The sequence below is a fragment of the Myxine glutinosa genome, chromosome 5 (assembly GCF_964187855.1).
Source record: "Myxine glutinosa chromosome 5, kmMyxGlut1.1, whole genome shotgun sequence".
Taxonomy (NCBI): Eukaryota; Metazoa; Chordata; class Myxini; order Myxiniformes; family Myxinidae; genus Myxine; species Myxine glutinosa.
This window is the reverse complement of record NC_136265.1, coordinates 202,109,900-202,254,078: the sequence shown is the minus strand read 5'-3', so window position 1 is coordinate 202,254,078 and position 144,179 is coordinate 202,109,900. Positions and strand designations below refer to the sequence as shown.

Sequence of the window (144,179 nt, the reverse complement as noted above, 5' to 3'; positions counted from 1 at the left end):
CCTTCGTGGTAACCCCGTGGAGCGCATGGGCAATGGCGGCTAACGACGCCGGTGTGAGGACGCACACTCCCCGCACGCCGCGCCGCGCCCCTCTGTTGTTGTAGTTGTTGTTGTAGTTGTTGTTGTAGTTGTTGTTGTAGTTGTTGTTTGGGGAAGAAGATGGGAGGAGGTTTGGGAAGGTCCTAAACTCACTACTGGTGCCATATAATCACATTCTGGTGCAACGAAGAGTCAGAATTAATGGAAACGAGTCCTTAACTGACATAGACTAAGAATAACTAGCAAGATGTCCGAAAGTTGTCTACGTGAGATGCGGTGGACCTGGGCACGACATTTAATGGGGGAAAAAGGGGAAGGTCGGTTCTACAGAGTGTTATTTACAGGCAATGGGACTAGGGAATGGGGGATTGGGGATAGTTGGGGAGTATTGGGGAAATAGGGGAATATTTACAAGCGGATATGGAGGCCAAATGCCATATCCGCAACAGTATTAAGGAAAGCTTTCTTTTCTTTCAGTCTCAGTTCTTGTTGGGGAGAAGAGTGAGTTTTTTAATTTGTTTGAATTTGTAGAATTCCCTTTTCTAAACTAGCCTTTATTCTACGTTCCTCTTGTGTTCTTAAGAAACAAAATTGTTGGCAAAATCCTCTACATTGGGCCTTTATGTTGTCCCACCACAAACGCTGATCTGTAAACTGGTGTTTTTGATTTAATAAAACAGACCATACGTCTTCAAAAGCAGCCCGAAAGGAGGGGTTTTCTAAGATGGTGACATTAAGCTTCCAGAAAGAATGGCGATTCAAAGACAGATGTGAATGGTAAATCACAGTAATTAAATGGTGATCTGAAAAACCAGAGGGCAAAATTCCAGTGGTAGGGGAGAGATTAAAAAATGGTGAATTTATATAGATCTGGTCGAGCCTAGCTAGGGATACTTGGTTGTTTGTGATCTTGCTCCAGGTGAATTGATGCGTCGTGGGATTTTGTTGCCGCCAAAGATCCTGAAGCTTAAAATCCCTTATTATCTCTGCTAATAATTTAGCTGGTCCGGGATGGGGTTCCGCACCGTTCCTGTCTAGGTTTGGTTGCAGAGTGCAGTTAAAATCACCTGCTATTATAATACACCTGTGCAGGTCTATTTGCCTCATATAAGGCCCTAATCTAGCGTAGAAGCGTTGCCGCTCCGTGGTATTTGAAGGGGCATAAACGTTCAACAAAGTAAAATTTATGTTATTAATAACAAATTCTAGGGAGGCTAGGTGCCCTGGGATTATGTTTTTAAAGGAATGTTTTGATGGATGGAAATGGGGATTCAAAAGAAAAGCCACTCCCGCAGTTCGGGAATTGGAATCACTAAAAAAATTGGTCGTTTTCATCATCCGGTTCCATTCTGCATGGGATGCTGGCGTAGTGTGGGTTTCCTGTAGGAAAAGTACGTCTAATGTTTTCTGTAGTGCAAGGTTCACCACTTGGAGTTTGCGCAGCTGACTCGTGCCACCATTTATATTTAAGCTTCCAAAACTCATTTTTTTAGTTCATCTTTTGCTCTCACAATGTACTTTTTTAGCCTGCTACATTGGGCTTCTGTGAAATGGTGGTTAATAGGCCGGCGGATGATGTTCCTTGCCGTGTCGATAAACCCGTGCAGGTCAGAAAAGTGATCTTTAATGTCTACGTGTCTCTTTCTAAAAGTGTGGTTGAGGAATTTCAATATTTGGGTTGGTAAGACATTGGATTCACTTGTTGTAGGGAACTCCTCAATTTCGTAAGATTCCTCATCGGACATGTCGGAACCACTGTCTGGGAAACTTTCAATTCCTGGTTATTGGGGCTCTGAGGTAACTTGTGGTGTGCAGGTGTCATCCTGCTCCATATTAATAGGAGCAGGAGGGGGTAGTGGAATTAAAGGAGCCTCGGGTAGTGGGGGGGGGGGGGGGGACCGTAACCGGTTTGACAGTTTGAGGTTCTCCGTCAGTTTTACCAATGTGCTCAGGCATGTTATGTAAGACCGCCGGCACAGGTACTGTTGAGGTTAGAATATTTTCATTGTGCTCAGAAATTGGGGGCACTGGAGGTACGATCGGGGTTTCTGCTATCACGTTTCCTCCAATTTTACGATCGGGTCTTGATGCACTTCCGCATCATTCACAGAAGGAGGACACGGAACAGTTTTACTTTTCCCTCGAGGAGGGATGTAATTTTCCTCCTTTGCATTGTGGGGAAAGCCTCAGGTAAGGGCTGGGGATCTACATTCTCATGCATGAGCAGTTCGTACCGGTTGCTGGTAGTAGTTTGGTCGGACAGAGGCATTCCCGCAGTGTTTGACTGAAAAACTACCACCTTTTCGTTACGAGGTGTAACTGAATCCTGGGGTGTTTTTCTCTTCCTTAATGAGGAAACAAGTGTAAACCCATGCCAGATGTTCATGTTTGTATTATCAGCGGTCGTTAAATTTGGTACGATGTCATCTGAGACAGTAGTTGGGGTAGTTTGTCCGTCAGTGTTGGGAGGTAGTGGGGGGTCTGAGACAGTAGTTGGGGTAGTTTGTCCATCAGTGTTGGGAGGTAGTGGGGGGTCTGAGACAGTAGTTGGGGTAGTTTGTCCGTCAGTGTTGAGAGGTAGAGGGGGCACAGTATTGTCCAGAGAGCCTGTCTGCTCGGTCACAGAGGATGAAGTTTGAGGACAGAAACGTTTTAAATGTCCGAACTTTCCACAAGTGAAGCATTTTAATGTCTCAGTTGACGCATATACTTGGTAGTCGTGATCTTTTATACTGAATTTAATTACCACGTTTAATACTTTATCCACGTTGGATGTGGGAAGTACAATGTATGCCTGGCGTCGGGAAGACATGACGTGCTTCGCCTGTTCACTCCGACAGCCCAGCGGCGCCATCTTGATCTGGGACACGACTGAACCATAGCGCGATAGTTCCGCTAACAGCGACTCATTTTTTACAAACGGGGGGGGACGTTGGATAGGAGTATAATGACAGCTGGGGTATCGAGTGGGGAGACCAGCCGCGACAACCTCATGCACGAGGCTTTCCTCGGCTAAAAAAAACACGATACGTTTATTCATCCGTGACGCTGCACGGCTCTTCTCCATCCCAATGATATTTCCAATAGCAAAAACAATGTGTTCCACACTAACCTCATCGGGAGGAACACACACCACGCCATGCTTCCGTGTGAGAGCTTCGAAAGCCGCATACGGGGAACGTGTCGACATTTTACTAATTCAAACTACCCGGACTAAGCCAAGTTGGGCCTGGGGAAAGGGGAGGGGTCGGGTACAGTTTTCTGTAAAAGCAGGGGGAAAAAAAACCGCAAAGAAAGCGCCACTCGGCATGTACCAGCACGAGAAAACGAACGCGGTAAAACACACCTCTTAATGAGGAAGAGGGCGAAAACCCATCGCAACTCCTTAGAATGTCGATAGGAATACTACTCACCCGTCGACCTCACCAAAAGGCGTGGGCTCTCTCTCTCTCTCTCTGTATCTCAGAGGAAAAAGTATAAGAAGCTGGAAGAAAAAGAATCGAGACAGCAACACCAAGCGAGGAACGTAATGGGGGGGGAAGGGTGTGGGGGGGGGAGGGGTGTGGGGGGGGGGAAGGGTGTGGGGGGGGGGGAAGGGTGTGGGGGGGGGGAAGGGTGTGGGGGGGGGAGGGTGTGGGGGGGGGAGGGTGTGGGTGGGGGGAAGGGTGTGGGTGGGGGGAAGGGTGTGGGGGGGAGGGTGTGGGGGGGAGGGTGTGGGGGGGGGAAGGTGTGGGGGGGGAAGGTGTGGGGGGGGAAGGGTGTGGGGGGGAAGGGTGTGGGGGGGGGAGGGTGTGGGGGGGGAAGGGTGTGGGGGGGGGAAGGGTGGGGGGGGAGCGGGCAGAGGAAAGGTAGAACGGGCGGGGAGCTGGGGGGGGATGAGGAATTGTAGTAGCGGGTTTGTTGAAATGGAGTGGTGGAGGCAGACAGAGAGTAGACAACGTGAGGGAAAAACAGAAGGTAAGACCAACGAGAAGGGGGGGGGGGGGGTTGAAAGATCGAAGGTTGGAGCAGCTCACACCTCACCACACATGCACAGCTGCCATCTTGCCACGCCCAACAACAAACGGCCAGCAGGGGGTGAGAGAGAGAGAGACAGAGACTTTTGAAGCTCTTTTATTATAAAGGTAAGAAAACCATACAAGTCATGCAGATAATAAAGTCACCACAATTCAAAACATGTGCAGCCAAACAACAACAATAAAAACACCAAGCACTAAAATAAAAAACTTAACAAACCATGATCAAGTTTACAAAACCCACCCTTTGCACACCATTTTTCCACAAAGGTTTGTAAATCATCTTTCATTTGGCAAAAAGAAAATTCCAAGCGTAACCTTGCCATGACTAGAGCCTTAAACACAATTACCACATCACATAAAATATCAGCATTTGCCAGGAGCTTTGCTTTTCTTGTTTTGTAGATTGCTAATTTTCCAATAGAAATTAAGAAATTAGCAAGAGCAGTCTCAGAGCGTTTTTTATAACTAAGTGGTGTTCCAAAGATAAAAACACGTGTAGAAAAAGAAAAGTTCATACGATTAAAAAAGTTGATAAAAAACCAAAGAAGGGAGAGAGTCTTGCACAATCTACGTAAGCATGGAAAAGGTCTTCAGAAATCATACAAAAGGGGCATTCCACTGAATTATCCTCATTAAAACGATGTAATAAAACATTGGAGGGCAACACCATATGGGCGAGTCTCCAAGCAATATCACCAGTCCTTTTAACAATCGGTGAAACATACATTGCAGACCATTGCGGATGGGAGGGAGACCCAGAAGGCAGTTTCTCTTTCCATCGAGCCCCAAAAGAAAGAGGCTGTAACGAGGGAAACCGAACTGAGATACACAAACGATACAGTCTCTTTTTATCCTTGCTGGAAAGTGGCGATGAGGATAGCAAGATAGATGTTGTGGTGCTATCAGCTGGCAGGCTAGAGCTAGCACAGATCTGTGGTGGTGTATGGTGGTCACCAATGTTGGCGGTTGAGCTCAGGCCCAGGTGCCTAAAAACACACAGGATTTCCTGTAGGACCTTGGCTACGCTCCTCAAAGATCTGATGCCAGTTCTTACTTGAAGATGTCCTGCGGAGAACCAACTGTTCCTGTTACAGTCACGAAGGTCCCGAGTCGTTTTCATGCCAGCACTCACAAAACGTTGCACAAAGGCACGTGAGCGAGGAATAGCAGGAAAGAGGGCATTGTAGAAAAGGGGTTCCCGGAGGAACCTTTCACTGTTGTATGTCCCCATTTGGCGAGGAATTGAAATGGACCGCCAGACGTTCAAGACATCTTGGTAAAAGTCAGGGAGCAGCGAAGCATCGACATGTTGCAGCTCCATGAAGAAGAGTTCACAATTGTACCCAAGCATGCCGGCTTGTTTTAGTATACAGTTTGCAGTCGATTTCCAGGGCAAGGCCTCCAGAAATATAAAACGACGAGCTGTAGAGACTCGGAAGGCCATCACCCGACAAAGAATGTCCACAAGCCCATGACCTCCTTCTGCCAGTGGGAGGCAAATAGTCTCTGGCTTTAGCCAGTGTTTGCCATCCCAAAAGAAGTCAAGTAAACATTTTTGGATTGACGACACCAACGTTGCAGGTGGCTGCAAGGCAATCATTTTATGCCATAAGAGAGGGGCCACCAGGTTGTTAATGACCAGGGCATGACCTCGGAAAGACAAGGTCGACAAAATTCCTCTCCATCTGTTTAATTTGTTGCTGATTTTGTGGAGCAAACCATCCCAATTCCTTTTGACAAAGCCTGGGGTTCCAAGGTAAACACCGAGGTATTTCACACCTTCTTTTTCCCATGTCAAATTCATAGGGAGAATTGGAAGGGCAGAAGGTGGCGTACCGCCGACCCAAACTGCTTTGCATTTCGACCAATTAATTTGCGTTGTACATGCTTGAGAGTATACCCGTAGGCACTCAAATAGCAGAGCAATGTCATTACTGCTGCGAACAGCAACACATACATCATCAGCATAGGCCGAAATGATAACGGGATTTTCTGATGGAGTCACTGAAAATCCCATAAGAGAAGATCGTAAACGAATCAAAAGGGACTCAATGCAAAGAGAGTACAAGATTCCAGATAAGGGACAGCCTTGCCGAATTCCCCTCCCAATCCGCAAAGGTGAACAGAGACCATCATTGATTTTGATCAAGCTAAAAATGTGATTATACAATAAGGATACATATGAAATAAAGGATGCCCCAAAATCAAATTGCTTTAAAATGTGAAACAAAAATACTCATGATTAACAGAGTCAAAAGCCTTTTCTTGGTCAATAAAAAAGAGACCGGTATGTTGTTGTTGAAATGCACACACATCCCACAGGTCTCGTACCAAAAAAATGTTATCGTGCATAGATCTGTGCATAACACAGTACGATTGATCCTGATGTATAACTGTGCTTAGAACAGTCTTTACATGGTTAGCTAGCGTTTTGGCAAAAATCTTGTAATCTGTGCAGAGAAGAGAGATTGGACGCCAGTTCTGTATCAATTGCAGGTCGTTTTTCTTAGGGATAAGGCAAACAACTGCACGCCGACAACTAAGGGGTAACAATCCCTCACGCAGACTGTATAAAAACACTGAGTGCAAAGCAGGACCAAGCATGTCCCAAAAGGTTTTATAAAATTCAGCTGGTAACCCATCAAAACCAGGAGCCTTATGATCAGCAAGGCCATCGAGCGCAGTTTTAAGTTCACCGAGAGTAATGTTCTCATCCAAGACATGCCGTTGATGCTCATCTATCTGCGGTAAATTGGTCGTAATATTCTGCATTGCAGGCACATCATTGGGCTTAAAAGAAAACACATTCTCAAAATAAGACCGAACAAAATGAACAATCTCCGTATTATCACTAAGAATATGCCCATCACTAGCCCGAAGACTAAGCATTTGCTGGCTCGCCTTCGTCGTCTTCTCAAACTTGAAGAAATCTTTACAACATGTGTCTGACGACAGTAAACCGTTCACTCTCAGCCTGACTAAGGCAGCAATACCATTTTCTTGAATTAATTCCTTAAGCAGAGTTTGTTTTTCAAAGAGGAGTTGACACCGTCTTTCATCACTGAGGACCTCAGCACCTTCCTGCAATCGTAGAATTTCTTGTTTCAAGGCATCAATACATAATTGTTTACTTTGAGAGCAATTGGTTTTGTATTGCTGACAGAAAACACGGATCTGCACTTTAGCATAGTCCCACCACTGACAGAGATTTAGGAAACGATGTTGGAAATCCACAACCTTGTCCCAAAAAACCACAAAGGATGATTTAAAGAAAGGATCGCTCAGAAGTGAGGTGTTAAAAGACCAATACAGGGTGCGGCGTTTGAAACGAGGAAAAGAAAAGCACAGTTTTACCAAAGAATGATCAGAGAAGCCTGAAGGGACAATAGCCGTATATGTCACAAGGTTGACAGCAGAGTTAGGAATATAAAATGTATCAAGACGAGCAAGTGAAAGATGATTTAGTAAAACCCGACACCAGCTAAATTGCTGCAGGTTTGGGTGTTGTTGCCGCCATACATCGTTGAGGTCATGCCGCGAAATTATACTGGAAAGAGGCCTACTTGAAGCTGGATGTGGCTCTGCACTGTTCCTATCTAAAGTTGGGTTTAAAGTACAGTTAAAGTCACCCCCTAAGCACAACAACGTATCAGAAGAGAGGTGTCTCAGGAAATTCAAGGACTGATTAAAAAAAGTTCCTCTATCTGTACTATCGCTTGGAGCATAGACGTTAACAAACATAAATCTTTGCTGATTGTATTCAAGCTCTACAGAGGCTAGATAGCCTGGTACGATTTCCTTAAAGATGGGGGGGGGGGGGGAGACAGACAAACGTGAACTGACAAAAAAGCAATACCCGCACTCACAGAATCTGTATTACTAAAAAACCAAGTGCCAATCAGCTGTTGCTGCCAATCAGCCATGCAGTCTGCAGTGGCACGAGTTTCTTGCAATAAAAGTACATCAATCTTTTCCCTCCTGGCTAATTGCACAGTTTGGGACCTACGTAGCTGACTGCGCCCACCATTAATGTTCAAGCTTGCTATGTTCATAGAAACATAGGCAGCAACACCGGCATTACAGGTTTAATTCTTTCCTTGCTGTGACAAGGTACCTCTTCAGTCTTTTCAGTGATTGATCAGAAATATGAAGGGCCGCAGATTGTTGTACAACTTCCTGAGCCCCACTAATGAAGGCGTGAGTATCAACGAAGAAATCGCAGATTTTCACGTGCTTTTTACGGTAAGGAAATCCACGATTTCAGCAGGAGGGACAGAGCCTCCAGAGACATGCTCCGATGAGGTCGGCCTCACCATCACTCGGTGAGGCAACGGAAGAACCCCCATCAGAGTCACAATCATTGCATTGAGAGTCCATTGCCGAGGCAACGGGCTCATCGACGCGAAAATCTGAGACTTCAGCACTATCACCCTGTTGACCATGAGCTTGACAAGGCTCAGCTGCCTCAATGGAGGATTCCACAGACAGATCACTAGTTCCAACACACTCACCACTTCCCACAGAGGGAGGGGTGGCACAATCAACACAAGCTTCAGCAGGGGACACACATGGAGGCTCAACCTCACATGGAGGTTTACCCTCAGAACACTGTAGAGACTCAGGTGCTGTCTGGCCAACACATACATTTTCAGCATTTATCACATTACCCTCAGAGTATTCTGAAGGCGGGGGAGGTTGAGGAATTTCCTCAACTGGAGGAAACTGCTGAGGAGGAGGTCGCGCTCCACCATAACCTTCACTAACCACTTGAGCGAAGGTTGGAGGACCGGCCAAGACCTTATTATCAGGCTCGTTGAGGTCGCTAGAAGGTGGGAGGGTTCTTTTCCTGGTTCTCTGTTTGTCTACAATGGGGTTTGCATCAGCACCACCCATATTGTTTACATCATCGACAACGATCTCAGTAGAGCCCTGCTGTTCATCACCATTCAGGCTAGTGACTCTATCTGTGGACTTTTTCGGGCACGAGTCTTTTAAATGACCATATTGACCACACTCAAAACAAACTGGAGACTCTGTGGAGACAAAGACCCGATAAGTGTGACCTTCGACCTTGAAGGGCAATACCGCATTTAAAGAGGTTACACCACGTGGTAAGATCATATAAACAAAACGACGAAAGGACATGACGTGTTTTAAACGGTTATTTTTTCCTCGTACAGGAACCATTGTAACTGAAGAGACGACAGAACCAAGTTTGTTTAGTTCAGTAACCAGGTCTTTGTTCTTAAGGAACGGAGGAGCGTTAGAGAGAGAAACCCGAACTGCCGGCGTGTACGAGTGGACAAACCTGAACAAACGTCGGGAGCAAAGAAAAGCCCGTGCTCGACTATTTGAGCAACCATGGGCACTGTGGAAACAAAGATTACCACGCGTTTATTCATGCGAGAAGCCGCTTTTACATTATCCAAACCGATTATCTCTCCGACCGCAAGGATAATGGCTGTAACGAACTCAAGCAGGCTCCATCGTGCCGGAAGCGGAAAAACGCGTTTATTGACGCGGTGATGATTCACTCGTGTCTGACGAATAAGCGCGTCCGATAAACCACAACAACAATGCAAATACAAGTCAGAATAATACGTTACATCCTCCTTTCTTTCAAGGAAGCCACTTTAAAGGAAACCAGCAAAGCAAATAACTCTATAAAGTAAAACTTACAATGAATTAATTAACAAACAGCATCACATTCAGATCACGTGAATCAATTGATTTAAATTTAAAGATCCAGACGTCTGGGAGGGTTAACCGCTCTGCCGCTCCTTGTGATGAACTTGGTATTTCTGGGAGATGCAGTGGCTCGAGGCGATGACACTGTTGGGAGACTTTGGGATTCAGATGCTTGCTCACTTGGACTTGGGGACTTGCAGCAGTTCCCCACTGGGGTGTCCTGTTGAGTGGTGGGATCAGGGAAGTCCCTCATGTCCTGGGAAGAGTAAAAGCGAGAGAGTGGCTGACTTCCCACCGGGCCAACATGGGCTGAATGAGGCACTCTGCGGAGATGGAGCCTGTTACGCCGGTACACATTGTTTGGGGTCCTCAGCAAATATGACCGGGGGCTGTTGTGGCGCGCCTCAACTACAGCCGGAATCCAATGCCTGGCCTCCGGGTTTGGCAACATCCTAACACTGTCGCCCGGCTGGAGCGGTGGCAAATCTGACATAGATGGCTTGTCATGATAGTATTTTTGTTTCTCCTTCTGTGTGTCAAGGCGTGATCTCACAAGGTGATGGTCATACCGCGCAGGCATGAGAAGAGTGCGGTTGCAAGGCAGTGTGTTTCTGGGGCGTCTTCCCATTAGGAGCTGAGCCGGGGACAAGTTTATTCCTTCAAGTGGAGTGGTGCGGTAGTCTAGCAGGGCTAAGTACTTATCTGCTGACTTCTTCCAGAGCCTTTTCACTGTCTGGATCGCTCTTTCTGCCTCTCCATTGGCACGTTGGTGCTTGGGGGACACAATGTCGTGAGTTATGCCATATTCTTTGCAAAACTGAGAAAATTCCTCTGACGTGTACTGACTTCCGGAATCGCTTCACAGCTTCTCTGGAATACCATGTCGACAAAACTGCTGCTTGAGAGCTTCGATTACAGAGCGAGCTGTAATGTCCTTGAGGCAATCCACCTCCACAAACTTGGAGTAATAATCGACCGTGAGCAAATACTGCTTTGATTCGAAGTCAAAAACGTCGCTTCCAACTTCGATGAATGGAAGATCAGGCGTGTAAGTCGGCAAGAGAGGCTCCCGTTGCTGAGCGCTTTGATACTCTGCACACTTGCAACAATTCCGTACAGTTTCTTCGATGTCAGAGTTCATTGAGGGCCAATACATGACCTCGCGAGCACGCTGCTTACACTTGTTCACTCCAAGGTGCGATTCATGAATCAAGCTCAGCATTCTGGGTCTGAGGCTTGGCGGGATGACAAGGCGCATGCCTTTGTAGACAACACTGTCTGAGACTGCCAATTGCGTTCTGGAGTCAAAGTACGGACGGACCTGTGCTGGGACTTCCTTTCGGGAGTCAGGCCATCCACTTGCAATGACACCGCAGAGAAGGCTCATTTGACTCAGAGTAGCTTCCTGGATTTCGAGGTATTTCCCACTCGTGATCGCAAGGAACTGGAACATGTTCACAGGCTCAAGGTCTTTCCCAGCTTCTGAGTCGGTGTCCGGTAGAGGTGCACGGGACAATGTGTCGGGGAGCACCATCTCAGAACCACGGCAGTAGTTAACCTCCAAGTCATACCGTTGAAGCTTGAGCAACATACGCTGTAAACGCATGGGAGAAGATAGGAGAGGCTTCTTGAAGATTTCCTCAAGGGGTTTATGGTCATTATATACCACTACTGATTTTCCAAAGATATAGTAGTGAAATGCTTCTGTTGCATGGACGATTGAGAGCATTTCCTTCTCAATCATAGCGTAGCGACACTCAGTATCGGTCATACTGCGTGATGTGAACGCTATAGGGTTGCCATTCTGGAGCAAACAGGCTCCTACAGCGTTTTGGCTGGCATCGGCTTGTATTTCAACTGGCTGACTTACATCGTAGTACTGAAGGACCGGGGCCGAAATACATGCTTGCTTCAGCTTCTTGAAGGACAGCTCCTGAGCTGACTGCCAGGAGAACTCCACGTCCGCCTTGCAGAGATCACGGAGAGGCTTGCTTGTGTCACTTAGGTTGGGAATAAACTTCCCTAAATACTGAACGAATCCAAGGAAACACTTGACGCCTTGTTTGTCTGTTGGACGTGGCATTTTCTCAACTGCCTTCGTCTTGAATGGATCTGGTAGCACTCCTTCTGCAGTAAGCAGGTGGCCTACATAAGGGACTGAGGTTTGCCGGATGAGGCATTTTCGGAAGTTTAGTTGCAGGTTATAACTTGTAGCTCGTTGCATAACTCGCTTCAGTACACAGTCGTGGTGGGTGATGTCACGACCAGCAACTAAAATGTCATCCATTACCGCTGTTGCCCATTCTATCCCTTCTAGCATCTGGTCCATGATTCGCTGGAATATCTCCGGCGAGCACCTCAATCCATAAGGGAGACGCAGCCAGCGGTATCTCCCTACAGGTGTATTGAACGTGGTCAAGAATGAAGAAGGCTCGTCAAGGCGAATTTGCATGAACCCACTGCGGGCGTCAAGCACAGAAAATACTTTGGCTCCAGGGATTTGAGCTAAAACTTCCTGAACAGTTCTCATTGGGTAGTGCTCACGTTTTGTGCACTTGTTTAAGTCTTTGGGGTCTATACAGATGCGGACTTTGCCGTTGTGAAGAGCTACTACCATGGAACTCACCCACTCAGTCGGTCGTTCTACCTTCGCGATGTGACCTTCGGTGACCATCTCTTGTAGCTTGTCAACTATTTGCTCTCTCAATGCTGCAGGCTGTCTGCGAGGAGCGTGAACTACTCCCTGTGACCCTTCTACAAGCTTGATCCGATAAGTCCCGGGAAGAGTTCCAGTTGTCTTGGCAACTTCTGGAAACTCAGAGATTACTGCTTCCTGAGACACATTGACTAGAGGCTGAACAAGAGACAACTTATCGAGCTTGACAATGAGGCCTAGGGCTTCCGAGGTAGCGCCTGACATTACATTCTCCTGATCGAGGTCAATGACCTCAAAACTGGCTCTAACGGTCTTGTTTTTGTGAGAGAGAGGGAGTGTCACGGTACCGACAGGATGGATAGTATGGTTCGAGTATGTTTTAAGAACTTTATGCGACGATTGTAGATCGCCTGCGAGGTGCTGGACTAACTGGTAGTCGTTGAGTGTTAGTGTGTTGCACCTTGCACCCGTGTCAATCCGGAACCGAGTCGGCTGACCCAGCAACGTGACGGTCTGTGCCCACTTGTCATGAGTAGCCGTATTGATGCTTGGTTGTAGAGCGGAGATCCTTAAAATTTCAGATTCCTTGACGAGTTCTTGAGGAAGATCTACATGATCTAGACTGGTCTCCTCATCAAGGGACTTTAGGTCGCGCAGTCTCTTCCGACACGCCGCAAACCAGTGACCAGGCTTCTTGCAGTAGGAGCAGCTAGAATTAATTGCTGGACACTTGGCTTGCCTGTGCACTGACTGGCCACATTTGCTGCAGGGACCGTCATTCCGAAACCGATTCTCAGCTTTGAACAGCTCGGTGGCTTGTGTATGCCTATCAGGCTTGCTCTTACAACGTTGAGTCTGGTGCTGAGTTCGTTCGTTTTCAGATCTGAGGGCTGAGATGAGAGCATCTTCATCTCGGACTATTCTCATATGTTTCTGCGAGAGCTCTAGCTGTTGGCCAATTTCTATAGCTTTAGCTAGTGAGAGCTCCTCACCCCTATCGAGTAATTTCTCTTGGACCCTCTTATCATGGCTGCCATCAATGATGCAATCGACGATTATGTCGTCTGGGTCTTGGTAATCGCAATCCATGAGAATTATCCTCAGATCTTTTATGAAATGATCAAAAGACTCACCACTCCGCTGGCGCCTTTGTTTCAGTCGGTGTCTGGCAACTCTTTTGTTCTTTCTGGGCTGCACATAGTTCTGGAATTTGTTCAGCACTTCCTGCGGGTCGTCTTTCTCTCCTTCCTCCCAAGATAGAGTTTGGTAGATTTGACGACCTTGTTCGCCGATCCACGTTCCGAGCCATCCTGCTTGACGAGGCTTCGTTATGTCTGCGAGCGGCCCTGACAAGACAAAACTGACGTGATTTCTGAACCGGCAAAACTCCTGGTAGAGATCCAGACTCTCCCAGTCGATCGAGGGATGATCAAAGTTCGGAGATGCCATATTTATGGAGACGAATGGCGGCTTATGGCGTGAATATCAACGAACTTCTGACACCATGTAACGAACTCAAGCAGGCTCCATCGTGCCGGAAGCGGAAAAACGCGTTTATTGACGCGGTGATGATTCACTCGTGTCTGACGAATAAGCGCGTCCGATAAACCACAACAACAATGCAAATACAAGTCAGAATAATACGTTACAATGGCCTCGACGTCGATTCCCGACGGAGGTGAGCAAACTAACCCGTGCTTCCGGGTTAGCGCTTCAAGAGACGTGTAACGAGAGCTATCCGCCAACGTTTGCACGTTTAAACAAAGGGTAAATGTATAAAGGATTAATGAAGCCAAAAAGCTCCAGTAAACAAACGAAAAATAAAAATATTTACAAAAAAAGAAACGGAAAAAGTATTATGATTTGTAACACGAAGCGAAAAAAAACCCGAAGAGGGAACCGCCCTAAGGGGGAACCTTTACCGGTCTCACCACGTGTGCGCTCTCACTTTCTCACTCTCAAGAGGGGGGGGGAGGGATGATAACGTAGAAGGGTGACACACAAAAGACGGAACCAAGGTGAGAAAAGGTAAGGGGAGGGTAAAGATACAAACCACGAGCACGGAGCTACAATGCCAAGACACGAACAGACGCCATGACACCGCACCCAGCGCACCGACAGCCGATAGGTGGAGAGAGAGACAGAGACAGAGAGACAGAGAGACAGAGAGACAGAGAGAGAGAGAGAGAGAGAGAGAGAGAGAGAGAGAGAGAGAGAGACAGAGACAGAGACAGACTCGTGAAAGAGCTAACATTTACTTCACAAACAAATCAACCAGACAAACAAAATATATAAAAAGAGGGAGCGGAAAACAAGATGGGGAGAGAAGGGGAAGCACACAAACACAACATTTGAGAGCAGCACAGGGAGATTTTTTTTTTTTTTTTTTTTTTTTTTTTGTATACTGAATCAAGGCTCGTGAAAGAGCTAAAAGAAATGAAAATTCTTCTTAGAAAGAGCTAAATGTGTGGAAGGGAGAGGGCTTGGGGGGAGGATGTGTGGGAAGAGGGGGAGGAGGAGGTGTGGGAAGAGGGGGGGGCGAGGAGGTGTGGGAAGAGGGGGGGAGGGATAAAGTACCTACATAAAGAGAGTAGCGACAACTTCCGCATTGACGCCATTTTGTTTCACTCGCCAGCGCGTGGTGCGAGCGCTTGCCGCACCGCCAGTGAACTAATATCTACATGGTCCAAGTGCATTAGCAACAAGACAGTTCTAGTGGGGGTTTCATAATATTGAAATAAGTATTTGCAAATAATAATTTGGTGGCTGGACATTCTGAGTTAAGGACGTCTTACCGTTACGCATGTTCAAAATGTAAAACTTTTGTCAGTTGTTTTGTAAATTGAAAATTGTCTGACCGTTTTGTTATTTATGGCCAACAGGGGCCGACTATTGTGGTCCACCTGTTGGGCATAGGTGCCAAGTTACCGTGGTCCGTGAGCAAGGCCCTTGGCCCCTCCCAACAAAGGGGTCATGCCCCAAAACATTGGGGTCCATGGTGGTGCTCGGCCACAAACAAGTGGTCCATAAGGTGGTGCCCCAAGTTCGTTTGCTCGAGAAAAGTAAAATTCTTAGTCGAGGCAATGGTAGATCACATATTGTCATGGCAAAATCATTTTATGACTGAGGGTAATATGATTACAAATAGGGCTTTTGGAAATAATGTACTATTATATCGAGTATGTCCTATTGAGTTTTATAAGCAAAATGAAGGAAAAAAAAGATATTGTCTTCTTGGTAAATAATTAAATAATACAAATACACACATATACACATACACACATATACACACACACATATATACACATACACACACACCGACATATATATACACACACACACACATATATGCACGCACACACACACACACACACACATATATATATATATGCACGTGCACACACACACACACACATACATACACCCACACACATATACACATACACACACATATACACACACATACACCCCTGGAACTGTATGGAGATTCCGCTCTTGTTCTGCGAGGCTGCGTTATCGCGTTTTTTCATGACGTCATACGATTAAGCTCCTCCCTTTTCGTGCGAACCGATACATACGCCAATATTAATACATGGGACCGATATCACCACTGCTTACCTCGCACAAACACGATGACGAAGTTGGTTTCCATCCCACTCTGCTCACTTTGTTCTCCCATACTTTCCGTCTTTGTGGATTTGCAGGGAACCTAGACATCTTGTACCAATTCTCCGATTTATTGCTGCATCCAAAGGCGCAACATCCCGTCATTTTGTCAGATTTTTTGATCACCGAACTTTCAGTACTAATTCGTTTTAAGCTGCGTACGGCGTTGATTGATACGCGATCGCGTGTGAAACAAAATGGCACCTGGAGTCACGTGACCCTAAATTTCTGGTCCCCCTATGTCGCTACTCTCTTTATGTAGGTACTCAAGGGAGGGAGAAGTATAAAACACAAGGACACCAAGGACTTCCAGGACAGAAGTTGGTATTTCAAAAAAGTGGAATTGGGGTGAAATTAGCGGGGGTAGAAAAGATCAAGGTTTTGGATGGGGGAAGATTAGAGATGGTGGTGAACAGCTGTTTTAAAGACCTGGAGGGTGGAGTGGGATTGAAGAGAGTGAGGGAGTTTGTTCCAGAGGCGGGAGAAAAGAGGAATGAAGGAGTGAAGGTGAGCAGAGAGTCTTGATTTTGGCAGTTTAACCTTGCAAGGGTTGCAGGCAGATCTTGTGCGACCTGTAGGAATATTTGCGGGACAGAGCCCAGAGAGAGCTGGGGGGGGGGGGGCAAGGCCAGAGAGGAGTCGGTAGAAGACGGAAAGACCACCAACCTGCCTGCCGTGAGTGAGTGAGAGGCCCTTGGAGTTAGCTTCATCGCGGGAGATTCCAATGATTCTGAATGCTTTGGTTTCAACAGCGTGAAGACGAGCTAGGTGTGAGGCAGGAGCACCAGCCCAGAGGGGAGAGCAGTATTCCATTGAGCTGTAGATGAAAGCCTTGTATGTGGTGAGGAGCTCAGGTGTGCCAAGGAAGGACTTCGCACGACGGAGGATGCCCAGTCGGCGACTGGATTTGGAGGCCAGATTTGAAATGTGGTTTTCCCAGGAAAGATCATGGCAGATAGTGAGACCCAAAAGCTTGAGTGACAGAACTTCTTGGAGAGGATTATTCATAAAGTGGATGGGAGGGTTGTCCAGTCAGTCTTTTCGGAGAGACATCGTAAGAGTGTGAGATTTGTCAGGATTGAAAGACATGTTCCACTTGTTTGCCCAGTCTGTGATTTTGTCCAGGTCTGCAGAGAGTGAGGAGGCTGCAGACTGCCGATCTGAGGGATGAAGAATGGAGCGACAGAGAGTAGAGTCATCAGCAAAGAGATAGAGAGGATTTTCAAGAGAGTCAGAGAGATCATTGATGAAGACCAGAAAAAGCACAGGGCCCAGAACACTGCCTTGGGGAACTCCAGCCTGAACAGGAAGAGGAGACAGGAAGAGAAACCCATTCAGGGCCACACGTTGACTACGACGAGAGAGGAAGTCCGCCAGCCATGCATGGAGATTTCCATGGATACCAAAAGAGGAGAGTTTGGTGAGCAGAGCGGGGTGCCATACCATATCGAAGGCACGTAATATGTCAAGGGAGACTGCTCTAATTTCCTGTTTGGCATTGAGGACCTCCATCCATTGTTGAGAAAGCAGAAGCAGCATGTCCAGAGTAGAGTGACCAGGTCTGAAACCAAATTGATGATCAGAGATCAAGCCATTGGAGAAGAGGAAAGATTTCATATCTGAAGCAATGATGGATTCCATGACTTTGCTGATAATTGGGAGAAGGCTGATTGGTCTGTAGTTGCTGGGATCTGTTTTTGCACCTTTTTGTGCAAAGCGGTGATGTTGGCAGATTTCCAAGCAGATGGAAGATTACCTTGAGCAAAAGAGAGGGTGAAGAGAACAGAGAGAGGCAGTGAAAGAGCGGAAGAACAGGATTTTAGGACCCGTGGGCTGATGCCGTCAGGTCCAGTTGCAGAATCAGTCGAGGGTTGACAGAAACTTTTCCACCTTGTCAGGAGGAAAGGACACAGAGTCCAGGAGCAGCTGTGTACGACTGGGTACGGTGGGTACAGCGAGGGATGGGTTTGGGACACAAGATTTCGAGGCAAACACAGAGTTGAGGCATTCAGCTTTTTCATGTGCGGAGTCAGCCGTGTGGCCATTTGAGGTGAGGGAGGGGATGGAAGGGGAACAAACACCAGAAACAGATTTGACCAGATGCCACCAGGATTTGGAAGAGGGAGACAGATAAGAGAGTTCGGTCCTGAGAATGGAGAGATATTGTTTCCTGGCTCTCCTGAGGGTGGACACACACTTGTTTCGGGCTTTGTGAAAGGAAATGAGATTTCGCTCCATTGGATTTGCTTTCCAGGAGACGAAAGCAAGTTGTTTCTGGGCAATAGCCTCACCACAAGATTCCGTGTACCATGGACGGGAGGAAGGGTATGACAACTGAAGACGAGATGGGATAAATCTGTGCATGAGAGAGAGCAATTTACTTTGGAAGAATTCCCAGGATGAGTTGATGTCAGAGGCGGTAGAGATGGGAGACCAGTCCAGATGATTGATGGCTGCTTGAAGACCGTGCCAGTTGGCCTGAGTGAAATGCCAGACCCAGAGATGTCAGAGACATCAACCAAGGCAGAGAAGACATAAAGGATATAGACAGAAAGATACATCAACCGAGGTAGAGATATAGACAGAAAGAGATGGGCAGAAATAGAGACATAAAAATATAAATATAGACAAAAATAGAGACAGAAAGAGATATAGGCAGAGTTACAGACATAAAGAGATATGGATAGAAAGAGGGAAGCAGAGATATAGACATAAAGAGAGAGGCAGAGATGGAGACTGAAAGAGATAGGCAGAAATATAGACATAAAGAGATGTCAGAGACATCAACCAAGGCAGAGAAGACATAAAGGATATAGACAGAAAGAGAGAGGCAGAGATGGAGACAGAGAGATAGGCAGAAATATAGACATAAAGAGATGTCAGAGACATCAACCAAGGCAGAGAAGACATAAAGCATATAGGCAGAAAGATACATCAACCGAGGTAGAGATATAGACAGAAAGAGATGGGCAGAAATAGAGACGTAAAAATATAAATATAGACATAAATATAGACAGAAAGAGAGATAGGCAGAGACCTAGACATAAAGAGATATAGACAGAAAGAGAGATGCGGAGATATAGAGATAAAGAGATATATACAGAAAGAGAGATGCGGAGATATAGAGATATATACAGAAAGAGAGAGGCAGAAATATAGACATAAAGAGATACAGACAGAAAGAGAGAGGCAGAGATACAGACAGAAAGAGATATAGACAGAAAGAGAGAGGCAGAGATATAGACAGAAAGAGATATCGACAGAAAGAGATACAGACAGAAAGAGATATAGACAGAAAGAGATAGGCATAAATCTAGAGATAAAGAGATATAGACAGAAAGAGAGAGGAAGAGATACAGACAGAAAGAGATATAGACAGAAAGAGAGAGGCAGAGATATAGACAGAAAGAGATATTGACAGAAAGAGATATCGACAGAAAGAGATATAGACAGAAAGAGATATAGACAGAAAGAGATATAGACAGAAAGAGAGAGAAAAATAAAGAGACATTAGTAGACAACGGACAATTGAGCGGAGCTGGAGTAACGTGGTGCAAAATGTTGTTTTCATACGTTTCGTTCAGTAAGCTGAGCATTTTTCATTTGAAATCGCTCTTGTACACTCAGGCAGAAAGGCCTCTAATGCAGACGTTCAGTACACCGAGCACATAGCGAGCATCAAAGGAGCTTAACCCCACATTGCTCGCTGGAGGATTTTTCACCTGGGATCCCAGCATCAAGAGGTGTGTGCTCGGAGAAGAATGCCAACAGGCCAACCCAGGCAGACGGTCAGACACGTCATGTAACTCGCATGCAGGAGGAGGCCATATTAGGTCCATCATGCCTGCACATCCATGGAAAGCTCTAAGGAATATGTAAATGTCGCTCTTGAACTTGAGCCAAGGCATTAATTGTGCTATAAAATGCTCAAATAGGCGTATACACTGCCAGGAAAGATCATTCTGTGTCGGGTGGACTTTGGTCCGGAAATGGTGTCAGTCAAGGAGGAACAGAGCGGGGGGCGGTCGGATATAATCTCTGCGCAGCAGCAACCCTTGAGGGACCTCCCGCCTACAAGCAGAAAGAAACATCTCTGCGGCGTCTCAGACATATTGCCCTCGCTGTCTGTCGTTTGCTTCCAGCAGAGCACGGAGCGTTCAATTCTCCCAAGGGTCTCTTCCAACAAATTCCTGGACAGAGTGATCTTTCCTGGCGTAAGATCTGCGTTTGAAAATCATTCTAAAGGCCTGATACCGTTTCCATAAATATCCCGAATTTAATTGGGGGCAATTTAAGGGGCGAAAGTCATAGATAAGCTCAGCAATCATTGTCCATCAAAACGTTGAAAAACAGACAAGTCTAATGGCCGACAGACTGTCCGGCAAAAGGATGCGACATATTGACACCGATGATGGCTGCTCCCGCTAAAGTCTCAAGCGTACATTTGTCGGTGTTGAAGAATTGCAAGAAGCAAGATGGTCGCGAAAGCCTTAAGAAGACGCTTGGGTTATTCAACTGAAGCTGTACAATGACAACTGATCGGTTTCAGCTAAAAGATGCAATAGCATCTCATTTCTGAAGCCAAGAGTTCTTGTGAGAGGATTTTACAAAAGACTAATTTTCTCAGTGTTCATGACTAAGTGGTGCATCATTCCGTCCTTGGCGATGGGGCCACAAGATGGCTCAGGGGTAACTTTAGTGTGTCTGTGTGTCATTGGTTGTTATCTCCAAAATGCAGGTTTCAGAAGGTGGAGCAGAACCTTCCCAGATCTCAAAGTATCCACCTTCATACGTGTGTGTCTTCATATGTGTAAAGTTCCTTTTTACTTATGTACCATGAACCAGAATCGCTAATCGGTGCAAGATTTCCATGGTCAAAATCTTGTGCTGATCAGCGAGGCTGGTTCATGGTGTAGTGTTATGCAGGAAATGCTTTCATAAGGGGATGACTTGGTGTGATACGGAAACCTTAGGCAGTTGTTGGTGCTTCTGGTTATTTGGTGGCTTTTCTTATTAAACCTCTCAGAGACTCTCTTCTGCCCTTGTCTATGATTCATCCATACGCATATATATATATATATATATATATATATATATATATATATATATATATATATATATACATATATATATATATATATATATATATATATATATATATATATATATATATATATATATATATCTACAGTCACATGAAAAAGTAAGTACACCCCATGTAAAGTTTTGACTCTTTCAACATATTTCAACATACAGCTATTTTATCTTCATTTCAACAATATTGAGAGATAAAGGTGATATAATATAACAAATATCAGGAAACATTTACATTTTGTAGTCCATTGTATAATTTAAATAAACATAAATGCAAATTTCGCATGTGGAAAAAGTAAGTACACCCCTACACTTATCACTACTTCAAATACCTAAAATTAGAATCAGGTGCACCAGCTCAGGTGCAAATGATGAAAACATCGTTAGAGAGGATCTTGGAGGAACCTGTCTTATTTAAACCTCAGACATTTAGTTTGGTTTGCTCTTTGCTGTTGAAGTGTGCGGCATCACCATGCCTAGATCAAAAGAGCTCTCTGAGGCCTTCAGAAAGAAGTTTATAGATGCCTACAAGTCTGGGAAGGGATTTTAAAAGATCTCCAAACAATTTGAAATCAATCATTCGACTGTCCGGAAGATCATCGACAAGTGGAGAATATTCCAAACAACTGCCAACTTGTTCAGGCCAGGCCGCCCCAGCAAGTTCAGCCCGAGAGCAGACCGCAACATGCTGAAAGAAGTCTCTAAGAACCCCAGAATGTCATCACGGGACCTACAGGTAGCTCTTGCCACTGTTGATGTCAAAGTGCACGAGTCTACCATCAGAAAGAGGCTTCACAAATTTGATCAACATGGGAGGTGTGCCAGGAGGAAACCTTTGCTGTCCAGAAAAAACATCAGGGCTAGACTAAAGTTTGCCAATGAACACCGAGGCAAATACGAGCACTTCTGGAACAATGTGCTCTGGACAGATGAGTCAAAGGTAGAACTATTTGGCCACAGTACCAGAAGACATGTTTGGCGAAAACCAAATACAGTATTTGACCACAAGAACCTGATACCAACTGTAAAGCATGGTGGTGGAAATATTATGGTTTGGGGCAGCTTTGCTGCATCAGGGTCTGGGCAGCTCACCATCATAGAATCCACTATGAATTCTTCATTGTACCAGAGGGTGCTTGAGGATAATGTGAGGCCATCTGTCGGAAAGTTGAAGCTCAACCGAAGGTGGACCTTGCAACATGACAATGACCCGAAACATACCAGTAAATCCACCAAGGAATGGCTGAAAAGAATGAAATGGAGGGTTCTGGAATGGCTAAGTCAAAGCCCGGATCTAAATCCCATCGAGATGTTTTGGGGGGATTTGAAACGAGGTGTGCATGCAAGAAACCCCTCAAACCTCGCACAGCTGAAATAATTCTGCATGGAGGAGTGGGCAAAAATTTCTCCCAGTCGATGTCAGAGACTGGTAGACAGTTATAAGAAACGCCTACTTGAGGTTGTTTCTGCCAAAAGGGGGCAATAGCACCTATTGGAGCCAAGGGTGTACTTACTTTTTCAACATGCGAAATTTGCATTTATGTTTATTTAAATTATACAATGGACGACAAAATGCAAATGTTTCATGATATTTGTTTTATTATATCACCTTTATCTATCAATATTGTTGAAATGAAGATGAAATGGCTGTATGTTGAAACATGTTGGAAAAGTCAAAATTTTACATGGGGTGTACTTACTTTTTCACGTGACTGTATCTATATATATATAAATATATATATATATATATATATATATATATATATTGTAACGGTTTTGAGAAGTGTAACGGTTTTTTTTGAGAAGTGTAACAATTTTGGAGGAAGTGTAACGAATGTGAAAACGTTACAATGTGAACGTTACAAAAGTATGGTAACACCCTGGTAATGTAAATAATGGTCGCAGCCGTCCTCCTAGTTAAGTCCATGAAACTTACACGCAGGTCACGATATATCTTTTTAAATAGTGTATTTCCTTATTCTATGTAGGTTAAATATGTGTTTCCCACTAGATTGACTTTGCATTGTATCAAACAAAATAAGCGTAGGCCCTTGCAATTTCCCCAAACATCTCCGCTCTCCAAAGTTCCTTTCAAAAGGGTGCGAGTTGTGTTCAATCCCGCAAGCCGCCATTGCCCATGTGCTAATCTCGGAGAAGAAAGGCGTGTCTCCACCTCGTCATAGAGGGGAGGAGTGAGCCAGAGGGTCGCATGGCCAATCAGCACCGCGGTGAGCGACCCGGTAGGCGTGCCCTCGCAGCCGGCGGCTTGATTCCGCCCGAGGTGATAAAAGCGACTGTAAGGGACTGCTTCATCAGAGATGACCTGGGAGATGAGCGAAGAGGCAACACCAAGAGGAGCGGTGAGATGCGAAACGCTCCAAGCCAAAGAGGAGAGGTACTCGCAAAGGAAACCAGCTTTGGAGAGACGCGCTGAAAGGAGGGAGACGGCTCCACCAGAAGAAGAGGAGCAGGTGTGCCGAGCCAGCGCGTGACGTCTACAGCAGCGGATACGCGACGGAGGGTTTTCCCGCCAAAACCCGCGAGGAATTGAGAGCTGCTACCTCCGACCTTGCCTCCCTCTCCAGCAATCCACCTCAAGCCCTACCTGCCTGCAATATCCCCCGAGTAAGTGTGAACGTCGTCTGTCCTACTCGTTGTCTTGGGGTTAAGTAAAATGAATAGGTTAAGCTAACAATGCACTGTGTGACTGCTTCTTCCATCCATTGCTGTAAATAATTTTGGTCGCTCTTTCTTTTTGCTTGTGTGTGTATAATAAATCTGTTCTTCCTCCGTACTCTGTCTTCTTCTTCTTTTTCATTCTCTTTCGGTCGCTTTAGAGGTTCCCCGATTGAATATCTGCGGTGCGATCTGGTCAACGTTCGGGTGGAATCGGGTTCTAATCGGGGAGTAACTGTTCGGACGCGGTAATACCAAACCGCTCGGTAAACTAACATCTAAAACCGCGTCAGCAACAATTGGTTGTCAGGAGTTGGATTCGGACCTGGGACTAAATTTGTTAGGCCCAAATTTTGGAACAACAATTGTACTATTAGAGTAACAATTGGTGTCTGGGAGTGAGATTCGAGGCCCGAACCAAATTTTTAAGACGTGTAGAAAAAAATTTTGGTCAAAATTACGAGCTGACGAAATTTGTTTTGTTTTAAAGCAAAACCCGAATTTTGAGATCGCGCCATGGACAATCAAGGCGATCGGATGTCGGTGGGAGAGATAGACAGGGTGGAATCGACCCAGGACCTCGGGGAAATGTATGTGGAGGAAAGGGAGGAGGAGAAAAATAGCAATGTGGTTGCGGAGGTTTCAGACGCACAAAATGGCGCTCTCGCGCACGTGGTTGAGGGGGCCACGGTCGCGGAACCAATGAGCGCGGCCCAAATACAAGCCTTCATGGCCCAATTCATGGTGGAAATGCAGAAAAAAACGACAGTATGGAACAAATGGAAAGCAGAATGATGGGGGCCCTTATGGGGCAAATGGGGGTAATGGGGAACCGGATGGATGCTCAGGGTGAGCGATTGGAGGGCCAAATGGGGGTAATGGGAAACCAAATGGGGGTAATGAGGGACGAAGCGAGGGGTACCGGTGAGGGGTTAGACAATGGGATAAAAGAGGTAAAGAATGGGTTAACGGGGGTAGAAAACAGAATGGCCGCTCAAGAGAATCAAATGGAAGGGATGAAAAAGGGGTTAGAGGGGTTAGAAAACAGGATGGAAGGCAAATTGCGGGAGATAGGGGAGCAATCCGCCCGAGAAATTAAACAAATGGGAGAGCAGATAGAGGAGGTGAAAATCGGGGTAGAAACCAAACTGGATGCTCAGAGGGATGAATTGGGACAGATGAGGGCGGCATCTACAAAAGAAAGGGAGGAGATGCAAGAGGAGATACGACGAGGTGTGGGTGAGGAGGTCTCGGGGCTACGCGAGGAGGTAAAGCGAGGTGAGAAGCGTATGGAGAAAGAGGTGAGAAATGGGACGGCAAAGTTACAAGGGGGAATAGAGGATCTGACGGAGGAGGTGGAACAGCTGACGGAGGGACAAAAAGAACTAGTGGAGCAGGTTCAAAAGAACACTGCGGTACTAGGAGGGTTAAAGGCGACACTAAAAGAAATTAAAAACGAATTAATAGCGACACAGAGGCAATGTCAGATGGTACGTGAGGAACTGACAATGAGGGTGGACGAGGTGACAGAGATAATGGAGACAAAGGACCGGCAGGTGAGGATGCACATAGAGACGGTCACGGTAGCCTTAGAGGACGAACTTGAGGAGACGCACCGAGAAATAAAAGAAGTTAAACAAAAATTAGAGGAAGTGGAAGAAGAGGTGAGTGAAATTAAGAAGAGACGGACAGAAACTAAAAGAGAAATCCAGGAGGAGGTGATGGAATATGTGCAAGGTCGGTGCTCAACTCATAATGTGATGCTCACTAACCAAATAAAGAGTTTGCAGGTGGCAAAAGAGGTGCGACGACGAGGTACGGAGGTGAGTGGCAATGTATATGATGTGAGGAAAGCTTCAGACGGCTTGGGGATTGGTTTGGATCCGGGTGTTCGTGAAAGGCCGTTGGTGAAGTGTGCGACAGGTATGGTGTGCGAAAAAAGAGGTGTGCGAGAATGTCCGACCATGGGGTGTGTGAGGAAAAAGTGCACGCCGAGGAGTGAGTGTGCCGTCAAGAGTGAGTTGGTCGAAGCGCGTGTGCGAGGGGGTACATGGAAGCGCGGTGTGGTAAGTGTTACGGAGGAAGTAACGAAAGAGTGTGCGCAAAAGGATGCGCGAGAAAGGTGTGTAACGGACGGGTGCATGAGGAAAGAGCGTGCTGTCGAGAGTAAGGGTGAGTGCGCGACCGAGAGTGGAGGTGAGAGTAGTGAGAGTGACACGGAGCGTGAGTTGGTTGTGACAGGTGAGCGAGGATGTACACCTGGAATGGCAGGATGCACACCTGGAATGGTAGAGCGTGAGTGGGAATGCACGCTGGAATTGGTAGTGAGGCACGTGGTTGGGTGTGCGGGTGAGAGCACACCTGTGATTGTCACAAAGGAGGTGACCGAGAAAGGGGCGCGAAGAGGTGTGTTGGTGAGGTGTGCGAGCGACGAATGTGTGCCAAGGTGTTCGGTGGTCAGGTGTGTGACCAAGTCGGTGAGCGGAATGAGTGTACCGAGGTGTGTAAGAAGAGGTACGACGAGGAGCATGGAAACGGCTGCATGTATGAGCAAGAAAGGGGTAGCGTATGCTTGTAAGCATCCAGGTGAGGCGTCGACGGTAACCGGGTTAGAGGTTAGAACGACTTATAGCCGAATCAGGCCCTCGGTGCGCGTCGGGCAGCTTCGCGTGCCGCGAGGACCAGCGGGGATCCGAACCACGGCGGTTTCGAAAGAACCGCCGTACGCGATCCACGCTGTGCCTCGCTTGGAACGGCCGCGTCCGGGCTCCACTAGGCGGAGCGGGCAGCCCGATAGGAAGGGTCGTCATGGCGACCACTTTCTATTGAGACGTGCCGGCAGGTCGAGATCGGGACATTGGATGGTTCCACGCCGAGGTGGTGCGTGGGATCTCGGCCCGGGTGAGCCCCCGTCCCTGCCACGAATGCGGGACGTATCCAGCCGCTGGCACAAAAGAACCCGCGTTCATGGCTCGGCTGTACGAAGCCGAGCTTTAGAAGGGAATTGGCGCACCGAGAGGATGTAATAAGTAGACGGGTGATGAGGATAGTGTTTTGGCCCCGAAATTAGAAAAAAGCAAAATTTGATGATGGTAGAGTGATTGGCAGAATTTTTGATTGGTTGGAATTTGGACGAGCAAAATTTATAGTGAGAGACCCCCGATGTGGTGGGATGGCAAATCCACCATCCCTCACAGGTGGGGCAAATGCGCTATAGTTTATGGGGTGTATGGCAGTGAAAACTAGCCCGGGTGGGTTAGGTTATATTGTTAGGGATCTAGCGAAGATGACATTAGGTGACGTTAAGGTTAGTTAGTGACTGATACCTGTAGTGGGGACGCAGGTAGATTAGTGTGGATTATAATGACGAGGGAGCGCAATAGTTTAAAGGGACGACTGAGAAGGGCAAGTTTCAGAAGGGAGTAGTTAGCTGAGATGATGCCGTGTGTGTGAAGATTGAACAGGTGAGAATTGAACAGGTGTGATTGCACAGGTGTGCAACTGAACAGGTGAATGGAGCAGTGTATGAGGGAGTAGTGGTGATTGCGTGTTGTGTTGACCAAATGGTCCAGGAAGAAAGGAGGGTGCAGGTGGCACCAGGTGAGAGGGCACAGGTGTGCAACAACAGGTGTATGTGGCTATGTGGAATAAATGGTATGGAGTATAGGAATGGATGGTCGTGGAGTGAGTATGGTGGAAATTGTGGAGTGGAGTGGATGGTGCGAAGGTGTGAATGGGGGAAGAGTGGACCCCATCACGGATACCCGGGGCGGGTAGTGTAAGTGTTAGGTAGAGGGTACAGGTAAATTGTGGTTGGATATTGGCATCTGTGGTGCGAGTGAAAGAATGGTCTTTGGATGGGTGCATTAGTGTTGTGGAAATGGCTGGGCGTGTAGCCTGTTAGTGTGTGTAGTTGGTTGGGCGCTCCACCACTGTGAGGATGTCGGCCAGGTGAGGCCGCAGGTGGGCTCTGGGAGCCGGTAGTAGTTGTTGTGGATGGGGCCCGAGGATCCGGAGGATGGACCCGGGTAGCCCAGTGCCAGAGGGCACCGAGTGGGGTGACAGAGCCAGGAGGGGCCTGCCCCAGTTAGATAGGTTAGGGTGAGGAGCTAGGTAAGCTCGGGTGGCAACTACAGTGGTGGAGGTGTGCAGGTGGGTAGACCTGCTGGGAGAGCTACACGTCGCAGCCCAGAAATTGTGCGAGGGCACCGGGAGATGAATCGGGGGAGTGAGACCCCAAATTGAGAAGCACCACAGTTTGGTCAATGGGAATTGGTTTTTAGAACCCATAGTGTAAGTTGGCCAATGGATTGGCAGGGAGAGACCCCGGGTAGTGTAAAGTGTGTTAATGTCATTTAGGAAGTAGTTAGGATGAAGTCTCCTCGCACCATCTGCATCCACTCACCTGAGGTGACAGGTACTCCACACCATGCCATGTTTTGATTATTTTTTATGATGCAAATGTTTGGATTGTGAGACGCATCATGACGTGGGTGTGACATTGTGCGTAATTCCATCTCTCCCTCCTTATGAGGATTGATGATGAATTGGTGATGGCAAATTTTGAAGTCGAGGGATTGTGGAGACGAATTTGGTATAGAGGAAATATGGGGAAGACGTGACAGTAGTGACGAATTTGTAAATGGGTAGATTTTGTACATATGGGGTAAGGGCAAGGGTAGTGTAGGTGACAGGGGCGTGACGTACGGTAGGGACGAGCTTTCTCACTTCGCCCTCCGTACGCATTTCGCCTTGCATTGCCTTATTGACGTGTACCCTTGTGACCTTACCCCTCGCTCAATTGTCTTTTTTTTGTCTCCCACATGACCTGTGCGCCATTGGGTGCTGAGGGGAGCATGCGTGAGGTGGCCATTGTGCGCCCGAGATTCCCAGAACCAGCATGCATTGCGTTGATGTACCACTTTATGGACCGCTGTTCTGCGGCCAAGTACCACTTGATGGACCCCAGGTTCTGGGGCAGGGCACCTCTGTTGGAGACCGGCCATAGTGGCCAGGGAATCTTGCTTGCGGACCTCGGTAAGGTGGCACCTATGCCAAACAGGTGGACCACCCTTAGTTGGCCCCTGTTGCCCTAAATAAAAATGGACACAAGTTGTGCTTTTTATTATTTCCAACTAGGCCGCATGAAGCCAGAAGACGTCGGGAAGAACATCGGCCCAGCAGAGAAAGAGAACACCACCACCAGTTGTTTTGTTGTGTTTATTAAGAACCATGGTGACTGCACCGAGTGGTGCTTTTGGTGCTTTGTGGTGCTTTTGGTGCTTTTGGGTGCTTTGGTGGTATTGGTACTGGTGCATCGATGCAATGCGTGCTGTCTCCTCCCTCCCAACAGGAATTTCTTTTTCTTGTTCCCTAAGAGAAAAAAAACAAAAAAACACAGGTCCTGGGTTGCGTTGTAAATAAGAAATCACGTCATTGTAACTAATGCTCCCCACCGTAAATGTATAGTTTGAGAATAATTCCGTAATTCGGTTAGCTGTGGGCTTGAGTCTGTTAGACAGGGTGCAATGCAATAGGGGGACATACTTATTTGTGTTTTAAGATTGTCACACTCAGGGTCAGGTTAATTGTAGAGGGAATTACACCTACGTGTCACACTAAGTTAAAGTTTTGTAGGCCCGAGACCGCACCTGAAGAAAGGAGGGTGCAGTGTAACGGTTTTGAGAAGTGTAACGGTTTTTTTTGAGAAGTGTAACAATTTTGGAGGAAGTGTAACGAATGTGAAAACGTTACAATGTGAACATTACAAAAGTATGGTAACACCCTGGTAATGTAAATAATGGTCGCAGCCGTCCTCCTAGTTAAGTCCATGAAACTTACACGCAGGTCACGATATATCTTTTTAAATAGTGTATTTCCTTATTCTATGTAGGTTAAATATGTGTTTCCCACTAGATTGACTTTGCATTGTATCAAACAAAATAAGCGTAGGCCCTTGCAATTTCCCCAAACATCTCCGCTCTCCAAAGTTCCTTTCAAAAGGGTGCGAGTTGTGTTCAATCCCGCAAGCCGCCATTGCCCATGTGCTAATCTCGGAGAAGAAAGGCGTGTCTCCACCTCGTCATAGAGGGGAGGAGTGAGCCAGAGGGTCACATGGCCAATCAGCACTGCGGTGAGCGACCCGGTAGGCGTGCCCTCGCAGCCGGCGGCTTGATTCCGCCCGAGGTGATAAAAGCGACTGTAAGGGACTGCTTCATCAGAGATGACCTGGGAGATGAGCGAAGAGGCGACACCAAGAGGAGCGGTGAGATGCGAAACGCTCCAAGCCAAAGAGAAGAGGTACTCGCAAAGGAAACCAGCTTTGGAGAGACGCGCTGAAAGGAGGGAGACGGCTCCACCAGAAGAAGAGGAGCAGGTGTGCCGAGCCAGCGCGTGACGTATACAGCAGCGGATACGCGACGGAGGGTTTTCCCGCCAAAACCCGCGAGGAATTGAGAGCTGCTACCTCCGACCTTGCCTCCCTCTCCAGCAATCCACCTCAAGCCCTACCTGCCTGCAATATCCCCCGAGTAAGTGTGAACGTCGTCTGTCCTACTCGTTGTCTTGGGGTTAAATAAAATGAATAGGTTAAGCTAACAATGCACTGTGTGACTGCTTCTTCCATCCATTGCTGTAAATAATTTTGGTCGCTCTTTCTTTTTGCTTGTGTGTGTATAATAAATCTGTTCTTCCTCTGTACTCTGTCTTCTTCTTCTTTTTCATTCTCTTTCGGTCGCTTTAGAGGTTTCCCGATTGAATATCTGCGGTGCGATCTGGTCAACGTTCGGGTGGAATCGGGTTCTAATCGGGGAGTAACTGTTCGGACGCGGTAATACCAAACCGCTCGGTAAACTAACATCTAAAACCGCGTCTGCAACAATATATATATATATATATATATATATATATATTGTTGTGGATATGAGAATGTTTTTTTTTTGTTGTTGTAGTGTAAATTGTTGTTAAAATATCGCCCTCCTTACTCCAGTGTTGTATAAAGGTCAAAGGGCGTTCCCATAGTTAGTTCCATAAAGCATACATGAAGGACACCATAATATCCCTGTTCAGTAGTTTATTTCCTTATTATGTGTATTAGGGTAAGGCCTTGTCTTCCATTAAGATGACACTCCATTGCACCAAGTGAAATAAGATAGATTCCCTTTCATGCCCCATTCCCACTCCCAAAACTTATTTTGCCAACTACAATAGCCGCCATTAAGCATGTGCTCAGCTCGGGGAAGAAGGGCGTGCCCGCCCATCGTCATCAAGGGTGGAGTCAGAGGGCCTGTGCCCACCAATCAGGGCCGAAGCGAGCTCACTGAGGGGCGTGTCCTGAAGGCCGGCGGCTTGATCGCCTGAGGCGCTATAAAAGCGCACGCGCAAGAACCGAGTGTGTGGTTGGACTGAGCAGGAGTTGAGTACGAGAAGAGTTGAGTTGAGTTGAGAAGAGTTGAGTCAGGGATCCCGGAAAGAGCAGCTCCAGCCACCGCAAGTTCAGCCACAGCAGCTTCAGCCACAGCAGCAGCAGCCACAGCAGCTTCAGCCACAGCAGCTTCGGGGCCTTGACGGCAGTTTCGAACGGGGCCGCGAAGGAACGGCGGCTGCTAAACGCGCCGATCGAGAAAGGGGCGGCGGCTGCTAATCCCCGACCCGACCGTGCTGCGGGTCCAGCTGAACCTTCCTCCCCCTCCAGCCATCCACCTCCTGCCATTCCTATCATCATTCCCCACGTGAGTCTGTCTTTGTTTGTTCTGTCCCTGGGTAATAATTAAAACTGTAGGTAAGCTAATAATTGCACTGTGTCTCTGATTCTTCTGTATATTATTTTATTATCCTTCCTTCTCCTTGGTTACTTTGAGCGTGTAAATAGTAGGAATAAATTTAGTAGTATTTCCAACCTTTTTGTCTTCTTCTTCTTCTTCACATCCGTGTCACCTTTGTCTTTTCCCTATTGAATACCTGTGGCGCGATCCGGCCAACGTTCGGGAATCGGGTTAGTCGGGGTAACTGTTAGGGCCGCGGGGCCATCCGCTCGGCAAACCAACATCTTATCCACGGTCCGTAACAATTGGTGTCGGGAGCGAGATTGGACCCGAAGCACACTTAACGCGCTCAAAATTACAAGCTGCTGAAATTTGTTTTAAAGAAAAACCTGAATTTTGAAATCGCGCCATGGATAGTCAAGGCGATCGGATGCCGGTGGGAGAAATAGACGGGGTAGAATCGACCCAGGACCTCGGGGAAATGTATGTGGAGGAAAGGGAGGAGGAGAAAAATGGCAATGTGGTAGAGGAGGTTTCAGGCGCGCAAAATGGCGCGCTCGCGCACGTGGTTACAGTGGCACCAAATTTAGTGGCGCCCGTGACCGTAGCAGCACCGGTGGATTTGAACCTTTTTATGATACAAATGGGGGCCCTTATGGACAAAATGGGTGAGCGATTGGGAAACCAAATTAAAGAAATAACTGACGAAATGGCGAGGGACAGAGTCGCATATGAAGTAAGGGAAGCGGAGAGGGACAGAGACCGCGGGTTGGGCGAGCAGGTCCCAGGGGTGCACGAGGAGGTAACGCGGGTCGAGAAGCGCTGGTTGAGCGAGGCGGAGGAAAGCGCGGGTACAATGACGGGTGTAGAGATTGCGACCCGGGGTATGGGGCAGCCGGCGACCGCTGAGGTAGAAGAGGGAATTTTAATAAAGCCAGCGGTCGTCGAGGTGAATAAAGAAAAAGTGCTGGGAATTAAAATTGAAGAGACGACGGAGGTAGCCCAGCAGTTGGAGGAAGGAATGGAAATAGCTCAAAGTCCGTGCTCACATCACGATGCCGTACTTGCTAATCCTTATAAAGATTTGCAGGTGCGCGTGGAGAAGGGAATCCCCCAGGTGAGTCGTGCTGTGTATTGTGCGGGGAGATTTTGCAGGAGGATGTTTGACGACAAGAGAATTGTTGCGCGATTGGGATCGAGGAAGCACCCGGGTGTTGGTGAAGGGTCCCGTGTGAGTGGAAATGGCACGCGTGTGGAAAAAAAGTGTGCGTCGGCGAGTGGGTGTGTTATAAAGTGTGGGAGTGAAACCGAGTGCGAGTGAGAATGCACGTCGGGGTGTACGGAGTGTGACACGAGGAGTGAGTTGGTGGTGGAGCGGGTGCGAGGATGCACGTATGGGATGAACGGCGAGGGTGTGCGAGAAAGCACACCTGAGTTGGTGGTAGCGCGAGTGCGAGGGAGCACATCGGAGCGCGGTAGTGGGTGGATGCAAGAGTGCACGCCCATGGTGAGTGTTACGGAGGATGTAACGGAGGAGAGGTGTGGACCGAGGTGTGCGAACGGCGAGTGTGCGCAAGAGTGTGCGTGAGAGGTGTGGGGTGTAACAGGGAGTGCGTTGGTTGAATGGACGGAGTGTGGGGGATGCACTGGAGGCATTGGAATGCCGGGCTTTGTGAGTGTGAAACGGGTCGCGTGGTGTGAGCATGCAAGTAAAGCATCGACGTTGACTGGGTTAGCAGTTAGGGCGACGGATAGCCGATGCGAGCACTCGGGGCGCGGTGCGCTTTGTTGGATGCGAGGCCCGGCGCAGATCGATACTGCGTCGCTTCTCTTCGAAGCGTTGTTGCCGATTCGGGCCTGGCCCCGCCCCGCACGGTCGAGTCCGGGCCTTGTCGGGCGAGGCGACCGGTCCGGATCAAGGGCGAGTGGGAGGAAGCGGAACGGTGCCCCCTCGCGGGGACGGGGTTCCGACCGGGCGAGCCTCAGTCATCGGGCCCGGGACAGCAAGGTACCGAGCCGCGATGATGCGTGGAACCTCGGCCCGAGCATGCCTCCTCCCCAGAGTCGTGAATGCCGGACGGATCCAACTGCAGGCGACCAAACAACCCGAATTCATTGCTCGGCTTTGCGAAGCCGAGTTTAATGATGTCATGACGCACCGAGCCTAGGATATAGCGGACGATGATGATGATACTGATCGTGTTTTTGATCCGAAATTTAGAAAAGTGAATAGAATTGGCAGTAATTGGAAAATTTTTGATTGGTTGCAATTGGATGAGCCAAATTGGTAGTGGGAGATACCCGATGTGGTGGGATGGCAACTCTGCCATCTCTCACACCGGGGGCAAAGGAGCACTAGTTTTATGGGGTTTATGGCAGTGAAAACTAGCCCGGGAGGGTTAGGATATAACGGTAGGGATCTAGAGAAGATGACAATAGGTAACGGTAAGGTTTAGGTAGTGACAATGATACCTGTAGTGGGGACGCAGGTAGATTAGTGTGGATGATAATGACGTGGTATGTGCTTAGTTTAAAGGGAAGACGGGGAGCACTAAGTTAGCAGGGCAACAGGTAGATTAGATGATGCCGTGTGTGAGGAACAGGTGTGATTGCACAGGTGTGCAACTGAACAGGTGGATGGAGCAGTGTATGAGTGAGTGATAGTGAAGTGAGTTGTGCTGACCAAATGGTCCAGGGAGGAAGGAGGGTGCAGGTGGCACCAGGTGTGATTGCACAGGTGTGCAATGACAGGTGTATGGAGAATGGTTGTGTGGAAGACATGGAGTGTGGAGTATATGGAGTATGGGAATGGATGGTCGTGGAGTGAGTATGGTGGAAACTGTGGAGTGGAGTGGATGGTGCGAAGGTGTGGATGGGGGAAAGGAGGATGGACCCCCATCACGAATACCCGGGGAGGGTAGTGTAAGTGTTAGGTAGAGGGTATAGGTAAATTGTGGTTGGATATTGGCATCTGTGGTGCGTGGTGAAAGAATGGTATTTGGATGGGTGCATTAGTGTTGTGGAAATGGCTGGGCGTGTAGCCTGTTAGTATGTGTAATTGGTTGGGCACTCCACCACTGTGAGGATGTCGGCCAGGTGAGGCCGCAGGTGGGCTCTGGGAGCCGGTAGAGTTGTTGTGGATGGGGCCCGAGGATCCGGAGGACGGACCCGGGTAGCCCAGTGCCAGAGGGCACCGAGGGGTGACAGAGCCAGGAAGGGCCTTCCCCAGTTAGATAGGTTAGGTAAGGAGCAGGTAAGCTCGGGTGGCAACTGCAGTGGTGGAGGTGTGCAAGTGGGTAGACCTGCTGGGAGAGCTACACGACCCAGCCCGGAAATTGTGCAAGGGCACCGGGAGATGAATCGGGGGAGTGAGACCCCAAATTGAGAAGCACCACAGTTTGGTCAATGGGAATTGGTTTTTAGAACCCATAGTGTAAGTTGGCCAATGGATTGGCAGGGAAAGACCCCGGGTAGTGTAAAGTGTGTTAATGTCATTTAGAAAGTAGTTAGGATGAAAATCTCCTCGCACCATCTACATCCACTCACCTGGGATGACGTACCTCCACACCATGCCAGGTTGTTTTTATTATTTTGATGCAAATGTTTGGATTGTGAGACGCATCATGACGTGGGTGTGACATTGTGCTTGATGTTCCATCTCTTCCTCCTTATGAGGATTGATGATGAATTGGGTGATGGTAAATTTTGGTTAGAGGGATTGTGGGAACGAATTTGGCAAAGGGGAAATATGGGGAAGACGTGACGGTAGCGACGGATTTGTAAATGTGTAGATTTTGTAAATATGGGGTAAGGGCAAGGGTGGAGTAGGTGACAGGGGGGGTGACATACGGTAGGGACGAGCTTTCTCACTTCGCTCTCCGTACGCACTTCGCCTTGCATTGCCTTATTGATGTGTACCCTTGTGACCTTGCCCCTCGCTCATCTGTCTTTTCCCCCTTTTGTCTCCCACATGAGGACCTGTGCGCCACTGGGCGCCGAGGGGAGCGTGCGTGAGTCGGCCATTGTGCGCCCGAACCTCTCGCAACCACAGCTGTCTGCATCGATGCACCACATTATGGACCACATGTCTGTGGCTGAGCACCACTTATGGACCCCATGGGTTGGGGCCTGGCCCCTCTGCTGGAACTGGCCATGAAGGCCCGAGATCTTTCTGGCGGACCTTGGCCACAGGGCACCGATGCCCCATAGGTGAACCACACTAGTCGGCCCTGTGGGCCATAAATAAATAAAAATGGACACGTTGGGTGCAAGTTTTATTGCAAATAGGCCGCCAGCAAAGAAGATGACAACACCTGGAAGATAGTAATAGCCAGCAGAGGGAGCCGAAGAGCAAGAGACCACCTGCAGGGTTAGGGGTTGTCGGTTTATTTTATTCATGAACAGTGATGACTGTGCACCGATTGGTGCTTGAGGGTGTGTTGGTGCGTTTTGGGTGCTTTCAGGGTGCATTGATGCAGAGCAGACTGTCTCTGCCCCCCAAAAGAACAATCACAGGTCCTGGGTTGCATATTGTAAATAAAGTAACGTCATTGTAAATAATGCTCCCCACCGTAAATGTATAGTTTGAAGACCATTCCGCAATTCGGTTAGCTGTGGGCGTGAGTCTGTTAGGTAGGGTGCAATGGAGCAGCGGGACATATTTATTTATGTTTTAAAACTGTCGCACTCAGGGTCAGGTTAACTGTAGAGGGAACTACACCTACGTGCCACACTAAAAGTTAAAGTTATAGGCCCGGGACGTGCCTAAGAGGAGGAGGGTGCAGTGTTGTGGATATGAGAATGTTTTTTTGTTGTTGTTGTTGTAGTGTAAATTGTTGTTAAAATATCGCCCTCCTTACTCCAGTGTTGTATAAAGGTCAAAGGGCGTTCCCGTAGTTAGTTCCATAAAGCATACATGAAGGACACCATAATATCCCTGTTCAGTAGTTTATTTCCTTATTATGTGTATTAGGGTAAGGCCTTGTCTTCCATTAAGATGACACTCCATTGCACCAAGTGAAATAAGATAGATTCCCTTTCATGCCCCATTCCCACTCCCAAAACTTCTATTGCCAACTACAATAGCCGCCATTAAGCATGTGCTCAGCTTGGGGAAGAAGGGCGTGCCCGCCCATCGTCATCAAGGGTGGAGTCAGAGGGCCTGTCGAAGGCCGAAGCGAGCTCACCGAGGGGCGTGTCCTGAAGGCCGGCGGCATGATCGCCTGAGGCGCTATAAAAGCGCACGCGCAAGAACCGAGTGTGTGGTTGGACTGAGCAGGAGTTGAGTACGAGAAGAGTTGAGTTGAGTTGAGAAGAGTTGAGTAAGGGATCCCGGAAAGAGCAGCTCCAGCCACCGCAAGTTCAGCCACAGCAGCTTCAGCCACAGCAGCAGCAGCCACAGCAGCTTCAGCCACAGCAGCTTCGGGGCCTTGACGGCAGTTTCGAACGGGGCCGCGAAGGAACGGCGGCTGCTAAACGCACCGATCGAGAAAGGGGCGGCGGCTGCTAATCCCCGACCCGACCGTGCTGCGGGTCCAGCTGAACCTTCCTCCCCCTCCAGCCATCCACCTCCTGCCATTCCTATCATCATTCCCCGCGTGAGTCTGTCTTTGTTTGTTCTGTCCCTGGGTAATAATTAAGACTGTAGGTAAGCTAATAATTGCACTGTGTCTCTGATTCTTCTGTATATTATTTTATTATCCTTCCTTCTCCTTGGTTACTTTGAGCGTGTAAATAGTAGGAATAAATTTAGTAGTATTTCCAACCTTTTTGTCTTCTTCTTCTTCTTCACATCCGTGTCGCCTTTGTCTTTTCCCTATTGAATACCTGTGGCGCGATCCGGCCAACGTTCGGGAATCGGGTTAGTCGGGGTAACTGTTAGGGCCGCGGGGCCATCCGCTCGGCAAACCAACATCTTATCCGTGGTCCGTAACAATATATATATATATATATATATATGTATATGTATGTATGTGTGTGTGTGTGTGTGTGTGTGTGTGTGTGTGTGTGTGTGTGTGTGTGTGTGTGTGTGTGTGTGTGTGTGTGTGTGTGTGTGTGTGTGTATTAAAATATATTTATTGGTCAGTAAGTATCTCGTTCAGATAACCTTCTGAATGCCCCTCATATACTGGTGTAAAATATCACTCAAGTAACAAAACAATTATTCTCACCTACATGAGCTCATCTGTAAGTGTTAATGCGATGTCAATGTATCGGAAATGATATCTAAAGTTCCCTCGATCTATTGACACATTCACTGAGTGTAGGGGCTGAATGAGATGGCACAAAAGCCACCATATTTTCATACGTAATAAATAGATTGCACATAAAATCGTTTTACTTTTTTAATCATCAGTTTTCTGTGTTTGGGGGTGTGAAAAAACAGGTATGTGAGATGTGTGTGTTGCCCCTTGTAACAATGGTAACGAAATTGATAACCACTGTTGGAGCTGTTTTTATTTTTTATTTTGGATCCATTAAAATTCCTGGCATTCTCATGAGTATCATTCAAGGGAAACAATCAGCGTTCTATCTCCTGGGCTTTTTGTCGCGGTTGCTGTTTGTTCTACAAAGCGATTCTTCTGCCGGTGCTGCTGCTCCTCCCTCAGCCGCAGTCGACTCGCAGGACCGGGGGTCGAGGCAGCTTGCCGAAGGCACGTCCCAACACCTGCTGCGTGCATTAAGAAAACATCAAAAAGCAACGTCGTTCCATGAGCGATGCGAATAATGCAGAGCGGCGACCAAAGTGCGCACAAAACAACGCTACTGGGGAGCGAGGACATGACACCCAGTGGAGGAGCCGGAGAGCATGAAAGCGATGTCGAGGTTCTTCTCTCCGAACCCGATGTACGCGTAACCGTGGTTTGGTGCGAGCATCTCGTGGTAGAAGGTGAGGCCGATCCAGTGGAGACTGCGCAACACGGCGAAACGCCCTCCCTGCTCGATTTGCAGGCTCCAGCACCCTGGGATGTGCATGAATGAGAAGCACATATTGAAACTCTGCACAGATCCCTCGTGCCCTGCACCATCATTGGCATTAGCGTCACATAACCTAAGCAGACTGCCCACATAATGATTCCTCATCGAATCTGGCATAATATCCTATGATCAGGGTCTCGCTGGATCTTATGAGAATTGCTTGTCAGGCTGCAAGATTCATGTGCTACACAATGTACAACAGGCACAGCACAAGGCGAACCAAGCTCGACAGCAAGGCGGCTCGTACACATCATTAGGCTAAATCGTTCGCATTGTGGTACAGCCATTAAATTCGGGATTTATGTTCGTATATAGATACTCTTTAAATACGGTCGATTAGCCAACTCGAAAATTAAACATGGCGTCCATTTGTTTTCAAAATGGCCACCAAAATTGCTTAAAATGTTCCATAAACTCTTTAATCTTGAATTTAGGATGTACGAGTATTAATACAAACGAGCGTGAAAATCACGGGCATAAATAATGTTTATGTTCATACAAACTAACTTGAATCCTGAATATCGCTTTGTATTCAACTGCAGTATTGTCTCTTATAGTGTGGTTAGTGGTTACTGGTAAGTATCCCTTTTACATTTCTGATCGCATTTATATTTGTATTAAAAGGCGTAGCATGCCTCTCGAGTCGCTGCGCGTCCGGTACACAATCGGGACGTCTTCTTCTTCTCCTCGGTATCAAGTGCAGCGTCTCACTGTGCGTAAAACAAAATGGCGCGGGTTATTCAAAACCGTTTCACTGATTTTCAGCTTTTATTCCACACTTATAGACATTTGGAGACATAGGTATGCTTACATGAAAGGGTTAGTCATAACTACATAGTACCGTATCACACATATCTTCGGGCGACAGGAGCAATAGCTGGAGAGAAGTTCCGATTACAAACTTCAGAAATAAGCGTTTTAACGATATAAATTCATAGAACTACATATTGTCTATAAGAGATAGATACAATTTAAAATTTACCTAATTAAGAACCACCTTTAGAGGCCATTTTTCCCCCGCAGAGCAGGGGTTGGCGTTTTTCGGGCACCGTGGTCCCATTTTTGAAGCAATGTTTTATGGCCGGATACCCTACCTGCCACCAACCCTGTTAGTCGCCTCTTGCGACACATAGGGAATTACCAGTGAACTGGTACTCAATTTGCCGACCTCGGAAGCATGACAGGCTGAGTCAACCCCCTCTGGCATAACTTCAGCGATCAACCGGGATTCAAACTCAGGATCCGAGGATCCCAACCCGGCACCCTAACCGCAAAGCCAACACCAGGCCAAAATTTTTTTTTTATTATTATTATTATTTTTGTATACAGATTCGAGGCTCGTGAAAGAGCTAACATTTATCACACAAACAAATCAAACAGACAAACAAACAAAGTATATAAAAAGGGGTGCGGTAGACAAGATGGGGAGAGCAGGGGAAGCACATAAACACAACATTTGCGAGCAGGGACATCGGGAATGTGTGGGAGGGAGAGGGCTTGGGGGGGAGGTGGCGTGGGAAGGGGGGGGGGGGTGGGGAGAAGTATAAACACAAGGACACCAAGGACCTCCAGGAAAGAAGTTGGTATTTCAATAAAGTGGATTTGGGGTGAAGTTAGCGGGTGTAGAAAAGATCAAGGTTTTAGATGGAGGAAGATAAGAGATGGTGGTGAACAGCTGTTTTAAAGACCTGGAGGGAGGAGTGGGATTGAAGAGAGTGAGGGAGTTTGTTCCAGAGCTGGGAGAAAAGAGGAATGAAGGAGTGAAGGTGAGCAGAGAGTCTTGATTTTGGCAGTTTAACCATACGAGGGTTGCAGGCAGATCTTGTGCGACCTGTAGGAATATTTGGGGGACAGAGCCCAGAGAGAGCTGGACGAGCAAGGCCGGAGAGGAGTCGGTAGAATACAGAAAGACCACCAACCTGCCTGTGGTGAGTAAGTGAAAGGCCCTCAGAGGTAGCTTCATCATGGGAGATTCCAATGATTCTGAACGCTTTGGTTTCAACAGCGTGAAGACGAGCTAGGTGTGAGGCAGGAGCACCAGCCCAGAGGGGAGAGCAGTATTCCATTGAGCTGCGGATGAAAGCCTTGTATGTGTTGAGAAGCTCAGGTGTGCCAAGGAAGGACTTCGCACGATGGAGGATGCCCAGTCGGCGACTGGCTTTGGAGGCCAGATTTGAAATGTGGCTTTCCCAGGAAAGATCATGGCAGATAGTGAGACTGAAAAGCTTGAGTGACAGAACTTCTTGGAGAGGATTATTCAGAAAGTGGATGGGAGGGTTGTCCAGTCGGTCTTTTCGGAGAGACATCGTAAGAGTGTGAGATTTGTCAGGATTGAAAGACATGTTCCACTTGTTTGCCCAGTCTGTGATTTTGTCCAGGTCTGCAGAGAGTGAGGAGGCTGCAGACTGCCGATCTGAGGGATGAGGAATGGAGCGGCACAGAGTGGAGTCATCAGCAAAGAGATAGAGAGGATTTTCAAGAGAGTCAGAGAGATCATTGATGAAGACCATAAAAAGCACAGGGCCCAGAACACTGCCTTGGGGAACTCCAGCCTGAACAGGAAGAGGAGATGAGAGAAACCCATTCAGGGCCACACGTTGACTACGACTAGAGAGGAAGTCCGCCAGCCATGCATGGAGATTTCCATGGATACCAAAGGAGGAGAATTTGGTGAGCAGAGCGGGGTGCCAGACCATATCGAAGGCACGTGATATGTCAAGGGAATGAATGAATGAATGAACGTTTTAAGGCCATTTTTCCCTGCTGGAGTGGGGGTTGGCCTTGCAGGCCCCATGACCTCGTGGGGCCCTGTTTTGAGGCAATGTTTTTATGGCCGATGCCCTTCCTGACGCCAAACCTTAGTCGCCTCTTACGATGCGCAGGGATACGGTGTACCTATTCTAAACCGGGGTACACACCGGGATCATTCATCCCAGCAAGCTGGTACTCAAATTGCCGACCTCGGAGGGATGACAGGCTGATTCAACCCCCCTTGCATTAATTCAGCGATCGACCGGGATTCGAACTCAGGATCCTCGGATCCTAAGCTGGCATCCTCACCGCTAAGCCAACACCAGGCAGTGATATGTCAAGGGAGACAGCTCTAATTTCCTGTTTGGCATTGAGGACCTCCATCCATTGTTGCGAAAGCAGAAGCAGCATGTCCAGAGTAGAGTGACCTGGTCTGAAACCAAATTGAAGATCAGAGATCAAGCCATTGGAGAAGAGGAAGGATTTCATATCCGAAGCAATGATGGATTCCATGACTTTGCTGATAATTGGGAGAAGGCTGATTGGTCTGTGGTTGCTAGGATCTGTTTTTGCACCTTTTTTGTGTAAAGCGGTAAAGTTTGCTGATTTCCAAGATGCTGGCCGATGGCCTTGAGCAAAAGAGAGGGTGAAAAGAACAGAGAGAGGGAGTGAAAGAGCGGAAGAACAGGATTTTAGGACCCGTGGGCTGATGCCGTCAGGTCCAGTTGCAGAATCAGAGTCGAGGGTTGACAGAAACTTTTCCACCTTGTCAGGAGGAAAGGACACAGAGTCCAGGAGCAGCTGGGTACGACTGGATATGGTGGGTACAGAGAGGGATGTGTTTGGGACATAAGATTTAGAGGCAAACACAGAGTTGAGGCGTTCAGCTTTTTCACATGCGGAGTCAGCTGTGTAGCCGTTTGAGGTGAGGGAGGGGATGGAGGGGGAACAAACACCAGAAACAGATTTGACCAGACACCACCAGGATTTGGAAGAGGGAGACACATTTGAGAGTTCGTATTTACCTAATACCTGAATAAATTTACCTAAATTTACCTAATTAAGATAAATAGAAATTTTATTTTTACCTTTAATATACATAAATATGTAGTTTCTGTGATTTTGTATTGATACTTGTACGTCCTAAATTCAATATGATAAAGTTTATTGCAAATTTTAGCAATTTTGGCGGCCATTTAAAAAAAATACACATTATTAGGTTATTATTAATTATTTTAAACTAATATTAAGCAAGAGGATTGGGTTATGTGGGCTTCATGGGGATAATGATTATGCCTATTTTGAAAAAATGGACGCCATGTTCATGGTTTTATTACAATGTGAACATTTTGTTGCTCCTACCCATAAATCAAAGTGCGGAGCATTATTTCTTTCTTATTTACAAGATCGAGGCTTGTGCACCTGGAAGAAAAAGGTACAAACAGAGAGTGGGGTAGCGGGGCAGCACTTGGACACAATAAGTGAGGGAATGAACGAACACGAATAAAGTGGAGAAAGGAAAGAAGGAATCACAGAAACCTGTGAGCAAGAGGATTGGGTTAGGCGGGCTTCATGGGGGTAATGATTATACCTACGGGGTAAAATGTCTATATAAGCGTGAAGATGGGTGGGGAGCAGTGCAACACCTTCTTGAAGCCCTGAAGAGGACATGATTATTTTATCATTGGGAACATCAGCTGTTTTATTTAAAATAGAATACAACAACAATAACAGGCATTTTAAGGCCATTTTCCATGGCAGAGCGGGGGTTAACCTTGCGGTCCCCATGACAATCTTCTCCATTTTGCCATATTTTCTGCATCTCTCCTTGTTAACCCCCTTGCCCGCATTTCTTCTTCGACCATCTTTAGCCAAGTCTTTCTCAGTCTTCCCCGTCCTCTACTTCCTTCTACATTCATTTCCATCACTCTTCTCAACCAGTCACTTTCATCCTTCCTCAACACATGACCAAACCATCTCAACCTGTTCCTCTTCACAGCATCCATCACAGGCTCTATTCCCATCGTCTTTCACAATTCGTCATTTGTCTTCCTCTCTCTCAACGATACTCTGCACATCCACCGAACCATTCGCATTTCCACCCTTTCCAGCCTTCGTTGCTGCTCTATGTTCATTACCCATGTCTCGCTCCCATAAATCATAACACTTCTCACACATACAGCATACACCTTTCCCTTCAGCTTCAACGACACACTCCTCCTCATCAGCACGCCACTCAGTTCCCGAAACTTCTTCCATGCACATCTCACTCGAGCAACTCGAGCAAAATGGAATGCCAGGTCTATTTTGGTCATGGTTGCTCCCTAGCCTTGATAAAGCCAAGAATCCTGGAGCAGTGGGAAGGATACAATTAGTTTGATTTATCAGTAGACATTGACACCAGGAAAACACCCACTTCTAGCTTGAGATAGTTATCTGGTTATCGAGTTCCGTCAAGTTGTGTCCGACTTCTGGTGACGTTCATGATCAAATCTCTCCAAATATCCCTCCCTGCACTGCTTTCTGAAATAATGGCAGAGAGAGTTTGGTTGCAGCCTTCACTCCATCCAGCATGTACAAGATCTGCCTCTTCGTCTTCTTTTTCTTCCTCTTTCATATGCAGCACAACATTTGTTGTTCTCCTCCTCAATTCCCTTTATAATGGGTGATGTCCAATCGCACCAAGCTCCTGCCCTGCCTTGACCACGATACACCTCCACTCGCCTCTGTACTCAGCCAACTCCCTCTCCACCCTCGAACCACCCGCACCTTAATGAAATCCCTCTTCACACAATCCTCTCATCTCAACCGTGGTCTACCTCTTTTCCTCCTTCCTTGTTCCCTCAACCTATCCGCTCTCTTTGCCATTCTCTCTTCCCCCATCCGCACCAAGAGTCCAGCCCATCTCAGCCGGCATTTCACCAATGCCGAAGCTGCACAGCTGTCTTCAAATCATCTGTCCACCAATCTCCTGCCTCAGTTCATCCATGGTACTGACGATAGCTCGACGGCATTCATCAGGTGAAACAGACAGACCTTGCCTTTAAAAAAAAAAAAACCAACATTAATCAAGCCAGGGAAAGTTCACAACCACCAATGGCAAAAGGAAAGGGGCCAGAGCAACATTCCGAAGAAGACAGCGCACAAATTTATTACAATTAGAGCTGTGCAGCAACCATTGTGAGTAAGAAAGGAGCGAGGAAAGAACACGCTGGTGATGGAATCAGGAAACTGGAGTTAAGGTGTTGAGGTGGGAGATGAGCATAAAGGTTTCAGTGCATACTTAAGGTAAACCGTTGAAGCCAACCAACAAATTCCAAAATTCAATACAACTTCTGCTGCAAGCTATCGCAGAAGGAAAAGCAATTTCCAAAGGTTGGGAACTTCTTGCCTTTCTCCAAATCTTTTTAAAGCCGAAGGGTGAAGGTGATGATTTTGTCAATATTCTGAAATGCCAAAATATTCCGATTCACGGATTTGAGAATACCACTCAAAATGCAACTGGCCAGACAAAAACCCAACGTGGTGTGGGAATGGGCGGTAGTTGAACAGTCTAAGACTCCAGAAGTATGCACACTCGACACTGAGCTGTCTAGCCTGGGTTTGAATTGTGACCCAGCTATAAACCGTCATCTTGGGTGGGCAATCCACCAATGTGTGCTGTCCCTTCGGTGGATGTTAATCCCACTGGTCTTTGGTGAAGTTTAAACACCCCGCTGTCTTTCGCTGTAAGTTATTTGGCAGCACCCTCAACCGATTACAAAATCCTGCCTAAACTATGGGTAGCAAGTGGCCTGCTCTTTTTGGATAACAGCTTTTGGATACAGTAGAGTGTGGATGTTGTTGTTGTTGTATAGCCCCGGACACTTCTCTTGAACAAGCCTGCGGCACGGAGACAGCCGACTGATCTCCCAAGAGCGACCCAGAGATCTTCCACATCTGGGATAGTAGTGTACCCCCGCCTTCACAGAGTAGGAGCCACGACAGAGTTAGAGAGAGAGGGGGAGAGAGAGAGAGAGAAAGAGAAAGAGAAAGAGAAAGAGAAAGAGAAAGAGAAAGAGAAAGAGAAACAAGAGGGAAAGGGCCGGTCCATGGGGACCATTCATCACTCTGACCATGACCGCCCTGACAAATTCGGGCAGCAGGGAAGAATGGGGAGGATTTGGCCCCGACTTACAATGGGGGGTACAACCACCACAAAGAGGCATCCTCGATAGTCGTAGTGTGGTTGTTGTCTCGGCAGCAGCTCCTACACTACTTATGATGAATCATACTCTATTTTAGAGCGTGTGCTGCCAAAGCAGTTTTTCTTGGCAAGGGTTATAATGGGTCCCTTAACTACTTCTGGGAAGACAATGGCAAGGTAGGAGTTTGCCATTTGTTTGTGGTGCCGGCGTTAGCTCGACTACTCTTCGCAAAGGAAGCCATGGAATATTTAACGTCCACCAACTAATCTTGGCAAACAGGGCGCTCAGCTTAACATAGATCCGAGGGATCTCACACACATTTATGAATCACCCTGCCTGTGAAACACCGGGATGGCAGTTTATAGCTGGGTCGGGATTCAAACCCAGGCTAGACAGCTTAGAGGCGAGTTTGCGTATCTCTAGGCCATCCCTGCCAGCCCTCTTGCACCACAGTAAAAACAGTCATGTTCCCAGGCGGTTCTCATGTGACATATGAACAGCGTCTTCAGCTACAAATGGCAACCATGACTGTGTGAGAATGTTTTAGCAAAACAAAGATTATTTTTTTTACCCAGAAGGCAAAAGTTCAGACCCAAGGATTTTGATCCCAGGGTGAGATTCCACTGGCACTCGGCAAGACAGCATGTATGACATATTATGTACCCGAATATCCCAGGGGAAGGTGTATGTTTGGGGAAGCGTGGTGGAAGGAGGAGGCAGTGTTACCAGGTCATCAATCGACCACCAGATCCACAAAATCTCTGCCAATACTGTCCTGATTATCTCACAATGATTATTATGATACTGCAATGAAGCGGACAGTGTTATGCGAAGCAAATGTACATTATTTCATTATTATCTACGAAGTGTATAATGGTCAGGTTGCATAATAATTCCAAACAATATAATTTGAAGTAACAATTTCTTTCAGTTTACAGGCTGAATCTATATTTCAGAAATGGAGTTATGAGCTTATGAACCTGTGCACTAGAGATTGCAACAACATCGCATCAATGACAACATACATATCAAGGTGAGTCACAAAAAAATGTACCCGATTTGGAATTTTATTTGAAAAAATTCTTAGTAAGTTGAAATGTAGAATATGGAGAATTTTTTGGAGTGAGCAATGAAATTGATTGGAGCAAATGTATTTTGACATTTCCATTATATTTTTCTTCTTTTTTTTGCAAGTAACCCATGGCACAACGAACAACAGAGGAGCGAATTTTCATTGTCGAAATAAAAGTAGAGCTTAAACCAATGATAGGAGTGCATTGTGCATTCAGAAGAAAATTCCCCAGATATGATGCACCAACCTCGAAGATTATACGTCGTGCGGTTTCAAAGTGGAGAGGGACGGGCTCTGTGAAGAGCAATAACGCAGGACAATCTGAACATCCGAGAAACACGGTGTTCGAACTCCGGAGACCGTAAACCGAATTGGCGAAGTGATTGTGCGTATCCCTGGAAAATCAACAAGGTGCATTTCTCACGAAACTGGATTGTCTCAAAGCAGTGGAATTCAGGTGTACATTCTGATATGAAGGCCCCTGGAAAATCAACAAGGTGCATTTCTCATTAAACTGGAATGTCTCAAAGCAGTGGAATTCAGGTGTAAAGTCTGATATGAAGGCCCCTGGAAAATCAACAAGGTGCATTTCTCGTGAAACTAGAATGTCTCAAAGCATTGAATTCAGGTGTAAATTCTGATATGAAGGCCCCTGGAAAATCAACAAGGTGCATTTCTCGTGAAACTAGAATGTCTCAAAGCAGTGGAATTCAGGTGTAAAGTCTGATATGAAGGCCCCTGGAAAATCAACAAGGTGCATTTCTCGTGAAACTAGAATGTCTCAAAGCAGTGGAATTCAGGTGTAAAGTCTGATATGAAGATCCCTGGAAAATCAACAAGGTGCATTTCTCACGAAACTGGAATATCTCAAAGCAGTGGAATTCAGGTGTAAATTCTGATATGAAGGCCCCTGGAAAATCAACAAGGTGCATTTCTCACGAAACTGGAATGTTTCAAAGCAGTGGAATTCAGGTGTAAATTCGGATATGAAGACCTTCCCTGGAAAATCAACAAGGTGCATTTCTCATGAACCTGGAATGTCTCAAAGCAGTGGAATTCAGGTGTAAATTCTGATATGAAGGCCCCTGGAAAATCAACAAGGTGCATTTCTCACGAAACTGGAATGTTTCAAAGCAGTGGAATTCTGGTGTAAATTCGGATATGAAGACCTTCCCTGGAAAATCAACAAGGTGCATTTCTCATGAACCTGGAATGTCTCAAAGCAGTGGAATTCTGGTGTAAATTCGGATATGAAGATCCATGGAAAATCAACAAGGTGCATTTCTCATGAAACTGCAATGTCTCAAAGCAGCGGAATTCAGGTGTAAAGTCTGATATGAAGGCCCCTGGAAAATCAACAAGGTGCATTTCTCATTAAACTGGAATGTCTCAAAGCAACGGAATTCAGGTGTAAATTCTGATATGAAGGCCCCTGGAAAATCAACAAGGTGCATTTCTCGTGAAACTAGAATGTCTCAAAGCAGTGGAATTCAGGTGTAAATTCTGATATCAACATCCCTGGAAAATCAACAAGGTGCCTTTCTCATGAAACTGGAATGTCTCAAAGCAGTGGAATTCAGGTGTAAAGTCTGATATGAAGATCCCTGGAAAATCAACAAGGTGCATTTCTCATGAAACTGCAATGTCTCAGAGCAGTGGAATTCAGGTGTAAATTCTGATATGAAGATCCCTGGAAAATCAACAAGGTGCATTTCTCATGAAACTGGAATGTCTCAAAGCAGTGGAATTCAGGTGTACATTCTGATATCAAGATCCCTGGAAAATCAACAAGGTGCATTTCTCATGAAACTGGAATGTCTCAAAGCAGTGGAATTCAGGTGTAAATTCTGATATGAAGGCCCCTGGAAAATCAACAAGGTGCATTTCTCATGAAACTGGAATGTCTCAAAGCAGTGGAATTCAGGTGTAAATTCTGATATGAAGGCCCCTGGAAAATCAACAAGGTGCATTTCTCATGAAACTGGAATGTCTCAAAGCAGTGGAATTCAGGTGTAAAGTCTGATATGAAGATCCCTGGAAATCAACAAGGTGCATTTCTCATGAAACTGGAATGTCTCAAAGCAGTGGAATTCAGGTGTAAATTCTGATATGAAGGCCCCTGGAAAATCAACAAGGTGCATTTCTCATGAAACTGGAATGTCTCAAAGCAGTGGAATTCAGGTGTAAATTCTGATATGAAGGCCCCTGGAAAATCAACAAGGTGCATTTCTCATGAAACTGGAATGTCTCAAAGCAGTGGAATTCAGGTGTAAAGTCGGATATGAAGATCCCTGGAAAATCAACAAGGTGCATTTCTCATGAAACTGGAATGTCTCAAAGCAGTGGAATTCAGGTGTAAATTCTGATATGAAGATCCCTGGAAATCAACAAGGTGCATTTCTCATGAAACTGGAATGTCTCAAAGCAGTGGAATTCAGGTGTAAATTCTGATATGAAGATCCCTGGAAAATCAACAAGGTGCATTTCTCATGAAACTGGAATGTCTCAAAGCAGTGGAATTCAGGTGTAAATTCTGATATGAAGATCCCTGGAAAATCAACAAGGTGCATTTCTCACGAAACTGGAATGTCTCAAAGCAGTGGAATTCAGGTGTAAATTCTGATATGAAGATCCCTGGAAATCAACAAGGTGCATTTCTCATGAAACTGGAATGTCTCAACGCAGTGGAATTCAGGTGTAAATTCTGATATGAAGACCTTCCCTTACAAAATGCATTTGATGCAGCAGTTAACCTCAGATGAAGAGCGTCGACGATGTGAATTTTCTGTGTGATTGTGTGGGATTATTGATCGAGCAGGAATCAATATAGAAGACGTAATTTTCAGTGACGAATGTCATGTTAAACAAACAGAATTGTCGGTTTTGGGGCGTGGAGAAACTGGAGCCCTTTGTTGAGTTTCCTCTACACTCTCCAAAAATCACGATGATCAAGTGGTCTCGGTAGTCATCGGATTTACGGTCCATACCATCTTGAAGATCAGGATACTGAGGAAGGGTTGGCTGTGCATGCAGAACGTTACGTACATATGTTGAACACATTTTTCTGCAGTCATGTGACAAAAGTTCCTGGTGCTTAGTTTCAATAGGATGGAGCAACTGCTCATCACACAGCTTGCTTGTCCATGCAGTGGCTCATTAATCACTTTCCTGGAAGATTAATATCCCACCGATCTGGATTTCTTTGCTCTTCAAAATCTCCTGACCTCTCACCTTTAGATTTTTTTCCCTGTGGGGATTTGTTAGGGAAAATGTTTTCAAAACACCCCAATGAACATTCTTGAAGTCAAAGATGCTGAAAAGAGGGTTATTAATTTCCAGAGTCGCACGTGAAACACCAATCTGTAGCCAGAAACTATTCCATATGTACCTGGAAGTGCGCAGGACTTAGAGGACATTTCCAACATTTTTTTACAGAATTTTATTTTACAGAATTTACAGAAAATTATTAATTTTAGAATTTTATTTAAAATACCAAATTTTATGAGTTCCCTTATGTATCACATCTATTTTAAAATCTTGCATTAAAAAATATCCCACTTAATAAACAATTAAAATCGGTTACATTTTTGGGACCAACCCTGTATAACCTGAAAGAAGAAAAAGAAGAAAACTTTGTTGCACAGCTTTTATACGTGATTGAACTGCAAAGTGATAAGAAAGCCTTTTCACAAAGCCTTCTGCGATACCACTCTACTTATTTTGGCCTACAAGGCATTTGTGTGAAGTTCAATGGAGTATTGCTTTCCTTTGTCGGCTGTGCCCACGCATTATACTCGTGGGATTCTGTGGAAGCTAAAGCTCAAAACATCATTTATATCACCCACCAGGAGGGGTAAGCACAAAGCATTCTCTTAATGCAGACAGTTTGGTGGCTTATTGGTCCTCCAATACAACTCATATGATATTGCTGCCCCTGCACATTCGGCCGTCCTCCTGTATTCCACTAAATGTCGTCGTCTTGTTCGCCTTCCAAAGTCGTGCCCTGACTTTGCTTTATACTCAAAGACCACCACAAGGGCCTTGATAAATGACCACCAAAGACTTAATTAACAGATCGGTCTTGAAATGAAACTAACACGGAGAAATACGATCAGGTTCCTGCATAAGCCAGCAACACAAATGTAACGTCGCAATTGCGGGATGAGGGTCCATACGCCATTGATTATAGTTTTCTTTTTGAACCCAACGTTTATGGCCACTGACCATGTAATGGCCTTTTGATGTCATAGTTATTGCATATATTCCTTTCTATAAACTGACTCTAGATTTCAGAAAACAATTCCATTCAGCTTACAAAACTTACCGACACAATTTGGCGATACAAGGCCTTACTCAAATTTAGCAGGCCACGGGGAGCCGATAAAAGACATTCTACGGTCAAAATAGTCCATTTTGTTTTGGCAATACCGTACTTAGCTGCTTTGGTGGTACCTTTATGCAATTTATCTTTCACATTTTACTTCCTCACTTTATGCCAGGACGTATAAGGTAAGTCAAGCATCATTTCCGGGCACATTGCCATCCCAGCACAATGCATAAAGGTGCCATCCGCATACAGTAGGTATGAAAAAAAGAAGAACATGTGGGAAAAGTGGAACACAAATGAAGAAGAGCAAACCATTCCAGAACGAAACCAAGTTGACCTGGAAGTAGTTTACCTTATGCTGGTGCACAGACTCCATTGCTGAAAATGTCAGCAAGGTAACTCATATCACTGAACCAAGTTCAAGTAAGAATTTTTATTTCTATAAAACCATAATCCTGACTAGCTTTTCCTCACTTGCTACACCACCATACTGTGAATCTCAAAACTTTTTGCATTCGGAGGAACGCTTTTGGAAGGTAGGCCATGTGAAAGTGGTATATGTATATATATATATACATATACCACTTGATGGTATATATATATACATATATATATACACGTTTGTGGGGGTAGATGATGACATACTGTAGTACAGGCAGGATTGTATAGGCATAGCATGGACCGTGGACGCATAGGAGACATCTCAATGTATTAAGTAGGGAAACCGGAGCTTAAGTTGTTTACGTGTCTTCACAAGAGGGTGAAGCTATGGTAATTAGATAGGGGTTAAGACTAGTTTTTCCCCAGTGTGTGATTGTCCTCGGTGGTTTTTCCCTATGTTTTTACAATTATAACAAGGCCGACCATAAAAACCCTCATTACAACAACAACAATAACAACAACCATCCATTAACCAACTGTAACCGGCATAATCGCCGACAAAAGCCCGAACATTTTCGATAGACAGCTAAACCCTGCCTCCAAAGGATCGTAACCGACAGGCCATGCCCCGAGCTTCGTCATTGGTCGTGGAGACCAGTGCCGGATTAAGCCTCGGCTGGCCCTAAGGCACATTTTGAAATTTTAGAGAATGGCCTGAACAATTTAAATTAGATCTCGGGCTCATGGAAATGGACCCCAGACAAAAGATGAACTGATTCATGAACAAAATATTTAATACAAAAAAAGACATATTTAATGTGAAAAGAAACTACTTTCAAACTAGTTTAGTCTATACAATTTGCAGTGTATGAATATATGCATGACAAAACACGCACAGATTTGGCACTTAGCTTTATAGTTTACTAGACCTTAGATTGTAACCTTGCGCGCGTTTACAACTGCAAACTCTTCAATTACGGAACTGAAGTCCAGTTGTCGGAGCAAATCACTTTCAATGCACAAATGCACATTTTTGTGGCCCGAATTTTTGGCTGGCCCTAAGGCACATTCCTTGTCTGCCTAATGGTTAATCCGGCACTGGTGGAGACACGGGGTGATTCGATGGAGCTCGGCCATTGGTTGGGGTGACGTGATCGAAAAAGTTCGAGAGGAGGGGAGAAGAAGAGTCTCTCTCTCTCTCTCTCTGAGCCTTTGTTCTCTCTCGGTTGGGCTTTTGTCTCGGGCGGTCATTTTTGTCTCGGGTGCGCTCGTGAGGAGAGCTTTTTGGGGCTTTGTGAACTTTTGTAACGTTGGGGGAGGGGGTGTTGTTGGACTGTGGTGCTTTTCGGGAGAGCTGGAGCCACGTTGCATTTTGGAGGGAGTGGAGAGCGAAAGAGGACCAGCCGCACAAATTACCTCGTGTTTGTGGTGACGCGGAGAGCAACTCCGCACCATCTTGTGCACTTCCCGTTCGTGGGTCCGATGTTAAACCCGTGTGGCTTCCATCCAGGTAAGCATCTCATTGCCTTCTGTCCCACGCGTGCCATAAAACCACCGCCATTATTCGGCTGTTTGCCTCGGAAATTAAGGATCGTTCTGGCTATCTGTCCGAGGCTGGTGTTCATCGGCGATGGACTTGACAATATATACGAGTACTAGTAAAAATAAAGGCCGTCAAAATGACGGGTTGGAACAGTTTATGTGACAGTACAGCCTGGCGAGCATGATAAAGTCTGAAGCCTCGGCCTAGTGTCAGGTGTGCTTATATCTTCTTTATTTATTAGACATCCTATGGATGTAAATAAACACTCGCTTAGCGCTGTTGCACATCATGTGCAGAAAATTTCACCTCCCTGCGCCTCCCGTGTATTTTTTTTTACTCTTCGGTAAACCGCCTTTGAGGCAAGCCACCTTCTACAATTCCAATTAAAGAGACATCATTCCTCTTTTATGGAAAATCTTTTTCGAGTTTTTTTTACCCTCAAAAATAGACCGTAGTTAACACACATTCGTGTTAAAAGACTGGCCTTTAAAACCTGCCCTCGTGAAAGGGGGACAGACATCTGTACAAACACACAAACTAACAGTGTTTTATATGGTAGATATACCTTTGGGAAAATCCTTCTCAATGGAGTCCAGGAAGTCGATAGAGGGATCCAGCTTCGACTTCTGCAGTAAGGACATTGTGGAAGGCAGTTTAAGCTCCCTAAGATGCATGTATGATCGAAGCTTCGCTCCTTCTTCTATTGTCAGACCTGAAAACAAATCACAAATTCATTACCTCCCACCTTAATATGAGTTCTCTTGCAAGGAACCTCAACAAAGCAGGAGGAAAATTGGCCCATCACTGCCTGCACAGCGGTTGCCAACATATGGCTGTTTGTCTGTGCTCTCTTTTTAAAATGCTGAGCGTCAAACAAAGAAGCAGCACATACCATCTTTAAAGTCTTCGGTACAACTAGGCCGGGGTTCGAACCGCTGAACGCGCAGACTCAGAGCGAACGCTCGAACCACAGACAGACAAACGTCTCTCAACTATAAGCGAGATGTTTGTCTGTATGTCGGTCTGTATCACCATTTTTCTCAGAGATGGCCAAACGGATCTACGTCAAACTTTCAGAGGTTCATCAGTGAGTGCCAGGGAGCGTTTCAGGCAAAAATAAATAATTGAAAGTTTAGAAAAAAAAATTAGATTTTTTTTTTAATCACTCTGTAGTGCCAACGCCTATGTAGCTACGTGAACGGTAATATTATGTGATCCCCCACCCCATTCCTTAGTGGGTGTAGGGAAGTATTTTAGGCACCCACGAAAAATAGAAAAAAATTGATTTCTTCAAAATGTCGACAGGATTAGAATATGGGCCTTCAAGATCATTAGAATGTCCCATGCTGAAGCTGAATCTATAGACCTATCACTTTGCCATTGCAGACAGGTTTGTGGTCTCTGTCTTCTACCGCCTCCTTTCTGGTGTTGCACCCTCTGTGTTTCCGTGCTTTGTCCCCCCCCCCCCCCCCCAGGCTTCTGCAGGGCTCACACGGTCGAAAATCAACCCTCTTCTGGTAAAACTACCTAAATCCAGGATCACTGCTCATCTCCACCCATTTGTTCCTCTTTTTCCTGCCACCTGTGGAATCAACTTCCACATCCTCTTCTATCTCATACTTCCCTCCAGGTCTTCAAGACCAGGGTAGCTGTTCACTACCATCTCAGATTGTCCCCCATTCCAAAATCATGATCTTCTCTACCCTTGTTAACCCCACCCGAATCCCTCCTAATTGACCGGTCTTTCCTCCTTGGAGTCCTCCATGCATGCGCATTTTGCATCCCGTTTTTGGCTGATGCATCCCGATGCGCAAGCTCTTCCACGAGCCTCGACCACGCATACAAAAAACAGCACAGGCAACGTCAGGTACCCTTGCTAGGAGTATATAGATAAGGGTCTCGTTTCTAAAAGCCAGTGGGCACCCAATGCAACCAAGCTGTGCACCTAACTCAGCATGAGCTCACTGCTCGAACTGGATCTCTCGAGCTTCACGCCAGGGAGTTGTGCGTTTCAAGGATGTGCAAAAGGCACTTCCAATTAGGCTAAATGTGCCCTCATAAACCTTTCGGCTGCAAGGCGTGTGAAGAAAGATGAAAGCCTCCGTTCGGAGGATGTTATTTAATTGCTTTCCACATCTGAATAAATAAATGTCCATGAGGTTAAAGGATACAAAATAATTGATATCGAAAGCTGCAACAAGGATTACACCAATTCGTCCGGAGCAACGCCTGATCCGATCAGTATGAAACAAAAAAATTCTCTGCAACTGCTAGTCCATCGGACACATGCTCATTATCGGAGCGCCTCCTCCTGTAGACTTTTTAAAGATAATTATGACATCATAGGTCACGTGGTACAGGCGCCATATTGGAAAAAAAATGAAAAACGTTGCACCTCTGTATCTCCGAAACCGCTTCACGGAGAAAATTGCTAGTCCATCGGACACATGTTCACTATCGGAGCGCCTCCTCCTGTAGACTTTTTAAAGATAATTATGACATCATAGGTCACGTGGTACAGGCGCCATCTTGGAAAAAAAAATGAAAAACGTTGCACCTCTATCTTCGAAACCGCTTCACGGAGAAAATTGAAACGTGGCTCATTGTAAAGAACTCCTCATGGGGAACAAGTGTTGTTAACGATGACGTCATGATTCGACAAGTACAACGCTCAGTACCAGGTGTAGCTTTGTTGTCATTGTCGTAATCGTTTCTATATTTGTACATATGTCTTATTGTGATGGTTCTGGTTTGTCCGACGACTACCTACAGCCTTCTCAATCAAAAACATGCTGGACACTTCTGTTGCCGGTTCTGCACTTGCTTCAATACCAGCGCAGGTCATCCTCCTCTCCTTCTTGCACCGTCTGTGGGAAACATTTTGGTTTGGTGAAATGCCATGGCCCTGAATGTTCTTTTCCAATGGATCTACTAATTTTGGTGCTGCCAAGGAACAGGTACAGTGATTTCTGTTGTCGCGGACTTTCTTTGACGTCACAGCGACAAATTGTCCCCACAATGACATCTGGTTATGAGATTCCACCTGCACCTGAATCGACTTGTGGGGTTTGGATATGAGGAGGTCCTACAGACGTATAGTCGCACGCAACCTGAATTACTGCTCTCCTCGCATTATAGTCAGGTTGACTACGTTAACAAATATAATTTCGTTCAAAATTTGGGAGATTAGCAAACCTGTACATTTTTGGAATCATCAGAGCATGGAGAATCCGAAAATCAATGTTGACATTTGCACAGACACCGATTTTGGATTTTCAAAATGGCCGCCATAAAATACATATTTTGCGCTATCTCGGCTTCTCGTCAACCTAGAAAGTTAATTAAATATGCTAATCCTATGTTTTCTGGGTCAAGGAATCCAATAAAGGCCTCAAAATAGTGCTCAGGATTATAGAAAAGCAACAAACAAAGGTAATTGAAAACCATTGTCTTTATATTTGTGATATAATTGTATTACATAATACATGATATTGCAAGTCCTTTGAAGTTATAGGTTTGGGTTTATAAAGCAAGAAAGCAGCCTTGTTAGTATCAGATTGAACTATAAGTCCTGTGCACAGGATCTACGAGGCCTATACCGTTCAGGAATATGCTTTTACAGATCTTCATCACTGTCCTGAGTCATTTTCGCAAAGGTGTCTACGCAAATGTAAACATTAATTTTTGGATTCCTCATGCTCTGAATATTCCAAAAATGTATAGTTTTACTAATCTCCAAAATTTTTGAACGAAAAAACATGGTGAACCTGACTATTAAGGCTACCTCTGGGATGTCCCGTTTCCATATCACAGGTGTCACAATGCTTGTTGTGCAGTGTAGACTTACTTAGTGTACATCTGATGGGGGTAGGGTTGGATAGGATGAGGGAGTGAGGTGTGAGAGATGGTCAAGTCGAGGGGAATACACTGGGATTGCTAGGCCACACAATCTTGCCTCTTCACCATCCTCACAACCAGAAACCTTCATTTCCCATCTGTCATGGCAGCTTGAGCAACATACACCATCATGACATTCACAGGCTTGGAACTTTCTGCAGAAATTCGTGCTGTTGTGAATTATTATTTTGATGTTGTCTTTTCTCCTGTCCTGTTTCTCTTTCAAGCATTCTTGTTTATTTACCCTGCCACCTGGCAGGATGGCCTGCAGGTATGTACACTCGCCTCCAAGCTGTCTAGCCTGGGTTCGAATCTCGAGCCCAGCTATAAACTGTCACTCCAGCGTTTCACGGGCAAGGATGAATCTGAGTGATCAGAAGCAACAATACCTGGGAGAAAATTAGCGAAAACAAAGCACGTGTGGTCAAAAACAGAGACAGAAGCAACAGCCTGACTAGCCCAGCCATACATGAGAAGGCCGGACTTTACTATAGACAAACAAGTACAAAAAGTTTTAATTAAAACAAAAGCCGCGTCGATGTTACACAATGCCTAGATGCAGCTGTGCCTATAACGTCAATGTTATAGGCACAGGACATTCCTATTGATTCGATTACTTGATGTTATTTTTGTGCAAAGTGAAAATATATCTCGGCAATTTCCCGTGTGTGGCGACGAATTTTTAATATATCTCGGCATTTTCCCGTCTGTTATTTCAGGCGGTGTATGACTGACCATGCCGCGATTTAAAAAAAATATATCTCGGCAATTTCCTGTGTGTGGCGACACGTGAACGAAGCTATGCTCCTCTCTCCACATTATTGTGACGACGTATAAATTAAATATTTCATCGTGACGATTGTCATCAAATGGACGAATTTTTAATATATCTCGGCATTTTCCCGTCTGTTATTTCGGGCGGTGTATGACTGACCATGCCGCGATTTAAACAAAATATATATATCTCGGCATTTTCCCGTCTCTTATTTCGGGCGGTGTATGACTGACCATGCCGCGACTTAAAAAAAAAAAATCTCAATGGACTTGAAGTTACAGGCCTTTGAGAATTCATTTCGTTCTATAAAGGGCAACTTTCATCGGATTTTCTTCCCGTTTTTTTTCAACCGAGTCTAAAACTATGTTAGCGACTGTGAAAAATGAAATGATATATCGAATTTGATTTGAAATAAAACTGTGTGAGAGAGGAAGACACCACGGGCCTACAAAACAGGCCTCAAAGCTATGCGAGTAAATAAAATGGTGGATATTTGTTTATATGAAGGCTCTCCCAGAATGGGTGGAGCTATGGTTCCCAGAATGGGTGGAGCTTTGAGGTTTTGTCTTCTCTGCAAGAAGAAGAAGAAGAACAAGAAGAACAACAACAACAGCAGAGGGCACTCTATGAGCAGCGTCTGCGACGCGGCTAAAAGTAGACAGTTGAATCCATCTGCTGGCACTGAAGGTGTTGATGGACGTTATAAAGACCGCACAACATCATTCACCAAAAGTACAAGAGTTATTGCTGCCACCCTGGCCACATGTTCTCTTTCACAAAGAGTAGGCAAGTTATCACCGGCATCCTGGATAAATTCCAAAGTCATGTTTGTGGAACTTCATGCCTTGCCAGCGGATTCCAAAAGGTGTGGACGAGAAACGTTCATTGTGATCGATCCCTCAAGAAGGTATGAATAATATGGGCAATTGGAAGAAGAAGTAAAATATAAAGATAAGTGACATGTTCTACGTATACCCAAACCATGGTGTCATGGTTTAATCACATACAGTGCCTTCAGAAAGTATTCACACCCCTTGACTATTTTCACATTTTGTTGTGTTACAGAATTTTAAATGGTTTAAATTGAAATTTTTTGTCACTGATCTACACATAATACCCCATAATATCAGTGGTGATATTTTTTAGAAACTTTTACAAATTAATTATAATGAAAAGCTGAAATGTCGTGAGTCAATAAGTATTCAACCCCTTTTGCTATGACACTCCAAATTGAGCTCAGGTACATCCAATTTCCTTTGATCATCCTTGAGATGTCTCTACAACGTGATTGGAGTCCACCTGTGGCCAATTCAATTGATTGGACATGATTTAGAAAGAAACACACCTTTCTCTATAAGGTCCCACAGTTGACAGTGCATGTCAGAGCAGAAACTCTACAATGAATTCCAAGTAACTATCCTAGAACTCCAAGATAGGATTGTGAGGAGGCTTAGATCTGGGGAAGGGTATAAAACAATTTATAAAATGATGAAAGCTCCCAAGAGCACAGTGAGCTCCATCATTAAGAAAAGGAAATAATATGGAACTACCTTGACTCTTCCTAGAGCTGGCCGTCCGACCAAAATGAGCAACCGGGCAAGAAGGACCTTGGTCAGGGAGGTGACCAAGAACCCAATGACCACTCTGACAGAACTACGGACCTCCTTGGCTGAGATGGGAGAACCTGCCAGAAGGACAACAGTCTCTGCAGAACTTCACAAATCGAGGCTTCATGGGAGAGTGGTCAGACAGAAGCCACTCCTGAGAAAAAGGCACATATCAGCACACCTGTAGTTTGCAAAAAGGCACGTGAAACACCCTGAGAGCATAAGGCTAAAGATTCTGTGGTCTGATTAGACAAAAATTGAACTCTTTGGGCTGAATGCAAAGCGCTACATCTGACGGGAACCGAGCACAGCTCAACACCCATCTACCATCATCCCTATCATGAAGCATGGTAGTGGCAGCATCATGCTATGGGGATGCTTTTCAGCGGCAGGGACTGGGAGACTTGTAAGGATAGAGGGAACAATGAATGGAGCCAAATACAGACAAATCCTTGAGGAGAACCTGCTTCAGAATGCAAAGGACCTTAGACTGTGGCGAAGATTTACATTCCAACAGGACAATGACTCCAATAATACAGCCAAAGCAACACTGGAATGACTTCAGAACATGAACGTGAAAGTCCTTGAGTGCCCAGAAAATTCCCAGACTTGAATCCCATTGGGAATCTGTGGAAAGACTTGAAGATTGCTGTTCATGGATAAAAAAAATATCAGGGTCTGAGGGTTTTTAGGGGGCAGTTTGAGTGACTGTTTTCTCCTGATCCAGGTGAGCTTCAAGACTCACGGTGCTACTTTTAATTATTTTGTAAAAGTTTCTTTAGAATTTTTTTTTTTTCCACTTTGACATTACGGGGTATTATGTGTGGATCAGTGACAAAAATCTAAATCTCAATTTAATCCATTTTTAATTCAGGCTGTAACAACAAAATGTGGAAAAAGGCAAGGGATGTGAAAACTTTCTGAAGGCACTGCAGGATAATGTCTAATTATATGGGCTCTATTCTCCAGAGAATTGCTTTAAAACAATGCATGCTATTAGATAGTTTCCTAACATCTTTTATTATAATAGAGCAAACGTATATGGTTATGTATGTCGCTATGTATGTATGTTTATATGCGATGAAAACGTCTTCTTCTTCTTCTTCTTCAAATAAAATTACCACCCTCTTAATTGCTTTAAGACTGCTGAGACCCCTCAGACCTTTGACGACTCTTTAATTCCCCCAAGACCCTTCAGACCATCAAGACCCCGGAAGACCCAAAATACCCTGAAGACCTCCAAAGACCCAAAACACCCCAAAGACCCAAAATACCCTTCAAGGCCCTGAGGCTCAAAATGACCCTGCATACCCTAAGACCCAAAAGACCCCGAAGACCCAAAAGACCCCGAAGACCCAAAACACCCATAGACCCAAAACACCCCGAAGACCCAAAACACCCAGAAGACCCAAAACACCCTGAAGACCCAAAACACCCTGAAGACCCAAAACACCCTGAAGACCCAAAACACCCATAAGACCTAAAACACCCAGAAGACCTAAAACACCCAGAAGACCTAAAACACCCAGAAGACCTAAAACACCCAGAAGACCCAAAACACCCCGAAGTTCCAAAACACCCCGAAGACGCAAAACACCCCGAAGACCCAAAACACCCCGAAGACCCAAAACACCCCGAAGACCAAAAAGACCCAAAAGACCCCGAAGACCAAAAATACCCCAAAAACCCAAAAGACCCTGAAGACCCTGAAGACCCAAATAGCCTTAACGACCAAGAAGAGCCAAAAGACCCTTAAGACCCAAAAGCCCCTGAAGACCCTGAAGACCCAAAAGACACTGAAGACCTTTAAGACCCCAAAGTCTCTGAAGACACCAAAGACCCAAAAGATCCTGAAGACCCAAAACATCTTAAAGGCCCAACATACCCTTATTCCTTAAGGGCCCAGAGGATCCAAAATACCCTGAAGATCCAAACGGCCCTGAAGACCCAAAACACCATAAAGACCCAAAAGACACCGAAATGGTAAAAGATGCCTACCCCTGTGAAACGACGTGTGGTGAGGCGCACGGAGCGCGCTGTGTCACGCTAGTTCTATTAATAGATGACACGTCACAAGCAATGTACTTACAAGATGTTCTTTTTTCATGTGTTCTGAACATTTGGTGGGAAGGATAGCCTCGACTACTCAACGTAGCACACACTCACCTCTAAGTTGTCTCGCCTGGGTTCGAATCCCGGCCCAGCTATAAACTGTCATCCCGGTGTTTCATGGGCAGGATGATTCATCAGTGTGTGTGCTATCCCTCGGATGGACGTTAAACTGGCGGCCCTTCTGCCAGGATTAGTCGGTGGACCGTTGAAGATCCCACGGTGACCTTCGCGAAGAGTAGGCGAGCTATCGTCGGCATCTCGCGAGATCACGGCGAGGTCACGTCTTTTCGAAGCTGCTCCATGCGCTCACGCTCTCGAAGCTAAGTGATCTATCACAATCGTGTTTTTGTCGAGACTGTATCTATCTTTCGGTGTGTGTACCTATAGCGTATCTTTTGGAAAATTTTCGGTGCTAATTTTTCGTACATGTATACACAATCGTCGGTTAATGGTATCGAGTATTCTGCGGCCTAGTACTCGTAGGCTTAGACTACCGTACCGTCTCCGACCTTGTGGTTTCGTTTTTCTCTCAGCGATTCGTCGAATGCGCTGAAATTATTTTTCGTTCTCTGTTTCGTACCAGTCGTTCACCCCGTACCTCCTTGTTTAATATCTGTACTCACAAAAAAAAAAAAACCCCAAAAAAAATATTTCCTTCCCAGGTCTTATTCGTTTATTTGTTGTTCTTTTTGTTCGTTCGTTCTTCGTTCGCGATCACGCGGTTAGAAATGTATAATCTCTCCCCTGAACAACTATTTTCTCTCATATATTATAACACCCTTTTCTTCTTTTCCTACAAAAGGATGCTTTCGTCTTGCTCACCAAATCTATTCATTCCAAAAAATATATATAATACCATCTCTTACAGTTCCTCCTTTCTACATTCCCTAAACTATCCAGAACTCCACCCCTCCTCCAGTGTCCTCAAACGTATTTTTGACTCGAAGGTCTCAAACTCATTTTGCAAAAAATGTTCGTTTCCCATGAATCGTACACTTTTCAAAATCCAATCTCACCCCTCCCCTCCAAAGCCTCCCCATCACCCATCCCTTTCAAATCTCCCCCCTTGCCCCTTCCCTCCCCTCCCTCCTAAACTCCCCCCACACCCCTCCCCTCCGAGACTCTCCATCGCTCCTCCCCTCCTAGACTCCCCTCTCACCCCTCCTCCTCAAAGCATCCTCCCTGCTTCTTCCCCGTTCCAACTTTCACCTTCATCTCCCCAAACCTTCTGCCTCGCTCTTCCCCCTCCTCAAATAACACCTCACTGTGCCTCACCCAATCTCCATCAAACCTTTTGTCCGCCCCATTCTTCCCTTTCTCCAAGCTATTCTGAAATCTCTGAAATCTCTGACACACCTTCAACAGCTCTCCCTACCTCTTCCTCCTCTTCCACATCTTACCCTACCCCTCCCCCCCCCCCCCCCTGTTCTGGACCCGATGCTCCCCCTTCCTCTTCATTAACGGTATGGACCTCAAACATCCGGGGCCTTCGCTCAAACTTGACTGACCTCTCCATACAGGTTGCTTCTGACAAACCAGATGTGATCTGCTCAACGGAAACTTTCCTCCTAGGCCATGGGCCACATATGGTCCACGAGCATCCCCCCCCCACCTCTAAACCAAACCAACTTTTTTTGAAGCCCAGAGGCATACTAAACACGATTCCAAATGTTACCAAGAAAAATTTAGGGATGCAATGCCCATTTCGGCTCAACAAAGTAGGGTACCCTCATAATTATGCCGACGCTCTCCGACGTCGACCGAACTTTGACTACTGATTATAATCTTCCACCAGAGGCCTCAAATAGCTCCTATTTCAATATATGATATACCAAATGAAAGATTATGAGCTGTTCTTTTTGAATATGTGGTAAATGAAACTATTGGGACAACTAGTTAAATAAACAGCTCTGCGGAACACAATAATTCAACCCGCGACTGCTTCTTCAATGAAATATTGGTATTTATTTCACAATCAGATTTTTTAACATTTATTTACATGGAAACTTTTCAATGTTGTATTAATCTCTTCATCGTGTATTACATTTGCTTTCAGGCGATACCTTCATATTTTTTCTAACAAGAGCCAATCTGAAATAACAGCCATTTGAATGTTTTAGATTCAACGTTGTGGAACGTTAACATGTACTATATTAACAATCCAGTTGCACAGCAATACCTATATTACATAACGTTTTTATATGCATATATACTAAACTGATTTTAAATTTCTTTTGTTGAGAATACAAGATACTAAGCAAACATGTTTATTTATTTTAATCAATAGTTGTGACTCTATCCAATATGGCCATCACATAGTGCCAAAAATCGCTTAACCCTCAAAGCTTTGACAAAGAGAATGTACACATATTCTGCTAAACATGTTTGTTACACACACAATACTAAAAAAACCACACACACACACACACCCCTAAACACACACACCTACACACACACACACACACACACACACACCCACCAATAAGCCGTTTGCCCGGGTGTGGTGCCCACAGCCATCGGCGGTCACAGACACACAGACATTTCATTTTGAATTATACATATCAAATATAACATAAAACACAGGAACACATCTGGTTAATCAATTACATTATAGACAAATTTGAAACATGGATAAACATGATTTAGTGTTCATTCTATGTCACTGTCTGTTTCATCTCCATCCAGGGTACTGTTCTCAGCCATGAGTGCATCATCATCATCATCGTCGTCGTCGTCGTTATCGTCGTCGTTGACTGTACCAGGAGCAACGGTACGGGCTAGATCCGAGAGTTGTGCAGGCAACATAGTTCCGTCATACCACAGAGGTTCGAGATGCTCGTCTGTTTGTGTCCATCCGTGGCCATTGTGTGCCAGCGGAACATCAGGTTTAGGGATATGTGCTCGTTTCCAGATTCCCACTTGATAGTTGACTCGCGCAATGTGCTGAAGCAAGCTTCTTCTACAGGGAGGTAAAGTGGCCATGTCGATGTTTTGTGAAGGCGTTAGTATCTCATCACGAGCACATAGCTCATTTATCCTGAGGAGTCGCAGGTCATCCACTTTTAAAACCCTTGGTCTACCATAGATGGCACATGTGAAGGCTTCAAGGTCATCCAGAAGCTGTGAAGGAATGTCCCAAGTATCACCCAGCTGTGCCAACACTGGAACATATCGAGGGATTTTCAGCAGTGTTTTCATAGGCTTTACTTTTCCTATCCCTCTGAATGCACTTGTTGTATCACAGCCGCAAAAGGCATGCAGAGCCATGAGAGCCGTGCAGTATTCGTGGGAGTAGTTATGGGCCAGTTCTGAGATATTGATCAGCTTCTTTTTATTCCCTGTTCCTGTGTCAAAGAGGACTGTGATATCAGCCAGTCGGTGTGCATAGTGCAATAGAATGAAGAAGACGTCTGTGTCAGGACTTTTCACTCGCACATAGTTGAAGTTCTTGCTTTGAGCATACTCACAGTAGAGTATAATCCTCGAGTCTGTTTCTTCTTGTGATGAGGTCATCGAATCTAATAAGTGTGATGAAGTTGTTGTCCCATCTTCAGATGTCAGCTTATGTGGCACCCCATCACATATCAGTATCACGTTTCGTCCATGAAGCTTTGAGGCATACTCATCCGTTCTCCACAACCTGAGCAACATCTGGATAAATTGAAGTTTGTTCTCGTCATTTGACAGGAACTGTTTCCAGTCTGGAGGCTTCTTGGTCGCTCCTCCTTTGATGATCAATTTGTTCCCAACACCTCTCCTCTTCCGTTCCATTGCTTTAACAGAGGTTGGCAGGTACATGTCTGTGCTGAATATGACGTTGTGAGTGTTTGACATGGTGTCAAAAACTTTAGAGCAGATTTCACTGAAGCTTCCGGGAAGATCTTTGAGATAGTAGAAGCATGCATTGCCATCATGCACAGTGAGGGTGTCGTTCTCTGGTGGTATGATGGCATTCTCACACTCCTTGGTCAAGTGGTGAAAGGCTTTACTCTTGTCTGTTTTCGCGAGAAATCCATCTGAAGTCCCAAGGCTGTAAGAAACTGGAGTCAGGGGATACGTCATCAGCTCCTTGAGATCGAGTTGTAGTCCTTCGTTTTGAGACTTCATGAATAGCTTGAAAGCAACATTGCCTTGTTGTTTGTATTGTATGACTTTTTGCTTTCCTGAGCTGATGATTGATACCTTGTTCATGCTTCCCAATGTCCGCAAGTTCATTCGTTTTACGGGCTCAAAGAACTTGCTGTCAGTCTGGAGTCGCTCGATAATGAATGCTTCTTTAGCACGTCTGCCCAGGTTCTCAGCTGCTAGTACGTCCTTGACAACATCATCCGATGCTGCTGCACCAGACGAAAGGATCAGGAGTTTATCTTTGGTTTCCACGTCAAATGGATTCAAGAAGCTTTCAATAGCCTCGCAAGTTTTCACAACATTTTTCTCACTTCGAAGGATCTCTGTGGGGCGAACGTCTCGATGTTTCATTCCCTCTCCAGAGTCGGCCAGCATATTTGCCATGCTGAGAGTAGCATTAACATACTGCGACCTTGCATGTATGGTTCTCACCCAGCGCTGGTAGGCACTGTAATTCGTCATTATACCTGAAATTCCTGTACCTCCACCACCATGAGACTTGGCATGACGCATAAACGTTTCTTCCATGGTCTTGTCCACGTCACACCTATTGCCAGGGATAAACGAACGTGCCACACTTATGGCACCCCTCTCAAGGAGTTCCTCTGCTCCAGGATGAGATGTTTCTATGTTGGCTATGAAGACTGAAAAGAAGGTCGTGTAGCGAGCATAGTTTTGTGCTCCAAAGCTGAAAAACAAGTCGCTCATCTGGCTGATACACTGAGAGTAGAGCTGAAAGTTGTTCACCTTTACTGCCTCAATCAGCGATAGTACGAGACCAAAATGATCCATGTAGCTAATCCACAGCTGAGCTGTTTTCCCTAGCTTTCCAGATCGAACTTCACTGCAAAATTTGGCATATCGCTTGATGTGCTCAGTGATGCTCTCGTCAGATAGAACTGCGTTCAGGTTTTCCGCATTTGGCGAATCAATCAAATGTGTTAGTCTATCCCTTGAGTCATCAGGGAGACTGGTCATCAGAAGGTCAGCATTGTCCTGTTTGCTGAACTGTTCCATGAGTAGTCGTTGCAGTGACTCTAACATGACCTTGTGGCAATGCATTGCTCTTTCATAATGTTTTCCAGTCATCACACCTGTCAGTGAACCAGAACCAATCAACCCAGCTTCTAGCAGGATATCAGACAGACCAGAGCCAAACATCTTCTTGCCGATCACTTTCAGATATGCGCAGGCGAGATGAAAGGTTCCAATCAACACGATGTGTCTCTCGTATCGTATTGAGTTGTTCCATATCAGGGGGAATGCCTTCATGCACTATTTTGCTTAAGTTAATAACAGGGGTTATTTATCCATATATCAAGATATCCATTATTTATAATTAGTATAATCTGCAAATAGAAAACTTAAATATGTAAATTGACAGCAGTTAAACTTAATTAATTCAAATGGTTGTTACCTGTTTTCTTCCATATTGAGGAGAGATCTTAACTATGTATTTAAAACATTCATTTGTGGAAAATGAATCTGAAATGCAACTAAAATAGGCATGGGTTACATATTCATTTCTTTTAGTGACAATCCCCATAGTTGTAGGAGAGGGCACTGTCATGTCACTTTTGGTGGCAAATTTGGATTTTGCTAGCTAGTGACAATTTTTCTTGTGATCTAAAAAGTGAATCAATTAATTACAATGCATATAAAAACATTACGGGATCATTACGGGATGGGTATTGCCTGCATAACTGGATTGTTAATATAGTACATGTTAACGTTCCACAACGTTGAATCTAAAACATTCAAATGGCTGTTATTTCAGATTGGCTCTTGTTAGAAAAAATATGAAGGTATCGCCTGAAAGCAAATGTAATACACGATGAAGAGATTAATACAACATTGAAAAGTTTCCATGTAAATAAATGTTAAAAAATCTGATTGTGAAATAAATACCAATATTTCATTGAAGAAGCAGTCGCGGGTTGAATTATTGTGTTCCGCAGAGCTGTTTATTTAACTAGTTGTCCCAATAGTTTCATTTACCACATATTCAAAAAGAACAGCTCATAATCTTTCATTTGGTATATCATATATTGAAATAGGAGCTATTTGAGGCCTCTGGTGGAAGATTATAATCAGTAGTCAAAGTTCGGTCGACGTCGGAGAGCGTCGGCATAATTATGAGGGTACCCTACTTTGTTGAGCCGAAATGGGCATTGCATCCCTAAATTTTTCTTGGTAACATTTGGAATCGTGTTTAGTATGCCTCTGGGCTTCAAAAAAAGTTGGTTTGGTTTAGAGGTGGGGGGGATGCTGGTGGACCATATGTGGCCCATGGCCTATCCTTCATGATGTCTCTGATGCCTTGGTATCTCTCCCAGATTACTCCCTCCTCCGGTATGATAGACCTGAGCCTCGTCCTGGAGGTGGGGTTGCTATCTTTATAAAAAACTCTCTTCCTCACTCGCCCTCCACTGCCCTCTCTCCACCTCACCCCCAGGAATACCTTTGGCTACGGCTTCCCCTTCGCTCCCACCTGTTGTTCATATGTGTGTTGTACCGTCCACCAAACAGCGATGACTCCATCTACATCTCACTGTCTGATAATATGGACCAACTTCTATCTACCCATCCCAACTCTCTCTTCCTCATATGTGGTGATTTCAATTGTCACCATGCCAGTTGGCTGGGTGTGGGTACCTCTCTCACCAGCCATGGCTCTTCAGCAAAGGACTTCTGCGACTCACTGGGACTGACACAATCTGTCAATTTCCCGACCCGGATCTCAGTCAACGGAGCATCTTCTCTTCTGGATTTGGTTATGACAAACTTCCCTGAAAATGTCTGCTGCTCTTCTTCTGCTCCAATCGGCGCATCTGATCATGTGCTTGTCAAAGTGGACATCTCTCTGACCATTCTCAGAGAGCCTCCTCAGCGTCGACGAGTCTGGCATTTCACTCAGGCCAACTGGCACGGTATTCAAGCAGCCATCAATCATCTGGACTGGTCTCCCATCTCTACCGCCTCTGACATCAACTCATCCTGGGAATTCTTTCAAAGTAAATTGCTCTCTCTCATGCACAGATTTATACCATCTCGTCTTCAGTTGTCATACCCTTCCTCCCGTCCATGGTACACGGAATCTTGTGGTGAGGCTGTTGCCCTGAAACAACTTGCTTTCGTCTCCTGGAAAGCAAATCCAACGGAAGGAAATCTCATTTCCTTTCACAAAGCCCGAAACAAGTGTGTGTCCACCCTCAGGAGAGCCAGGAAACAATATCTCACCATTCTCAAGACCGAACTCTCTTATCTGTCTCCCTCTTCCAAATCCTGGTGGCGTCTGGTAAAATCTGTTTCTGGTGTTTGTTCCCCCTCCATCCCCTCCCTCACCTCAAACGGCTTAACGGCTGACTCCGCACGTGAAAAAGCTGAATGCCTCAACTCTGTGTTTGCCTCTAAATCTTGTGTCCCAAACCCATCCCTCTCTGTACCCACCGTACCCAGTCGTACACAGCTGCTCCTGGACTCTGTGTCCTTTCCTCCTGACAAGGTGGAAAAGTTTCTGTCAACCCTCGACTCTGATTCTGCAACTGGTCCTGACGGCATCAGCCCACGGGTCCTAAAATCATGTTCTTCTGCTCTTTCACTCCCTCTTTCTGTTCTCTTCACCCTCTCTTTTGCTCAAGGTCATCTGCCATCTGCTTGGAAATCAGCCAACATCACCAGTTTGCACAAAAAAGGTGCAAAAACAGATCCCAGCAACTACAGACCAATCAGCCTTCTCCCAATTATCAGCAAAGTCATGGAATCCATCATTGCTTCAGATATTAAATCTTTCCTCTTCTCCAATGGCTTGATCTCTGATCATCAATTTGGTTTCAGACCTGGTCACTCTACTCTGGACATGCTGCTTCTGCTTTCTCAACAATGGATGCAGGTCCTCAACACCAAACAGGAAATTAGAGCTGTCTCCCTTGACATTTCACGTGCCTTCGATACGGTCTGGCACCCTGCTCTGCTCACCAAACTCTCCTCCTTTGGTATCCATGGAAATCTCCACGCATGGCTGGCGGACTTCCTCTCTGGTCGTCGTCAACGTGTGGCCCTGAATGGGTTTCTCTCATCTCCTCTTCCTGTTCAGGCTGGAGTTCCCCATGGTAGTGTTCTGGGCCCTGTGCTTTTTCTGGTCTTCATCAATGATCTCTCTGACTCTCTTGAAAATCCTCTCTATCTCTTTGCTGACGACTCTACTCTCTGTCGCTCCATTCCTCATCCCTCAGATCGGCAGTCTGCAGCCTCCTCACTCTCTGCAGACCTGGACAGAATCACAGACTGGTCAAACAAGTGGAACATGTCTTTCAATCCTGACAAATCTCACACTCTTACAATGTCTCTCCGAAAGGACCAATGGACAACCCTCCCATCTACTTTCTCAACAATCCTCTCCAAGAAGTTCTGTCGCTCAAGCTTTTGGGTCTCACTATCTGCCATGATCTTTCTTGGGAAAACCACATTTCCAAGCTGGCCTCCAAAGCCAGTCGCCGACTGGGCATCCTCCGTCGTGCGAAGTCGTTCCTTGGCACACCTGAGCTCCTCACCACATACAAGGCTTTCATCCGCAGCTCAATGGAATACTGTTCCCCCCTCTGGGCTGGTGCTCCTGCCTCACACCTTGCTCGGCTTCACGCTGTTGAGGCCAAAGCTTTCAGAATCATTGGAATCTCCTGCGATGTAGTCAACACCGAGGGCCTTTCACTCACTCACCGCAGGCAGGTTGGTGGTCTTTCTGTCTTCTACCGACTCCTCTCCGGCCTTGCTCCCCCAGCTCTCTCTGTGCTCTGTCCCCCCAATATTCCTTCAGGTCGCACAAGATCTGCCTGCAACCCTCTTATGGTTAAACTGCCAAAGTCTAGGCTCTCTGCTCACCTTCACTCTTTCATTCCCCTTTTCTCCCGCCTCTGGAACAAACTCCCCCACTCCCTTCAATCCCACTCCTCCCTCCAGGTCTTTAAAACAGCTGTTCACCACCATCTCTTATCTTCCCCCATCGAAAACCTTGATCTTTTCTACCCCCGGTAATTCACCCCCGAGTCCTTGCAGTGTTCATATGTTTTATTCCTCTCCCACCTACCCCCAAGTCCTCCCGATGTCCCTGCTCTCAAATGTTGTGTTTGTGTCCTTCCCCCTCTCTCCCCATCTTGTCTGCCGCTCCCCTTGTTTTTTGTGTTTTGTGTGTCGGTTTGTCTTTTTGTGTGATTAATGTTAGCTCTTTCACGAGCCTCGATCTTGTATACAAAAAAAAAAAAAAAAAAATCCTGAACAATTTTTTGAGGTTTTTGCTGAATTGCTGCAGTAGCTTTCAACATTGGGTTTTATACAAAAACGTTTTATTCCATTTAGCAAAATGCTGTCATACCTATGATATTATATGCTTACGAGTATAAAGCCCATCAAAAATGACGGGTTGGAACAGTTTATTTGACGGTGCAGCCGCGAGAGCGTGCCAAAGTCTGAAGCCTGGGTCGAGTGTCAGGTGTGCTTATATCTTCTTTATTTATTAGATATCCTAAAGACGTAAATGAACACTCCGTTTACTCTGCGCACGTTGCACGTCACGTTCAGCGAATTTCACCTCCCTACGCCATGTATTTATTGTAATTTAAAAAAAAACCGCTTCCATACACCGACCTTGAGGCTCGGTTTGCAAACCACCGTCTATAATTCCAATGTAAGAGACATAATTACTCTTCTTTTGGGTTTTCGGAGTCCTCGGGGTCTTTTGGGTCCTCTGGTTCATTTGGGACTTTTGGGTGTTCAAGCTCTTTTGCATCCTTGGGATATTTTGTGTTTTTTGTGTCCTCTGGGTCATTTGGGTCCTCGGGGTCTTTTGGGTCATTTGAGTATTTTGCATGCTCTGGATCTTTGGGGTCCTCTGGGTTTTTTTGGTCATCTGTGTCTTTGGGGTAATTTGGGTCTTTGGGATCCACTGTGCCCTCAAGGTCTTGAAGGGTATTTTTGGTGTTTTGAATTGACATCCTACAGACGAAAATGAACACTCCGTTTACTCTGCGCACTTTGCACGTCACATTCAGCGAATTTCACCTCCCTACGCCATGTATTTATTGTAATAAAAAAAAAACCCGCTTCCGTACACCGACCTTGAGGCTCGGTTTGCAAGCCACCGTCTACAATTCCAATGTAAGAGACATAATTACTCTTCTTTTGGGTCTTCAGAGTCCTAAGGGTATTTTGGGTCCTCTGGTTAACTTGGATCTTTTGGGTGCTCAAGCTCTTTTGCATCCTTGGGATCTTCTGGTTCATTTGCGTCTTTGGGGTCGTTTAGGCCATTTGAGTCCTTTGGGTCCTCTGCATCTTTAGGGTCCTCGGGTCTTTTCAGTCATTTAGGTATTTTGGGTCTTTGGGGTAATTTGGGTCTTTGGGTTCCACTGGGTATTTTTGGTGTTCATGGTCTTTTGGGTATTTAAGGGTCTTTGGGGGTCTTTTGCGTCTTTGTGGTCTTTTGGGTCTTTAATGGTATTTTGTATATTTTGGGTCTTTGGGGTATTTTGGGTCTTGGGGTCTTTTCAGTCTTTTGGGTCTTCTGGGTCTTTGGGGAATTTGGGATCTTTAGTGTCTTTTGGGTTTTTGTGGTCTTTTGGGTATTTAAGAGTCTTCGGGTCTTTTGGGTCTTTGGGGTATTTTGGGTATTTGGGGTCAATTGGGTTTTCACTGACTTTTCTGTGTTTTGGGTCTTTGGGGTATTTTGGGTCTTGAGAGCCCTTGGGGCCTTCTGGGCCTTAGGGGTATTTTGGGTATTCAGAGTCATTGGGGTTTTCTGGGTCCTTGGGGACTTCTGGGTCTTCATGGTCTTTTGTGTGTTTAACAGTCTACATGGTATTTTGGGTGTTTGGGGTATATTGGGTCTTCTGGGTCCTTGGGGTCTTAGGATTTTGGGTCTTACCAAAATTTTGGGTCTTTGGGGTCCATTGGTTCTTTGGGGTCTTTTAGGTCTTCGGGGTATTTTGGATCTTCAGAGTCCTTGGGGGGTCTTCTGAGTCCTTGGGGTCTTTTGTGTCCTCTGTCATTCAGGTACTTGGGGTTATTTGGGTCTTTTGGATACTCGGGGTCTTTTTGGTCTTCAGGGTCTTTTGGGTATTTGGGGTCCTTTGGGTCTTTGGGGTATTTTGGGTCTTTTGGGTCTTCAGAGTCCTTGGGGTCTTCTGGGTCCTTGGAGTCTTCTGGGTCTTCATGGTCTTTTGTGTCTTTAACAGTCTAAAGGGTATTTTGGGTCTTTGGGTATTTTGAGTGTTTGGGGTCCATTGGGTCTTTGGGGTCTTCTGGGTCCTTGGGGTCTTTTGGGTCTTCAGAGTCTTTTAGGTCTTTTAACCGGTGGACACACAGTCGTGTTCAAATATTTCCCCTTTAGCCCCCCCAATCAAATCCCTCCTAAAGCACTACTTAAAGCATTTAAAACCTACCCTTATGAGGGGGGCAGACACACACACACACACACACACACACACACACACACACACACACACACACACACACACACACACACACACACACACACACACACACACACTGTGTTTTATATGGTAGATTTTATGTTGTGGTTTCCCTTGAAAGCCGAAGACGACCATTCACATGTGAGTGCGAACACCTTGGAACTTCAATTCGTTTGTGGTGTAGGAATGAACCTGCCATCAAAGGATTCAGGGAATCCCAGCCTACTTGTTACCCACAGTTTACGGCAGGAATTTGGAATTTGTTCAGGATGCCGGTGATAGCTCGCCTACTCTACGGGAAAAACTCCCCTCGGGATATTTAACATCCATCAACTAAATGCCAGCAGACTGGACAGCCGGCTTAACATCCATCAGAGGAATGGAGTCGTCGTGTTTGTAACACCCTGCCTGTGAAGCACCGATCCAGCATTTTATCGTCCATTCGAGAATATAAATCAGACGAGGCAGCTGAAAGGGAAATGTGCTACCTCGGCACCATCCTGTCAGCCTACGCTTGTTTTATTGTCTGTTTGAAGGGTTCCAGCTTGAAGGTGGATACACAACATCATAAACAAATGAACACCAACGTCCATAACCTTGAGGCTTCGCACATCACATTGGATGGGTTGTTGGCCGAAGGAGGGAGATGGGCGGGTGGCTTGTGGTACCAGAGTGTGGGTTGGGGTTGGTGGTTCAGAATTTAGAAATGTCAATATAATATAATCAAACTGTGATAACACGTGGAAGAAGCAATATCTTGGAGAGAGAGATAATTTGGGGTGATGAAACGGAAGAGGCAGGTATGGTGCAGGAATGTAAAGATGGAGTGTGGGAGGGGTCGAAATTCAGCATCTTTTAGTACGTAATAAATATATGGCCTCTGTGTTTTTTTTTTGTTTGTTTGCTTTTTGGTTTTTTTTTTTTTTTTGTATACTGAATCGAGGCTCGTGAAAGAGCTAACATTTATTTCACAAACAAATCAACCAGACAAACAAAATATATGAAAAGAGGGAGCGGAACACAAGATGGGGAGAGAAGGGGAAGCACACAAACATAACATTTGATAACAGGAAGATGTGTGGGAGGGAGAGGGCTTGGGGGGAGGAGGCGTGGGAAGGGGGGGGGGTGGGAGAAGTACAAAACACAAGGACACCAAGGACTTCCAGGACAGAAGTTGGTATTTCAAAAAAGTGGATTTGGGGTGAAATTAGCGGGGGTAGAAAAGATCAAGGTTTTGGATGGGGGAAGATAAGACATGGTGGTGAACAGCTGTTTTAAAGACCTGGAGGGTGGAGTGGGATTGAAGAGAGTGAGGGAGTTTGTTCCAGAGGCAGGAGAAAAGAGGAATGGAGGAGTTAAGGTGAGCAGAGAGTCTTGATTTTGGCAGTTTAACCATAAGAGGGTTGCAGGCAGATCGTGTGCGACCTGTAGGAATATTTTGGGGACAGAGCCCAGAGAGAGCTGGGGGGGGCAAGGCCAGAGAGGAGTCGGTAGAAGACGGAAAGACCACCAACCTGCCTGCGGTGAGTGAGTGAAAGGCCCTTGGAGGTAGCTTCATCGCGGGAGATTCCAATGATTCTGAACGCTTTGGTTTCAACAGCGTGAAGACGAGCCAGGTGTGAGGCAGGAGCACCAGCCCAGAGGGGAGAGCAGTATTCCATTGAGCTGCGGATGAAAGCCTTGTATGTGGTGAGGAGCTCAGGTGTGCCGAGGAAGGACTTCGCACGACGGAGGATGCCCAGTCGGCGACTGGCTTTGGAGGCCAGATTTGAAATGTCGTTTTCCCAGGAAAGATCATGGCAGATAGTGAGACCCAAAAGCTTGAGAGACAGAACTTCTTGGAGAGGATTATTCAGAAAGTGGATGGGGGGTTGTCGAGTCGGTCTTTTCGGAGAGACATCGTAAGAGTGTGAGATTTGTCAGGATTGAAAGACATGTTCCACTTATTTGCCCAGTCTGTGATTTTGTCCAGGTCTGCAGAGAGTGAGGAGGCTGCAGACTGCCGATCTGAGGGATGAGGAATGGAGCGACAGAGAGTCGAGTCATCAGCAAAGAGATAGAGAGGATTTTCAAGAGAGTCAGAGAGATCATTGATGAAGACCAGAAAAAGCACAGGGCCCAGAACACTGCCTTGGGGAACTCCAGCCTGAACAGGAAGAGGAGATGAGAGAAACCCATTCAGGGCCACACGTTGACTATGACTAGAGAGGAAGTCCGCCAGCCATGCGTGGAGATTTCCATGGATACCAAAGGAGGAGCGTTTGGTGAGCAGAGCGGGGTGCCAGACCATATCGAAGGCACGTGATATGTCAAGGGAGACAGCTCTAATTTCCTGTTTGGCATTGAGGACCTCCATCCATTGTTGAGAAAGCAGAAGCAGCATGTCCAGAGTAGAGTGACCAGGTCTGAAACCAAATTGATGATCAGAGATCAAGCCATTGGAGAAGAGGAAAGATTTCATATCTGAAGCAATGATGGATTCCATGACTTTGCTGATAATGGGGAGAAGGCTGATTGGTCTGTAGTTGCTAGGATCTGTTTTTGCACCTTTTTGTGCAAAGCGGTGATGTTGGCTGATTTCCAAGCAGATGGCAGATGACCTTGAGCAAAAGCGAGGGTGAAGAGAACAGAGAGAGGGAGTGAAAGAGCGGAATAACAGGATTTTAGAATCAGAGTCGAGGGTTGACAGAAACTTTTCCACCTTATCAGGAGGAAAGGACACAGAGTCCAGGAGCAGCTGGGTACGACTGGGTACGGTCGGTACAGAGAGGGATGGGTTTGGGACACAAGATCTAGAGGCAAACACAGAGTTTAGGCATTCAGTTTTTCACGTGCGGAGTCAGCCGTGTAGCCGTTTGAGGTGAGGGAGGGAATGGAGGGGGAACAAACACCAAAAACAGATTTGACCAGATGCCACCAGGATTTGGAAGAGGGAGACAGATAAGAGAGTTTGGTCTTGAGAATGGAGAGATATTGTTTCCTGGCTCTCCTGAGGGTGGACACACACTTGTTTCGGGCTTTGTGAAAGGAAATGAGATTTCCTTCCGTTGGATTTGCTTTCCAGGAGACGAAAGCAAGTTGTTTCTGGGCAATAGCCTCACCACAAGATTCCGTGTACCATGGACGGGAGGAAGGTAATGACAACTGAAGACGACATGGGATAAATCTGTGCCTGAGAGAGAGCAATTTACTTTGGAAGAATTCCCAGGATGAGTTGATGTCAGAGGCGGTAGAGATGGGAGACCAGTCCAGATGATGGATGGCTGCTTGAAGACCGTGCCAGTTGGCCTGAGTTAAATGCCAGACTCGTCGACGCTGAGGAGGCTCTCTGAGAATGGTCATAGAGATGTCCACTTTAACAAGCACATGATCAGATGAGCCGATTGGAGCAGAATAAGAGCAGCAGACATTTTCAGGGAAGTTAGTCATAACCAAGTCCAGAAGCGAAGATGCTCCGTTGACTGAGATCCGGGTCGGGAAATTGACAGATTGTGTCAGTCCCAGTGAGTCGCAGAAGTCCTTTGCTGAAGAGCCATGGCTGGTGAGAGAGGTACCCACACCCAGCCAACTGGCATGGTGACAATTGAAATCACCACATATGAGGAAGAGAGAGTTGGGATGGGTAGATAGAAGTTGGTCCATATTATCAGACAGCGAGATGTAGATGGAGTCATCACTGTTTGGTGGACGGTACAACACACATATGAACAAAAGGTGGGAGCGAAGGGGAAGCCGTAGCCAAAGGTATTCCTGGGGATGAGGTGGAGAGAGGGCAGTGCAGGGCGAGTGAGGAAGAGAGTTTTTTATAAAGATAGCAACCCCACCTCCAGGACGAGGCTCAGGTCTATCATACCGGAGGAGGGAGTAACCTGGGAGAGATACCAAGGAATCAGAGACATCATGAAGGATGAAAGTTTCTGTTAAGCAGATCACGTCTGGTTTGTCAGAAGCAACCTGTATGGAGAAATCAGTCAAGTTTGAGCGAAGGCCCCGGATGTTTGAGGTCCATACCGTTAATGAAGAGGAAGGGGGAGCATCGGATACAGCACAGGGGGGGAGGGGTAGGGTAAGATGTGGAAGAGGAGGAAGAGGTAGGGAGAGCTGTTGAAGGTGTGTCAGAGATTTCAGAATAGCTTGGAGAAAGGGAAGAATGGGGCGGACAAAAGGTTTTATGGTGATTGGGTGAGGCACAGTGAGGTGTTATTTGAGGAGGGGAAGAGTGAGGCAGAAGGTTGGGGGAGATGAAGGTGAAAGTTGGAAGAGGGAAGAAGCGGGGAGGATGCTTTGAGGAGGAGGGGTGAGAGGGGACTCTAGGAGGAGAGGAGCGAGGGAGAGTCTCGGAGGGGAGGAGTGTGGGGGGAATTTAGGAGGGAAGGGGCAAGGGGGGAGATTTGAAAGGGATGGGTGATGGGGAAGATTTGGAGGGGAGGGGCAAGGGGGTAGATTTGGAGGGGAGGGGTGATGGGGAAGTTTTGGAGGGGAGGGGTGATGGGGAAGTTTTGGAGGAAAGGGGTGATGGGGAAGATTTGGAGGGGAGGGGCAAGGGGGAAGATTTGAAAGGGATGGGTGATGGGGAAGATTTGAAAGGGATGGGTGATGGGGAAGATTTGGAGGGGAGGGGTAAGGGGGAATATTTGAAAGAGATGGGTGATGGGGAAGATTTGGAGGGGAGGGGCAAGGGGGAATATTTGAAAGAGATGGGTGATGGGGAGGATTTGGAGGGGAGGGGCAAGGGGGTAGATTTGGAGGGGAGGGGTGATGGGAAAGTTATGGAGGGGAGGGGTGATGGGGAAGTTTTGGAGGGAAGGGGTAATGGGGAGGATTTGGAGGGGAGGGGCAGGGTGGAAGATTTGAAAGGGATGGGTGATGGGGAAGATTTGGAGGGGAGGGGCAAGGGGATAGATTTGGAGGGGAGGGGTGATGGGGAAGTTTTGGAGGGGAGGGGTGATGGGGAAGTTTTGGAGGGAAGGGGTGATGGGGAAGATTTGGAGGGGAGGGGCAAGGGGGAATATTTGAAAGAGATGGGTGATGGGGAAGATTTGGAGGGGAGGGGCAAGGGGGTAGATTTGGGGGGGAGGGGTGATGGGGAAGTTTTGGAGGGGAGGGCTGATGGGGAAGTTTTGGAGGGAAGGGGTGATGGGGAGGATTTGGAGGGGAGGGGCAAGGGGGAAGATTTGAAAGGGATGGGTGATGGGGATGATTTGGAGGGGAGGGGCAAGGGGGTAGATTTGGAGGGGAGGGGTGATGGGGAAGTTTTGGAGGTGAGGGGTGATGGGGAAGTTTTGGAGGGAAGGGGTGATGGGGAAGATTTGGAGGGGAGGGGCAAGGGGGAAGATTTGAAAGGGATGGGTGATGGGGAAGATTTGGAGGGGAGGGGCCAGGGGGAATATTTGAAAGAGATGGGTGATGGGGAAGATTTGGAGGGGAGGGGCAAGGGGGTAGATTTGGAGGGGAGGGGTGATGGGGAAGTTTTGGAGGGGTGGGGTGATGGGGAAGTTTTGGAGGGAAGGGGTGATGGGGAAGATTTGGAGGGGAGGGGTGAGATTGGATTTTGAAAAGTGTACGATTAATGGGAAACGAACATTTATTGCAAAATGAGTTTATTGAGACCTTCGAGTCAAAAATACGTTTGAGGACGCTGAAGGAGGGGTGGAGTGCAGTAGAGTTTCGGGAATGTAGAAAAGAGGAACTGTAAGAGATGGAATTTTTTTTTGGAATGAATAGATTTGGTGAGCAAGTCGAAAGCATCCTTTTATAGAAGAAGAAGAAAAAGGTGTTATAATATATGACAGAATACAGTTCTTCAGGGGAAAGTTTAAACATTTTTAACAACGTGATCACGTGATCACGAACAACGTGGTCGAAGAACGAATGAACAAATAAGAACAACGAATAAACGAATAAGAGCAGAGAAGGAATTTTTTTTTTTTTTCTGAGTTGAGATTTTAAACAAAGAAGTATGGGGTGAAAGACTGGGACAAAAAACAGGGAACGAAAGTAATTGCAGCGCAATCAACGAACCGCTGAGAGAAAAACAAAGCCTCAAGGTTGGACACGGAAGCCTACTCGGCCTCAGAATACGCGACACGAATTAACCGACGATTTTGTATGCAGGTATGAAAAATTAACACCGAGAATCTTACTAAAGACACACTATAAGTATACACACCGAAGGATAGATACAGTTACGACAAAAACACAATTGTGAAAAAATTACTTAACTTCGAAAGCGTGAGCGCATGGACAGCTTCGAAAAAACGTGACCTCCAATTTTCAAAAAAGTGTTGAAAAAAAGACAGAAGGAAGGATATGCATGCATCCAAACAAAGATGTTCACCGAGCAAGGGACTAACGTTACCTTTTGTAACTAACTCAAATACCGTCAATGCTCTAACGCGAAGAATCTATACTATAAGAGAGCAGTTTGTCTGTCTGTCTGTCTGTGTGTCGCCATTTTCTCAGAGTTGGCTGAACGGATCGTCGTCAAACTTTCAGAGGTTCATCAGTGAGTGTCCGGGAGTGTTTTAGGCAAAATATATATATATAAAAAGTTACATTTTTTGGATTTTTGAAAATCGCTCTATCGTGGCTGAGCCTTTGTAGCTATTTGAAAGGTAATATTAAATTGGCCCCAATTATTGTGTTGTGTGTGTGCATGTGAGTGTGGGTGCATATATATATACATATATGGGAGCGTACGCTGGATCAGCACGTCACTGCGTCCTTGAAACTCCTCAGTACCATGCCGACACACACCACTGTGTGTGCTACGGAATGAGGTGTTTTTACGGCGGCCGGAGTGCGGATCCTGCCACCAACCTCCTTCAGAGAGGACCCAGTACCCTGGTACTCATTTCGCCGACCTCGGAAGGATGACAGGCTGAGTCAACCCCACCTGGTATTAATTAAACAGCTGAACGGATTCAAACTCAGGACGTTAGGATCCCAAGCCCACCACCCGAACCATTAGGCCAACACCAAGTAATATCATGATCTTAAAAATAAATTTTCCTTCGTGGGTGTAGGGAAGTGTTTTAGGCACTCACAAAAATAGGAAAAACAAACAAATTTGATTTCTTCAAAATGCCAACAGGATTAGAACAACACTGGGCAATGCCGGGTACTCCTGTTCCTGCTTAATACAGACAGGACTTATATAAATGTTTGCCCAGGAAGACAAAATACAAGATACCTTTCTTTGAGGATGATACCTTCTTTGTTTTTTGTAAATCAGCACTGACATTAAATATCAGTGCCCACTTATACCATGAAAATGGTACAAAAGTGGTTGGGGAATAGAATAATTGGACTGCAGTGTCATCCACCGGATGACACTGTGTACCCACCCTCCTCCCCACGGTTGTAGTTCTGTGGTTGACATTGCCTAATACTAGCTCATTCACCTACCTCACATCAAGGGTTGCACTACCTCTCTCGGCGACCTGAGTTGGCACAAACCGGTCCAATCCAGATGGGTGTTTTTTAGGAATTACCATCTCCTTACTGGAGTGGATGGCCATTGGCTCTAGAAAGACCTGCAACTCCAAAAGTTCGCTTCTCGCCTGGTTTAGCCACAACCTCCCATTTCTACTGCCTCTGACATCATCCTGGGATCTTTTTCAACGAAATCTGCTCTTTCTCTCTCTTCCTCTTTCCCATACACAGTTTTATCCCATCCCGTTTTCAGTTGTCATACCCTTCCTCCCGTCCATGGTACACTGAAGCTTGTAGAAAGGAAGTTTCCCTGAAACAACTTGCCTTCGCCTCCTGGAAGGCAAATCCAACTGAAGGCAATCTCAGTTCCTTCCACAAAGCTTGGAACAAGTGTGTCTACCCTCAGGAGTGCCAGAAAACAATATCTATCGACTCTCAAGACTGAACTGTCAAACATGCCTCCCTCCTCCAAATCCTGGTGGTGTCTGGTCAAATTTGTTTCTGGTGTTTGTTCCCCCTCCATCCCCTCCCTTACCTCAAACAGCTACACAGCTCACACTGCACGTGATAAGGTTGAATGCATCAACTCTGTGTTTGCATCCAGATCTTGTGTCCTAAACCCATCGCTCTGTACCCACCTTACCCAGTCGAACCCAGGTGCTCCTGGGCTCTGTGTCCTTCTCTCCACAAAAGATGGAGAATTTTCTGTAAATCCTCGACTCTGATTCTGCAACTGGACCAGACGGCATCAGCCCACGGGTCCTAAAATCCTGCTCTGTTGCTTTATCTCACACTCTCTCTGTACTTTTCACCTCTTTTGCTCAAGGTCATCTGCCATCATCTAGGAAATCAGCTAACATTACCGCTTTACACAAGAAAGGTGCAAAAACAGCTCCCTGCAACTACAGGCCAATCACCCTGCTCCAAATTATCAGCAAAGTCATGGAATCTATCATTGCTTCGGATATCAAATCCTTCCTCTTCTCCAATGGCTTGATCTCTGATCATCAATTTGGGTTCAAACCAGGTCATTCTACTCTGGACATGCTGCTTCTGCTGTCTCCACAATGGATGGAGGTCCTCAATGCCAAACAGGAAATCGGAGCTGTCTCCCTTGACATATCACGTGCCTTCGATACGGTCTGGCACCCCAACCTTCTCACCAAACTATCCTCTCATGGTATCCATGGAAATGTCTACTTGTGGCTCGCGGACTTCCTCTCCTGTTGTAGTCAACATGTCGCTCTAAATGGAATTCTCTCATATCCTCTTCCTGTCCAGGATGGAGTTCCTCAAGGCACTTTTTCTAATCTTCATTAATGATCTCTCTGACTCTCTGGAAAATCCTCTATCTTTTTGCTGATGACTCCACTCTCTGCCGCTCCATATCTCATCCCTCATATCAGCAGGCTGCAGCCTCTTCACTCTCTGCAGACCTTTATAAAAATCACCAGATGGTCAAACATTTGGAACATATCATTCAATGCTGACAAATCTCACACTCTTACTATGTCTCTCCGTAAAGACCATCTGGAAAACCCTCCCATCTACTTTCTCAACAATCCTCTTGAAGAAGTTCTGTCACTCAAGCTTTTGGGTCTCACTATCTGCCATGATCTTTCCTGGGAAAACCTCATTTCCAAGCTGGCCTCCAAAGCCAGTCGCTTACTGGGTATCAACCATCGTGCAAAGTCCTTCCTTGGCACACCTGAGCTCCTCACCACATACAAGGCTTTCATCTGCAGCTTCATGGAGTACTGCTCTCCCCTCTGGGCTGGTGCTCCTGCCTCACACCTAGCTTGGCGTCACGCTGTTGAAACAAAGCTTTCAGAATCATTGGAATCTTCCGTGATGAAGCTGATTCTGAGGGCCTTTCACTAACTCACCGCAGGCAGGTTGGTGGTCTTTCTGTCTTCTACCAACTCCTCTCTGGCCTCGCTCCCCCAGCTCTCTCTATGCCCTGTCCCCCAAATATTCCTGCAGGGTGCTCAAGATCTGCCAGCAAACCTCTTTTGGTGAAACTGCCAAAATCAACACTCTCTGCTCACCTTCACTCCTTCATTCCTCTTTTCTCCCACCTCTGGAACAAACTCCCACACTCTCTTCAATCCCACTCCTCCCTCCAGGTCTTTAAAACAGCTGTTCACCACCATCTCTTGTCTTCCCCATCCAAAACCTTGCAAATGTTTTTTCTACCCCCGTTAATACACCCAAACCCACCTCCTTCAAATTCCATTTTCTTTCCTGAAAGTCCTTGGAGTGTCCATCTTGTTTATCCCATGTACCCTACGCCAGCTTTTTCTTTTTCGCTCTTTCTTTTTCGCTCTTTCTTTTTCTCTCTTTCTTTTTCTCTCTTTCTTTTTCTCTCTTTCTTTTTCTCTCTTTCTTTTTCTCTCTTTCTTTTTCTCTCTTTCTTTTTTTCTCTTTCTTTTTTTCTTTCTTTCTCTCTCTCTCTCTCTCTCTCTCTCTCTCTCTCTCTCTCTCTCTCTCTCTCTCTCTCTCTCTCTCTTCCACAGATCTCCTGATGTCCCTGGTTCTCTTACTGTTGTTGTTCTTCCCTCTCTCTCTCTCTCCCCCTCTTGTCCTCTGTTCCCTTTATTATATGTTATGTGTGCTTATTATATGTTATTATATGTTGTTACCACAACAGCATCCTACATGCTGAATGGAGCAGGTGAATGAGACTCGGCAACGGTTGCTAGAGTGAAATGTGCATGGAAGAAGTTTCGGGAACTGAGTGGCGTGCTGACGAGGAGGGGAGTGTCGTTGAAGCTGAAGGGAAAGGTGTATGCTGCATGTGTGAGAAGTGTTATGATTTATGGGAGCGAGACATGGGTAATGAACGTAGAGCAGCAACGAAGGCTGGAAAGGGTGGAAATGCGAATGGTTCAATGGATGTGCGGAGTATCGTTGAGAGAGAGGAAGACAAATGATGAATTGCGAAAGATGATGGGAATTGAGCCTGTGATTGATGCTGTGAAGAGGAACATGTTGAGATGGTTTGGTCATGTGTTGAGGAAGGATGAAAGTGACTGGTTGAGAAGAGTGATGGAAATGAATGTAGTTGTAGAAGGAAGTAGAGGACGGGGAAGACCGAGAAAGACTTGGCTAAAGATGGTCGAAGAAGAAATGCGGGCAAGGGGGTTAACAAGGACAGATGCAGAAAATGGGGTAAAATGGAGAAGATTGTCATGGGGACCGCAAGGTTAACCCCCGCTCTAGCAGCGAAAATGGCCTTAAAATTCCTGTTGTTTTGTGTTTGCTCTCATTCGAGCCTCGACAGCATGCACAAACACCCTTTACTTTGACACGATTATCACTTATAAGTCTACCTTTTAAAAATTTTACAAACTTTACGAGCAGGCTAAAGGTTCTGAACAGCGTAGCAGCAGCCATATGACCTTGCGACATGCTAGGATATTGCGACAAAGACAAAATATTTCATTAAACAGAAGGATTTATCTGAATAAGCACCTTGTGAGTAGATAATTAATTTATATAAAGGTACGTGTAAATTGCAGGCCTAATGAGATAAAATTGCAGGTACCTTCAAAGCTGCGATTTTTGATCACCTGACCAATGGGCGTTTTAATAAAAGCACCACGTGGTGCCAACGCCACCTCCTCATCAATTGCGGCCACCACAACTGCGAGTCGTATCTCCTCTTTGATTTTCACCTCCTACAGAACACACAAATTCTCAAGGGATTAGAACGTATAGGAATGCAGTTGAAAAAAATTCTCTGCCCCTCCTTTTCCTCCTTTTCTGCTTCCTCATCCGATGAATACAGGATTGTCGATTAAACACTGGGGGGATGAGTGACACTTATTTCCCTCAACAACATACAGGGTCATCGATAAAATCGACATCAAACAAGTAATCAATAACATCTACATCATACAGGGTAATCAACAAAATCTACATCATACAGGGTAATCGATAAAATCTACATCATACAGGGTAATCAATAAAATCTACATCATACAGGGTAATCGATAAAAGCTATATCATATAGGGTAATCAATAAAATCTACATCATACAGGGTAATCAATAAAATGTACATCATACAGGGTAATCAATAAAATCTACATCATACAGGGTAATCGATAAAATCGACATCATACAGGTGATCAATAAAATCTACATCATACAGGGTCATCAATAAAATGTACATCATACAGGTGATCAATAAAATCTACATCATATAGGGTAATCAATAAAATCTACATTATATAGGGTAATCAATAAAATCTACATCATGCAGGGTAATCAATAAAATCTACATCATGCAGGGTAATCAATAAAATCTACATCATGCAGGGTAATCAATAAAATCTACATCATACAGGGTCATCAATAAAATCTACATCATGCAGGGTAATCAATAAAATCTACATCATGCAGGGTAATCAATAAAATCTACATCATACAGCGTAATCAATAAAATCTACATCATGCAGGGTAATCAATAAAATCTACATCATGCAGGGTAATCAATAAAATCTACATCATGCAGGGTAATCAATAAAATCTACATCATACAGGTGATCAATAAAATCTACATCATACAGGGTAATCAATAAAATCTACATCATACAGGTGATAAATAAAATCTACATCATACAGGGTAATCAATAAAAGCTACATCATACAGGGTAATCAATAAAATTTACATCATACAAGTAATCAATAAAATCTACATCATACAGGGTAATCAATAAAATCTACATCATACAGGCAATCAATAAAATCAACATCATGCAGGTAATCAACAAAATCTACATCATACAGGAAATCAATAAAATGTACATCATACAGGGTAATCAATAAAATCTACATCATACAGGTGATCAATAAAATCTACATCATACAGGGTAATCAATAAAAGCTACATCATACAGGGTAATCAATAAAATTTACATCATACAAGTAATCAATAAAATCTACATCATACAGGGTAATCAATAAAATCTACATCATACAGGCAATCAATAAAATCAACATCATGCAGGTAATCAACAAAATCTACATCATACAGGAAATCAATAAAATTTACATCATACAAGTAATCAATAAAATCTACATCATACAGGTGATCAATAAAATCTACATCATACAGGGTAATCAATAAAAGCTACATCATACAGGGTAATCAATAAAATTTACATCATACAAGTAATCAATAAAATCTACATCATACAGGGTAATCAATAAAATGTACATCATACAGGCAATCAATAAAATCAACATCATGCAGGTAATCAACAAAATCTACATCATACAGGAAATCAATAAAATTTACATCATACAAGTAATCAATAAAATCTACATCATACAGGTGATCAATAAAATCTACATCATACAGGGTAATCAATAAAATCTACATCATACAGGGTAATCAATAATATGTACATCATACAGGAAATCAATAAAATCTACATCATACAGGTAATCAACAAAATCTACATCATACAGGAAATCAATAAAATCTACATCATACTGGTAATCAACAAAATCTACATCATACAAGTAATCAATAAAATCTACATCATACAGGGTAATCAATAATATGTACATCATACAGGGTAATCAATAATATGTACATCATACAGGGTAATCAATAAAATCTCCATTAAGTATTTATTATATGACCTGCAGCATCTCTAAGCATCCACCTTTGCACATTTCCCCACTTCACATTTACTTCTGCATGCTTACTACCTTACCTTTGTAAAGTCTGTCAGTATCCCACTTTTGATGAAACTCCCAAAATCCAGTCTCACTGCACACCTTTACTGATTTGTTCCTCTTTGTCCCACCTATAGAACTAACTGCCTCCATCTGTTCATTCCCATTGTTCCCTCTGGGGCGACAAGATGACTGTTCAATCACATTGCTCCCTCCGGGGCATCAAGATGCCTGTTCAATCCCATTGTTCCCTCTGGGGCGTCAAGATGGCTGTTCAATCCCATTGTTCCCTCTCGGGCATCAAGATGACTTTTCAATCCCATTGTTCCCTCTGGGGCGTCAAGATGGCTGTTCAATCCCATTGTTCCCTCTGGGGCGTCAAGATGACTGTTCAATCCCATTGTTCCCTCTGGTGTGTCAAGATGGCTGTTCAATCCCATTGTTCCCTCTGGGGCGTCAAGCTGACTGTTCAATCCCATTGTTCCCTCTGGGGCATCGAGATGGCTGTTCAATCCCATTGTTCCCTCTAGGGCGTCAAGATGACTGTTCAATCCCATTGTTCCCTCTAGGGCATCGAGATGGCTGTTCAATCCCATTATTCCCTCTAGGGCGTCAAGATGACTGTTCAATCCCATTGTTCCCTCTGGGGCGTCAAGATGACTGTTCAATCCCATTATTCCCTCTGGGGAGTCAAGATGACTGTTCAATCCCATTGTTCCCTCTGGGGCGTCAATATGGCTGTTCAATCCCATTGTTCCCTCTGGGGCGTCAAGATGGCTGTTCAATCCCATTGTTCCCTCTGGGGCGTCAAGATGACTTCACATCCTCCTCATCCCTCATCCGTAGTCAGGTACCCTTTCTCCATGAAGCCTCCCCAAACCCATCCCTTACCTTCCCTTCCAGGTTATTGTGTTTCTCCCCTCTTCCTCAGCCATTCCTTCAATTATTTATTTTCATCCTCTGCGTCACCCCTGGTTTTCCCCGCCTGGTCGTTCAATCCACCACTCATTAGGTTTAAAATTGTACGCAGCTTGTTCACCCCATATGTCTTCCTCCCATCTCCTTTGTTTTTCATTCTTCCACCAAGTCCCTCCAGCCTGATGCTGGAGTGTTTTCCCGCTTTGCACTGTATCTCAGCTGTTCTGTTCCATATTATAGTTCTTCCATGAGCCTCGACTGTTATTTCCACCCAAAAAAGAAATATAATGTATTGCGTGTGCTTATGTGTGCTTCTTGCCTCATCCTCGGCTGCATTGTTCACCACCGGCGGCTGGTACTCATGCGAAGGGTTGCCCTGAAAGCGACCTTGCAAATTTGCTGCACTTTCCAACAGCGACTCCGGAACAGGGGATAACAGGTGCCAATCGACACCGTTTGTGCTGCAAGCACACACAGCAGAAGAGCCTTTTTCACTCAATGTCGTTAAATGTCTGGTACACTTGTCATGCACAATGATTACAGGTATCTTTATTATATGTGGTATGCAATCAGGTCCTGTGTATATTTGCAATGAGATAACTAGCTGAAGTACTCGGTATTTCCTGGGGAAATTACTGGAGTGGAGGAGAGGGGAGGAGGGAGGGGAAGGGGTGGGAAAAGTGAGAGGGGGAGGGGTGAAGGGGCATGGAGAGAAAGGGGAGGGTGAAGGAAAGGGGAAGGGATGAGAGCAGGAGTGAAGGAGGGGGGTGGGAGCCTGGGAGAGGGAGGGGGGGTTGGGTAGGGGAAGCAGAGGAGAGGGGAAGGGAGATGCAAGAGGGAGGGGAGAAATATACTACATATATATTATATATATTAGCCGAAAGCACCCGGCGTTGCCCGGGTTCTTTTTGAATGAATTTACTACTATAATTCAGCTTTTACTCGCGGCCGTAGAAGATTGACTACCATAATTCAGCTCAGCTTTTAATTGCGAAATGGGCCCAGCCTGGCCGATGCGGCCTCGATCGGCCGTGCCACCTGGCCTATAACCTTCCCGGAGCCTGTTCCAACATTTTTGGTTCTTTTTGAATGAATGTACTACTATAATTCAGGTTTTACTCACGGCCGTAGAAGATTGACTGCTATAATTTAGCTCAGCTTTTAATTGCGAAATGGGCCCAGCCCGGCTGAAGCGGCCTCGGCCGGCCTCGGCCGGCCTCGCCACCTAGCCTATAACCTTCCCAGGGCCCATCCCGACATTTTTGCTTCTTTTTGAATGAATTTACTACCATAATTCGGGCTTTTACTCGTGGCCGTAGAAGATTGACTACTATAATTCAGCTCAGCTTTTAATTGCGAAATGGGCCCGGCTGGGCCGAGGTGGGCCTCGACTGGTCTCACCACCTAGCCTAAAACCTTCCCGGGGCCCGTCCCGACATTTTTTGTATTGGAGATTTCCTCCTATCTTTCACCGTTCAGGAGATTAGCTTGCGCAGACAAACAAAAACTTTCTTTTATATATATATATATATATATATAATAATATATAATTATAATAAACAATAATAATAACATAACATATATATATATATATATATATATATATATATATATATATATATATATATATATACATATATATATATATATATATACATATATATATATATATATATACATATATATATATATATATAAACATATATATATACATATATATATATATATATATATATATATATATATATATATATATATATATATATATATATATATATATATATATATATAGATATATATATATATATACACAGTCACGTGAAAAAGTAAGTACACCCCATGTAAAGTTTTGACTTTTTCAACATATTTCAACATACAGCTATTTGATCTTCATTTCAACAATATTGATAGATAAAGGTGATATAATATAACAAATATGATGAAACATTTACATTTTGTAGTCCATTGTATAATTTAAATAAACATAAATGCAAATTTCGCATGTGGAAAAAGTAAGTACACCCTTGGCTCTAATAGGTGGTATTGCCCCCTTTGGCAGAAACAACCTCAAGTAGACGTTTCTTCTAACTGTCTACCAGTCTCTGACATCAACTAGGAGAAATTTTTGCGCACTCCTTCATGCAGAATTCTTTCAGCTGTGCGATGTTTGAGGGGTTTCTTGCATGCACAGCTCGTTTCAAATCCCCCCACAACATCTCGATATCCAAGTCCAATATATGTGTGTGTATATATATATATATATATATATATATATATATATATATATATATAGTTACGGATCCGGGGGACGGCACTCCCGTTAGCAAGGGGGGGTTAATCCCCTTGTCCTGTTAAGCTGGCCGTCCAACCGGTCCTGGTACTTGTAACGCTCTTTTGCGGGGTGGGATTGATCAGGGTTATTGGTCAAGGTGTTATCCCGAATACCTTCACCAATCCCTCCGCAAAACAGGGAAACAAGTACCGCTCGAACCACGGACAAGATGGTATTTGCCGAGCGGTTTAGCAATCCGCGGTTCGAGCCGTTATCAATTGACTAAATCCGATTCCGAGCGTTGGCCAAATCGTGCCACACGTATTCAATCAGGAAACGACTAAAGCGATCGGGGAAGAATGAAATCAAAAGGGGTAAGAAATAACAGACATTTATTAATTATTTACAAAACCAAAGAAACCAAAGGAAGAGACCGAAAGTAATATACAGGACGAAGAAGTAGAAGATACACAGGGCAAGCCTTAAAACTGTCTTAATTATCAACGCCCAGACAGAACAAACACAGACTCACACGAAAGGGGAATAGCAGGCAGGAATCACTGAACAAAGGAGAAGGTCTGTGCAGGTGAGAGGGTAGGCCGGTCCGGGCCGGGGCGCAGCATCGAAGATGGCTCCAGTCCACGCTACGGGCTCGAGGCGAACAGCCAGCCGCCGCTCCATGTATTCGTTTTCACACGCACTGCCAGGCCAATGTCAGTTGATGATTGTATTGTGGTCGCCGTCACGGACCCACTCGCCGGATCACCTCTCTCTCGTGCCTTCTCACCGACTCATACCTTCGCTGTCCAACTCCTTCGGAACCCTCTCACTCAACTTGTACCTTCTCACCGACTCGTACCTTCTCACCGACTCGTTAAGCAGTCCCTTGCAGTCCTTTTATTGCTCGTGGCCGTATCAAGCCGCGGGCTCCGATGGCACGCCTACCGGTTCGCTCACCGCGGTGCTGGTTGGCCGGTAAGGGCTTGTTGACTCCACCTCCGATGACGAGCTGACGTGCCACACCTTGTTCTGGTGGCTCCTCCCCCTTCTTCCTCGGCCCGACCGCATGGCCAATGTCGGCTGGTGGGGAGTTAGAACACCACTCGCACCGCTTTTGAAGGGAAGTTTGGGCCTACTCTTATTTGATTAATGCAACGCAGATTCAACTAGTGGGAACAGATCCTTAACTGAAACACATAATAATGAAAAAACTACGAAGAGGTCCTATGGTTCGCTACGTGTTGTTCATGGACTAACTGGGGTGCGATCTTTAACCAGCCAATTGATGGGGATATTTACAGGGGAAACATTTATAAGGGATACATTTACTAAAATTTACTAGTGAAGGTTCTAAAAACTGTAACAATATATACATATTGTTGTGGTTTTGGAATAAAGGATAATTCCCCCTCGTAGGTAGAAGCACCACAACATGAAGCCTCGCGATAGTTCAGTTATTTCTTAGTGAATGTAAGCGTAGTCCTTTCCTGTGTTTAGTTTTGCGTTGAGCAGGCCTGTCAGTAGGGCGGTTCTTTTGGCGACATGCCACGTGGCAGGCCTGAACAAGTCTGGCGGGGCCGAAGGGAGGTGCTGCAGGAGGGAGTGGCCAGTAAGAACGAGCCGCCAATCAGGGCTCGAGGGGAGTGGCTAACCACGACGACCAGAGGCGGGGTTTGGAACATTCGAGTGAGACTCTGTGGCGGGGCCATAAAACCCTGCTCCGAACCCCCTCCCCCCCCCACCTCGGATCAGATGAGGTCAAGTTGAGTTCTGAGTCAGAGTCGTGTGCACGTCAGTCAGAGCCAGAGAGTATCGTGAGTTCAAGTGCCGAGTTACAGTTCCCTGTGAGACGAGTTCAAGTTCCCTGTGAGAGTGAGTGGAGTTGGGTTGAGCTTGAGCATGCACGAGAACGCGCCGCAGAACGAGTGCATTGAATTGCGGTGATCGAGATTGTACACGAACTTTCCCGAGCCCTGCGCTCTGCGCTGTATTAATCGCGCGCTCGAGAGGACGACCCGTGCCGGGCCACAGACGCGCGATCTCCTCCTGCCTGCCTTCGCCAGCATACGTGCCGTGAACATCCGAGAGCCACGCCGGGTGAGCTGCCCCGGAGCAACCGACGGCAAGGCGTGCTTGGCGTGCAAACTTCTTCTCTTCTTCTCCCCGTGTGCGTGAGTGGGCCCTGTGTCTGGGATTTGTTAGGATCGATTAAGCTTCTGCTCTGTGTCCCCTTTCCTTCATCCTGATCATTGTAAATAATAATAAATTGTGTTATTCCTTTGATTTGACCGTTCTCGTCCCTTCCATCCATTGGCTTCGCATGGTACGAATAGAACCGCTCGAATCGGGTTTCATAAAAGTAACAGCACGAGTCACGTGATACGCATACCGCTCGGGCGTACTCGATTAAGCGTGGCTTGTGCGAGGTTCGGTCCCCACTTTCGTGGCAGCGTGGGTTAACGGTACGTGCGAAATACAGAATAAGGAAGTATTTCCTTATTCTGTGTATGAGGTTAAGGCTTTGTCTTCCATTAAAATGACACTCCATTGCACCAAGTGAAATAGATAGATCCCCTTTCATTCCCATTCCCAAAAACCGCAATTGCCAGCTGTTCCCTCTGCGACTCCATTCGCCACGAGGTAGGCTCGGAGAAGAAGGGCGTGTCTCCACCTCGTCATAGAGGGGAGGAGTGAGCCAGCCCCGAACAACCAACCAAGCACGAGGGGTTTGGTTTGAGAGGGCGGAGGAAGAGCGATCGAGGAGGTTCGCAAAGATTGAGGTGCGGGGCCTATATAACCCGCCGCGGGACGCTCCCCAAGCAGATGAGCTTTTACTGAGATGAAGAGATGAGTTCTGAGTTCTGCAAAGAGACGAGCTTCAGAGAGAAGTGCGCAAGGAGGGAAGAGAAGCGAGAAGGAAGCCTTTAACACAAGTGTGCGAGAGAAGCGTGGGGAAGCCTTGAGAGAAGTGCACGACGTCACCCTGCTCGCTCCCAGCCTGACGAGGCTGGGTTTGCTGTGCGCCCTACAAAGCCTTCCAGCTTGTGGTCCGAGCTGAACCTTCCTCCCGGTCCAGCCAATCGTTCCTGCCTCCATTCCCCATTCGTGTGAGTCCGTCCCTGTTTGTTCTGTCAAGGGTATAAGTTAAGCCTGTTTAGATAAGCTAGTAATTTTCACTGTGTCACCTGCTTTTTCCATGTTCCCTGTATATAACCGTGACTGCTCCTTTTGCTTGTGTGTGTAAATAATAAATCCCGTTACTCTTCTGTACGTCTTCTTCTTCCTCTTTACATTCGGTCGCTTTAGAGTTTTCCATATTGAATATCTGTGGAGCGATCTGGCCAACGTTCGGGGATCGGGTGAATCGGGGAAACTGTACGACCGCGGGGCCTCCGCTCGGCAAACACAACATCTTATCCGCGGGCCGTAACAATTGTTCCATGTTCCCTGTAAATAACGTTGACTGCTCCTTTTGCTTGTGTGTGTAAATAATAAATCCCGTTACTCTTCTGTACGTCTTCTTGTTCCTCTTTACATTCGGTCGCTTTAGAGGTTTCCAAATTGAATATCTGTGGCGCGATCCAGCCAACGTTCGGGGGGATCGGGTGAATCGGGGAAACTGTCCGATACCCTTTTTCACGCTTGCTCCGGAAGTGGCGATTCGGCCTCGCGGACCCGAAGACCCAGGGGGACAAAAAGGGGTTTAACCCCCCCTTTGTAACGGGAACGGGCTTCGGGAGATCCGCAACAATATATATATATTATATTGTTGCGGATATGAGGATTGAGTTTTTTTTTATTGTGTTGTATTGTATAGTAAATGGTTGTGAATTATTGGTTTAGTCTGAGCCCTCCTTGCTCCAGTGTGTATAAAGGTCAAAGGGCGTTCCGGTAGTTAATTCCATAAAGCATACATTGAAGGACACTATAATATCCCTGTTCAGTAGTTTATTTCCTTATTCTGTGTATTAGGTTAAGGCTTTGTCTTCCATTAAAATGACACTCCATTGCACCAAGTGAAATAAGATAGATTCCCTTCATTCTTCATTCCCATTCCCAAAAACCTCCATTTCCCCTTTCGTCATGGCCAAGCCTCAATTTGCCAATTACATCCCCTCCAAAACCACCATTGAACATGTGCTCGGGTCGGGGAAGAAAGGCGTGCCCGCCCGTCGTCATCAAGGGCGGAGCCAGAGGGTCGCGCGACCAACCATGGCCGAGGTGAGCACACCGATGGGCGTGTCCTGAAGGCCGGCGGCTTAATCGCCGGAGGCGTTATAAAAGCGCGCGCGCAAGAGTGGTCAGGAGTTGCGTAAGGAGGTCCATGAGAGGAGTTGCGTAAGGAGGTCCATGAGAGGAGTTGCGTAAGGAGGTCCATGAGAGGAGTTGCGTAAGGAGGTCCATGAGAGAAGTTGCGTAGAGAGGTCCATGACAAAGAGAGGTCCATGACAAGAGTGGCGGCTGCATCCACAGCAGCTTGAGCCACCGAAACTGCATCCACAGCAGCTTGAGCCACCGAAACTGCAGCCACAGCAGCTTGGAACCAGACGGACGGTTTGAGCAGGACCGAAAAGGAACGGCGGCTGCCAAACGCGCCGATCGGGCTGCGGTATCCGTGGACCGGCCTCCCCCCTCCAGCCATCCACCTCCTGCCATTCCTATCATCATCCCCCGTGTAAGTGTGTTCATAGTCTGTCTTTTGTCTTGTCCCTGGGAATAAGTTAAGCCTGTTAGATAAGCTAGTATTTTCACTGTGTCTCTAAAATCTTCTGTATATTATTTTCTTATCTTTCCTTCTTCCTTGGTTATTTTGAGCATGTAAATAGTAGAAATAAATTTAGTAGTATTTCCAACCTTTTGGTTGTCTGCTTCTTCTTCACATCCGTGTCGCCTTAGTTTTTTCCCTATTGAATATCTGTGGCGCGATCCGGCCAACGCTCGGGAATCGGGTTAGTCGGGGTAACTGTACGACCGCGGGGCCATCCGCTCGGCAAACATAACATCTTATCCGCGGGCCGTTAACAATTGGTGTCTGGGAGTGAGATACGAGGCCCGAACCAAATTTTAAAAACATCTACAAAAAATTTGGTCAAAATTTGGAGCGGCCGAAATTTGTTTTGTTTTACAAAACCCGAATTTTGAAATCGCGCCATGGCTGGTCAAGGCGACGGGATGTCGGTGGGGGAGATAGACGGGGTAGAATCGACCCAGGACCTCGGGGAAATGTATGTGGAGGAAAGAGAGGAGGAGAACATTGGCAATGTGGTTGAGGAGGTTTCAGGCGCGCAAAGTGGCGCTCTCGCGCACGAGGTTACGGGCGCGCAAAATGGCGCCTCGCACATGGCTACGGCGCCCGCGACCGTAGCAGCGCCGCCGGTGGATTCGAACCTTTTGTTGCTACAAATCGGGGCCCTTATGGACAAAATGCGGGACGAAGCGAGGGCTAATAGTGAGCGATTAGAGGGCCAAATGGGGGTAATGAGGGACGAAGCGAGGGGTACCGGTGAGCGGCTAGAAGCTAAATTTGAGGGGTTAGACAAGAAATTTGAGGGGTTAGACAAGAAATTTGAGGGGTTAGACAACGGGATAGAAGGGGTGAAACATGGGTTAACGGGGGTGGAAAATAGAATGGCATCCCAGGAGAATCAGATAGAGGGGGTGAAAAATGGGTTAAGGGGGTTAGAACACACAATGGACGACAAATTGCGGGAAGTAGGGGAACAATCCGCCCGGGAAATCAAACGGATGGGGAACCAGATAGAGGAGGTGAAAATCGGGGTAGAAACCAAATTGGATGCTCAGAGGGATGAATTGGGACAGATGAGGGTGGCATCTACAAAAGAGAGGGAGGAGATGAAGGAGGAGATACGACGAGGTGTAAGTGAGGAGGTCTCGGGGGTACGCGAGGAGGTAAAGCGAGGTGAAAGGCGTATGGAGAAAGAGGTGAGGAATAATACGGCAAGGTTACAAGGGGGCATAGAGGACTTAACGCAGGAGGTGGAACAGCTGACGGTGGGACAAAAAGAACTAGTGGAGCAGGTACAAAGGAACACTGCGGTACTAGGAGGGTTAAAAGCGACACAAAACGACATTAAAAATGACTTGATAGTGACACAGAGGCAATGTCAGATGGTACGTGAGGGACTGACAATGAGGTTGGACGAGGTGACAGAGGTAATGGAGATGAAGGACCGGCAAGTGAGGACGCACATAGAAACGGTCAAGGTAGCCTTAGAGGACGAAATTGAGGAGACGTACCGGGAAATAAAAGGGGTGAATAAAAAATTAGAGAAGGTGGAAGAAGGGGTGAGTGAAATTAAGAAGAGACGGACAGAAACTAAGAGAGAAATACAGGAGGAGGTGATGGAATATGTTCAAGGTCGGTGCTCAAATCGTGATGATGTGCTCGCTAACCAAATAAAGAGTTTGCAGGTGGCGAAGGAGGTGCGGAGACGAGGTGCCAAGGTGAGTGGCGATATACGAGGAAATGTAGATGATGTGAGGGGAGCTTCAGTCGGCTTGGAGGTTGATTTGGATCCGGGTGTTCGTGAGAGGCCATTGGTGAAGTGTGCGACAGGTAAGGTGTGCGAAAGAGGAGGTGTGCGAGAATGTCCGACTCTGGGGTGTGTGAGGAAAAAGTGCGCGCCGAGGAGTGTGTGTGCTGTCGAGAGTGAGTCGGTCGTAGCGCGTGTGCGAGGGGGCACATGGAAGCGCGGTGTGGTGAGTGTTACGGAGGAAGTAACGAGAGAGTGTGCACAAGAGGATGCGCGAGAAAGGTGTGTGACGGACAGGTGCATGAGGAAAGAGTGCGCTGTCAAAAGTAAGGGAGGATGCACACCTGTGGTGAGTGTTACAGAGGATGTAACGAAAGAGTGTACACCTGTGGTGAGTGTTACGGAGGAAGTAATGGGAGAGTGTGCGCAAGAGTGTGCGCGAGAAAGGTGTGTAACGGACAGGTGCAGGAGGAAAGAGTGCGCTGTCGAGAGTAAGGGTGAGTGCGCTGTCAAGAGTGGTGGTGAAAGTAGTGAGAGTGACACGGAGCATGAGTTGGTTGTGACAGGTGAGAGAGGATGTACACCTGGAATGGAAGGATGCACACCTGGAATGGTAGAGCGTGTGTGGGAATGCACACTTGAGTTGGTAGTGAGGCACGTGGTTGGGTGTGCGAGTGAGAGCACACCTGTGATTGTCACAGAGGAGGTGACTGAGAAGGGGGCGCGAAGAGGTGTGTTGGTGAGCTGTGCGAACGACGAGTGTGTGCAAAGGTGTGCGGTGGTCAGGTGTGTGACCAAGTCTGTGAGCGAAAGAACGAGTGCAATGACGAAGTATGCAGGGTGTACGGGCGGCGTTGGAGCACCGAGCTCGGTGAGGGTGAAAGGGGTAGCGTATGCGTGTGAGCATGCAGGTGAAGCATCGACGGTAACTGGGTTAGCGGTTAGAACGACATTTAGCCGAATCGGGCCCTCGGTGCGCGCCGAGCAGCTTCGCGTGCCGCGAGGACCAGCGGGGATCTGAACCACGGCGGTTTCGAAAGGACCGCCGTGTGGGATCCACGCCGGGCCGCGCTTTGAACGGCCGCGTCCGTGCTCCACTAGGCGGAGCGGGCAGCCCGATAGGAAGGGTCGTCATGGCGATCCCTTTTTGTTGAGGCGTTCCGGCAGGTCGAGATCGGGCCATTGGATGGCTCCGTGCCGAGGTGGTGCGTGGGATCTCGGCCCGGGTAAACACCAGTCCCTGCACCGAATGCCGGACGTATCCAGCCGCCGGCACCAAAGAACCTGCATTCATTGCTCGGCTGTACGAAGCCGAGCTTTAGAAGTGAATTGGCGCACCGAGAGGCACTAGTGAGTAGATGTGTGACGAGAATAGTGTTTTGGCCCCGAAATTAGAAAAAGCAAAATTTGATGATTGGCAGTAAGGGTTGGCAGATGATGGGTAGTGATTGGCAAATTTTTGATTTGTTGAAATTTGGTGAGCAAAATTTATAGTGAGAAATACCCGATGTGGTGGGATGGCAACTCTGCCATCTCTCACATGCGGGGGCAAAGGAGCACTAGTCTTATGGGGTTTGGCAGTGAAAACTAGCCCGGGAGGGTTAGGATATAATGATAGGGATCTAGAGAAGATGACAATAGGTAACGTTAAGATTATGTAGTGACAAGGATACCTGTAGTGGGGACGCAGGTAGGTTAATTTGGATGATAATGACGTGGTATGTGCTTAGTTTAAAGGGAAGACGGGGAGCACTAAGTTAGCAGGGCAACAGGTAGTTTAGATGATGCCGTGTGAGTGTTGGAAGTGTATTCAGAAGTGTATTGTGAAAAGTGTATGAGGAACAGCTGTGATTGCACAGGTGTGCAACTGAACAGGTGTATGGAGCAGTGTTTGAGTGAGTGATGGTGATGAGTATTGTGCTGACCAAATGGTCCAGGAAGGAAGGAAGGTGCAGGTGGCACCAGGTAAGATTGCACAGGTGTGCAACAACAGGTGAATGGAGAATGGTAGTGTGGAATACGTGGAGTGTGGAATACCTGGAGTGTGGAATATATGGAGTATTGGAATGGATGGTCGTGGAGTGAGTATGGTGGAAACTATGGAGTGGAGTGGATGGTGCGAAGGTGTGAATGGGGGAAGGATGGACCCCCATCACGAATACCCGGGGAGGGTAGTGTAAGTGTTAGGTAGCGGGTACAGGTAAATTGTGGTTGGATATTGGCATCTGTGGTGCGGGTGAAAGAATGGTATTTGGATGGGTGCATTAGTGTTGTGGAAATGGCTGGGCGTGTAGCCTGTTAGTGTGTGTGGTTGGTTTGGGCACTCCACCACTGTGAGGATGTCGGCCAGGTGAGGCCACAGGTGGGCTCTGGGAGCCGGTAGAGTTGTTGTGGATGGGGCCCGAGGATCCGGAGGACGGACCTGCGTAGCCCAGTGCCAGAGGGCACCAAGGGGTTACAGAGCCAGGAGGGGCCTTCTCCAGTTAGTTAGGTTAGGGTGAGGAGCTAGGTAAGCTCGGGTGGCAACTGCAGTGGTGGAGGTGTGCAGGTGGGTAGACCTGCTGGGAGAGCTACACGTCCCAGTCCTGAAATTGTGCAAAGGCACAGGGAGATGAATCGGGGGAGTGAGACCCCAAATTGAGAAGCACCACAGTTTGGTCAATGGGAATTGGTTCTTAAAACCCATAGAGTAAGTTGGCCAATGGCTTGGCAGGGAAAGACCCCGGGTAGTGTAAAGTGTGTTAAGGTCATTTAGAGGATAGTTAGGATTGAAGTCTCCTCGCACCATCTACATCCACTCACCTGAGGTGACGTAACTCCACACCATGCCAGGTTGTTTTTGTTATTTTTATGATGCAAATGTTTTGGATTGTGAGACGCATCATGACGTGGGTGTGACATTGTGCTTTGTGTTCCATCTCTTCCTCCTTATGAGGATTGATGATGAATTGGGTGATGGCAAATTTTGGTTAGAGGGATTGTGAAGACGAATTTGGTGTAGGGGAAATATGGGGAAGACGTGACAGTAGTGACGAATTTGTAAATGTGTAGATTTTGTAAATATGGGGTAAGGGCAAGGGTAGAGTAGGTGACAGGGGGGGTGATGTACGGTAGGGACGAGCTTTCTCACTTCGCTCTCCGTACGCACTTCGCCTTGCATTGCCTTGATTGATGTGTACCCTTGTGACCTTACCCCTCGCTCATCTGTCTGTCCCCCCTTTTGTCTCCCACATGAGGACCTGTGCGCCACTGGGCGCCGAGGGGAGCGTGCGTGAGTCCGCCATTGTGCGCCCGGAACTCCCAGAACCAGCTGTCTGCATCGATGCACCACATTATAGACCACATGTCTGTGGCCGAGCACCACTTATGGACCCCATGGGTTGGGGCATGGCCCCTCTGCTGGAACCGGCCATGAAGGCCTGAAATCTTGCTGGCGGACCTTGGCCACAGGGCACCGATGCCCCACAGGTGAACCACACTAGTCGGCCCCTGTGGGCCATAAATTAAATAAAAATGGACACGTTGGGTGCATTTCATTTTATGTTCAAATAGGCCGCAAGTAAGAAAATGAAAGAAAATGACAACATCTGGAAGAAAGCAAATAGCCAGCAGAGGGAGCCGAAGAGCAAGAGACCACCTGCAGGGTTAGGGGTTGTTGTTTTTATTTTTATTGATGAACAGAGATGACTGTGCACCGATTGGTGCTTGAGGGTGTGTTGGTGCATTTTGGGTGCTTCCATGGTGCGTCGATGCAGAGCAGACTGTCTCCCCCCCAGAAAGAACAATCACAGGTCCTGGGTTGCATTTTGTAAATAAAAGTAACGTCATTGTAAATAATGCTCCCCACCGTCAATGTATAGTTTGAAGACCATTCCGCAATTCGGTTAGCTGTGGGCGTGAGTCTGTTAGGTAGGGTGCAATGGAGCAGCGGGACATATTTATTTATGTTTTAAGACCGTCGCACTCAGGGTCCGGTTAAATGTAGAGGGAACTACACCTACATGTCACACTAAATTAAAGTTATAGGCCCGGGACGTGCCTAAAAGGAGGAGGGTGCAGTGTTGCGGATATGAGGATTGAGTTTTTTTGATTGTGTTGTATTGTATAGTAAATGGTTGTGAATTATTGGTTTAGTCTGAGCCCTCCTTGCTCCAGTGTGTATAAAGGTCAAAGGGCGTTCCGGTAGTTAATTCCATAAAGTATACATTGAAGGACACTATAATATCCCTGTTCAGTAGTTTATTTCCTTATTCTGTGTATTAGGTTAAGGCTTTGTCTGCCATTAAAATGACACTCCATTGCACCAAGTGAAATAAGATAGATTCCCTTCATTCTTCATTCCCATTCCCAAAAACCTCCATTTCCCCTTTCGTCATGGCCAAGCCTCAATTTGCCAATTACATCCCCTCCAAAACCACCATTGAACATGTGCTCGGGTCGGGGAAGAAAGGCGTGCCTGCCCGTCGTCATCAAGGGCGGAGCCAGAGGGTCGCGCGACCAACCATGGCCGAGGTGAGCACACCGATGGGCGTGTCCTGAAGGCCGGTGGCTTAATCGCCGGAGGCGTTATAAAAGCGCGCGCGCAAGAGTGGTCAGGAGTTGCGTAAGGAGGTCCATGAGAGGAGTTGCATAAGGAGGTCCATGAGAGGAGTTGCATAGAGAGGTCCATGACAAAGAGAGGTCCATGACAAGAGTGGCGGCTGCATCCACAGCAGCTTGAGCCACCGAAACTGCATCCACAGCAGCTTGAGCCACCGAAACTGCAGCCACAGCAGCTTGGAACCAGACGGACGGTTTGAGCAGGACCGAAAAGGAACGGCGGCTGCCAAATGCGCCGATCGGGCTGCGGTATCCGTGGACCGGCCTCCCCCCTCCAGCCATCCACCTCCTGCCATTCCTATCATCATCCTCCGTGTAAGTGTGTTCGTAGTCTGTCTTTTGTCTTGTCCCTGGGAATAAGTTAAGCCTGTTAGATAAGTTAGTATTTTCACTGTGTCTTTAAAATCTTCTGTATATTATTTTCTTATCTTTCCTTCTTCCTTGGTTATTTTGAGCATGTAAATAGTAGAAATAAATTTAGTAGTATTTCCAACCTTTTGGTTGTCTGCTTCTTCTTCACATCCGTGTCGCCTTAGTCTTTTCCCTATTGAATATCTGTGGCGCGATCCGGCCAACGCTCGGGAATCGGGTTAGTCGGGGTAACTGTACGACCGCGGGGCCATCCGCTCGGCAAACATAACATCTTATCCGCGGGCCGTAACAATATATATGTGTATATATATATATATATATATATATACACAGAGGACAGAGGAGGCATATTTATTTATTTATTTATATATATATATATATATATATATATATATATATATATATATTGTGAGAAACCACCGGTGAAACCACCTGTTCTCACCCAGATTTGGTGCCCCGCCCACCACGTGACGTGACCTCCTTTGAGCCTCACGCGATTGGTGGAGGGTCAGAGAGCGCGGTCGCCATCTTATGCGACGCACACGGCTCGAAGGCTCCGAGTGGGAAATATCATAAAAAGGGTTTTCCTTGAAGCCTCCGGACAGCCGAGTTGGGCTGGTCGAATACCGTTCTGTATTTTACGAGCGAGTAACTCCAGAAGAGAACGAGTGATTCCCGGCTTCGTGTTGGAGCTACTGGCCGACCGTTCCTGGCGGCCTTGTGCGGTATTCCATCCTGGGATCCTCCGAGTCCCGGAGCCCGTCGATTGGAGCCGCGAGTGATCTTACCTGCGTCCTGTTGGAGCGTCTGTTGCCGACAGTTCCTGCCGGCTTGTGCAGCATATTCCTTTTTGTTACCTTTCATGGTTTTTGTGATCGAGCCAATAAATAATCGTGCCTTACCCCTAGAAGGCCGATGAAAACACAATTGTGTTTATTGCGTCTCTTTTGGTTCACTACGTGGATTACTTGAAGCCCGGACATTTACGTCCGTATTCCGTGCTGGGATACATTCCACCGACGGGATCGCGACAAATGGGTTGCTCGTCCTAGGATCATTCAAGTAAGAGCCATTCGATTGAGACGGGAATTCTGCAGTGGACGACATCTTCTGGCATCTGTTCATCGCCTTCTCACCAGCGGACGCCGTCTTGGAGGAACTTTCTCGCCGTAGGACGCTGTCTTGGGCAGAGAAGTGAATAGCTTCGGATCCCTCCAAACAACCGACAAAGAATAAGCGAATAGCCTCGGATCCCTCCAAACAACCGAAAAAAAAAAAAAAAAAAACGTGAGTATTTGTACGTGGTATTTTTCTCATTGGCAATTTGATGTGCGGGTGATATTGCGTAGTTGTGTCGTATTTCCCCAACAGAGCGTTGTGTTTGAGCGTTGTGTTTGAGGTTGTGTTTTGTGCCTGGTCGTATGATAACTCGTAGCCAAGCTATGTCGACCAGGGAAGTGAGAGTTCAACCTGATCATGTTGACAGTCACGTGGGTGGCGAGGTGAGCGACGCAAGCAGCCTTGACCCGGTCACTCAACCCGAGATGTTAGGAAGCGATCCCATCATGACTAAATGCATGCGTTCGCCCTTCTGGACCGGGCTGACTCCGGTTCAACAACTTGACATGTATAACAGGGAGAATGACAGGGCAGAGGCAGAGCGTGCGGCAGCAGCAGAGAGAGAGCGTGCAGCAGCAGAGAGAGAGCATGCGGCAGCAGAGACAGCAGCAGAGAGAGAGCGTGCAGCAGCAGAGGGAGAGCGTGCGGCAGCAGAGAGAGAGCATGCGGCAGCAGAGAGAGAGCGTGCGGCAGCAGCAGAGGGAGAGCGTGCGGCAGCAGCGAGAGAGCATGCGGCAGCAGAGAGAGAGCGTGCGGCGGCAGCAGAGAGAGAGCATGCGGCAGCAGAAGCTGAACGCGTCAGAGAGCATGAGTTGCGAATGTTGACTGAACGACTGCGGGCAGAGGGGTCTGCTGCAAGAGTCCCGGAAACTGTTCATGTTCGTTTGCCGGACTGGACGGGAGACACGAAGCCAGAAGCGTATCTGGAGATGGCGGAGAAGTTGTTGGCTGCCGGTGGCATTGATGAGAGCTTGTGGGTCGGCCATCTTGTGAGCCATCTATCTGAGAAGGCGAGGGAGGTATATGCGAGGATGGCAACTGAGGACGCAAACAAATACAGGGCATTGAAGGCCGAGATTTTGAATGCCTATGCGGTGTCCGCATGTATTTATAGGAGAAATTTTTTCAGCTGGACTCGTGAGTCCAGTCAAACCTATGAGGAACATTCGCGGGCCTTGTTGGAACAGCTGCAGAGATGGTTCAAGGGGAGCAAGGTTGAGTTACCTCAAGCGGTTGCGGAACTCCTGGTGCGTTACCGTATCGATCAACAGCTTCCGCCTGACTTAGCATTGTTTCTTGTCGACAAAGACACTGTTTCCTTGGCAGACTGCGTCAACCTTATTGATAAACATGTTTTGGCGTGCAAAATGCTGCAAGTCACGCAGTCGCGTCGTAAGACGGAGGAGTCTGCGATCAAGACCGCCCCCCGTCTGCCCGGCGGCTGGATCGAGGGGAGGGGTTCTCCGATGCCCTCCACTGGTGGCGGTCGCGAGCCGCAGACCAGGGCAGGGCCCTGGTGCAATTTCTGCAAACGCGTGGGGCACGGTGAAAACCGCTGCTTCTCTAATCCCGCTAGTCCGGCCTACCGAGGCAACCCTCCTGTTAAGTCGGAGGGAGATCAGTGGAGCTCATCCGCCGGGCCCTCGCACACGACGGTGGCATCGGTGACCGAGGTCACTGCCACCGAGGCTAATTCCATTCATCCACTGTACCAGGATTATTCAGGGACAGCCTTAGTGGGTGGCCCTGATTCGAGGCTGAAGTTTGAGGCCCAATACCTTCGGGATACTGGGGCGACACGGTGTGTTCTCCGGGCGGGGGTAGTTCCGGCCTCTCAGATGCGTTATACCGGCGAGTATACCCTCCTTCGGGGCATTGACCGGGTTCTTGGCCGGTATCCCCTTGCCCTCCTCGAGGTCCGGAGTGACATTTTTAAGGGTCCAGTGACCTGTGTGGTGGTACCCTACTACCCGATACCCGGGGTCTCCTTGCTGATTGGCAATGATGCCATGGCCAGGGAGGAGTCATTGACTCTGACCTGTGGGGGGGTCACTAGATCCCAGAGTAAACAGGCGGAGAGAGTGGCGGAGTCAGACATATCTTCACTCTGGCCCGAGGAGCCTAGCGCCTCGACTCCAGTTCCCGACGGTGACGTTGCGTCAGCTGAAGTCCACCCGAGCCTCCCGTCAAGCCACCCTCAGGTGCCGTGCTCCTCAGGGACCGCTCCCGCCATGGCGCGATTCAGCAGGAACGCTAATGCTAAGGTATATGTGGGAAACCTGGGCAATGGAGCAGCGAAAGCCGAGCTAGGGAGGGTCTTCGAACATTACGGACCACTCCGCAACGTATGGGTTGCTCGAAACCCACCTGGATTTGCAGTGGTTGAGTTTGAAGAGCCACGAGATGCTGAAGATTCGGTCAGAGCCCTTGATGGAAGGTTAATTTGCGGATCGCGTGTGTGCGTCGAGATGTCGAATGGCATGTCGCGGCGGCCTCGTTTCAGACGCCCTTTGGTCCGCAGGCCTTTCGACCCGAACGATCGATGTTACCAGTGCGGTGAAAGGGGTCATTACGCATATGACTGTTGTTCTCGACACCGGAGGAGTACCCGCCGCTCTAGGTCTCGGCCCGTTTCCTTCCTGTCAACGCTTCCCCCCACTTGAGTTTGGCCCCCTTGCCTCTCTATTGTGCTTTGTGTGAAGTGTAACTCTTGTAGGGTAGATATTAATGTGGTGTATGGTGTTAAAATTTGTGTGTGAAAAAAAAAACAACCAAACTGGTTCATTGTTAACCTGTTAATGCCTGTTAATTGCCTGTGCGTTAATACTTGCGTTATTGTTGCGCTATTGCGTTGCGTTGTATTGTTGCGTTGTTGCGTTATTGTTGTTAATAAGTGTTAATAATTGTTAATTGCGTTAATTGCCTGTTAGCGATTACCGCCATCATCTTGCCATGTGATTTGCACCTACTACAAATACTGGTTTTAAAAACGCCGTCTATTCGACGGGGTTTTTACTTAGGGGGGGAGGACTGTGAGAAACCACCGGTGAAACCACCTGTTCTCACCCAGATTTGGTGCCCCGCCCACCACGTGACGTGACCTCCTTTGAGCCTCACGCGATTGGTGGAGGGTCAGAGAGCGCGGTCGCCATCTTATGCGACGCACACGGCTCGAAGGCTCCGAGTGGGAAATATCATAAAAAGGGTTTTCCTTGAAGCCTCCGGACAGCGAGTTGGGCTGGTCGAATACCGTTCTGTATTTTACGAGCGAGTAACTCCAGAAGAGAACGAGTGATTCCCGGCTTCGTGTTGGAGCTACTGGCCGACCGTTCCTGGCGGCCTTGTGCGGTATTCCATCCTGGGATCCTCCGAGTCCCGGAGCCCGTCGATTGGAGCCGCGAGTGATCTTACCTGCGTCCTGTTGGAGCGTCTGTTGCCGACAGTTCCTGCCGGCTTGTGCAGCATATTCCTTTTTGTTACCTTTCATGGTTTTGTGATCGAGCCAATAAATAATCGTGCCTTACCCTAGAAGGCCGATGAAAACACAATTGTGTTTATTGCGTCTCTTTTGGTTCACTACGTGGATTACTTGAAGCCCGGACATTTACGTCCGTATTCCGTGCTGGGATACATTCCACCGACGGGATCGCGACAATATATATATATATATATATATATATATATATATATATATATATGTATGTATATATATATATGTATGTATATATATATATATATATATATATATATATATATATATATATATATATATATATATATTATATATATATATGTATGTATATATATATATGTATGTATATATATATATATATATATATATATATATATATATATATATATATATATATATATATATATATATCCAATACGTCCATTTTACCGTTCTCCAATCTATAGTTTTGTCTTAAAAAATCATCTTAAAAATTCAACGTTTCGGCCAGCAACCGGGCATGCACTGGGCCTCCACTACCCTTGATCAAGAGTAATTCCCTTGTTTACCTCCTCCCAGATATATACCTGGAGGAAGGGGGTGTGCCTATTCTGTCTGCTGTGTTGCGAGACCTCGTGACCATTGACCCACTGTCTCTCTTTCTGTCTGTAACCTTGTTCCTTATGTACGGCCACATCTTTGAAGTTACAAACTCCAAACTCCGGGTACAAATATAACGTTGTGTGGGGGGTAACATAGGCTATGTGGCCGCGGCCTCAAATGGAGGTATGGGGGATAGAGGAGGCATAAATTCTCCATGTAAATGTGTACCGTGTCGCACCACCTGGTGATGGTGGGCAGAGTATTACAATTACCTTTTGTTACCTGAGCAACACTGTGGTTAAAAACAATATTCACACGGGTAAATTTGTCTTCCTTTTTCTTCTCCTTCTCGTCCACAATGGAGGAGCTTGTCAAAGTGGGAAAAATAATAACCATCGGGAGCTGGGGGACATCGTGTGAGGGAAACATTCCTCGCAGAAACGGACATGACGACTAATTGGGCCGTCCGCGAAACGACAGGTAGGCTCTTCTCGTAAAAACGAAAAACTGTATCTCCTTTTGTATAATGCAATTTATTATCGGAAATCTGATTAAGGTCCGTCCATTTTCATCACATCGACAAGCCTCATTCGCTCTCACAGACATTCGATGTTTTACTAGAAATATATTAATTTTCAAAAACATAATCATTTCCACATGTTTTTTCTTTAGACTGCAAGATGTGACGTTGAAAACGTCCATCTTTTGCACCTTGTTGATGCTGAACAAGTCAGGTAGAACTAGAGCAGCACTCGGTAGAGCGCACACCTCCGCCAGCCCGAACAGTTTACGTTTTGTATCGAACTGATAGGCCGGATCTGGATTCGGACCTGAACCAAAATCGAATCGGCTTCTTCTTGTCACATAACCAACTCGTCCACCAAATTTCGGCCGAATCCGTCCACAACTTTGAGATATTTTGTTCACAGACAAACGGACAGACAGGGGTGAAAACATAACCTCATCCACCTTTGGTGGCGGAGGTGACAATTTGAAAGCATCTGAAAATGCAAAGCCCGTCGGCGTCCGTTTGTATTCAGATGTCTTCTTCTTCTTCTTTCGTGTTCTCAAAATAACGAAAACAGTTTTAAAAATCCAAAATGAAAATTGATGATTTTATGCAAACTTGACCTTTGATCTTTAGATCTAAAAAAACAATCAGCTTCTAGCTTTTGATTGGTGAACCAATTCAGTGACCCAATATGCAAATTCTTTAAATTTCAGGTCAATCAGATGAAAATTGATGATTTTATGTGTCGCTGACCTTCGACATTTTGACCTTTTGAAAATATATTAATTTCCCTTCTCAATCTCAGTATTATTCTTCTCAAAATAAAACTTCGGCGAAAATTTGATGACAATCGCTCAAATGATAAAAACAAAACAAAAAAAACGTTACGGCCTGGACAGACACCCACGCACACAAACAGACACACACGCACCCGCACATACACACACGTACATACACGCACACACACACACACACACACATACACAATCACACACACACACACACACATACACATATACACAATCACACACACACAAACATATACACAATCACACACACACACATATATATACACAATCACACACACACACACACACACACACACACACATACACATATACACACACACACACACACACACATACACATACACACACACACACACACACACATATATATATATACACAATCACACACACACACACACACACACACACACACACACACACACACACACACACATATATATATATATATATATACACAATCACACACACACACACACACACACACACACACACACACACACACACACATATATATATACACAATCACACACACACACACACACACACACACATATACATACACAATCACACACACACACACACACACACACACACACACACACATATATATATATATATACACAATCACACACACACACACACACACACACACACACATATATATATACACAATCACACACACACACACACATATATATATACACAATCACACACACACACACACACACACACACACACACACACACATATATATATATATACACAATCACACACACACACACACACACACACACACACACACACACATATATATACACAATCACACACACACACACACACACACACACACACACATACACACACACACACACACACACACACACACACACACACACACACACACACACATATATACACAATCACACACACACACACACACACACATATATATATACACAATCACACACACACACACACACTTGCAAGGGTTAAATATTATTTTTATCTAATGAAAATATAACGATGGTTCACGGTGTTCCTCACCGCTCACTGTTTCACATGTCAGGCCCAAATATATATTATCGTTTGAGGAAGTTCATTTCACGGTTATTCCTACAGGTGGGCAGTGCATGAAAATGACCTGAAAAGGATCTTCTTCTTTTTAAGGCGTTCAGGCCCCAACCCGAGGGCGATGTAGTAGTCGTGCACCAGGCCCAGCACCTTTCCCCATAACAGCACCCTGTGGAAACGGTATTCGCTCTGCACCACTACCAGCGACGAGTACAGCAAGGTGCGTTCCTCCACACCGAATCCCAGACCGGAGACGCACGCGTGCTCTAGATGAAACTGCAGCGATTCGAGCTCCATGGTGCTCTACGTGCACCGCTCAATACCGATCAGCACCACTTGCTGCACCAGCGGACGTTTCCCTCAACGGAACGACTGTAATTCCTCACGCGTCTCCATGACAACGCGCTTCCTCGCGCACGCCCGGTACTCCCATAGCAACGCTCGGGCTTTGAAGTTGTTTCCGTTTACGAGCTTATTACATCCGGTACCGAAATGGGCGGACGCCATGTTTTGACGCCTGTGTGTCCCATGTCTGTCTGTAAACAGGATTAGCAAAGTTGTGGACGGATTTGCCAAAACCAGCCAAATTTGATGGACAGGGTTGATATGTTACAAGGATGAAATGATTCGATTTTGGTGAAGATCCGGATCTGGATCTGAGAATATTTTAAAAAATTTTTAAGTGATTCATTACCATTGAGAGATAGGGCTAAAACCAACATATAACGCCATTAACACTACATCTCAAAAGGTTGCGGACAGATTCGGACAAAACTTGGTGGACGAGTTGGTTAGATGACAAGAACAGGCCGATTCGATTTTGGTTCAGATCCGAATCCAGATCCGGCCTATCAATGGGATACAAAACATAAACTGTTCAGCCTGGCGGAGAAATGCGCTCTACCAGGTGTGCGCTGTAATAGGTAGCCAGGTAGGTCTGTCCCCCGCGCAGGCAGCGGAGACGGGGTTTTGCAAACACTTCTGGATGTGTGTGTGTGTGTGTGTGTGTGTGTGTGTGTGTGTGTGTGTGTGTGTGTGTGTGTGTGTGTGTGTGTGTGTGTGTGTGTGTGTGTGTGTGTGTGTGTGTGCGCGTGTGTGTGTGTGTCTCTGTCCAGGCCGTAACGTTTTTTTACAATTTCAGTTTTTGTTATCAAATATTCAACGAACCTTTACTATGAAAATATGGAGAAGACAAATTAATAATTTGGTAAAAAGGTCAAAGGTCAACGTCACTTAAAATCGTCAATTTCCATCTGATTGAGCTGAAATTTTAAGAATTTGCATATTGGGTCACTGAATTGGTTCACCAAACAAAAGCTCGAGGTCGATTGTTGTTTTTAGGTCAAAAGGTCAAAGGTCATGGTTGCATAAAATCATTTTCATCCAATTGACTTGAAATTAGAACAGGGTTTGCATATCGATTTGTTGCATTGGTTCACCAATAAAAGGCTAGAGGCCAATTGTCTTGAGGTCAAACGGTCAAAGGTCAAGGTCACAAAATCTTCAATTTCTATCTGATTGAGCTGAAATTTTCAGAATTTGCATATTGGGTGACTGAATTGGTTCATCAAACAAAAGCTAGAGGTCGAATGTTGTTTTTATGTCAAAAGGTCAAAGGTCAAGGTTGCATAAAATCATTAATTTTCATCTGATTGAGCTGAAATTTTCAGAATTTGCATATTGGGTGACTGAATTGGTTCATCAAACAAAAGCTAGAGGTCGAATGTTGTTTTTATGTCAAAAGGTCAAAGGTCAAGGTTGCATAAAATCATTAATTTTCATCTGATTGAGCTGAAATTTTCAGAATTTGCATATTGGGTGACTGAATTGGTTCACCAAACAAAAGCTAGAGGTCGAATGTTGTTTTTAGGTCAAAAGGTCAAAGGTCATGGTTGCATAAAATCATTTTCATCCAATTGACTTGAAATTAGAACAGGGTTTGCATATCGATTTGTTGCATTGGTTCACCAATAAAAGGCTAGAGGCCAATTGTCTTGAGGTCAAAAGGTCACAAAATCATCAATTTCCATCTGATTGAGCTGAAATCTGAGAAGGGTTTGCATGTTGGGTAACGGAAGCCTATTGTGATCAAAAGGTCATGGTCGCCTAAAATCGTCAATTTATTTGCATTTCTTTAGCTGTCTTTGTCATGTTTATCATATGGAAGAAAAAAGAAGTCCGAATACAAAATGGATGCGGCCGTGCTTTGCATTTTCAGATGCTTTCTTGTTTACTCTTGCGGTGCTTTACGTAACAATACTGAAATTAGTTTGCATTCGTTTCCAGCATTTTGATGTATACGTGAACTTTACAACCAAAGTGCTTTGAAATGGCACCACATTTTGAACCAATTGCCAATTTCATTTGGCCGATCGATAAACCTGTCACAACGACATCATGTTCTGCACTTTAATAACGTTTTTAACAAACCTTGCCGATATCCGATATTACACGGAAAAGCATTAAAATGTCATCATTATTACTTTTTATGAGCTCATGTTTGACGAGTTTCATTTAACATCTTCACTGTATTTGTTTTACCGGCAACGGTACCTGCCCTATGGGCGGGGCTTCAATTGGGAAGCCCAAATGAAAAGGCAAAATATCGGAAATTGAAGGTTTTTTTTTTAATTTTAAACGATTTATATAAACATCCGTTAAATCATAATCACACGCAAATCATCAAAATCTAAACGGTATTTGTAGAATTTCAATAAAAACCACAAAACTGTTCATATCGGTAAATATTATTCCATCGTGTTTGGAAAAACTGGAAAATTGGGGAAAAAATTGGAAAAACAATATAGCCTATTTTACCCCTGGGGGTCCCAGGATTACCCACCCAAAATATAGTTGCGATCGGTTCAGCCGTTTGTGCGGTACCTGGGAACAGACAGACAGACAAACAGACAAACAGACAGACAGATTTTTTTTTTTTTCGTACATACAAACAGACAGACAGATGGACAGACATTTGGTGAATTATAGTAAGATTTATTGTTAAATATCGTATTTAAACTAATTTACAGGACCAGCTACTCTATAACCAATATCCCTGAAGGAATATGAACTGCAAAATTAATGGAGAAATAAAACTGGAATCCTTCATCTCAAAATTAATGGGACGTCACAAGGGGCCTTGGAACAGTTTTTGTCACGAGTGCAAACTCTATGGGGCTTTCAGGCAGTGAGTGGGCCTTCCTCTGTGAAACTTTCCGAGATTGTCTAAAAGCTTCGATGCTCTCACCTTAATTGAGGCTCACCTTTAATGGAGGCCCATTGATTATAGACCATAAAGCATCCCTAATAAAACTCGAAAGCATCTGAAAATGCAAAGCCCGTCCGCATACGCTTTGTATTCCGACGTATTCTTCTTCCATATGCTAAACATGACGGAAACAGCTAAAAACAAGAAAGAGCAATCAGAGATTGCAGACCCTCACCATGACATGTTTGTGCGGTGTATTTTGTGTGGTGTTTGTGTGGTGTGTGACGATGTACATTTATGGTCATACAGCACACAGACATTTTGGGGTTTTATTGTATCGCTTCTCATTCCAATCGTATGTATTTTATAGACGTAGTTACATTCCAATTGTACGCACTCTATAAATGTACGTACATTCTAATAATAGGTACCCGACAGATAAAAACACGTTTCTAATAGCATGTACTTTTTTGACAAACTCACATCCTTAATTGATTTTGAAGTACCATACACTTTATAGAGCGTTGAATGCCGCCAAAGCAGGTGTATAGTATATCATATAGTATATCAGGTGTATAGTACATACATACATCCTTATATCCAATATAGCTGCCAAACCATGTGACCGATGACATTTTTGTTTCAACATTATATCCCCATGGGAAGTCAAACATACGGTTAAAATTTCGTATCAATCCGTTCAATGCTTTCAGACAAGAATGATGATTGAATTTATGCAGTTTTTACATACAATCAAATATGGCTGCCAGACCATGTGACTTATGACTTAATAGTTTTCAAACTTTATTCAACAAGGCTTAGTCGATCATGTGTGTGAAGTTTTGCATCGATCTTGTAAGCCAATCTGGAACCAAAAAAATTGAAAGTTTTAATTTTCAATCCAATATGTCTGCCAAACCACGTGACCGAGTAAATTCTCCCATAAAACTTTTGTGTAGATCACACTCAGGAAATTGCAAACTGGTCAGATCAAGCGTTATACTTGTCTAATTATGATGTCATAATGAATGTTACATTGCTTTTACATGTTGTTCCACATGGGGAGTACCGGACAATGAGCGATGTTTAAATTTCTTCCATGGAGCGGTTTCGGAGATATAAATGTGCAATGTTTTAAGGTTTTTCCAAGATGGCGCCCATAACACGTGACCTATAACGTAATAATTATCATTTAAATATTGTTATGAATTTTGGGGTAGAGTGATATATAGATTCAGGTAGATCTGTATAGGTATCATGCTCCGATTATCGTGATAGGGAACCCCACATGTAAGAAGTTTGTTTAGGCGGTTTGTTCGCGTAAGTGTGTCTTTGTGATCATGCAAGGATGATCTTCGTGCTAACTAGAGAAGGGATTATGTAATTCCCCTGTTTGTGAGACCTGATGATTTATCCATTGTCCTGTATGGCACTACACCATAGACACTATGAAAGGCCCATTAGCACACACACTAATTAATTCACCTCACCCCTCCCCCCCCCCCCCCCCCACAATAAAACTCACCAGAAGCCAGTTCAGGGCACTACCGATGGAGCCGCAGCCAGCTACATCACAAACTGGCATAGCAACACACATCGCAAAGGCAGGCCGGGAGCCACGCCCAGAAGGACTCACTATTGGGCAGGAGTCGACCAACCAAAGGCTAAAGTAAGGAAGGAGTGGTGATTGGCCAGGGGCGGGGCAAGAAGCTTCCGGCGGATTGGTGGAGGGAATGCTGAGAGGGAAGCAAAGGACTGATTGGCAGGGCACGCCGATGATGTCGAAGGGTGGCCTGCGGGCATTGGTGGAGAGCTGGACAATGTAGTGGAGGCCTGCGGGCGTTGGTGAAAAGGACCGATGACGTCACGAGACGAGCGATAAAAGAACTGGCTGGCCGGCATTTTGCCCTTCTCGTGTTGGACCCCTCTCTGGTTCTGGATCCCTTTGCGCCCGGACGTCCTTCTCCTCGCCTTGGACTCTCTTCCCTTCTCTCTCGATTTCCCCTTATGCCTTCCTCCACCATCGACTCTCTCCTCTTGGTTCCGGACATCGCGAGCGATTGCGCGTGGACAAGGGCGGCTCGCCGCTGGAACACCACGAGGCCGGGGTGAGCAGGACGCCCGGTGAGGCCTAGCAGCGCGTGAACGAGGCGGATTGAGGCCTACTTCCCGCCAACACCGGAGTGCGCGCTCGGACTGGACGATCACTGCCAAGGCGCCGATTGAGCTGAGTGCGCGATTACTTACACATTTCTTTTCATTCCTTTTATTTTCCCTTCGTCCGTGTGATACGTCTGGTGTGGGAGCGCTCCAAATAGGACACTAATTATCGCGTGTTTTATTTTGTATTATCGGCATCCGTGGTAATAAACCTGTTTGTTTTTGTAAACTTTACCATCCGTTTTCGTGTGAGTTAATTTGCAGGGTTGAATACCGCTCGGGGACCGACAGGTAAAAGCTGCCAGCCTCTTCTTCTTCTTCTTTCTTCTTCTTCCCGCGCTTGTATAGTGCTTCTTCCCGATTTCCCGGTCTTCACCGAGGGGAATCACACGACAATATTTTACAGGAGGAGGCGCTCCTACGGTGATAATTTCATGTCAATCGGACGAATGTTTGCAGAGAAAAACATATTCAGGTTTTGTGGGGACAAACAAACAAACAGACAAACAGACAAACAGACCCAAATGCAACACCCTCTCCTCTGTCGAGGGTAACTAGATGGTATGCTATGATCCACTATCTTTCCCATTATCCTATGGTCTACTCAGCTTGAAGAGGAATGTCAATTCCTACTTCCTACATATTGGAGGTTTAATCACATTTTACCTGACTTCTGCTACTTCCTGTGTCTTGGATGTTTTGTTGTTATTTTTCCTTTCTTGCTTTATTTATATTTTGTTTTGCTTTATCCTTATCTTTTTCTAACCTTCCCTTGGCCCCTTACCTAGAGTGCCTTTATGCCTTGTTTGGGGCGATTTCCATAAAAACTAGAACGGCACTCAGTAGAGAGCATTCCTCCACCAGGTGAACAATTTACGTTTTGTATCCCAGAGTAGACCAGAAAATCACAATACAGAATCGCATTTAATCAAAATCATCCGTCCACAATTTTTTGAGATATCCTGTTCACAGACAAACAAACAAACAAACAAACAAACAGACAGGGGTGAAAAGATAACCTCCATCCACCTTTGGTGGCGGAGGTAAAAATCACCCTTATACTCCACTTACCTAACATGTTCAAGTACTGCTGAACTGGAGATTCTTGGAGGTAACAAGAAGGTAATTTGTGTTCTACAGTGTTCAAATATATAATTCAATTTCAATAAAATTAGGATTGTAAAGGTTGTAGAAAAAAGTATTTTCGGAATTTCCCACCGTTTTCGCAGCGTCTATTACACCACCGTATTTAACACGTTACATTAGTTGTTCGTGCTAATTTTTTGGTGCCTGGTGTTTGTGTACTTTATGACATCCTTAGAAATAGTAATTTTCCTGTTTGGAATGATTTTCAATTTTGTTTGAATGCCAGACCGACAGATTAAATAAATCATGCGCGGAGCAATTACACCAACAAATCTACAACTCCCTCCCACATAGAGATCTTCATACAAGTGTTGCTGGGCTGGCAGGATGGCCGAGACCTTGAGGAACGCTCACTCTCCTCTAAGCTGTCTAGCCTGGGTTCGGACCTCAGCCCAGGTACAAACTGCCACCCTGTTGTCTCGCAGGCAGGGCGAGGCATCAATGTCCCTCGGACGGACGTTAAACTGAGTGTCCCATCTGCCAGAATTAGTTGGTGGACATTTAATATCCCACGGTGTTCTTTTTGAGGAGTAAGTAGGCAAGCCATCGCCTGCATCCTGACCAAATTCCTACCCTAACCAGCAGAGGGCGTGGCATCATTACGCTCTCGGACAATGATGCTACCCCACACCCTTGTTCTGTATACGAAAGAAGATCTTTGATGTAAGATTGAGATGGAAAAATGTTAAAATCTCTCGTTATGGAACTCCGTAAATGGATGGTTGATTCGTATTGTGTTGTTTGGTTATTTTTGGGGGATTCCATCCCGACTATTTTTGGGGGATTCCATTGGGGTTTTGGGGATTTTGGGGACATGTTTTTTTTTCTTCTTTTTAAAAAAATGTTTTCTTTTCACTTTGGTGTGTGTACCTAAAGCAATCAATCATCTCTCACCAAATCAATTTCCCCTAGCTTCTAGGATTATACAATTAGAATTAGAATTACCCGACTGGTCACAAAGAGCTACAAACCATGAGGCTGCTCAGTTGTAAAGATTGTTCATGCATGCTAAATCTTTTATGATTTATCATGTGGGAGGCTGTCTTGCTTCTGGCATTACACATGGTTGGGTTCATGTAACTTTGTAACATTGCACATGGCCTACATGAATGGCTTGTTCTGCACTGTCGCTGACAATCCTCCAACGAGAAATGAAACTGTTCACAGTCCAATGGTTGCTTGGGTTCGGAGTTGCCTCCAGTGTTTGCTTCATGCCAATGTTTTCACTATAATCTATATGGAACCGCTCTGGTTGGGTGAAAATGCAAGGGAAACAAGAAAGCAGATGAAAATGCAAAGCCCGTCCGCGTTCGTTTGTATTCAGACGTCTTCTTTATTTTTCCGCATGCTCAAAATAACGACAACAGTTCAAAAACTAGAACGGCACTCAGCAGAGCGCATACCTCCACCTGGTTGGCCATATCACTCAATGGTGAAGAATCACTTCAAAATTAAATAATTCTGATGTCCGAATCCATATTCAGATCTTCACCAAAATCTAATCGAATCGTCCATGTCAGACACCCAACCCGTCCACCAAGTTTCGTCCAAATCCGTCCACAACTTTGAGATATCCTGCTATGTATCGTTTTTGGCCCTATTTCCCAATGGTGAAGAATCACTTACAAAATTCTAGTCGCTGGATCCGAATCCGGATCTTCACCAAAATCTAATCATTTCGTCCTTGTCACATACGCTACCTCTCCACCAAATTTTGTCCGAATCCGTTGACAACTTTTTGAGATATTATGTTCACAAACGGACAGACAGACAGACAAACAAACGGACAGACAGGGGTGAAAACATAAGCTCCATCCACCTTTGGTGGCGGAGGTAATAATCCAAAATTAAAATTGATGATTTTATGCAACCTTGACCTTAGAGCTTTAGATCTAAAAAAAAAAAATCATCTTATAGCTTTTGATTGATTAACCAATTCAGTGACCCAATATGCAAATTCGTAAATTTCAGGTCAATTGAATAAAAAATTGACGATTTTATGTGACACTGACCTTTGACCTTTTGACCAAATTATTAATTTGCCTTCTCCGTATTCTCATAATAAAGCTTTGTTGAAAATTTGATGACAAAACTCAAATGGTAAATTTAAATTTCAAGTCAATTGGATGAAAATTAATGATTTTAGGTGATGCTGACCTTTGACCTTTTGACCTTTTGTCAAAATTATTTATTTACCTTCTCCATATTATCATAATAAAGCTTTGTTGAAAATTTGATGACAAAACTCAAATGGTAAAAAAGTTACGGCGTGGACACACCCGGACACACACCCGGACACACACCCGGACACACACCCGGACACACACCCGGACACACACCCGGACACACACACACACACACACACACGTGATTGCAAAACCCCGTGTGCAGGGAACGAAATAACAAGACAATAAAGCAAGGGTAGCAAGCAAGCAAGCCCTTTCAGAGGTTCAGAGAGGCCTCGGACACTTCCAGCTTTTGAGGACCCTGGCCATAAATACAAAATGGCGGCACTAAAAATGAAATAAGACCATCACAAGCTCCAAAAAAGAGTGAAATATAATTTGAATATATTTTTTATTTAGTAAATGCTTTTCTAACCTTTTTCTGTGCAAATGCACAAATTATTGAAGAGAGATTTAGCTTTCGTGTAGTCGCAGTGGATATTAAGCATGGCGAGCCCAATCAAATTCTGTTAGTCATAGACTTTGATGGCAGGTCACAGACTTACTGAACTGATCACTTCCATATATACATTAAACATATTGCATCACATCGAGTAAATCACCCTCTATTTCTTATTTTCCTGTTCGTTAATCCCTCTGCTTGTTCTGTTCAGTTGTGGCCCAATGATTGCCTTTTTACCCTCCATCACCGGACTCTTCCATGAGCCTCGACCTTGCATGGGAATAAAAAAAATAAACGCGAAGATGTTGTACAAGAACAAGAAGATGTTGCACAAGAAACAAAAAATAAACAAGAACAAGAAGACGCACGATACTTGCGAATTCTTAATAAATAATGGTTGCCATGGAAACAGCAATTTGGCAACAGAGGACTTTCAAAATGACGTATCTCTCAAACAACACCCCTATTTAGCTACCATATTAAGATAATAATGAGAAAATCTCAAACATGAATAAATCCTTAGTCAACTGGATATAAAACTGCAAAAGACACAAAAATGTAACAATCCTCTACCTTGCCACACACTTGATCCAGCATCAGCTACTAGTAGTGCTTTGTTTCTATTGTTGTAGCCGCCTGGGTTTCTTCCAGTTGTCTAGTACGAATCTGGCAGGTGTCAACATGATCATAATGGCCAGCTTGGTCGTCCGTCCTGGCTTGGATTATGGGTCTTTTCACCCTGATACCGCACTGGTGGGACCATCGAATCAGCCAGGCATTATGGTAAATAGTACCATATACCTGTACGTCGTCTCTAATTAAGACTGAATAAAGCCAGAGATGCGACTAATGGTCTGGCACAGCCAATTAACCCTCAACGGGCTCCCCTTAATTACCAATGAATGATCACAACGACCCAAATTCACCCAGAGACCAGGTATATTTAACTCCGCCACCAAAGGTGAATTATGTTTTCACCCTTGTCTGTCTATCTGTCTGTCCGTTTGTGAACAAGATATCTCAAAAAGTTGTGGATGGATTCGGACGACATTTGGCAGAGATGTAGCGTATGTGACAAGGAAGAAATGATTAGATTTTAGTGAAGATCCGGATTCGGTGAGTATAATTTTTTAAGTTATTCTTCACCATTGGGATATAGGGCCAAAAACGATACATAGCAGGATATCTCAAAGAGTTAAGGATGGATTTGAAGGAAACTTGGTGCACAGATTGGGTGTCTGACAAGGACTAATCGATTCGATTTTGGTGAAGATCTGAATATGGATTCGGATATGAGAATTATTTAATTTTTATGTGATTCTTCACCATTGAGTGATAGGGCTAAAACCAACATATAGCAGGATATGTCAAAACGTTATGGACGGATTTGGACAAAACTTGGTGGACAGGTTGGGCGTGTGTGACAAGGACGAATCGATTACATTTTGGTGAAGATCCGGATCCGGATCCGGCTCATAGAATTTTTAAGTGATTCTTCACCATTGGGAGAGAGGGCCAAAAACGATATAAAGCAGGATATCTTAAAAAGTTGTGGACGGATGATTTTGATTAAATGTGATTCTGTATTGTGATTTCTGCTCTACTCCAGGATACAAAACGTAAACTGTGCACCTGGCGGAGGTATGCTCTCTACTGAGGGCCGTTCTAGTTAAAAACAGTAATGATTGATGTTCATGGAGGGGCGGGCGGAGGGGTGGAGGAGGTTGGCCAGGGGAATAGATGAAGCAATAACAATTAATAATAAAATAACAAATACCCCTTAACCCTCACCAATACGTGCCCATGAAACCAACTAACGGACGGGATCCTTAATTATCTATCTTCAGGCCTCAGTCATTCTACGAGGGATGGACAACAGATAAAGGTGGTGAAGACAGGAAATACCCGAGCTGTGCTGGTGAGCTCCATGCTAAAGGAAGGCACAGTAAGCAGCCTTGCAGACACGACACAGCCTTTGCAAACGTTCAGTCCAGGCAACTCCTGGTTCCCCCCTGGTGGCATGCACATGTAATGTCTCCAGCCCTCACCTTGTGCCATGATGATCCCCACCCCTCTTACTCGCCATTGGCCTGAAGGTCCGTTTGATGGGTGGAGGACCACCCCTCATACTCGTCACTGGGGTGGCCCTCCTCTTTTCTCGGGCCTGCTGGAGCATGGCTTTCCCACCTAAACTGTGGGCTGACAGCCTACCCAGATCTGAAAAAATAACATAAAAGACAGATTACAGATGGTAGAACATTAAATAAGGTTATAAAGGGATGGCAGTTTTTTGACACATATTAGGGAGGATGGATATCATCTGTCTATACATAAAGCGACACATATCGAATATCATGATTAAATTACCTCACACTTACTATAGGTCATTCATTAAGGAGCTAACTAAACCATACTAAGCAATGTTAACCCCTTGGAGTCATATCCACACTAACTTAATCAGCTAATTTGAGAGGATACTTTCTTTCATCACAGTCTCATCTGAATTCTTGTACCATCAGAACCAATGTTCTGCGAAACTTAACAAATGCCAAAAATATTAGCAAGTGTCTAAATTTGAGACCTCCTTTGAGCTTGAGGTCCAGGCCAAATGGCCCTCTTGGCTCCACCTCTGATTGGTCCTGCAAGCAAAACATGGGTAGCTTGGTAGGCATGGTTAATGTTTCCTTTTATAATCCAATAGGGCTGCCATACCATGTGACCTATGATGTCAGAGTTAGCAATAAAATATTCTCCATGGGGACTCCCTCTTATGTTTAAAGTTTTGCATCTATCAGTTGCAGAGACAACCATTTTTTAAAGTGAAAAATATAGACACGGACACTTACATAGACAGACACCCAGACAGACATGCACGTTGCCATAGTCTCGCATCCCCTCCGGGGTGAGACCAATCATTCCAAACAGGAAGCTTACTGTTTTAAGATCGTTATAAAGGACACAAACAACAAGCACGAATAACTAATGTAACATGTTAGATCGGGTGATGTAATAGACACTGGGCTAAACGGCAGTAAATTCCGGAATTAATTAATTAATATACGTTTAAACCTCGTTGAACCTTTATTTAAATTGAATTATATACTTGAACACTGCAGAACACAAATCGCGTTCATAATACTTCTAAGAACCATGATATGCATCAATATATATATATTGTTACGGCCCGCGGATAAGATGTTATGTTTGCCGAGCGGATGGCCCCGCGGTCGTACAGTTACCCCGACTAACCCGATTCCCGAACGTTGGCCGGATCGCGCCACAGATATTCAATAGGGAAAAGACAAAAGCGACACGGATGTGAAGAAGAAGGAGGAGACGAAAAGGTTGGCAAATACTACTAAATTTATTTACTATTTACAGGCTCAAAATAACCAAGGAGAAGGAAAGATAAGAAAATAATATACAGAAGATTTTAGAGACACAGTGAAAATCGCTAGCTTACCTATGCAGTCTTAATTAACCCAGGACAGAACAAACAGAACAAACTCACGTACACAAGAAGGATGGAATGGCAGGAATGAATGCTGGAAGGAGGAATGGGAAGGTTCAGCTGGGACAGATGGTTCGGGCTTGATCCCGCACGGGACGTCGGCTGGACCTCGACGACCACCGATGCCACCGCTATCTGGTTCCCGCGGGGTAACGGGTTGAAGCTGCCTGGTGGAGTCAACGCTGCTTCTCTGGCTCACCTCAGGACGCGTCTGCCGTCTCTGGCGCAACTGCTTGTAATTGACCTTGAACCTTCTCTCTCTCTCGCAGGACCTTGCGCGCGCGCTTTTATAACGCCTCCGGCGATCAAGCCGCCGGCCTTTAGGACACGCCCATCGGTGTGCTCACCTCGGCCCTGGTTGGTCGCGCGACCCTCTGCCTCCGCCCTTGATGACGACGGGCGGGCACGCCTTTCTTCCCCGACCCGAGCACATGTTCAATGGTGGTTTTGGAGGGGATGTAATATTGGCAATCGAGGCTTGGCCATGACGGAAATGGAGGTTTTGGGAATGGGAATGAAGAATGAAGGGAATCTATCTTATTTCACTTGGTGCAATGGAGTGTCATTTTAATGGAAGACAACGCATTAACCTAATACACAGAATAAGGAAATAAACTACTGAACAGGGATATTATAGTGTCCTTCAATGTATGCTTTATGGAATTAACTACCGGAATGCCCTTTGACCTTTATACACACTGGAGCAAGGAGGGCTCAGACTAAAACAATAATTCACAACCATTTACTATACAATACAACACAATCAAAAAAATACAATCCTCATATCCGCAACAATATATATATATATATATATATATATATATATATATATATATATATATATATATATATATATATATATATATATATATACAGTATATATATATATATATATATATATATATATATATATATATATATATATATATATATATATATATATATATATATATATATATATATACAGTATATATATATATATATATACACAGTATATATATATATATATATATACACAGTATATATATATATATATATATATATATATATATCATGAGTGGGTGCTTTGTGTGAGGGTGCAGTATCGGGGTGAAGAAGAAGCCACCGATATGATTATGTATGATGCTGGTTGACGCTGCATTCTATGGTGATCAATAACGCCTCCATATCATAAACTGCAACTCAACACCATCTTGTTAGTGTTTAAGGGTGATGTATAAGACTTTTTCAGTTGCCCTAAACTTCCTGATTTTTTTTGAAGATCTTTAAAATCATTATTTTGTTAAAATCGAAGTATGTACTGTATATGCTTGAACACGGCGCAGGTACCATGTTCTATGAACTCTCTAGTTTGTGCTGCGATAACCTCCAACGGAATGGAAGCGCTATGTCCACACTACCAGGAATTAATGGTGATGGAGACATCATTCCACTGTCGGTGTTTTCACGGCGTCCTAACTTGGATATTCTTACAGAAACTATGTGTGACGGATTTTCGAGTCAATGTAACTTGGCTCGAGTTGACATCATACCGGTGCAGATCAAAGAGTGTTTGAGCTGCCTGGGGGCTGAGGATGCTGTGCCATACAGATGTATCATGGCTTGACCTTGTTCCCAATGAGTGGAGAATTTGTCAACACCAATGTACCAACGGAGATAAAGTATGTTTCCTTATTTAAAGGCTGAATTGTGATTTGCAATTCTTTTTCATTTCCTTCAATCTGCCTTGGGGTCATGTGCATCAGCAGAGCCATGCCCTCAGCCAAAGTTGTTACTTGCAGCCATGGTCTACATACTAAAGAAGAAGAAGAAGGAGTCGTGTTGCTCGTATTTGTTGTTCTTGAATTCCATCCTTTTGTGAAGTTATTGGATATTTGTCAAGTCCCGTGGATACTTGTTAAAGTGAAACCCAAACACGAAAAAACTAGAACAATGCGACTGTGTCGCCAATATGCCTCCGCATAGTAGATGCCCTCGTTCACTGTCCTAAAAAGAAACAAGTTTGATTGAAATCCCTTCAGCTGTTTTCAAGTATCACATTTTCACCAGCCATGACAGGTTTCACATTGATCGGTGAAGCAGTTTCAGAGAAGGGATTTTTAAAAAATAAACATTTTTGGCTGATATACCACTTCACCTATGATGTCATCATTATCATGCTTTTGTTCCGCATTGGGAGTACTTGACAATGTGCCAAGTTTCAAATTTTTCCATTCAGCTGTTTCCAAGAAATACTTTTTTAATTATTTGCTTTTAATACAAGATGGCTGCCATACCACGTGACCTATGACGTCACAATTATCATAAAAACATTCTGCAAGGGTGTCACTCCTACCCTGAAAGTTTCATCTCAATCGGACATATGGTTGCTGAGAAAAACAAGGTTTAGCCTGTACGGACATACGCACGTAACGTAAGCCGTACTGACAAACAACCCGAAAACATAATGCCTCCGGCGACTTTATCGGCGGAGGCATCAAAATTTCTGTAAACCATTGAAAACCATTAATCAGTCTAATTTTAAGGGGAAAAAAAATCGATTTTTTTTTTTGCCAATCACAAGGTGTCGAAAACAGCCCTTGAGTGTCGATTTTCGATTTCGCCAGTGACGTCACACTATGAACTCACATTGATGCAAATGGCAGTTTACATAGAGAAACAGTGCATGTCAAGCTCGGATTCAGATACCGATTCCTCCGTCATTAGCAACTCTGAAGTTTCTCAGAATGGTGAAACTGATTAGTGGGATTTTGAAGAAACTATTGGAGACAAAATTAGTGATGGAAACACTTTCTGAGGAATTGTAGTTCAGAATCGTTTCAAGTCTTTGCGAGCGATTCAGATGAAGATGGCATTAGTGAAGATGGCGGTGTTGGTAGAGAAGTTGAAAGCGCCGGTCGAATGTTCACTTCAGATTGGTGGGTTTTGTTTTTTACCGTTCAATTGACAGTTTATCAGGGATTTGGTGTTAATCGATAAATCAGTTATATTTACTCCAGAATAAATAGGGCACGGATACGACGTGGAATAGACTCGACACTTACACAACCCAGACACACGTTGATGGGGGATTGTGGAGGGATAAGGGGGAGGGTGTGGGATGGTGTAAGATAACTGCCTTATTCGTCAGAACTACGCTGTGGCGTACCCTAGTGAGATCTCACGCAATCCCGCTCGAATCACAAGCGCATATATATTATTTCGCAAAACACGGAATAGGCACAGTAGTGTAGCAGCATAGCAAACCTGTTGTGCATTTTGTGATACAAGCACCAAATTTGGCACAAATGTACATTAATATGTTGCGAACATTTTCAGATATTGGGCCACTTGAAATTCCGTAATTTTTTTTTTCAAATTTTTTCAAATTTCGTAATTTCAAATTTTTCGGGTGACACCGTCACAATTTCGGTCTTCGAGGCCGGCCGATATAGTGGGGCGGCTTAGCCCAAATATTCAAAAGAATTGTGCATTTTGTGATACAAGCACCAAATTTGGCACAAATGTACATTAATATGTTGCGAACATTGTGTGGTCAGCAATGAAGACGAGAGTCTGAATTACATGTATGCAAAAGCCCTTGTGAACCAGTGAAGCAAATACACGGGTAAGCATGAATTAAATCTAGGGCATGATATAATTTCCATGATGTTTACCTCTACACTCAATGGTGGAAGGAGGTAATGTTTTGATCCCAGCTTGTCTGTATGTCTGTTTGTCCACAAAATTCCAGACAAAGCTTGTAGTAGTGGTAGTTGTAGTGGTAGTGGTGATAACAGAAATTGTTATATAGAACTGAACTTATATTATTATTATATGCAGAAAATAACTTCATTTCTATATGCCCTGCAGTGGACAGGTTAATTGGTTTATGCACTGAAGGGGTCACCCTGGTGTGCACTGCTGTGTTCTGCCTCACTGAGTTGTTCAGGTATGATGTACTCAGCACAAGCTTCCGGTCGGCCCGGAGGTGGGGGTGCGGGGCCTGTCACGGAACGTCAAAACAAACGGCCTGCCGGGGCCGCCCAAAAGTCGGGCGTGAGGGGCGCGTCCACTAATGGAACGCCTCTCGCTTCCCAGATCGAGGGCCACGTGGTCAGGAGAACCTCGTCCCTTCCGGTCACACTTTGCCTATCGGCCGGCCTCGAAGACCGAAATTGTGACGGTGTCACCCGAAAAATTTGAAATTACGAAATTTGAAAAAATTTGAAAAAAAAAATTACGGAATTTCAAGTGGCCCAATATCTGAAAATGTTCGCAACATATTAATGTACATTTGTGCCAAATTTGGTGCTTGTTTCACAAAATGCACAATTCTTTTGAATATTTGGGCTAAGCCGCCCCACTACAGCATTACATTACATCTCCTCGGCTTCAGAATGAAAATACATTTAAAGATCCAGTTTGGCCAGAAGTTCGGATGTTCATGTGGGGTGGTGGTGGGTATTGTTAACTAGAGCAATGGTTAATGGGGGATTGTGGAGGGGGTATCTTACTGTATGTATGGGTGTGAGTCGTGTACGCTGACTCGTAGCATGACACGTAAAATCGATGGCAACTACACCAAGCTCCTCCGTAAAACACTCAACATCCTTTGGCAAGATCACGTCACAAACATTGAACTATATGGTAATTTGCCAAAAATTTCTGATGTTGTGAGGAAGAGACGTTTGAGATTGGCGGGTTATGTCCTCCGGCACGAAGAAGAAGCAGCAAAAAGCGTCCTGCTTTGGAAGCTATCAGAAAGGAGAGTTGGTCGGCCGAATCTGACGTTGATTAATATTGTCTGCAGCGACACTGGGCCGCATACGGACAAGCTGAAATCCGTCGCAGCTGATAGAGCTGTTTGGGCAAATCTGACAAAGTAACTTTGTTCTTTTTTTTTCTTTTTTTTTTGTATACAAGATCGAGGCTCGTGAAAGAACGAACATTAATCACACAGAAAGACAAACAGACACATAAAACAAATAACATCGGGAGCGGTAGACAAGATGGGGAGAGAGGGGGAAGGACACAAACACAACATTTGAGAGCAGGGACCGAGAGACATGGAGACATCGAGAGATCTGTGGGAGGGAGAGGGCTTTGGGGGGGAGGCATGTGAAGGGGGGGGGGGGGTGGGAGAGGTATAAACATATGGACACTGCCAGGACTTCCAGGAAAGAAGTTGGAATTTCAAACAAGGTGGATCTGGGGTGAATTAGTGGGGGTAGAAAATATCAAGGTTTTGGATGGGGGAAGATAAGAGATGGTGGTGAACAGCTGTTTTAAAGACCTGGAGGGAGGAGTGGGATTGAAGGCAGTGTGGGAGTTTGTTCCAGAGGCGGGAGAAAAGAGGAATGAAAGAGTGAAGGTGAGCAGAGAGCCGAGATTTCGGCAGTTTAACCATCAGAGGGTTGCTGGCAGATCTTGTGCGACCTGTAGGAATATTTGGGGGACAGAGCACAGAGAGAGCTGGGGGAGCAAGGCCGGAGAGGAGTCGGTAGAAGACAGAAAGACCACCTACCTGCCTGCGGTGAGTGAGTGAAAGGCCCTCAGAGATAGCTTCATCGCGGGAGATTCCACTGATTTTGAAAGCTTTGGATTCAACAGCGTGAAGCCGAGCCAGGTGTGAGGCAGGAGCACCAGCCCATAGGGGAGAACAGTATTCCATTAAGCGGCGGATGAAAGCCTTGTATGTGGTGAGGAGCTCAGGTGTGCCGAGGAAGGACTTCGCACGACGGAGGATGCCCAGTCGGCGACTGGCTTTGGAGGCCAGCTTGGAAATGTGGTTTTCCCAAGAAAGATCATGGCAGATAGTGAGACCCAAAAGCTTGAGCGACAGAACTTCTTGGAGAGGAATGTTGAGAAAGTAGATGGGAGGGTTGTCCAGTCGATCTTTTCGGAGAGACATAGTAAGAGAGTGAGATTTGTCAGGATTGAAAGACATGTTCCACTTGTTTGACCAGGCTGTGATTTTGTCCAGGTCTTTGTCGCTCTGGTTTCTTTTTGGTGTTTTGTTTGTGATTGTCTGATAAACATTATGTATAAACAAGTAGTAGTAGTTGAGGGGGAGCAGTGTGGGGTGGTCGTGGGTATTGTTAACTAGAGGGATGGTTGATGGGGGATTGTGGGGGATGGTGGAGATGGGAGGTGTAGGGTGGTCGTGGGTTTTGTTAGCTAGGGTGAGGGTTAGCCTAATATTCATCTGTGTTGTTAGCTCACCTGGAACGAAGTTCAGGGGAGCTTATGCGATGGCGCATCGTCCGTCAGTGCATCTGTCAGTCCGTCCATCAGTCAGTCCATCCGTCAGTCCGTCTGTCAGTAAACACTTGCAACTTCTTCTCCGAAACCGCTGAAGGGATTGTGACCAAATTTGGCACAAATTATATTTGTTGTGTTGTGACTAAAGTTTGTTCACAGCATTAAAAGAAATCGAGGTCTAAGGGGGTTTAAAGGGGGTCAAAGTGGATCCAGGTCTGCCCCCCCCCCCCCCCCCAAATAGGTATTTGCTTTTTCCTCTGAAACTACACACACTATTTCGATGAAACTTGACTGCAACCTTCATCACCCATGTTGTAGCGAAAGTTATTCACAGCACTAAGAAAATCGAAGTCGAAGGGAGCCTACGGGGGTCGAAGTGGGTCCAGGTTTGACCCCCCAAAATAGGTATTTGCTTTATTCTCTGAAACTACACACACAATTTTGATGAAACTTGACCACAACCTTCACCTGTGATGTACCAAAGTTTGCTCACGGCACTAAGAAAATCGAAGTCTATGGTGGTTTACGGGGGGTCAAAGTGGGTCAAGGTTTGCCCCTCCAAAATAGGTATTTGCTTTCTTTTCTGAAACTACACACACGATTTCAATGAAACTTCACCACAACCTTCACCACCCGTGACGTACCAAAGTTTGTTCACGGCATTAGAAAAACTAGCAACGGTACCCGCCCTACGGGCGTAGCTTCAATTGGGAGGCCCAAATGAAAAGGCAAAAATCAGAAATTGAAGGTTTTTTTTATTTTAAACGATTCATATAAACATCCGTTAAATCATATCACACGCAAATCATCAAAATCTAAACTGTATCTTTAGAATTTCAATAAAAGCCACATCACTGTTCATATCGGTAAATATTATTCCATTGTGTTTCAAATCGAGATCGCGATCTGTTAGCGTATACACCGCCCAAATAGCTATGTGGAATTCTCTCATGTGGAGATTAAACGTCGTTTGAGCTTTGGCCGAAGTCATTATTTACTTTTAATGATGTTTATATACGAATGATGTTTAATAATGTTTATATTGGTTTTTGGGTCGTCCTTTCCGCATATCTCGTGGGATTGTGAGTTGGAGAGACGGCCGTGATGGCGGGGACGGTTTGGAATTCTCTGAAGCAGGGATTCAACCCGTGTCCTTATAAAAGGTCTTTGTCCGAGGTCACCGAGTCCGATCGGTGCAGCCATGCAGCGATCGGTGCAGCCGTTTGTGCGGCACCCGGGAAAACAACATTGTCACAATTGTTGTTTGTTTGTTTTTTGTTTTTTTTTGTTTGTTTTTTTTGTATACTGAATCGAGGCTCGTGAAAGAGCTAAAATGGCGCCTCACACATGGCCACGGCGACCGCGCCCGCGACCGTAGCAGTGCCGCTGGTGGATTCGAACCTTTTTTTCCTGCAAATGGGGGCCCTTATGGACAAAATGTTAGCTTCCTTATGGACACCTAACAGTTTCCCCGATTCACCCGATTCACCCAGACGTTGGCCGTATCGCGCCACAGCTACTCAATAGGGAAAAGACAAAGATGACACGGATGTGAAGAAAAGGAATAAGAAGACGAAAAAAAGGTTGAAAATACGATTACTATTTATTACTATTTACACAATGAAAACATCGTCACAATGAACGTTATGCGAACGCGAATGTTATGTGGGAGTCCAAACCTGAGAATGCTGGAGACCAAAGCTGAAATTTGGGAAAACTAAATAGCCTATTTTACTCCAGGGGATCCCAGAATTAACCACACAAAAGATCGTTGCGATCGGTTCAGCAGTTTTTACGGTACCTTCGAACGGACAGACAGACAGACAGACGGACGGACATTTGGTGAACTCGCAATGGTACCCGCCCTACGGGCGGGGCTTCAATTGGGAGGTCCAAATGAAAAGGCTAAATATCAGAAATTGAAGGGTTTTTTTTCTTCTTTTAAACGATTTATATAAACATCCGTTAAATCTCGATCGGTGCAGCCGTTTGTGCGGCACCCGGGAAAATAACGTCATGCAGGAGCAAGTATCAGCAGGATGTGGCAGTGTGGGAGTCCACGTTTCTGATCCTCCTTCATGCCGAAGTAGCCCACCACTTCCCCAAGCATTCCGCTCTTCAGATCCGCCATGACAGATTTAAGCTTGATACTGAAGACGCGTGCAGTTAGTCCTCCCGATGTCGTAACTATCAATATTCATTACCAATGGTCTAGCTGTCCCGAAGGCGGGATAGCTGTCCCGATTATAGTAAGATTGGTGTCTAAGGGGATATACAGGGTTGGGGGAAGGGTTGCCCCCCAAAATAGGTATTTTTTTGTTTGTTTGTTTAAAGTGTTATGATTATGTTAGTATGATTGTACACGCTGCCCTGTCTTCTCGCAACCATTGAAATTGGTTTAAAATACCCTTAGTCAGTGCAGTATACTGTTTATACTACCAGGTGAGCGCCAGGGGTATTGTCCCTGTGTTTTCATAAGAGTTCTCTGTAAAATGTTTCGAGCACAAAAGCGAACATTTTGTAGGCCCGATGTACATGCAGGTGTTTCATACAAACATCGTATCATTTCTGGCAATCCTCGGACTTTCGGCCATTGGTGTAGCATGAAACCATCTCGGTTTGTATTACTACAACCACCACAAAGGACGCGTCGACCCGGCATATTTGTGGAAATTCGAAAATTATTCGCCGTTTGAGTAAAATCATACCGCTAAAGCGCGGCGTTACGCGCGCTGCTTGTGAGCAAGGAGGAAGCGGACAAGCGGTAACATATAAACGTCTTTATTGTAAGACTACACTGTAACACTGTACTGTGCCGGGCTGGGCGCCCGGTGTATATCATGTCATGAGGCCACGCCTACCCCTGGTGCGTGGCCACCGCCCACTTGGTGCGCGGAATGATGTCACCACGCCAGTGGGCTTTTGTGTCCGCCACACGCGCCCCCCCAGAATTCCCGCGCACCTGGAGGGCCAGTTTGCGGGGCAGACGAATGACCCGGCCGAAGCGCCCCCTGGCGATCGGCGGCGTCCGGGGTGCAGGGATGCCAGGTGGGATGCCCCTGGCTGCCCCTGGGATGGGTGCAGGACCGGGGGGCGGCGTGGCGGCGGGGCTGGGCGGTGCCGGGGGTCCGCCCGCAGGAGGGCGGCCCCGACGTGGGGGTCGGGCCACTGGCGGTGGATGGTCCACATCGAGGTGGGCCGGCTTGAGGCGGTCTACCGAAACGCGGTCAGGAGTACCGCCGATGTCCAGGGTGAAGTGCTTCGCCCCGGTCTCCAGCACGCGGAAAGGCCCGTCGTACGGGGGCCGCAGTGGTGTCCGATGGGCATCGTGGCGGACGAAGACGTACTCCGCCGTGCGAAGCTCCGGGGCGACGTGCGTCGGTGGGTGCCCGTGGCATGCCGTTGGCACCGGGGCGAACCTCTGGGCGGTCTCTTGTAGAGCGGAGCGCTGCTGTGCCGCGGACCATGGTGCCGTGGAGTCGGGGAGGAACTCGCCCGGCACCCGCAGCGGTTGCCCGAAGACCAATTCCGCCGCGGATGCGCGCAGGTCCTCCTTGGGCGCCGTCCGGAGGCCCAGCAGGACCCAGGGGAGCCTGTCGACCCAGCCGCCGTCGCGGAGGGTGGCCCGGAGCGCGGCCTTCAATGAGCGGTGAAATCGCTCACACAGGCCGTTAGCCTGGGGATGGTAGGCCGTGGTTCGGTGCAGCCGGACCCCGAGCCCCTGCGCAACCGCCCCCCAGAGCTCCGAGGTGAACTGGGGGCCGCGGTCGGATGAGATGTCTGAGGGGGCGCCGAACCGGGCGACCCAGGTGGCGATGAAAGCCTGCGCGACATCGGCCGCCGTTGTCGACGCCAAGGGCACGGCCTCCGGCCACCGGGTGGTGCGGTCCACCATGGTGAGGACGTAGGTGAAACCCTGCGAGGGGGGCAGAGGTCCCACCAGGTCCACGTGGACGTGGTCAAACCGGCGTTCCGGCACCGTGAACGGGGCCAACGGGGCCTGGGTGTGCCGGTGCACCTTGGCGCGCTGGCACGCGAGGCACGTCCTGGCCCAGCCGCGGACGGCCTTCCGGAGGCCATGCCAGACGAACTTGTCGGCGATCAGCCTTTGGGAGGCCCTCGCGCCCGGGTGGGACAGGCCGTGGATGGCGTCAAACACCTGGCGCTGCCAGCCCGCGGGCACGATGGGGCGAGGACGCCCGAGGGAGACGTCGCACAAGAGGGCCGCGCCCGCGCCGTCAAACGGCACCTCGGTGATGCGGAGGCCCGTGACGGCGGTCCGCAAGGCCTGGACGTCGGGGTCAGCGGCCTGGTCCGCTGCCATCCGGGCATAGTCGATGCCGAGGTGGACTGCGTGGGCGACGGCCCGGGAAAGGCAATCCGCCACCGGGTTGTCCTTCCCCGCGACGTGCTGGATGTCCGTCGTGTACTCGGACACGGCCGAGAGGTGACGCTGCTGCCGGGCCGACCACGGCTCGGTGACTTTGCCCATCGCAAAGATCAGCGGCTTGTGGTCGACGAAGGCAGTGAACGCCCGGCCCTCGAGCAGATGGCGGAAGTGCCTGACCGCCAAGTGAAGTCCGAGCAACTCGCGGTCGAAGGTACTGTAACGGCGTTCGGGCGGGCGAAGCTGCCGGCTAAAGAACGCCAGCGGTTGCCAAGCTCCACGCACCCATTGCTCATGCACTGCGCCCACCGCGTAGTCCGAGGCATCGGTGGTGAGGGCGATCGGTGCATCGGGCGCCGGGTGCGCGAGCATGGTGGCGTTAGCCAAGGCGAGCTTCGCGCCCGTGAACGCCGTGTCCATCTGCTCGGTCCAGGTAACGTCGCCTTTGCCCGGCTTACCTCGGAGAGCTTCGTGCAGGGGGCGCAGGAGCTGGGCGATACGGGGCAGGAACCGATGGTAAAAGTTCACCATGCCCAGGAACTCCTGCAGCCCTCTGATCGTGCGGGGGCGCGGAAACCCCTTCACCGCCTCCACCTTGGCCGGTAGGGGGACGGCTCCGTGCCTGGTGACACGGTGCCCCAGAAAATCGATTGTGGCGGCGCCGAACCGGCACTTTGCGGGGTTCACAATCAGGCCATGCTGGCCCAGGCGTTCGAAGAGCGTGCGGAGGTGGCGTAGGTGCTCTTCGCGGGACGCGCTGGCGACGAGGATATCGTCCAGGTAAACGTAGACAAAATCCAAGTCGCGCAGGACGCTGTCCATCAGTCGCTGGAACGCCTGAGCCGCATTCTTCAGACCGAAGGGCATGCGCAAGAACTCGAAGAGTCCGAATGGCGTGATGACCGCCGTCTTCGGGACGTCCTCCGGCCTGACGGGGACCTGATGGTAGCCGCGTATGAGGTCCACCTTCGAGAAGAAGGACCTGCCCGCCAAACGGGCGGAAAAGTCCTGAATGTGGGGGACGGGGTAGCGGTCGGGAGTCGTGGCGTCATTGAGACGGCGATAGTCCCCGCACGGTCGCCATCCCCCGCCGGGCTTCGGCACGATGTGCAGCGGCGACGCCCAAGCGCTCTCTGAGCGCCGAACGATGCCGAGTCGCTCCAGGGTAGCGAACTCCGCTTTTGCCACCGCCAGCTTCGTCGGCTCGAGGCGGCGTGCCCGGGCGTAGACCGGTGGCCCGACGGTGGGGATGTGATGGGCCACCCCGTGCTTGACGGCCCCCGCCGAGAAGGTGGGCCGCGTGAGGGCCGGGAAGCCGGCGAGGAGGCGGGTGAATGCGTCCGCTGCCGGAAGCGTACAGACCAACGTGGCCGGAACCGAATCGTTCGGCAAGCCGCTTGGCAAGCCGCTCGTTGAGCTGGGCAACGCACAAGCGAGCGAGCTGAACGTCTCGGCCTGGACAAGCCGTCTGCGCTTGACGTCGACCAGGAGCCCATTAGCGCACAGGAAGTCCGCGCCAAGCAGTGCCATGGGCACGTCGGCGGTGACGAACGTCCATCGGAAAACCTGCCCTCCAAACCGCAGAGAGAGGCAGCGTTTTCCGTACGTACGGATGGGCGTCCCGTTCGCGGCAAGCAGCGCGGGGCCCCCACCCGCGGCGTGCTTGTCTGACGTGCCGGCGGGAATGACACTCACCTGCACTCCCGTGTCGCACAGGTAACGGCGCCTGGAGAAGGTGTCCGTTATGAACAGCAGGCTGTTCGAATGGCCGGCGCTCATCGCCACTATTGAGCGCCGGCCCGGGCGTTTCCCGACCCGTTGAAGGAGCACGGCGGATGACACCGCCGAGCTTCGTGGCCGAACTTGGCGTGGAACCAGCACCAGGTGGTGGAGCTGGAGGAGCGCGGCTGGCTCCGCCAGGCCGGTGGAGTTGGCGGGTTTCCCCGCGGTGGCGGTTTTCGCCGCGGCGGTGGGCGGGGCGTGGCGGCGTTCACGAGGTGCATATCAGCATGCTGCTGAACATCAGCGTGCTGTAGAAGCTGATGCTGTGGAACATGCTGCTGAACATCAGCGTCGAGGGCCGTGACGGCCACGCCGACGCTCGCCCGCATGTCCGAAGCGGCGAAGTACCTGTCCGCCTCGGCCGCCAATGCTCGGGGTTCCGTTAGCTCGGTCCCGGCCAACGCGAGGCGGACCTGCGCTGGAAGTTGGCGCCGGAAAAGCGCCCGGAATAGCGAACCGGGGGCTTCGTCGCCCAACAGTGACAGCATATGGTCCATTCGGACCGACGGGCGCGTCTCACCGAGCTCGGGGAGATCCAGGAGGCGGTCGGCCCGTGCGTCGTCCGTAAGGCCGAACGTGGCTAGGAGTAGCCGCTTGAGTGCCTCGTACTTGTGGCCGTTCGGTGGGTGGCGAAGGACGGACACAACTCGAGCGGCCATGCCGGGCCCGAGGGAGGCGACGACGTGGCAATAGCGCGTGTCATCGCCGGTGAGGCGCCGAAGCTGAAATTGGGCTTCGGCCTGGACGAACCAGACTTCGGCCTGAGCCTCCCAAAATTCCGGAAGTTTGACGAAGTCGGCCATGGCGATGGCGTCGCGTGTGGAAGGATCGCTCCAGCAGATCCAACGTCGAGGGTCACCAGTAAAGCGCGGCGTTACGCGCGCTGCTTGTGAGCAAGGAGGAAGCGGACAAGCGGTAACATATAAACGTCTTTATTGTAAGACTACACTGTAACACTGTACTGTGCCGGGCTGGGCGCCCGGTGTATATCATGAGGCCACGCCTACCCCTGGTGCGTGGCCACCGCCCACTTGGTGCGCGGAATGATGTCACCACGCCAGTGGGCTTTTGTGTCCGCCACACCGCCATGTAACCGTAGACAATGCAGAGGTGGAACTCGGCTTCCTGGTGCGACGTCACGAATGCTGGTGAAGAAGAAGAAGATGTTTACCTTTTGATTTATTGGATAGATGTTTTATAGGGTATCAATAGATAGATTAGCGTTGTTTGGGTTCCCCTTTAACAAAGTGTGCAGTACAGTATATTAAATACAAAGAGTTCAACTCATTAATCAACGAAGTATCTGTCAACTCGGAATGGCGGGAAATAATCCAAGCTGCATGAGTGTTTCCCACGGCTCATTTGCCTTGACTCCATGGAGCCTTCAATGTTCAGAGGTTGGGAGTTTGTAATCGGTTTTGTGGATGTTTTTAAACGCAATATTAATAAATAAATACAACCGATTTTTTTTGGTGGTGTTTTGGCGTTGTCGTCGTACTGGGCGTTGTAAAATCCTGGCTGCAGAGTGGGTGCTCCATTGATCGGTACTAGCGTGACTCGGCACGCAAGGCGCGCCTCACCACACGTCGTTTCAGAGGGATAGGCATCTTTGACCATTTCGGTGTCTTTTGGGTATTTTGGGTGTTCATGGTGTTTTGGGTCTTCAGGGCCATTTGGGTCTTCAGGGTCCTTTGGATCCTCTGGGTCTTTGGGGTGTTTTGAGTCTTCAGGGTGTTTTGGGTCTTCAGAGTGTTTTGGGTCTTCGGGGTGTTTTGGGTCTTCAGAGTGTTTTGGGTCTTCGGGGTGTTTTGGGTCTTCAGGGTATTTTGGGTCTTCCAGGTCTTTTGGGTCTTCTGGATCTTTTGGGTCTTCCAGGTATTTTGGGTCTTTGGGGGCCATTTGGGTATTCAGGGTCTTTTGGATCCTCGGGGCCTTTAAGGGTATTTTGGGTATATTGGGGTGTTTTGGATCTTCGGGGTCTTTGGGGTCTTTGTGGTTTTTGGTGTGTTTTGGGTGTTTTGGTATTTTGGATCTTCAGGGTCTTTTGGGTCTTTTGGGGTATTTTGGGTCTTCAGGGGTCTTGGAGGTCTTAAGGGTCCTGGGGAAGGTCTGAGGGATCTCAGCAGTCTAAACGTAATTAAGAGTTCACGGACTGTGTTGGGTGTTAATTTTATTTGAAGAAGAAGAAGAAGACGTTTTCGTCGCATATAAACAAACAAACATAACCATATACGTTTGCCCTATTATAATAAGATACACATTTCTGAATCCTACAATAGAATGGCGACTTGCTCAGGATTGAGAATTATTAGCTGCATGGAAACGTTCTTCCAAATTCCTATTCTATTGCTGGGAAAGCAATGGCAAACCACCCAGAATAACCCTTGCTAACAAACTGCTTCGGCAGCACTAACGCTCTGTAACGGAGTAGCTATGTAACATCAGAACCACAATAAGTGTGCATGTTTTAACCACAAGTCTTTCACGAACTAGCTGGCCAGGCCTGACGTTCAACTGAAGCAGGCAGAAATTTGGAATTCCAAATTTGTACTGTATGGTGCCGGTGATAACTCACCTACTCTTTAAAAAAAAAAGACAGTGGGATCTTTACTGTCCACCAAGTAATGCCAGCAGGTGGGACACCCAACTTTACGTCCATCTGAGGGACGGAACACTTTGTATTCACAGCCCATGAGTTTTTTCACGTTTTGTTGTTACAGTGCAATTTTAAAGTGGAATATTTTTTTTTCTCACTGATCCACACAAAATATCCCATAATGTCAAAGTGGAATTTTTTTTTTTGTCACTGATCCACACAAAATATCCCATAATGTCAAAGTGGAATTTTTCTAGAATTTTTTTACAAAGTTATTAAAAATGAAAAGCTGAAATGTCTTGAGTCAATAAGTATTCAACCCCTTTGCTATGACACTCCAGATTGAGCTGAGGGACATCCAATTTCCTTTGATCATCCTTGAGATGTCTCTACAACTTCACAACTTGATTGGAGTCCACCTGTGGCCAATTCAATTGATTGGACATGATTTAGAAAGACACACCTTTCTATACAAGGTCCCACAGTTGACAATGCATGTCAGAGCATAAACTCTACCATGAAGTCCAACAAACGGTCTGTAGAACTCTGAGATAGAATTACGAGGAGGCATAGATCTGGGGAAGGGTGTAAAACAATTTCTATATATGACAGTGTTGAAAGTTTCCAAGAGCACAGTGAGCTCCATCATAAGGAAATGAGAAAAAAAAAATTGAACGAGCCAGACCTTTCCTAGAGTTGGCCATCCGACCAAACTGAGCAACCGGGCAAGAAGGACCGTGGTCAGTGAGATGACCAAGAACCCAATGACCACTCTGACAGAATTACAGAGCTCCTTGGCTGAGATGGGAGAACCTGCTGGATGAAAAACAGTCTCTGCAGAACTTCACAAATCTAGGCTTTATGGGAGAGTGGCCAGACGGGAGCCAATCCTGAGAAAAAGGCACATGGGTGGCAGATGGGTGGCAGATGGGTGGCAGATACCAGTCAGCAAATAATGCAAGTATTAAATTATGTTGAAGTACTCTAAGTTGTCTGTCACCATGGAAGTGAAGAGATTGTATTGAGACTGGTTTATTCTATAAGTTGGTCAATTAGTCAACACTATCAAAGTGACCTCAGCACCATCCCGACACACACCACTGTGCATATTACGGAATGAGGTGTTTTACTGTGGCCGTAGTGCAAACCCTGCCACCAACCTCCTTGAGAGAGCACCCCATTACTTGGTACTCATTTTGCCGACCTTGGAAGGATGACAGGCTGAGTCAACCATACCTGGTGTTAATTCAACAGCTACCTAGGATTCGAACTCAGGAGCTTAGGATCCCAAGCCCTCCACCCTAACCGTTAAGCCAACACCAGGCTTAGGGTGGTTGCAGTTAGTCATATGAAATGATTCAATGTTGGAAGAGCCCTTAATCAAAGTTTTAATTATATATGATCTGGGGGGCATGCACCACCACTCCCCCTCCCTCCCAACCCCCACACACCCCTATCATATATCATCACCCACCCTGTTGTCATAATTTGAGTTCCCCCCAATCAATCAGAAGTGTCAACATTTGCCCCAACCAGGTATATGACGTAATATATGAATGTTCCCGAAAGGGTGTTGAAAGAAACATAACTGGCAAAGCCAAATAGCACATTTCATTCTACCTTTCAGAAGCGAATTGTGGGCTATAAAACTCACCCAATATGTTGGATAAATATGTGAGGGTCATACATATTGTTACGTTTGTGGGAGTAGGTGAAATACCTTAGTCGAGATAGAATCGTATAAATTAGCATGCTCCGAGTGTCGCGAAGAAGAAGAAGCCATCTTGATGTATCTCAGTCGAGTCAAATGTCCAGTTAAGTGTTTAGGTGTCTCCACACGGAGGAGTGGAGTTGTGCTATCTAGGTAGAGTCTGTAAGGTTAAATCCCCTGTGTGTAAATGGCTCTTGTAATTTTTCCTAATGTTCTTATAAAACTCAGCCGGCCAGGCAAATGACTCCATTCGCTCACCACGCTGCCAGGTCAGACACATCCAGTACATTTGCCGATCGGCATGTAAATCCCGCCTCATGACCGCCGACGTCATCCAAACATTCCTGAACAGGGATTGGACCCTGCCCCCCAACGACTCGTAACGAGGAGTCCACACCCCGGCCTTCATGATTGATGGAGGTGCGATGGGATGATTGAGTAGTGCTCGGTGACTTGACAGAGTGTGACGTCAGCGTGGAACATTTGAGAGCTGAAGGGGAAAGAGACATGGTCACGCAATCTTGCTCTCTCTTCTGGTCCTGGCTTCGCGTGAGGGCCGTCCCGTCAATCTCTTTGTCTCGGTGCCTTGGTGGAAGGCGGGCGTGGGTCGTGCTGGTCGGGTTTTGGTCGCATGTGCGCCTGTGAGGAGGAGGAATACGGCAGCGGTTTGTGGAGCTCGTGGCATACAGGTGGATTGGAGAGCGAAAAGAGACCGTCTGCACGGATTGCCCCACTTCGTGGCACAGCGAAGGAGCGACTTGACGCCATCTTGATCCCGTCAATGCTCGGGACATTTTCCGACCTACGGGACCCGCTCAACGACCACCAGGCACCCAAACGTCCTCGTACGAACTCAAAGCTGAGTACCGGCCTATTATAAGCGCATTTTATTTTCTTCTATCATTCCCTTGTCTGTATATGAGTCGGAGAGGAGGATCCTCAACCTAGGCATTTTAGTTTTTACTTCACAGTCATTATAATTGTTTGCATTTATTTTCATTAAATCATTGTTTGATGAATTTTACTTTCTGTCCTGGTTCGTTTCTTTGTTTTGTGGGTTTGGAATAACCCCGTGTGTTTCCAATCAGATAAGGCCTCAAACCTTCCTGCGCGCATGAAAACATAATCCCGCCAAGGTTTGAAATTCACCTCGGAGTTAAAGCTCGTTTCAGCCATTCGTCGTCTTGGGGTCTTAACCCTGGAGATGCGACAATACATATGGAGAGACATACACTGTAAACACAGGAACCAAACATCAACGCTATAAGAAAATCACTTATTTAATCACGAAGTTGCCAGTTCCAAAAGCCTCATTTCGAGTTTGAAGAAGAGGAAGAGCACTAATGTCCTAATGTATGGTTTATTCACCCAGCAGTTTGAATGGAAACATTTATTATTCTACGACAGTAGAAACCTTTTCGTAGAACACGGACCGAGCATACAAAATTATATATACAGTCGTGATATTTTGCGAAGCAATAGAAAAATATCTAAAACTACACAGAAGGTACCCACAAACAACAACAACCACAGCCACGATAATAATCGAGTGTTATAAAATATCCTTATTTTCACGTGTTTCACTTTATGTGTTTCACGTGTTTGTTTGTATTTCACACTGAATTAAAAGCGTAAAGGCAGAGCATGCAGATTGTGATACATGACAGGTTCGACGATATTTTCGGCCTGAACGGCATAGGAATCAAAATGGCGTTGTGTGGAGTCAGCAGTCATACCGCTTTAATGACATCACATCACCCCTGGCATGTGACCAGATCTTCAGCTCTGATTGGTGTACGTTTGAGGGGACAAACATACATACTAATAGCCGGCGAAGCCGGTGTTGTGAATGAACGCGTACGTATTATGTTTAAAAGCCAGATTTTGCTGGATCCTTTGAGAATTCCAAGCTTTGACGCACCAAATCACTCAATGGAGGCCGCCATCTTGCGGATGCGGAAGAATGCATAAAAAAATTGAGAAAAAGTTCAATAGGAGTTTGTTTCAGTTTCACCCGTATGTTTTTGATTCACAATCTTATGCACCTCTAATTTGTAATTAAAATACTTTAAGACCAACCTCGTTATCTTCAACGAAAATCGTCACCAAACACTGGAACCAATGAGATTCGAGCATTTGAAAAAATGTTTTTAAAAAGCTTATTACGCGTTTCGGAGGCTGAAAACGGCGTCAAATATTCTAAAATTGACGAAGAATTATTTTTTAGAAACGTCGCGGCCGAAGGGGATAGTTTTTCACGGCCGGAAATATCCGAAGTTGAGACGGAATTCACCGAATTAATCAAGAAGGAGATTTTATAAATTTTAATCTCATCCAGAGTGCAAATGGTGTCATTTCGGACTAGGTACGGTACCTACTACACCTACCTACTACCAACTACCTAACCTACTGATGCCATAGTGATGGGTAAAATAGTGGCAAGAGGCCTTGGCTTCGCCGGCTCATTGCGGCTTTGCAGTCGGGTACTAGTGCACACATATGGACAGACAAACACTGTTCTAGATGGCTTTGCCCTATGGGCTATGCCGTAAAAAAAATCCACTTTGACAGTATGGGCTATTATGTGTAGATCAGTGACAAAAAAATCTCAATTTAATCCATTTTAAATTCAGGCTGTAACACAACAAAGTGTGAAAAAAATCCAGGGGTGTGAATACTTTCTGAAAGCATTATATCTCAAGTATGCAGTGATGTGTACCACGCGAAGGCCAGTCCAGTAAAGGCAAAATGTTTAATCTCCGTTCAACAATCGCATGACAAGCCAGCCGCCATTGCACCTGATATCTCTCGCTCGCCCCGCCTCTTCCCGGAAACCCAACCTTGCTCCCGATCAGGGACGTCTGCCCGAATACTGTAAAGCACAATATGTTACATACAGCACATGGCTGATTTTTCATTCTGTTACGTGGTCCCCTCGGTGAATACCTGGTCTCGGTGACCCCCGGACCGTGAGAGGAACTTCGCCAGAAAGCTGTATTATATATGCGCTTTCGCCACGCAATCCATACGAATTTCACCCAAGAGACAACTGACGTTCAAGGATATATTTCCAATGGTAATGATACCATACAATTTCAATGACACAACCACGGAGATTTTCCCCGAGCAATCAACCATACACAACCATCAACAATTCCCAATTCACAATCACTTCCCTATGAGTAAGATGGCCATCTTATATATGTGTGTCCCGGTGAGTACTCACGACCCCCTTTTGGTCTCGGTCCCGCACAATGTCTCTGGGCCCCTCCTGACCAAGATGATGGTCGGCGTCGCCGCACTCGGGCGGTTGAACGAACCCCGGGTGGACGTGTTTCCACCGGGCAGGTATCGTACCAGGCACCCCGGCTACAGCCCCTCGTGGCCACGCGAAGCGGGTACGGGAAAGCAAGCCAAAAGCCCCACGCCGCTTGCCAGGCGTGTTAGGCCCCAACGGGCGACCCGTACGCGTCTTTTTAGACGGTGTAGCGAACGGCGCCAAACGCTGGGTCGGTGCACGGCCACACGACAGTGTGACGTCCACCGGGCAGGTATCCGTCCCGGTAACTCCTCTCGCCAGACAGGCTCGGGAACGCCGCTTTTCCACACGGCTCAATCAATTCCACCTTTCGTCGGAGCCGGGCGAGGAAGAAGAATATTCGTCCTTTTTTCCTCGTGTCTTTTCCTCTTCCGTTTCCGGTCACTTCCGTTTCCGGCCACTTTTCAGAAGGGCTCCTGACCCTCCAACCACAACAACTACACAACAACTACAACCACAACAACTTAATATACTACACACGGATAAGCAAAGACCTGAATGGTAATTCACATACATTCACATAAATATGTAACACTCCCCCCCTTCAAGAAAGAAAGTTTGAACCCAGCGAAAACTTTCTTTGCCGGCCAATTTGGAGAAACAAACCAGATAACTCAACCCCCCCAGATTACTCACTCTGGACTAAGCACCAGCAACGACATTGTCCCTGCCAAATCAAACTCCATCTCATGACCCTCGGACTTGGACCGTCAGTTTCTTGTGAATGAAGGTTAAGGGGTTGATCAAAGATCCAAAGTTAAGCCACTCGATAGCACTTTTTCCGGGAGGCCAAGCTGAGTATTCACTACATGGATGCCTTTAGGAACGTGGAGTTCACGGTTAGTCCGTGCAGGAAAGTTCTCTACATGGGCGCCTTGAGGAACGTGGAGTTCACGGTTAGTCCGTGCATGAAAGTTCACTACATGGACGCCTTTAGGAACGGCGTTCACGGTTAATCCGTGTAGGAATCTTGGCTCGGCGGCTCCGCCGCATTCAGTGCTTCAACTTCTCAAAACTTCCCTAATACTTAGGGTGGGACCACTTGTCCCTGTAGTCCCATGAATAGTGGTCTCCTTCTCGGCCACTACTTTGCCAATCCTTCCTTCGGGAGCGGCTGTAACTCAGGGAGCCTCCATAATAATATTGATTGCGGCCACCACCAAAACTACCGCCCAGTGGTCCTCTCCTGTAGACCTCTCGACGTCTACGAAATGCCTTCCCTACTGTTATGGTCCGACCCTCCAAATCCTTGCCATTCCAATTCTTCTCTGCCTCTCTGGCGTCTTTTGTGCTGGCAAACGTGACAAAGCCGAACCCTCTTGACTGTTGCGTTTCCCAGTCTCTTACCAACCGCACTTCCACCAGCGGCCCATATCTGTTGAAGACAGAGGTCAGAACTTCTTCCTCTGTTTTGAAGTTCAGTCCCCCTACAAATAACTTGGCACTTTTGTCGCCATCCCGAGCTGGTGTGGCGTTATTTTCCCTGCTGGGCTCTTTACCAACCCTCAGGTTACCATAACCTTGACCCCCGGCCAAATCATTCCCGATAACCACAGATACACCCTCTACAGGAAGCGTGGCTTGTAAACCGACGGTGACCGGTCCTGACACCAAATCGGACTCCAAATGGATGACATGAAGGGGAGCACTAACACCGCCCCCGATCCCCTGTAAACGAACACTATCCCCCGTTGCCGTCTCCTCGGACCATGGCAAAATGCCTTCAAGCATTAAAGATTGATGTGCCCCTGTGTCCCTCAATATCCTAACCGGTTTCCGGTTAGTCGAGGCTCCATCCCGTGACACAAACCCCTCTGAAATAAATGGTTGGTAACCCTTTTGATGGCGATTTCTCACAATGGCCATTGCGTTTGGAGTCGTAGTAGTCGGACTCCGCTCTGGGTCTTCGCTTTTCATGCGGTAACAACTGGACATCAAGTGTCCAGGTTTCTTGCAAAAAGCGCAAGTAGGCCCGGAGGAAAAACTCGTGGTCTGCCTCGGGCCCCCCGAACTATAAGTTTGTCTTGGGCCCGCATCCCTCTGATTTCGAACAGGTGGGGTATCATAGTTGTCCCCATAATCATCTCGAGGCCGCCGCCATGTATGGTCGTTCTCCGCACCTGCTGTTCCCCACCTCCCCTGCGGAGATCTAGGCGAGGAGTTAGGTTCGTGGACCCCTATTCGGTGGGTTAAGGCATAATCATCTGCCATGGTGGCTGCGTCCCACAACTTTGGTACTTTCTTTTCCTGCAGGTACACTTTGATGTCCTCGTGGACACACTGCTGGAATTCCTCCACCAGGATCAAGTCCCGCAATGTTTCGAAGTCTTTCCCGACTCCTTTTGACTCACACCACCGATCAAACATGTTTTCTTTCACTCTGGCAAACTCCACATGGGTCTCACTCTCCCTCTTCCTGGCATTCCTGAATTTTTGCCTGTAAGCTTCCGGAACCAACTCATAGGCCTTGAGGATGTGCTTCTTCAGTACCTCATAATCTGCACATTGGTCCATTGGTAGCACCGAATAAATTTCCTGAGCTTTCCCCACCAGCACACTTTGCACGAGTATGGTCCAGGCCTCCTCCGGCCAGTTTAATTGTCGAGCCACTTTCTCAAAGTGTGGAAAAAATTTCGCGACTTCTTTTTCACTGAACGGTGGAACCAGCCTCACATGTCTGCCCACATCCCAGGTTTTCTGGTTAGGTGTCGACCCCGTCAGCAAGGGTGGTGCCTCTCCCCGTTCTCTCATTAACTCCAGCTCCTTGAATTTGATTTCTTGCTGAAGCTCCATGTCACGTTCCTTTAATTCCCTTTCCGCTTTTCTCTCCTCTGCTTCGAGGTCCCTTGCAGCTCTCCTCTCCTCCGCTTTTCTCCCTTCTAACCTTTCCTGGAGTTCTCGTTCCACTCTCCTTTCCTCTGCTTCTGCTTTCCTTTCTTCTTCTTTTAACCTTTCCTGGAGTTCTCGTTCCACTCTCCTTTCCTCTGCTTGCTTCTCTTCTCTCCTCTCTTCTGCTTTCCTTTCTTCTTCTTTAATCCGTTCCTGGCTCCGTAATTGCAACTCCAGTTTCCGGAGCTCAACATCTTCTGGTTCTTCGGGTAGCCACTCCCAGGCTAACTCGTCCCATGTTCCTAATCCCACCATAGATTGTATCACCGTGGCCTGCAACTCTGCCTTCCTCAAATTAGTTCGGACCTCCAAGTTAAAATGTTTGGCCAATTTCAAGAGGTCCGACTTTAGCAACGCTCGGAACTGTGCCTCACTCGGGGTTACCCCAAAGTTCTGTGCCACAAACGCCATGGTGCCTATCGTTAACACCTGTTA

At 46.4% G+C, this 144,179-nt stretch overlaps 1 protein-coding gene across 1 annotated transcript; it reads right to left on the bottom strand.

Moving 5' to 3' along the window:
* Positions 1-38,049: 38,049 nt before the first annotated feature.
* On the bottom strand, positions 38,050-137,006 carry RSPH9 (radial spoke head component 9). The gene is made up of 10 exons (XM_078777455.1): positions 136,956-137,006; positions 135,809-135,888; positions 135,644-135,660; positions 134,541-134,785; positions 134,313-134,400; positions 119,355-119,523; positions 87,183-87,324; positions 83,804-83,936; positions 53,406-53,552; positions 38,050-38,563 (listed from the first exon to the last, which is right to left on the bottom strand). The coding sequence occupies exons 1-10, from the start codon at positions 137,004-137,006 to the stop codon at positions 38,364-38,366; spliced, it is 1,272 nt and encodes a 423-aa protein (XP_078633581.1). The 3' UTR covers positions 38,050-38,363.
* Between the last annotated feature and the right edge of the window lie 7,173 nt (positions 137,007-144,179).

Coding starts and splice junctions, on each gene's coding strand:
- RSPH9 (XM_078777455.1), bottom strand. CDS start 137,006: ATGGGGTGCTCTCTCAAGGAGGTTGGTGGCAGGGTTTGCACTACGGCC. Junction 135,889..136,955: donor GGGTTTGCACTACGGCCACA/GTAAAACACCTC, acceptor TCCGTCCCTCAG/ATGGACGTAAAGTTGGGTGT. Junction 134,401..134,540: donor ATTATTTCCCGCCATTCCGA/GTTGACAGATAC, acceptor ATAAATCAAAAG/GTAAACATCTTCTTCTTCTT.